Source organism: Cetorhinus maximus, chromosome 30 (assembly GCF_964194155.1).
Source record: "Cetorhinus maximus chromosome 30, sCetMax3.hap1.1, whole genome shotgun sequence".
NCBI lineage: Eukaryota > Metazoa > Chordata > Chondrichthyes > Lamniformes > Cetorhinidae > Cetorhinus > Cetorhinus maximus.
This window is the reverse complement of record NC_135908.1, coordinates 14,676,869-14,821,047: the sequence shown is the minus strand read 5'-3', so window position 1 is coordinate 14,821,047 and position 144,179 is coordinate 14,676,869. Positions and strand designations below refer to the sequence as shown.

The 144,179-nt window shown below is 44.1% G+C and overlaps 1 protein-coding gene and 1 long non-coding RNA gene across 4 annotated transcripts; one reads left to right on the top strand and one right to left on the bottom strand.

Moving 5' to 3' along the window:
- Positions 1 to 40,167: 40,167 nt before the first annotated feature.
- Positions 40,168 to 118,746, bottom strand: c30h15orf39 (chromosome 30 C15orf39 homolog). 3 transcript variants are annotated; one of them, XM_078532484.1, is made up of 5 exons: positions 118,350 to 118,746; positions 115,578 to 115,613; positions 113,351 to 113,440; positions 47,395 to 50,900; positions 40,168 to 42,874 (listed from the first exon to the last, which is right to left on the bottom strand). In XM_078532484.1, exons 4-5 carry the CDS (start codon positions 50,849 to 50,851, stop codon positions 41,865 to 41,867), a joined length of 4,467 nt encoding a protein of 1,488 aa, XP_078388610.1. In that variant the 5' UTR covers positions 50,852 to 50,900; positions 113,351 to 113,440; positions 115,578 to 115,613; positions 118,350 to 118,746; the 3' UTR covers positions 40,168 to 41,864. The 3 variants fall into 3 exon arrangements, with proteins under 3 accessions (XP_078388610.1, XP_078388612.1, XP_078388611.1); XM_078532486.1 differs by lacking the exons at positions 113,351 to 113,440; positions 115,578 to 115,613; positions 118,350 to 118,746 and adding an exon at positions 66,914 to 67,012; XM_078532485.1 differs by lacking the exons at positions 113,351 to 113,440; positions 115,578 to 115,613; positions 118,350 to 118,746 and adding an exon at positions 54,505 to 54,659.
- On the top strand, positions 77,491 to 88,581 carry LOC144669956 (uncharacterized). The gene is made up of 2 exons (XR_013573799.1): positions 77,491 to 80,339; positions 86,910 to 88,581. It is a non-coding gene; the product is annotated as an uncharacterized LOC144669956 (long non-coding RNA).
- Positions 118,747 to 144,179: the final 25,433 nt, after the last annotated feature.

Below are 144,179 nucleotides of genomic sequence, written 5' to 3'. Positions count from 1 at the left end.
CTGGTAAGGAATGGTGAAGCAAGAACAATTTTATTTTTATTTTTTTTAAAACTTCTTGGCTATGGTTGCAGTTTTATATGTTTAACCCTTGTAACAAGACAACAATATTTCCTCTGTTTCAGTGGTGATAGTGGATGCAATGTAATCCTTGATTTCAGCAAATACAGGGAGTGACAAATCCCCAATTTATTCATCAATTCACTTCATGTATCCTTTAGCACAAGTTTACTTTATAAGTAATCTCAAAACAGGTACACAGTACAGTATTAGTTTGAGTGTTCCTCCTCATCCACTATTGGAACCTTATGTATCCAAAATTGTCCTACTTTCCCCCAGGTGAAAAATGAAAAGCTCGACTGTTAAAAATTTGTTAGCTATACAAACACTTATTTACAGCCAAAACATTGCAAAACACTTACAGCCAATAAAGTGCCTTTGAAACGTAATCACTCAATGTTAGAAATACAGCAGTGGCTCAGTTGATAGCATTCTCTCCCCAGAGCCAGAGGATCATGGGTTCAAATTCTACTCTGGGACTGGAGCACAAAGAAGGCTGACACTCATCAGTGCAGTACTGAATGCTGCACTGTTGGAGGTGCCATCTTTCAGGTGAGATGGCAAGTTTCCTAAGCATAAAAGATCCATAGCACTGGGGAGCAGGGAGTTAGACCCATCTCCTGGTGAATATTTGCTCCTCAATCAACATCCCCAAACAGATTATCTTGTCATTATCGCATTGTTGTTTACAGGAGCTTGTTGCATACATTTCCAATGGGACAACACTTCAGGTATTTCATTGGCTATAAAGCACTCTGGGATGCCTCATGGTCATGACAGGTGCTACATAAATGCAAGCCTTTTTCATTCATCGCAAGATCATGTAAACAGCTCAGATAGTTTGCTTTTAGGTCTGGATTTAGATCAGTTCTGAGGGAAGGTCAGGGAGCAGAAATATTAACACTTGGTCTCTCCACAGATGCTGCCTGAGTATTTCCGGCATTCTCCGTACTTATAGCGGATATCCAGCATCTGCAGTATTTTGATTTTGTATGTTTTTAGGTCTTGGTTGGGGGGTAAATATTGGCCAACACACAGAAGAGAGCTCGCTATTTGAATAGTGGATGCACATGGGGGTAGACAGGGACCTTGGTTTAATGCCTCATTCAAAAGTCAACAACTCCAACTATGCAGCTATCCGGAGTGTTGCCCTAGATTGCATTTACATTTCTTGCAGTAAGTTTAACCCACAAAATATCAGCCTTAGGGGAGGAGAGAGTACCATCAAACCAAGGCCGACATGCAAGATTGAAGACATGCAACTGGTCTAATAGCAGTCACTCAATGCCCCATTACTATACACAAGTGAAAAATTTACATTGAAGCCTTTATTCTCAAATTTGAAAAGGGTTAGTTAATATTAAGCTTTTAGTTACAAGCTGGAAAAGCAGGTTCAATATTTAGAATCTCAAAAGTTCAGAAGGATATCACTCAACCACCAACTGCATTCATTTGAGGAAGACTTTCAGAAGCACAATGTGCTGCCTCACCGGAGGCTGCAAATCAATTGCAACATCAAAAACAAGTCAGTGAGTCATGAAATACTTACCTATAATCACATATATGGAAAGCAGAAGAAAATACATTTTAGGACTGTGTTGCCGCTTCATGTTTGCTTTATTAAAGTCTGGTTCAACCAGTGCAAAGCATTCTCAGTAGACCTGTAAATTAAAAAATAAGTGGTTTATTCAGAATACCCACTGGTGCCCTGGATGGCCAATACAGATTCGATAGATAGTAGGCAATGACGCTGCCACTTTTGGGAGAATGCAGAACTATGGAGTTATAAATACAAGGTAGCAACTATAAAAGCACAGAAACTTCTTTGCTAAGATTGTTAGAACACAGAAGTTGTTGCCACGTAGCAGCGAGGCAACTGGCGTAGGTGCATTTGAAGAGTTTGTTAGATAAACACATGAGGGAAGAAAGTTCCACTCATAGGGTGTAGGCGGTGCATCTGGAGTATAAACATTCAGGCCAGCTGGGCAGAGGGCATTTCGCACATCAAATGCATGATTAATATCAGTTGTACATCCATGCATAACCCACACAGGGTGAAATGCTAAGCAAAGCCAAAAACATTGGATGACCCCAATAAACAACTGAAAAACTTGTTCAAGTTGCATCTGTAACTCCAATTCCAAAAGTCAATTAAAAAGAATGCATTTTACATTTGGCCAGATTGTTGAAATTAAATCGTGATGGATATTATAGGTTCCATCTGGTACCACCTGCTCTGTGAACTCCCACATTTGAACACACTTAGGCCAACAGCCCAAGATTAAAGCAATGCAAACCTACAATTTGCAGTTTTAAATCATTGGCTGGGGCACAAAGACCAAATAGAATACTAATATAATCACCAGTGCCTCACTTCATAAAGTGCACTGTTCCAACACTAACCAATCAAGTTTTAACTATTGCCCAGCATTTGAGTGCATCTTGTATAACAGGTGGTCTCAGCTCAAGTCTTAATGCTCCAAATTATGTCAACAACTATTTGGTTTAAATGGAGCAATTCAACAGTGTGTAAACTTTCCAAATACAAGCTACTCTTTAAAAAAAGGTCAATACAATATGGTCAAATCTGAAATAAAAACAGTGCTGGCAAAACTCAGCAGGTGTGACGGGCTAAACAGTTAACGCCAATGTCAAGTCCAAAATTACTCCTCTTCATAATGGGTTGATTTTCAAAGTTATTCTCCCATGAAACATCAGTGCTGCCGACCACAGGCCAATTAAACTCAAACAACCATGAGGAGCGAGGGAAGAAATAGAAGCAAATTTTGGCCCGAAGGACAGACATTTGTGCTCAATAACAATGATCAGCTTCATTACAGTGGTAACCTTCAAACCTTTCTGACAGCAGACAATTGCATATAGTGCAAACAACCAGGAGCTGCCAGTATACTTGTCCATTGTGTAGCCTCTTCCAAACTTGCCATGGTAAAAGTCAGAGGCTCCTTTCACTCAGAACAACCTTATTCTACAATATTACCTAGAGCCTCTCACAGCTCATCGTCTTATACTTTCCTCCCATGCTCCTGAGCTGTATAACCATTGACACATGAGTGGCAACAAACTTTTTAAAAAGAATTTTTCTCATGAGATGTGAGCATCATTGGCAATGCCAGCATTTGTTGCAAGAAGGGGTCACAATCCCCGGTTACAGGGCAGGCCACTTAGGACTGAGATGAGGAGAAACCTCTTCACTCAGAGGGCGGTAAACCTGTGGAATTCTCTACCACAGAATGCCGTGGAGGCAAAGTCACAATGTACAGCAGGAAAGAGATAGATTTCTAGACTATAAAGGCATCAGGGCCTATGGGGAGAGGGCGGGAGTATGGCGATGAGATAGAGCAGCCATAATCACATTGAATGGCGGAAGGGCTGAATGATCTACTCCTGCTTCTATTTTTCTATGTTTCTATAATGGCTTCATGGTCACCATTACCGAGACCAATTTTTCCAATTCCACATTTGTTATTGACTGAATTAAATGCCACCAAGTGCCACAGTGGGATTGGAACCCATATCCCCAGAGCATTAGCCTGGGTCTCTGGATTAAGAGTCCAGTGACATTACCATTGCACCACCATCTCCCCATTACCACATGGTAACTATGGTAAAGCATTTTGGGGGTGCAGTGACAGCAGTGGGGGACTTTTGAAAAGGTATTTTATAAGCTGATGAAAGCCCATATTTTGAAAGTTGTTACAAGCTTGAAAGATGAAAAGTTACAAAAAAACCCCAAGCAAAAGATGGGATCCAGCTTTTAAACATTAGGAAAAATTATAACAGACCCAAGACAACAATTGTATGTAGAACTATAAAATGGGACAGGCAAGAGAATGGCGAAACAAGAGCCAAAATAATTAATTATTTTTTAAAAAAGCACAACATAGTTCAGCTTTTGGTTTAAAAACGTCCTCCTGGCATCATAATGCAAGAGACAACTTACAAAAACTAGTGAACCAAGGAAGACACGAATTCAAGTCTGAGTATTATAGCTAGACACCATCATGGGTTAACATTACCTAAACCTTCGACAACGATTTCAGCGTGATCTTGCACAGTACAATGAAACCAACAATATATTTCCCCATAACTGCTTTAAAAAGTACCTACACATCCAAAAGTTGAAATTTTATTGAAATACTATCAGAGCGTATTACCCCTTGAAAAAAAAAACGCCTCGTATATTCCGACAGGCTCTCAATAATTTCTTACTTAAAGGGACCAATCTAGAGTTAGATTTGGCACACTAGTATTGCACAGTACTTTCCAGGCTGTGATGCAGGTAGGAAAAGAGAGTGATCCATTCATCAAAAACACCACTTCAACCAAAAAAAAAAAGACCCAGTACCAAACCCTTCTCAAAGTTGGATAAGGAACAGTCTTCAAACAGAGGGAAGAAAATAAATCACACCATGACCTCAATTCCTCCCCTACAGTTTCCTAATAGAAAATAGTTAAGGAAACCGATTAGACCTCCCACCATTTATTCTTTGCTCCTATTGTAGTAACCGTTAATTGGCTGTGTCCATCCGATTGGAAACGATTCGGGGGCACTGATCCCCATCAACGAGTCTCAGCTGCTCTCAACTGGTGATGAACTGACTCATTCTGGTCACCCTATCGCAAACTGGAAAGGTGCAGATACCACTTGGAGAGTCTAAAGTCAAATTATAAATTCCCTTCCAATCACTTGTTTAATCCCTTTCCTTTTCAAATGCGTGTCAATATCTCGATTTGTCGTTACAAGTATGTAACTGTCTGGTGAGATAATTAGTTCGATGGCTTTGACTGATGTTAATTGAGCTTAACTAATATGGTCCATTCTAAGCAATAGAATTATTTTAAAATGCACGGTCGACCTTGCTGTAGAGTCGATTCCCCGCCCCCCGATCCTGTGATTTAATGTTGGAAAAGGTGTGTGCAACAAATAACATTTATGCTCTTTTAAAGAAATTCTGCCCACAGCCACCATTACTGAGACTAGTTTTTAATTCCAGATTTATCAATTGAATTTAAATTCCACCAGCTCTCATAGTGGGATTTGAACCTTGTGTCTCTTGAAGATTAGCCTGGGCCATTGAATTGTTACTCCAGTGACATTAGTGCTTCGCCACCACCTCTCCCTACAAATAACATTAATTTACATTAATAAGTTATGTTATTGGAATAACCTGTAGGCACAGCAAGTCAATTTTAGAAGGCAAATGGTCTGTTAGCCATATAGTGCAAGGTGGTTGGAGGATAAGAAAAATGAAGTCTTACTGCAATTATATATGGTCTTGATGAGACTACACTTGGAGTGCTGTGTATAGTTTTGGTCTCCTTCCCTAAGGAAAGATTGTTGTTTTAAAGGAATTGGAACAAAGATTCACTCGATTTATTCCTGGGATAAAAAGGGCTGCCCTAGGAGGAAAATGAGTAGAATGGGCTGATATTCTGGAGTTCAGAAGAATGAGAGGTCATCTTGCTGGAATGCATAAAAGTTTTCGCTTGATAGGGTAGCTGCTGAGAGGATATTTCCCAGAGTTGGAGAATCTCAAACTTGGAGTCATAGCCAACACCTGATCTTGAGACTATTTAGGACGTTAGGGATTTCTTTACTCAGAGGCTTGTGGATCTTTGGAATTCTGTACTCCAGAAGGCTGTGGATGTTCAGTCGTTGAGTATATTCAAGACTAAGACTGATCGATTTTAGGGCATGAAGGAACATGTGGGTAAATGGAGCTGATGTCGAAGTTTAACTTGATCTTATTGAATGGTGGAGCAGGCTCCAGGGGTCATATGGCCTTCTCCAATTTCTTGTGCTATCAAAGTTATAGGGGGCATAGGTAGCTAGGTGGCATTACATAAGTGAATTGATGTAGTCATTCATGAATAAGATGACTAATTTGATGACTCATCTGTTTTAAAAGCACATGAAGTAGAATCATAAGTTGATGGGAAAAATTCATCCAGACTCTAGCATCCATCCTTTAAGACTTGTGTTACAACTGCTGATGATCACTTTGTTTTCTCTTCTGTTTTCCCACTGCCCCTCTATCCCTCGTCAAATAAAGAACTTGTCTATTTTATTGATGAGTGAATGTTTCAAACAACCTGCACTTGTTGTGGGAATACAGTATAGTATATCCATCAGAGACAGAGCAATTTTGGCAGTCACACTATGTAATCACGGATGTCAAATTTCAATTACTCCCAATATGTCACCAGTTCCCTTGCAGTCAAGTCATCCATTTATGCTCCAGGGTAGACTCACCAGCAACTGCACTTGAGCAATAAGTGTAAAGTTGTATTTGTGACTCTTAATGTGTGTGGGCCTTTTTCTCCACAGTCACAGGCAAGTCCGTACAGATCACCAACAGTTCCTGGTTCGACTGCAACATAGGTAGACTGAGAGGCTGTTCAGCTATGACTAGAGCCAATGCACATAACTATGCACAAGTGCTGCAAGAAATAATCAGTCAGCTTTATTGTTGGGGCACCCAGTGATGTCTTGGTTCTCACTTGTAGGTATAAGTTCTGCATTGCTTTTGCCATCTGAGGCAACCCTTTAAAGTAAACAGGGATTAATGTGCAAAATGTGTGTGTGTGAAGTGGTTACCTCATGGTTTCCTTAAGCTACCTTATCTCCTGAACCTTTTGTTCTAGCTCCTCAGAAGGCATCACTGTGTAGATACCCTGTGCGTCTAGCCCTTTCGCAGTTTTAAAAAGTCAGACCAAGTCCTATGCATTCTCTGATGATGAGAACAAATCTTTCTTTTATAATGAGAACAAATTCTTCTGCTGTTCATTGGTTCAACATCTGCAGGCAACCACTGTTTCCTTTCGTTTGAGCCCTTTCCACTTTGAAAGAAGCACAAGGCAAGAGTTAAAGCAGGAGGATGTCCAGGAGCTTTAAGGTGTCAAAGCCTAATGAGCTTTCAGAAGTATAAGACCTGTGATCATAAGGTTCAAGTGGCCAATACTGTACCAGAAAAGACAAAATCATGATCCTTGTAACTAAAATTAGTCAATTACTCAGCTCTTAAAAATCAAATATACTACAGAAACATTACAAGATCACTGAGCACAGAAAGTCAATGATTATGTATTAGATGTCAATATCTTTAATCCATGTTAATAGCAAACCTTTGAAATTTAACATCCATGATTAGCCACTGTGACCGGATGTATTGGTTGTGATTTGTTGTGTGCCCTGTGGGTTGGAAGTTACTGTGAAGTAACGTGCAGCCTTGGCAGTCTCTTCTGTAATGGTAGGGCATGATCCAGAGGTGAACACTTGGAACAACAAAAGGAGGTGAAAAAAGATGAATTTAATGATAGAATAGCCTCTTTCTGTCCTGTAACCATTTGGCCCATTGTTAAGATGCGGCAGATGATGAGTGCCAGGCAGATCAAATCCATGAGGGAAACTCGATCACACAGTTACAATGGTTTTGCTATTTGTATTTATTTTGAGATGCATGCCCTGAATTCAGTAGTAATAAATCCACCAAGACTTTAGAGATTATTTAGAAAACTAAATTAAATATTTATTAACAAAAGAAAAGATTTCAAGCGCATACATAGGTCAACAAACTACTACAATAATTACTTCTAAAACCCCTAAGTAATCCGGCTTCCAGTTACACTCCCTGTTAAGGCAATGGTAAGAAAATAGATTTGAAACAGAAGCCAGCATGTTACCACAATACCCTGGACAGTAGAATTCAAAATGGCTTTTCCCAGCTTCGGTTTCTATAGACAGCAGGCTTATTGCACAAATACTGGAGGCTTTTCACACTTCTGGTAGATCTTACAATGCCTTTCCTGATAAGTAGCCTCATTCTCTGTTATACATGTTTCTCCCTTTTAATGCAAATCCCATTGTTCCCATATATCTTTGGAACTTTACCTTTCTCATAATATAAATCATTTCATGGTGTGAATATTATCAGTAACCTTAGGGAAAAATAAACACACTGCTTGGCCTAGCTTCTCTGGTTAGGTGTAACATCCTACCATCTCTTTGAAATTCAAACTACCCTGATTTATCTAAAAATGCAAATTCTCCTCACCTCACCTTCTAAGACGCCGGCCATGTTTACGCATTTAGCATTTCAAACCTAGCTTCTTTTGATGAGTCAAAGCCTCCAGACCAGTTGTCTCCAATTCAATTAAATCCCACTCTCTCTCTCTCTCTCACACACACATAAACTATCCAAATCCCACTATTACCTACTTTTACAGTAAATCACAATAATGCTATGAGAATTATTATATTTTCGTGACACCTTTTCCTTACAGGAAAATGAACTGTCATAATTTTAAAACATGGATTCATTTTCTTAACCCATCTTACACTACCTCCTATACTTATATACTTACACTATTACATTACCAGATGCATGCATACACACACACACACAAACCCTTGGTATCAACAGAAATCATTTCAGCCTGCTGTCCAGGTTTTAAATGTTCCTTTTGAGCTTTAAACTCTTCACGTTGCATCTGCAATTAGATTTTCTCATCCAGCCACATGTATAATCTGTAGATTAATCAGTTGCAGGAATAAACTCCATCTGAATACACGCATCTACACTTTGTCCAGAAACTTTGAAGGATTTTGGCTTGTATAAACAATTGTTTCTGATGAATTGTTTACAACGTAAATCTCGAACACTAACACAAGACCCAAAGTCTCCTTTTTGATTGTTGAATAGCTTCTCTGTTGTACATTCAACTTCCGTGAAAAATTCCCTATTGGTTTCTCAATTCCAGTTTCATCTTCTAGCAACAGTGCGGCCCCAATGCCTGTGTATCTGGCGTCAATGACCAACTTAAATTAGTTAGACAATTGGATACTGCCAAAACTGGTGTTGTAATCAATACAGTTTTCAAACTGTCAGTTGCCTTCTGACAATCCCCTGTTCATTGAAACTTCTGTTCCATTAGTTCAGTCAATGGAGCAACCACACTGCTAAAATTTGGCACAAATTTCTGGTAAAACCCACTCATACCCAGAAATCTCGAAACTTCGCATTTTGTGTAGGCACAGGGAAATCCATGATAGCTTTGACTTCCGCATCTATCGGTGCCATCTTACCATGTCCAATGGTATGGCCTAGATATGTAACTTGCGCTTTTGCAAATTCGCTTTTAGCCAAGTTCATCACCAAATTGGTTCCTTGTAGTCGGCTAAATAATTCTTCCATGTGTTGTAAATGCTCCTCCTACATTTGACTGAAAACTATCAAGTCGTCGCTATAAACAGCACAATTGCTTAGTCTTACAATTCGCATAAGGGGTTGTTCATTCATGACTGGGATGAGGAGAAATCTTTTCAGAGAAATTTGAGTCTTTGCAATTTTCTATCCCAGAGAGTTGTAGATGGATCAGTCATTAAATATATTTAATGCTGAGATTGTTAGATTTTTGAACACAAAGGAAATGAGAGATTTGGGGATAAGGCAGGAAAGCAGAGTTGAGGTAGAAAATCAGCCATGATCTTATTGAATGGTGGAGCAGGTTAGAGGGGCCAAATGGTCCTGCTCCTATTTTTTGCATAGAACTTCTATGTGGTCTTGCATTTGCATGTCTTCACAATGTCATATATGCACTTAAAATCAATTAATCTTTAAAGGATTGTCGCAAACATTATGCCTTGTGAAGTTGTGCATGCATGTGTGTGAGGGAGCTATCTTGTGCAGACAGGACAATACCATTGGATAAACAGGGACAAGGAAAGTTGACTTTAAATCAAAGGGAGTCATGCTCAAACCGTACAATGCTCTGGTCAGACCATGCCTTGGTTATTGTGACCTATTTTGGTCATGAAGATACAGGAGGGGGAGCAGGCAGTGAGGCCAGAGGGATGCAAAGAAGAGGCATGAGGCTGATCCCTAATATTGAACCAAAACCATGAGGAAAGACTAACAGAGAAGCTTAAGCTTTATGTTTCGGGCTGCCACCGCTCTTTGTACTGTCATCATGGTTTGCCTTGTGGCTCTTTACTTGTTTGGTCTTCAGGCTCGATGAGGTTTCTTTTACTCTGAGTGACTTGGAGATCCTCAGTATTGGGGTTTCTTAAAACTACCTATTCAGAACTGTTTACATCCAAAGCCTCACAGTAAGTACATTATTCTCCAGACACAAAACAGTCTGTGTTTTGTGTCTTGCTCCATTGGAGTCTCTTGTCATCTGACCCTGATGTCATGCTTACATCATCATTAACATCATTATCTAATTAGCATAACAATTAACCCTTTAAACTTTACAGCTGTCATGATGGTGAAGGAAAAACACCGAATTGCATCGGCTAATATTGGACTTTTAAAAATAAGACCTGAGATTTTTAAAAATGCACACAAGCTACCGGCTGGAATGTTGCAGGGTGACTCCCTAAGAGATAATGGATCCCCACCCTGTTGCCAGACAAGGTACTTCTAAAGACATCCAGAAACTAATCGCTCCCTCCGGTAGAGGCAATGGGACATAATGGGAGATGAGTATAATCCCATCAAGAAATCTGAGCAACGCCGGGACAGATTTGTGAATTCACTTCCAACTTGGTATATGCAAAGAAGGGGTTAAAAGTGAGCTGAAAAGCTGTCGCGGTGTCTGTCTGTTGGTGGGTGTTCTGAGAGAGAGCAAGTGCCGGAGGTTTGACTCAGGAATAACAGCCACACACAGTGCCCCTGCAAATCGCCATTTTGCAGGTATCCCGATCTCTCTCCCTTTCTACCAAATTCAACACTACTGGAGCCTTGAAACTGACTATTTGTCTACTGGAGTCAACTCTACTGGAACCTCGAATACAATGGCTGCAACACTCAATCACCTGCTCTCCATGAGTCAAGGGCTGTTCCGTATACCTTTTTTAATATACATGTTTATATTCACTTACTTCAAGCTAAATTCTTACTTTTAACCTGTATGATCGTATATGCATGTGTTTTATCCTTTCTTGCCTTTAGTCGTTAGTAATCTTACTCTTACCTTTAACTCAAGAAGGTCTGATCAAATTGGCTCCTTCAAAACCAGAACGATTGGGTCTGGGAAAAAGGTATCCGTGAAAGGGGTCCTTTTTAGATTAAATCCTGTTACGACCAACAGAAGGGGGGGGTGTGGGAATAAAGACAGGGAGCCAGTTCATCCCTCTGCACCCGGGGCATAACAATTTGTGTGTGTCCCAGCCACACAGTGACAAAATCGCCTGGATTCAACAACTTTGGGGAACCTCACCTGGGTGGGTCATAGCTCAGCTTAGAAAAGAGAAGCCTGAGAGGTTGTGTTGTAGATAGTCAGTGGTATGGAATAGGTAAATTAAGTGTATTATTTTAAATTGCAGGAATATGATAAAGGTTGAGGATCATGCTTCTCTTTGATGCTCCTCTTGGTCATGTAGCTTGCCAATATTCTTGGTCTAGGCCCCCACCCCCACCCCCCTCAACCACCCCACCCCCCTAAGGAATGCAAACCCATCGCCTTGCACACATTTGTGCCCTCGGGAGAGGAAAAGAGAAACATTAAAGAGAAAGAAACCATGAAGAGGCTGACAGCAAGGAGGCAAAGTACAGTAGCAACAGAGAGTTCATCCGAAACAGGTTTAAAAGGATTAAAGGATAAAACTAATTGTCACTTGTGCTAATGAATAGGTCATTCATACCAAGTTGTACATGAAATAATTTGGGTGGACTTGAATATTAAAAGCAGAATGGTCATCTGAGATGCTTAAGTCTCCAACACCTGAACGCAAGAAGCATTGTCAACTTGGGTTGAGTTTCCAATTAATTTGATGTCACTCAGTGGGCACAATTATTGACATTGGCTGTCAGACCTCCTGCAATGAACTCATGATGAAACTTCAAAGAAAGGCACTTTGAGGTGTCTTGATATTGTGTAAGGTGCGACATGAAGCCTTCCTTTGAATGTATGTGACCGTTTTGTTTGCAAGGCTTATTTAATAGACAGGTAGACATGCTAAAGAGTCATTTAGCTCAGAGAGCCGCACCAAACACTTCTTTTTCCACTGGTGCCATGACAATGGTAATCCCCACCTGATTTTGTTGCCTTAATGAATCATTCTCTCCCTCAAGGTACCTTGCTTGGGTAAAACGTCCAATGGTATTCTGCCTCGTGTTAGGAGATAATGCAGTAATTAGCGTTAAGGGTTGTAAAAGTGAGTTGGCCCCAGCTGCCACACTGTTTTTAGCAATGACATTAAGACCAATTATTGCTCTTCATTCTAGAGATTCACATTTGTGCAACTGAACCAAGAATCTCAGCAATGGTTTTTAATCGCAATCAAGTGGAGTCAAAAACCGGATGATGTTGAAACGATAAAACTGCACCGTTCCACTGGTCGGTCCGTTAGTCACAATCCGACGCAGTCAGAAAGAATTGAAGGGAAATATTTTTTTGATAAAGCTATAAATGCACGTTGAGTTCCAATGCAAACCTATAGGGTATTTTTCAACTTGCCCCGAGGGGATAGAACTGGTGTTGTGGAGCAGTCACATTAGAGACACTACTTGGTTTTTATTTCCATGAAAACAAGCAGCTCCCCTGACTGGGGGTAGGGGGTGATGGGGGTGGTGTGTGGGGTGGGGTGGGGGGGGTGGTGCGGGCACTTGCTAGGGGTGGGGTTGGGGGAGCAGTTTTCCACCCAGGCTATTTGAAATTTAGCTCATTGAAATGTTACAAGGCTCTAATTGGAACTCTTTTTATATTTCTTGTAAACTAGACTGGCAGGAAGAGACAACTGAAAGCGTCTTGCATGGAGTGCTGTGAAATAGTCACCATTCTGCTGGGTTGTGAAGCACGAGGGCCCATTTTGCCAATCAGTTACATCTGATCTCATCTACTCACCATTGGCATAACACACTCATCTGTAAGGAAAAGTGTGAAGAGTACAGAGAGTGGTGTCGGCCAGAGTTAAACAAGAGTTTGAATCCTGGAGATGCTTGCCATATTGGGGTAATGGGCTCGTTTTTCCACCTATCAATTGATGTACTTGTTGGGAGGAAGCAAAATTGAGAGTCCATGTGGAACTCGTCAGTTAACTACTGAACGACATTGGGAATTGAGACTGAGGAGTCCTTGATTTGGAATTTTCTATCTTTCTAACTACACAAGCATCATTATGTTGCAGAGCTGGCAAAGAACGAAAACTAGAAGAATAATGCAAATCAGTAACAACTTGTGTTGACATTGCGCCTTTAATGCACTAAAATATCCCAAGGTGCTTTGCTGGAGCATTATGAAGCAAGGTATGACACCAAGTCACTGTGGTAATATTAGGGCAGATGGCCAAAAGATTAGTCAAAGAGATAGGTTTTAAGGAACATCTTAAAGGAGAGAAGAGTGGTAGAGACATGGAGAGGTTTAGGGAGGTAAACTCTAGAGTTAAGGCCTTGGCAACTGAAGACACAGCCACCAATGGTGGAGCGATTAAAACCATTTGTACAAGAGGCCAGGATTAGATGAGTGCAGAAATCTCTGAGGATTGTGGGCTGGAAGAGACGACAGATGTGATACAATGGAGGCAAGGATGAGAATTTCGCTTGACTGGGAGCCATTGTAAGTCAGTTGGGCAACGAGTGACAGATGAATGAACGGGACTTGGCTCGAGTAGGCAGACAGGAGAGTTTTGGTTGGCCTCAAGTTTATGGAGGATAGAATGTGAAAGGCTGGCCAGGGGTAGGTTTGAGGAGTCAAGTCTAGAGCTAACAAAAGATATGGATGAGGCAAGAAATAATTTGAAATCACATTACTGTATTTCCTCTTTTTTTCATTTAGTGGTAGTTTTTAGCCAAAGTGGCTCCATTTCCTCTTTCACTTCTTTGTCTATTGAATGTCATCTCAATCTAGTATTTGGTGAAGTTAGCTTCTAACAGTCTCTGCTTACATTATTCTGTATTCTCTTGCACCTCTATGGGGCTGAGGAACATTACTGAAGACTCTTATTATGCAACTGCTCCACAATCCAAACAGAGTGGGTCTCTCTCAGGTTGACTTTGGGTGTGAGAAGGCCCATTTACATTGCCTTTTTTAATTTGCTGTCCGTTGATGTTCCAAATAGTTTTCATCTTCCAACTTCTTTCTGTCATCACATTTTTAGTAATAGCTGAATCACAGTGAACCCTTCTATTATAATATTGTTATTTTGCCTTGATTCCAATTAGCTTGATGGAGTGAGTCAGTTTTTTTCAAAAAGCCATACCTCACGTAGATAGTGAGAGGCAAACTCCATTTTCAATTCTGAACTTTCGACCCACGTTGGAGGAGATTAATTTACATTGTGGTTTGGGTTATGTGCTCTGGGCGTGAAGCTTTTAGCTGCTGATGGTTTCACTTCCACAAAGCAGGCCCATGGGCTTAGGTTAATCCCTAATTTATATCCAACTTTAGTGGGCAATGTGGACAGGGATGGCTTTCCTGTGGCACTACATTTGTTGTGTAGAAATTCTGTTAACATCCCCGCATCCCCTGGAATGTGAAATATAGCATAACCCAAAATAAAAACCTGTACCCCTTTAACACCGTGACACCATGGAATGTTCTTCATGGTCTTTCGCAGCCTCCACTAAGCTGAAACAAATCTTTATCCGTTACCAGATAATAATTGCCTCCCTTTGATGAATGTTTAAAGGTAAATCACACCAACCAATCTGTCCGTGTGTGTGTATCATATATGTGTGTGAGTGTATTATATAGATGTACGTGTACATGTATGTACATGTATATGTGATATGTGTGTGCGATTTCCTAAGGTAATTCTAACGAATTGCCACTAATCAAAATATGCACCCTGACCATATCTTTTATTAACTCTAATAACGATATGATTAACATATTTATTGTATTAGTTAGGCAGATCTCCATAACTCACTTGACTTTTGGGTGATAGATACCACATCACTCCATTACCATTAATGGTCATTTTGCGCTGGTATGTTTTCCCTCTTCTCTCAGGGATCTTTTTGGTAGGATTTAGTTATAACTTATCTGGGCTTGTGTCTCTTGTCGCTCTTTCCACAAAGAAACAGTTTATTTTCTTACTATTTTATTGGGGGAAAAGTGTATAAAATGGTTGTGGCGCTTTACCAGGCTGCCCGCAGTCACTCCCTTTCTGTGCCCCACACCCGGAAGCACTTTGGGATCAGATTAAATCCAATTGTTCAGCCTGATACATATCCTACCCAAGCCTCTGTTCGTTGCATTCTGTGATACAATGCTATATGAAACCAGGTCTTGGGTGGCATTTACTGGTTTCATTTGGGGTGCAGTGCCACGTCACAATTTGCCTCAGCATTGCCATCCTTCACAGCCAGGAAAAAGGTAGCAATAGTCCTTGCCCTTGATCCTTGTTGAATGAGGCCTGCTAAAAAAATGATGGCGCTTGAATGCCAAGCAATTATAGGCATTACCTATTTACCATCGATTTCTGAGTGAGGGCCAGCAAGAAATTCTATTTATCCTCTGCTTAACCTTTGGAGTTTTAGGGAACAGCCAGGTCTTTAAGCCAATAGTTGACTTCTTCCCAAATGAATGACTAAACTTGCTTTATACCGATTGCAATTTTAATGAATAACTAGCCAATTTTCATTCAGTAAACAAGATATCATCTACCATAAACCTTTTCTCCTTTTATGAAGACGTTTTAGAAACAAATTATTAGTCATGTTGAACTAACTTGGAGACCCAGGCCTGAATTTTTCAGTTGGCGGTGGGGGGTGGGGGAGGCAGAGCAGGAGTGGGCGTGGACCCGATCGTCGCCCGCGCTCAGGTCCGCGCCGCCATTTTACGTGGGTGGGCCAATTAAGGCCCGCTCATTCTATTTCTCGACTCCTGAGGATAGCGGGAGTGGGCGGGCAGCGGTGGGCGTGGACAGACCGCCGGGTCCAATGGCGACCTGGCAGCCTGTGTAAATGAAGGCCTGGCAGCCTTTTCTAGGCTGCTCACAATGGCAAGCGCAAGGCTGCAGCAGAGGCCTTCTGGCGAGCAGGCCAGGCCGGAGGGTAGGGCTGGGGGGGCCAGTGTGTCCCTCGTTTTTCCGATGATTGCCTTGCCGCCCTCCTCGAGGAGGTGGCAGCACGATGGGAGGTGCTGGTTCCCCAGGACGGGAGGAGGAGGCCCCCCCACATGATGAAATGTGCCTGGGAGGAGGTGGTGGAGGTGGTGAGCTCCTGTGACGTGGTGCAGGTGCACCTGGATCCAGTGTCGCAAGCGCTTCAATGACCTGTTGCGCTCGGGAAGGGTGAGGAGAATGTTGGCATTGGGCATTTAACCCAGCAGGGCGGCTTTCACCCCTGGTGCCCCCCACCCCCATGTCTGAGTGTAGTGACTGCATTGAATCATTGACGGCCTGTGTACTTCGCTGGGTGGGCCAGCAGATATTGCCCATGCTGAGGTCAGCCTGAGGGGGTGATGAGCAGATGAGTTTTGCCCCCCAGCATGTGGTACACTGAGACCCACATGACTGGTTTGGGGGCAACCTGGAGGAGCTGCACCTAGGTGCTGTGTATGAACTCCAGGACATGCCCAAGTCAGGGTGATGAGATGCTGGGAGGGGAGCTTCAAGGTGGCGTTGGCAATGAACCATCTGCTGCCCTCTGAGCTCCACGTGCTAGCGCCTCCTTGCTATGGAAGGATGTACCGTGTGGTGCCTAGGCGCTGTAGGCAGCATGTGGCCAAGGTGGGGGTGGGTGGGTGGGGAGCAGACCTAGCACCTTTGTGTGAGTGTTCGGCAGCAGCGGGGTGAGGAGGCACTGGAGCCCTGATATGTCCCACTCAGGTTGGGGTGGGCCGTGCACGAAGAGAATCCAGGTACAATTTGAACAAATCAATGCTTTTCTCTCATTTTCAGGAGAAGAATGCACATAACGTGGCCAGGCAGATCGCCATTCTAAGCTGTTTCGAGCAGGAGGCCCTAGATTTGGAGAGGTGCCATGCACCCAGGTCCACTGGTGTTGGTGAGGCTGGGGTGCCATGGGCAGGTATGTTTGCCCAGCAGTGAGGTCAGCATTGTTCTCCCAACAGCCGAATAGCACTGCTGAATATTAAATGATTTAACTTTTCAACATGGCTTGACCATTCTTATGGATGGATGAGCACATAATGATCCTGGGGACAGGGATACACATTGACATTGTCTCCACATTAACTGATCCAATGTCCTTGTTCTTCCTTTCAGCATCAGCGGAGCAGGGCCGGGAGGAGGAGCAGCAGAGACCCCCTCTCACACCTGAGGGCCCTGAAGTCTCACCAGTGTCACACCATCTCTGCCAGGCAGGCACCAGCGCAGATACTAGCACCTCGGTGGGAGTTAGAACATCGGCTAGTGTCCTGGGGCACAGCGGTGAGGGCAGTTCACAGTCGCTGGAGGAGCGGGCAGAGACAGAGAGTGCCCATGGCGCCAGCAGTCGGAGGATTGCAGGGGACCAGGCACATGCTCAGTCGGTGCCTGATGATGTGTCTCTGGAGTCGTCCGCGACACAGCAGCTGCAGGAAATGCGGCCGGGTGTGTGGGAGCATCTGGGGGAAATACATGAGGCTACGCTTGGCTTGGTCTCCGTGGTGGAGGAGTCTACGCGGATGATCGCCAAAGCAATGAGCCACATGTCCGAGCGCCATGCGTCCTCCATGGAGAGAGTGGAGACTCTCATGGAGGGGCTATTCCAGGAGACCCATCAGGGCTTCCTGGGGATGCGCTCTGACCAACAAGCCCTCACATCGGCATTGACCTCAGCTGGTCAGTGCCAGTGTGGGAGATGGTTTGGGCATCAAGTTTCCCAGCTCGGTGCCCATCCATCTACGGTGAGCAGGGAGGTCCGAAGCGACCTCACGTCGGTGCAGCAGCTGCCTGTCGTATCTGAGGGCACCTCTCATGAAGCTCTGGATGAGGGTGGCAGCCCCTCCGCCCCTCTCCCAGTGACCATTGCATCTGGTGAGGCTGTGACGACTGGGGAGATGCCGGCTGTGGAACTGGCAGCCCCCTCCCAGGCGGGGCCAGCACAGGCTCCACAGGCCAGAGGACGACCGCCAAGGTCATCGAGGCCAACAGGACAGCAGAGTCAGCAGCTGTCTCAGCTGCCACTCCCAGCAAGGGGACAGCACCAAGACGTAGCACCCGGAAACGTAAACATAAGGCACCTTGGGCACACCACGGGTTAATCACTGGTGCTTTTGTGTTGGCCCGAGATGAGGCCCTTATGATTTTATTTGATTTGTAACACTCTTGCCTTTTTTTTGTGTTAAGCTGCTTTGTTTGACACATTAAACTCAGATATGTCACCGTGGCTGAGGGTGCGTCTTTTCTTCTGCATGTGTATGGTTTCTAAAACTGTAATAAGTGCTTTTCTGGACATTCAGTTTTATTAACAATGCCCTTAGTAACTGTTGCTAACCTGGCAGATTTTGCACTAATGTGTTGAGTGTCGAATCGACAGCCCAGTCTTGTCCTGGTGATCCATCTGTGTTGTGCTGGCTGAAGATTCATTGGATTAAAGCCTCCCGGGTGTCCCTGCCTCCCTAGAGTATGCCCGGGTCAGCGTCTACCCCCTCAGCATTTCCCTGTGTCTGTTCATCCTCGGACTCACTACTGGACTCATCGTGTGCAGCCGCAGCCACTGCGTCGACATCTTCATCGTCCACTGTGTCTCCTCTTTCCAGCGCAAGATTGTGCAGAGCGCAGCATGCAACCACTATCACCGAGACACGGTCTGGGGGATACTGGAGTGCGCCCCCTGAGCGGTCCAGGCATCGGAAGCGCATCTTGAGAAGACCAATGGCTCTCTCCACCACAGCCCTTGTGGTGCCGTGGCTCCTATTGTAGCGCTGCTCAGCTTCTGTTCTTGGATGGCGGAGAGGCGCCATGAGCCACCTTCTGAGGGGATAGCCCTTGTCACCCAGCAGCCACCCATCCAGCCAGGCTGGAGCACTGAAGAACCCCGGCACCTGGGAGTGTCTGAGGATGTAGGGGTTGTGGGAGCTGCCTGGGTACCTTGCACAGACTTGTAGAATCAGCATCCTGTGATCCCACACTATCTGCATGTTCATGGAGTGGAGCGCGCCCAGCATGCCCAAGCATGAAATAAAGCGTGTTGACGTGGGCCGACATCAACACGCACTCTGACGATAGTTCGGTTGGCGGGCATGCGCTGGAGCCAGCAGTGCGCAGCCGGCAATGAAAAGGCCTATTAAGGCCAGTAAGTTACCAATTGTCTTGAATTTTTCACTGCCATTTGGTGGGCGGGGCAGGCAAAAACGCCAGGCGGCCGTTGCATTTTTCAGGAAACCTCATCCGCGGGCGGGATGAGGGTTTCCTAAAGCAAATAAAAATAAAATAAAAATTTCACACTTGAATTAAAAACATGTCCCTGCCCATGTGACAGAGTCATGTCTGATGACATTTTTCTTTTGTTCGTCAGCTGTTTTAAACAGCGCTTCACCTTCCCTGTGGCAGCTCCGTGCCTCAGGGAGATGAGAGCGCTCTTTCGTGCGCGTGCGTGTGTGAAATTCGCTGCCGCCCGCGGTTTCACACCTTAATTGGCCCACCCGCGTAAAACCCCGGTGTGGTGCCGACCGCGGGCGGTGGGCAGCTGTCCAACTGCACCCACCGAACACCCCCGCCAAGGGCAGAGTCCTGCCCATGGAGTTGGTTATAATTTAAACGTCAATGATGATTTCAGTTTCACATTTGCCACTGTTATTTTAATTGTCTCCGCACTAAACTTTTATCCAGGGAAATCTTCTTTTTGCTCGTAATATTTAATGAGGAAAAAATGGAACATTTAATGCATCCAACGTTTTTACGTATCCATAATTCGGTTGCTCGATTAAACAAGACCAAGTTTGAGGTGAGAATATGTTCCAGTTGCCAGGGAGCACTCAGAACCTCTTTGGGAGAGCGATAGGAAGCAGCCTTTCCGTTTGCGATCAGGATGTCCAAAGGCTTCTCACTTAATTTGCCTTCTGGATGAAACGTTAAACTGAGGCCGCATCTTGCCCTCTTGGGTGGAAATAAAATGTCCCGTGACACTATTTCAAAGTGGAGCAGGGGGGGGTTCTCCCCGGTGTCCCGGTCAATATTTACCCCTCAGCCTAAAAAAAAAAATCACTGGATCATAATATCCGGTTATGCCCGCATTGCTGTTTGTGGGGGCTGGCTGTGTGCAAATTGACTGTTGTTGTTTCTGACAACAACGATTACTCTTCAAAAGTACTTTGAGAACGTCCTGAGGTTGTGAAAGGTGCTGCAGGAAGGTAAGCTCGTTTTCCTCCTTTCTGTGTGATTATCGGGAGGAGTTTTCAAATGGCGGGCAGGCTCGGCGGGAGTGGGCGAGGAGCCGATCGCCGCCCACGATTGGCTCCGCGCCGCCATTTTATGCAGGCGGGCCAATTAAGGCCCGGCCAGTGTAATACGCGGCCAGTAGCGCTCAGTGTGTGGGTGGGGGGAGGAGGAATCTCCCTGAGGCACGGAGCTGCCTTAGGGAGATTGAATCGATAATAAAATTATTAAGTAAAAGGTGTAAAAATGTAGTTAAACGTGTCCCCCCCCATTGTGACTGTGTCACATGAGCTGGGACATGTTTTTAAAGTTATGAACTCCTAAAATTTATTTAATGCACGCTTTAGGAAACCTCATCCCGCTCGTGGATGAGGTTTCCTAAAAAAAACGCGAAGGCCGCTTGGCCTTTTTGCCTGGCCCCCCTGCCAGGCCTTAAGGTTGGATGGGCAGTGTTGAGAATAACTTTAGTTAAATCCTTAATGGCCTTAATGGGTCGTTTACATATCGGTGGGTGCGCAGCCGACTCCAGCGCTCGCCAGCCAAACGAAACGTCACTACTGAGCGCGGTGAGGTAGGGACGCACGCCCGACGTCACCACGCATCATTTTACGCGTCGCCCCCTCACCACGCCAACCGGAAAATTCTGCCCTATGGGCAAAGTGGCTGGAGGGAAGAGCGTTTTGAACTATCTCATCCTAGTGCATGCGGTCAATCTGAGCAGGAAAGTTAGATAGTATATTTTCCACTAGAAATCTAGTCGCTGATGCTCCCCAGGGGTACTGTTGCACTGTTTCCTACATCCATCCAAAGTTGTTTCGAGATGACTCAGTTTGCCACAAACTGATGGGAGGCTACCTTAAAAGCTGTGATTGATTGATTCCACCACACAGCAAAGCTCTTTGTTTCACTTAACATCAAACACACGACCATGGTAACTCAGTTCTGAACAGTTTGCTCACCCTTGGATCACATGTAGGTACCAGTCAGCTGTATTGCAAATCGGAGCCAAATGAATTATTCCGGAATGTTATCTTTTAAAGTACATCACCTTCTTGAAAATAATTTTGAAGGAAAATCTTCTTGTTTTCAAAAAAATGCAGGGTCTTGGCTCCAGCGCAGTTGTATTTTGTCCTCGTATTCCAATCTGAGATTGGTTTGGCATTTAGAGTGAGGGCTCTATTGCTGGGAGGTCTTGTGGCGTGGTGGGTAGCATCCTTGTTTCTAAGCCCAGAAGCTCTGGGTTCAAGTCGCGCTCCAGGACTTGATGGTTGAAATGTGTTCATATTGTGGCCAAATGGGTAATCAACCTGCAAATCCTTCCAATACACCTATGAGAGGGTAAGAATAGGAGAGTTTCCTGGTCAGCTCAGAGCTTGCAATGGCAAACCATTGCAGCACCTTGGCAAGACTAAGTCCATGGTCATCAATGCTCTCACTCCCTTAAAGCATGGTATCTGAAGAGAGAGACTTCACTGCTAAAACTGGTTCCTTAAAAGATCAATTGTATATACTCCTCCAGCCCTGCAACCCTCCGACACCTCGGTGCTCCTCCAATTCATGCTTCTTGCGCTACACCATTCGAGGCAGTGCCTTCAGCTGCCTGGGTCCTAAGCTCTGGGATTCACTCCCTCAACCTCTGCCCCTCTCCACCCCTCTCTCCTTCTTGATGATGCTGCTTAAAACCAACCTCTATGACCAAGCTTTCAGTCAACCTCTCCTTATCTGTGGCCGGGCGTCAAATTTCGTGAATCTTATGTGAAGCAACTTGGGACATTTCACTGTGTTAATGACACTATATAAATGCAAGCTGTTGTTTTATTAGGTTTTATACAATTGTTCTTTTAAGGAACCGATCCTAAAATGTGGTTCCTTTGTCTTTTGCATAACAGTGCTGATTTCACCAAACTCGGAATGTTTTACAGTAGTTTGACTTTGCCACCAAATAGTGAAACTTAAAATTAAGACAAATATGTAATGCTGTTTTACATCGAATGAGGTAACATCTGGAGAAGGATAGCACGTTACATAAGAAAATAAGGGCAGGACTAGGCCATTTACCCCTTGAACCTGCTCAACTGGTCTATAGGATCATGGCTTATCCGATTGTGGCCTTGACTTCACTTTCCTGCCATATCCCTTGACTCCCTTGTCAATCCTTTTCTCCCATATCCCTTGACTCCCTTGTCAATCTAAGATCTGTCTAACTCGGCCTTGGATATAATCATGAACCCAGCCTCGTCTACTCTCTGGGGGAGAGAATTCCAAACACTAACAAACCTCTGAGAGAAGAAATTCCTCCTCATCTCCATCTTAAATGAGAAACCCCTTATTTTGAAACTGTGCCCCCTAGTTCTAGATTCCCCCCATGAGAGAAATGTCTTCTCAGCATCTGCCCTGTTAGGCCCCTCTCAGAATCTTATATGCTTCAATAAGGTCAGCTCTCATTCTTCTAAACTCCCATGGCTATAGGCCCAACTTGCTCAACATTTTCTCATACGACAACCCCCCAGGAATCAGTTGAGTGAATCTTCTCTGAACTGCTTCCAATGCAAGTATATCCCTCCTTGAGTAAAGAGACCAAAAGTGTACACAGTTCTCTGGGTGTGGTCTCACCAACACCCTGTACAGTTGTAGCAAGACTCCCCTACTTTTATACTCCATCCCCCTTGCAACAGAGGCCAACATTCTGTTGCCTCCCTAATTACTCGATGTACCTGCATGCTGACTTTTTGCGATTCATGTACAAGGACACCGAGGAGCCTCTATACTGCAGCACTCTGCAGTCTCACTCCGTTTAAATAATACCTTACCTTTCTATTCTTCCTGCCAAAGTAGACAATCTCACATTTTCTACATTAAACTCCATCTGCCAAATTTTTTGCCCACTCGCTTAACCTATCTACATCCTTTTGCAGACTCTTTGCATCCCCTCACAACTCGTTTTCTTACCAGCTTTGTACTGTTAGCAAATTTGGCTTCAACAGAGTCAGTCCCTTCATCCAAGTCATTGATTTAGGTCATAAATAGTTCAGGCCTCAGCACTGATCCATGCGGCACCCTAGTAGTTACAGTTTGCCAACCTGAAAATGACCCCACTTATCCTGATTCTGTTTCCTGTTAGTTGGCCAATCCTTTATCCATGCTAATATCTCACCCCTGACCCCCGTATGCTCTTGCCTTGTGCAGTAACCTTTTATGTGGTACCTTATCGAATGCCTTTTGGAAATCCAAAAACACTACATCTACTGGTTCCCCTTTATTCACCTTCTTTGTCAAAGAGCTCTAATAAGTTTATCAAACATGATTTCTCTTTCACAAAGCCATGTTGACTCTGCCTGATTACATCATGATGTTCTAAATGTCCTGCTAATATCTCTTTAATAATGGATTCTAGCATTTTCCCAACATCTGTCATTGGCTAACTGGTCTCTCGTTTCCTGCTTTCTGTCTCCCTCATTTCATGAACAGCAGTGTTACATGTGTGGCAGCAAAGACAAATGTTTTCCTTGTGAATCCTCATATCTAGACAGAGAAGATAAGGAGATGCGTTCCAAGAGATGGGGCGGGATTCAGTTGCATAATTCATTCAACCACTCTTTCTTAAAGCAAAAAGGCAGTACCTGGGACGTTTCAACCCTGATTTTGACTTTCTAGAGCCTTAAAACAGTCGATCCACCCAAACCTGTCCTGCCTCTGTCAGGTCAAGTGAAAATCATCCCCTTCAATTTGTTGTAGAGATTCTTCAAGGGTTGAGGGGACCACATTAAGGGTTTTGTTTCTCTGCAAATCAAAATGATAACTTAGTAGTCACTAAGCTCATTCTGAAAGACTCCTTTTTTGTTGCAATTGTCTTCGCCTCCTTTCCTGATGGTGGTGACTCATGCTGAGGTTTGGTTTGGCTGGAACCTCCAGACCACAAAGAACTCACACGTGTTACCATGAATGAGCCTCAATAGAAGAGTCAGTAGGGAAATTCGACATGAGCGAGAGAGGAATAGAAGCATGTGCTGCTAGGGTTAGATGAAGAGGGGACGGAGGGGGCTCATGTATGGGTTTAAACAGTAGGGCTGAATGGTCTTTTTCTGTGCTGTGTGTAGTTATAATTCTAGGTGCAAGGCATAGCAGCTGTGGCTCAGTTGGTAGCACTCTTGCCTTTGAGTTATGAGGTTCTGGGTCCAAGTGCTGCTTGAGACTTGAGCACAAAAATCCAGGCTGACACTCCAGGGCAGTACCGAGGGAGTGCTGCACTGTTGGAGGTGCTCTCTTTTGGACGAGATGTTAAACCGAGACCCTATTTGCCTGCTCAATTGGATGTAAAAGATCCCATGGTACTATTTTGAAAAAGAGCGGGGGAGTTCCCAGTGTTCCGGGCCAATATTTATCCCTCGATCAACATCACAAAAACAGATTAACACATTGTCACATTGCTGTTTGTGGGACCATGTGCAAATTGGCGACTGCATTTCTTAACTGCAGCAGCTTTTACACGTCAAAAGTACTTCATTGACAGAATAGCACTTTGAGAAGGCTGGTAGGCATGAAAGGTGCCATATAAATGCAAAGCTTTCTTCCTGGCTTTCTTCTGTGAATCAAAATTCCCGTCCTTACCCGAGATGCCCCACGCCCAGTAGGTCTCCCTGGATAGAATTCAAAACTAGCTGATTCTTAACCCACTGAGATCAGGTGCAGCACTGCTAGCTCATCATAAACAAGGGGGTGGAATCCAGGATCTTTCTAAGTGAGTCACCTGGGAGTGGAATAGCACGATGATTTAATTCTGATGCAAGTGAATTAAGCTCATTTTTAAATTTGCTCCTTGTAAACACCAACCTTAGTTAGTGGATCAGAAACTTGAATGTTATTGTTCAGTTTCATTTATTGCAATGAGCAGTTCTGCATTTTACATTTATTAATCATTTTAATCTGTACAATTGAAAAAGACAAATCAATGTCTGGCTGATCACTTAATACAAAACATGTGTGGGCATTGGCAGGTATGTTGCTCCCGTGAGATAGTTCCTGGATGCTGCATCTTATTCTGCTCCTGTTGATTCACACTACAATGGAAATAAATTCAAATCAAGTATAAGACGGTGTTGGATGATTGGAATGGCTTCGAATTTCAGCCTCAGACTAGCTAAACCCCCTTAGATGTGTCAGCTGTGGCTCAGTGACTTGCACTCTTGTCTCTGAAGGTTGTAGGCTTGAGTCCCACTTCAGAAATTTGAGCACAGTATCTAGGCTGACATTCCAGTGCAGTACGGAGGGAGCGCTGCACTGTCGGAGGTGTTGCTTTTCGGATAGGGTGTTAAATCAAGGCCACGTCTAGCTTTTCAGGTGGATGTAAGAGACATTGTAACACCATTTCAAAGAAGAGCAAGGGAGTTCTCCCTGGTTTCCTGGTCAGAGTTTATCCCTAAGCAAACATCACTCCGGCAAATGAACTGGTCATTATCACATTGCTGTTTGTGGAAGTTTGCTGTTGCATTTCCTGCACTACAGTTGGGGCCCCAAATCAAAAGTGGCCGTAGAGCACTTTGGAAAGTCTTGAGGTTGTGATAGTTGATACTTAAAAGCTAATTCTTTTTTCCTCTATTTTATCATCATTTGACCTCTCTCCCCATTAGAAACAGCTGATCTGCCAACGTGTGAAGAAAACATAAATCAGAGCCGAGGCTGTTTGCTTTCTCATCACGAGAGCCTGGCTTGACCATCGGCTTTCCGTCCCCAACAGTGCCACTGTCCATTTTCAACCAGGGCTGCCTCAGCGACTACTCTCAGTGCAGAGAGGCGGGAGCGGGGATCTCCCCGGGCAGGTGCATTAACGTCCAGTTGCAGCTAGAGTTAAAATGGCACCTGGGCTTTCTGTTTTGCAGTCAGCTTTGAAAATGTGCATTGTCTGCATGGAGGCGTGGCAGGTGTCTGTTTGTATCCATTGATGCAGGAAGAACAATGCATATCAGACAAGGTGTCTTCAGTGATTGCAGTCCTGTGAAAATTTTCCGAATTGACCTGTTCCAAAGAAATGTGCACAGTATAATGCAAGTAAACCAGAAATGAATCAAGAACAACCAAGAAATAAAGGTCACCCATTAACTGAATGGTAGGACAGGCTTGAGGCCCTGAATGGCCTGCAGTTATTTCTAAGTCCCTACGTTTTTACTAACCAATCTCCCCTGAACTATGGAAGAGGTAGATTATAAAATTTATCCAATGCAAGAATTTGTTTTGCCCTAGCTTTTAAAGGCCCATGGTACTAGCTTCAAGGACGCCCCCATGACCCAGAGCAGTGGAAGCCTCCTGGACTTATAGCCCATGCTGACCAAAAGGGTGAGGCAAGTACAAAGCCAGCACAGGGAGACCAAGCCCAATTTGTGCTACCAGTGCATAGGAGCTCCATTTCAGACCAATAAGACCAGTGAGTTCCCAAACTCAAGACAGCTTACTTCTAAGCAAAGGGTGGGTTGAGTCATTTTTTTTACAAGAGAAGCAAAGCAAGCCAGCCGAAGATGAAAGAAAATTGGTATGAAATTACAGGTGGCAGAATGGTAAACAGGAGCGGAGTGCGACAAAAGGAAAGCTGAAAAAGATTTATCAAAGAGAGCTACAAACCTCCTCAGGAATACAGAGGTATTGTGCGACACATGAATGGATTGTTCCGAGGGAAGAATGCTTTTGAAAAATGCAATCAATTGATGCATTCAGCAAGGAAATTCAAAGTTTTCTTTGATCAAAAGCAGTGGTTTTCAGTGACGTGTGAGCCATAAAGCCATTGAAAGATTAGCGGTACACAACATCCAATTACAAAAAAAAAACAAACGCATTTCATTATAATGGATGCTCTACTTATTTTGATCAAATGGTTGGTTAGATGAACTTGGAAAACTGTCAAAAAATTTAGCTCGGGTATTGGATTTAACTTCAGGATTGAGATAATTTAGGTGGTTCAAAGACAGTTTAGAACTTCAAGCCTTTTAATTTAGCTCTTTGAAGTGATTTGCAGAAAGGACGTTGGTTGCGCATGGAATTTTGGATGAATTCAATCTGTTTTTTTAAACTGCCGCTTACAGATTCAGGAAAAAACGCATTGGGCTGGAATTAGTTTACAACAGTTAGAGAGAAACCTTGACCTTCTGGAAAACTGAAATGAACCCCCACCCCCCTCCCCCCCCCAAAAAAAACATGTGGAAATACATAAGTCGGCCTGTGGAGAGAACATAGTCAATGTTTTGGACTCATGACCTCCTTCAGAATGAAAACTAAGAGATGCGCAAGCATATCAATGAAGCCTTTTACATCACTTTATAGACGTTTATATGGTACAGTCACGTGGTGGTGATAATACTGGGCTAACATTTCAGAGGCTATGAATTAAAATCTCAATTGAATTCAATGAACCTAGTTGTGTGTGGACACAAAGAAATGAGAATGGTATGCGATAATGCCAAAAAAAAAACAAACTGCGTCACTAATGCCCTTCGGGTTTTAGGTTTGGGTTTAGTCTCATGTGAATAAACCACACCATAGTATGTGGCTGACTGTAAATGCCCTCTGAGAGCAAGTCACTTGATTTGCAAAATCAAAAATAAATTGCTACCAAGAAGGGTTGGCACCACCTCGGGGCAATGAGGATCGCATCCTGAGAACAATTTATACAAATTGTTGGCGTGCCTCCAACAGCCGCCTCTTATTTCAGCAGCCACCAAACCTACAGTCACGTACTTAATCATGCCATCACTTGTCTGATGACTCAAGCCAACAAATTGCGTTTATTTTCCATTTACTTTTTACTGTATTTCTTTTCACCTCCCACCCACCTATTTTAGCTGGACCATGGGAGCATTGCTACAGGTGTTTAAAGGGTTGCTGCAGCCTCCTTAGATTGGAGCTAAACAGGATTAGTATCCTGTTGTTCACTGAAGTAAGTCTAAAGATTACAGCAGAAGAACAGTTCGAGTATCCAACAATTCTGAAAGGGATAAAGTGAATTAATCTATAATTTGATTCAATGTAACTATTTTAAAGTCTTAAAAACATTCAATTTTCAGTAAACACAAAGGTCCAACACTTAAAGTGATCACTACTACATAGCAGGCATATGGACAAAGGTAAAACAGAATTACCTGGAAAAACTCAGCAGGTCTGGCAGCATCGGCGGAGAAGAAATCAGTTAACGTTTCGAGCCTTCATGGCCCTTCGGCAGAACTGAAGCATAGTTAGAAGAAGGGAGAAATATAAACTGGTTTAAGGTGGGTGGCGGGGGGTGGGGGGGTGGGAGAGACATTGAGGGTGTGGTGATTGTGGAGATGAGCAGATAATCAAAAGATGTCACAGACAAAAGGGTCAAAGAGGTGTTGAAGGTGGTGATACTTGTCTAAGAAAAGTGCTAATTAAGAATGGAAGACAGGATATTCAAAGTACAGCTCTAGTGGGGGTGGGGTGGAAAGACTAACAAGGTTTTAGTTTTAGATTTAAAAATAATGGAAATAGGTGGGGAAAGAAGAATCTATATAAATTATTGAAAAAAAAGCAGGGGGGGGGAGGGGGGGGAGAAACGGGGTGGGGATGGGGGGAGGGGGAGTTTAAGATCTAAAGTTGTTGAATTCAATATTCAGCCCGGAAGGCTGTAAAGTGCCTAGTCGGAAGATGAGGTGCTGTTCCTCCAGTTTGCGTTGGGCTTCACTGGAACAATGCAGCAAGCCAAGGACAGACATGTGGGCAAGAGAACAGGGTGGAGTGTTAAAATGGCAAGCGACAGGGAGGTTTGGGTCTTTCTTGTGGACAGACCGCAGGTGTTCCGCAAAACGGTCGCCCAGTTTGCGTTTGGTCTCTCCAATGTAGAGGAGGCCGCATTGGGAGCAACGAATGCAGTAGACTAAGTTAGGGGAAATGCAAGTGAAATGCTGCTTCACTTGAAAGGAGTGTTTGGGCCCTTGGACGGTGAGGAGAGAGGAAGTGAAGGGGCAGGTGTTGCATCTTCTGCGTGGGCATGGGGAGGTGCCATAAGTGGGGGTTGAGGAGTAGGGGGTGATGGAGGAGTGGACCAGGGTGTCCCGGAGGGAACGGTCCCTATGGAATGCCGTCAGGGGGGGTGAAGGGAAGATGTGTTTGGTGGTGGCATCATGCTGGAGTTGGCGGAAATGGCGGAGGATGATCCTTTGAATGCGGAGGCTGGTGGGGTGATAAGTGAGGGCAAGGGGGACTCTATCATGTTTCTGGGAAGGAGGAGAAGGCGTGAGGGAGGATGCGCGGGATATGGGCCGGACACGGTTGAGGGCCCTGTCAACGACCGTGGATGGAAAACCTCGGTTAAGGAAGAAGGAGGACATGTCAGAGGAGCTGTTTTTGAAGGTAGCGTCATCAGAACAGATGCGACGGAGGCGAAGGAACTGAGAGAATGGGATGGAGTCTTTACAAGAAGCGGGGTGTGAGGAGCTGTAGTCGAGGTAGCTGTGGGAGTCGGTAGGCTTGTAATGGATATTGGTGGACAGTCTATCATCAGAAATTGAGACAGAGAGGTCAAGGAAGGGAAGAGAAGTGTCAGAGATGGACCATGTGAAGATGATGGAGGGGTGGAGATTGGAAGCAAAATTAATAAATTAATCCCTCACGCCTTCTCCTCCTTCCCAGAAACATGATAGGGTCCCCCTTGTCCTCACTAATCACCCCACCAGCCTCCGCATTCAAAGGATCATCCTCCGCCATTTCCGCCAACTCCAGCATGATGCCACCACCAAACACATCTTCCCTTCACCCCCCCCGACGGCATTCCGTAGGGATTGTTCCCTCCGGGACACCCTGGTCCACTCCTCCATCACCCCCTACTCCTCAACCCCCACTAATGGCACCTCCCCATGCCCACGCAGAAGATGCAACACCTGCCCCTTCACTTCCTCTCTCCTCACCGTCCAAGGGCCCAAACACTCCTTTCAAGTGAAGCAGCATTTCACTTGCATTTCCCCTAACTTAGTCTACTGCATTCGTTGCTCCCAATGCCGTCTCCTCTACATTGGAGAGACCAAACGCAAACTGGGCGACCGTTTTGCGGAACACCTGCGGTCTGTCCACAAGAAAGACCCAAACCTCCCTGTCGCTTGCCATTTTAACACTCCACCCTGTTCTCTTGCCCACATGTCTGTCCTTGGCTTGCTGCATTGTTCCAGTGAAGCCCAACGCAAACTGGAGGAACAGCACCTCATCTTCCGACTAGGCACTTTACAGCCTTCCGGGCTGAATATTGAATTCAACAACTTTAGATCTTAAACTCCCCCTCCCCCCATCCCCACCCCGTTTCTCCCCCCCCCTCCCCCCCCCTGCTTTTTTTTCAATAATTTATATAGATTCTTCTTTCCCCACCTATTTCCATTATTTTTAAATCTAAAACTAAAACCTTGTTAGTCTTTCCACCCCACCCCCACTAGAGCTGTACTTTGAATATCCTGTCTTCCATTCTTAATTAGCACTTTTCTTAGACAAGTATCACCACCTTCAACACCTCTTTGACCCTTTTGTCTGTGACATCTTTTGATTATCTGCTCATCTCCACAATCACCACACCCTCAATGTCTCTCTCCCCCACCACCCCCCCCCCACCCCCACCGCCCTACCCACCTTAAACCAGTTTATATTTCTCCCTTTTCTAACTATGCTTCAGTTCTGCCGAAGGGCCATGAAGGCTCGAAACGTTAACTGATTTCTTCTCCGGCGATGCTGCCAGACCTGCTGAGTTTTTCCAGGTAATTCTGTTTTTGTTTTGGATTTCCAGCATCCGCAGTAGCTTTTAGCTTTTTGTTTATATGGACAAAGGTATTGGTTAGTCTTAAGTCAAGGCAACTGTCGTGTGCAATTACAATGTTAATGATTTTGTGGGGGTGCAAGGTATCTTTTTTAGATCTTCCTCCATAGATGTTAGTTGTCTTTCAATAACTCACCAAAATAATCATTATTCATGTCTAGTTAATGAGTGTTAACATTAGGGGGATACCATAACCAAACACAGTCAACACATCTGATTTCTGCACTTGCACTTTGCAGGAAGCCTTACTAATAGTGGTCAGCATGAGGACCATTGGTTTTTTCCCCTTCTTAATATGGAAGGAGTGGCGTGAAATTGCAATGAATTGTAAGGCCACACTCTGCAGTAGCTAAGACCAGTTAACCCAGCACTAAGCAGGAATCAAACCATGCTGTCATGGATACAGCTTAGTTTCACAGAATTGAGTCACTGGGGCATGGAGAAAGGAAGTGAAACCATTACAAAAATAATCCAAATTATAATGACTCAACCATTCTCTCGCATGTAGTGCAAAGAGCTACAACAAGACCAAGAGATCAAGTTTTACAATTCAGTAAAAAAAAACCATACCACCGTGCTTCAAAAAATGTTCATTCTATAAGAACAAGAATGGTTCCTGTTTGAAGATTCACTAGATGAGAAGATGATAAATGACCTGCCCTCAAACTCCTGCGGATGCTTCTCCTGTTCAAATTCCTGTCTCCTTTTCAGCTCCTGTGATAGTGAAAGGCCATGGATGCTGGGACAACTGGAGTTTTCAAGGCTGAGATGGTCCCTTTTTAAGTGAAGGTATCAGGGAGCATTGGATCAAAGGAAGAAAATTGACTGCAGGTGCAGATCTGGAACAGGACAGGAGGAAGGGTTGAATGGCCTACTCCAGTTCCTATGTTCCTAATACTGAAAAACAACCAAATTGTGTGTTCAGGTCGTCTAGTTGTATTGGCTCAAGCTGATGTGGGAAGCAAGGGCATGAAAGACTTGAGTTCATATAGACCAATGGCATTAATCTTAGGCTGTCGTAGAGTTTAAAGCCAATGAAGTACTTTTGAATTGTAGCCACTGTTGTAATGTAAAAAATGTTGTAGTGAATCACAAATGGTAAAGGAGAAGATAGGGTACAATTGTTCAGTATTTATATAATACAGAGGAAGGAAGAAGAAATACGGTCACATGCTCAAAACTCAGTGCCGTTCACAACTCCTCAGATACCGAAGCAGTCCATGTCCAAATGCAGCAAGACCTGGACAATATCCAGGCTTGGGCTGACAGGTGGCAAGTAACATTCATGCCACACAAGTGACAGGCAATGACCATCTCCAACAAGAGAGAATCTAACCAACTCCCTATGACATTCAATGGCATTACCATCGCTGAATCCCCCACTATCAACATCCTGGAGGGTTACCATTGACCACAAACTGAGCTTTCCAAAAATATTAAATAATCAAGGGGCAAAAGGGGGAGGAAATAAATGCAATAACTATCACTAGAGAAAAAGTACTATAGGAAACTATGGGGCTAAAGGCCGATAAATCCCCTGGACCTGATGGGTTGCATCCTAGGATATTAAAGGAAGTAGCTACAGAGATAGTGGATGCACTGGTAGCAATCTTCCAAGAATTCTTAAATTCTGGAAAAACCCCAGACGATTGGAAATCTGCCAATGTAACAACCTTATTCAAAAAGGGAGGGAGACAAAAGACAAATAACTATAGGCCAGTTAGCTTCACATCCGTCATTGAGAAAATGTTAGCGTCTATAATAAAGGATGTAATAGCAGAGCATTTAGAAATGCATAATATAATCAAGCAGTGTCAGCATGGACTCATGAAGGAGAAATCATGCCTGACAAATTTATTAGAATTCTTTGAGGAGGTAACAAGCAGGGTAGATAAAGGGGAACCAGTAGATGTAATATATTTGGATTTCCAAAAGGCGTTCGATAAGGTACCGTACAAAAGGCTACTTAATAAGATAAGCGCCCATGATGCTGGGGGGATAGAGGATTGGTTAATTAATAGAAGACAGAGAGTTGGGACAAGGGTGGCATTTTCAGGATGGCAACCTGTTGCTAGTGGAGTGCCACAGGGATCATTGCTGGGGCCAGAAATATTTACAATATGTAATGATGACTTGGATGAGGGAAGTGAATGTGCTATTGCCAAGTTTGCAGATGACACAAAAATAGGTGGGAAGGTAAGTGGTGAGGATGACACAAGGAATCTACAGAGGGATCCAGGCAGATTATGTGAGTGGGCAAAAACTTGGCAGGTGGAATATAATGCACTTTGGCAGGAAGAATAGAGGAACTGAATATTATTTAAATGGAGAAAGACTGCAGAAAGCTGCAGCGCAGAGGGATTTGGCGGTCCTCGTGTGTGAATCACAAAAAGCCAGCATACAAGTTCAGCAGGTAATAGGGAAGGCAAATGGAATGTTGGCCTTTATTTCAAGGGAATGGAGCATAAAAATAGGGAAGTCTTGCTGAAACTATACAAGGCATTAGTTAGACTGCGCCTAAAATACTGTGAACAGTTTTGATCCCCTTATCTAAGGAAAGCTATACTGGCATTAGAGGCAGTCCAGAGAAGGTTCACTAGGTTGATCCCAGGTATGGAGGGATTTTCTTACAACTAGGGGTTGAGTAGGTTGGGCCTGTACTCATTGGAGTTTAGAAGACCTTCTTGAAACATATAAGATTCTTAGGAGGCTTGACAGGGTAGATGCTGAGAGGTTGTTTCCCCTTGGGGGAGAGTCTAGGACCAGAGGGCATATTCTCTGAGTAAGGGGTCGTCCAATTAAGACAGAGATGAGGAAGAATTTCTTCTCTAAGAGGGTAGTGAATTCTTTACCACAGAGGGCTGTAGAGGCTGGGTCATTAAGTATATTCAAGGCTGAGATGGACAGATTTTTAATCAGTAAGGGAATCAAGGGTTATGGGGAAAAGGCAGGAAAGTGGAGATGAGGATTATCAGATCAGCCATGATCTCACTGGGCCAAATGGCCTACTTCGCTTCTACATCTTATGGCTTATGGTCTTATGGACTAGCCACATAAATACTGTGGCTACAAGAGCAGGTCAGAGGCTAGGAATCCTGTGGCGAGTAACTCACCTCCTGACTCTCCAAAGCCTGTCCCTCATCTGCAAGTCACAAGTCAGGAGTGTGATGGAATATTCCCCACTTGCCTAGATGAGTGCAGCTCCAACAAGACTCAAGAAGCTCGACACCAACCAGGGCAAAGCAGCCCGCTTGATTAACACACATCCACAAACATTCACTCCCCCCACCACTGACGCACAGTGGCAGCAGTGTGTACCATCTACAAGATGCACTGCAGGAACTCACCAAGGCTTTTTAGACAGCACCTTCCAAACCCAAGACCGCTACCACCTAGAAGAACAAGGGCAATAGACACATGGGAACACCACCAACTGGAAGTTCACCTCCAAGTCACTCATCATCCTGACTTGGAAATATATCACCGTTCCTTCACTGTTGCTGGGTCAAAATCCTGGAACTCCCCAACAGCACTGTGGGTGTACCTACAACACATGGACAAAACAGTTCAAGAAGGAAGCTCGCCATCATCTTCTCAAGGGCAACTAGGGATAGGCAATAAATGCTGGCCTAGACAGCAACACCCACATCCCACGACTGATTCAGTTTAACATCCAATACAAATCGAAAATTCCTTCACAAAGGTGGGAAAACATTTTCCGGGACACTTTCCAACTTTGCTGACCTATCTCCTCAATCTGATTAAATCATAGAAGCTGGTTCTGAGGGTAAGATCCTCAGGAAATAACAACGCATTCTAGTCTAGAAACTGATCCCACTGGCCAAAAGGTCAAGAATCAGAGGACACAGATTAAGGTGATTGGCAAAAGAACCAAAAGCAACACAAGGAAATGCTTCTTTTTTTGCAGTGAGTGCTTATGCTCTGGAATGCACTGCCTGAAAGGGTGGTGGGGGCAGATTGTATTGTAGCTTTCAAAAGGGAATTAGATAGGTGCGTGAGAGGAAAGAAATGCAGGGCTATGGAGAAAGGGTGGGGAGTGAGAGACTAACTGGACTGCTCTTTCAGAGAGCTAGCATTGATCAAATGGCCTCCTGTGCTGTAACCATTCTATGATTCTAACTGGTCTATTCAAGAGAAACTTAATTTCAGTTAGTGCAGCACAATGTTTCACAATAAATATGCAAATGTAACGGTATACAAATTGCTCCTCTAGTTAACTATGAAGGATGGTTTTAACTGGCTTGTGGTGGAACGCACATTTTGTGGGTATTATTTGGGCTGTTCCAAAGGCATCGACTGCCATCTTGCAGCATATCTATTTGCTATGCCAGTGGCCTGATCTGTAAGTACCATTGCCTAGATGATCAGTAGGTTGCCATAAGAAGCCTTCCATCTTCCAGCAAAATTTAATGGCTTGAACATGACCCTTCAGCCCCCTTGTCTTAAATGATGTTAAGATTTCCCCTACCAATGTCAAGATAGGAATTAAGAACCATAAGGAGGATGTTTCTTGTGATGGTGGTGAGTAGTACAATCAATTGAGTAAGGGACTTTAGCCCCAACATTCCTTTGGTGCAATCATATACGGACAGCTCTTTGCAATATATTGGCCTTTCAGTCATGCCTTAGGTGCACATTATCAATGGACCTGATCTACAAACAAACCTGTGGCTTGTGGATCACTATGAAAGACCATCAACATGGAAAGGAAGTTGAGATAGATGATTCAACTGACATTGAGAACTGTATCATTAGTGCTGAAGTCAATTCCACTCAAAGGTTAGGTCACTCCTAAAGCAAGTTTCGAGGAGGTTCTGAGAGGCATTATGCCCAGTAAGGACATATCATATTCCTAACCTTCAAGGCACAAGCTTTATTCAATGGTTTTTCTTTTTAAAATGGCCAATTTCAATGTGCTGCAAAGGTCAGATGACCTGGCTTGTGTAGTCAAAAACTACCTCAGAGGGGCAAAAGGATACATTCTAGACTAATTGTCAAACTGCACCCATCCTGAAACCATCAGGAGACATTCCTGAATTGAATGAGTCTTTTTTGAAACTTAACCCCCCTCTGTATGTCTTCAAACAATAAACCAGGATGTGGCTAATCAACCCAAGATCACCATCATATTTGGAAAAAGAACTGCAATTCTGAAGAGTCAAATGACAAGATATTATTGTTTGTCCCTTTGTAATCTCTAGCCGCTATCTGCAGAAAGTCACAGCAGCAGGGAAGGCAGTAAAGTCTATGCCTTAAAACAGCCGAAGGCTGTAACATTGTAAGGTCTTCAAGCCTGTTCTCTTTTCAGGTCCACCAATACAGCAAACTGACCTCCTGGTAACGAGACTACAAGCAACTAACTTGTGACCTACAGAAAGTCCAACCCTTTGATAGAATCCTGGAAAAACTTTGGCATACGACTTTAGCTGCTGAATTCACCTAAACTATCTTTCAGGAGTGAAGGTGTTTCTTCCACAGGCCTGCAACGTGTTCTTTCCAGAACAAGGCATCGAGGTGAACTATGAGCTATTCTTTCGCTTACAACCTGTAAAAGTGCACTACTGCCTTCAACTATACTTTCCTTGAGTGTGTTTGTGTGACTGTGTGAGTGCTGTAGCAGGGCGAGTGTATACATTAACAATCCTCTTCATTTAAATCCATGGAGTTTGAAGCTGGTTATTTAAATTACCCGCACACTCAGGGATTAAAACACACACACATCTTCGTACCAAAAGATTACTGATTATGGACAGTTGGGAAGGGAATAGGAATTTCAGTAATTCCCTCTCACCCTATCCATAACAGAGGCCTAAGATCCAAATGGCCTTCTCTTAATCACGAGCTCCAGCAGAAAGCATTATGGCCATGTTTAGCCACTCACTCTTTTGACACAATGGTCACGCGATGAGAATTCCATCCTCATAAGTTTTACAATCTTTGTGTTGATTATACTTGTTCTTGGTTGTATAATCAGCGATTTTGGATATTAGAAATAAAGGAGCTTACTGAAATTTATTTCAACCAGATTTATTTACGGTACTGGGTACAGATAAAGCACAGCTACCTTAAACCAGATAAGGTAGATGTGGTCTGGAGCTCCTCTTAAGCTAGGTCCATTGGTGGTTAATATAGCTATATTTATAAATAACTCCTTATATTAATAATTTTGAGTTTGCCAAATGATAATATCTTTTACTCCATTAGTACACTTGTGGTCTGGCTTTGCTCAAGATAACCTTATAGCCATTCATGCATTCCTCTGTTAATATCACAAAATCAGATACCATCTTCTTGGCAAAGGATGCCTGTTTCCATATCTTTTCTTTAAACAGTTAAGACATATCTGAGTTAGGTGATCAGTACACACATAAGCTAATTAAAGAATGCTGGTGCTTGCATTTGTAGTATGTTGGGCCTTACAGTGATAGTCAAGTGTATTTTGACTCAATTGTTCAGCAGCTTTCCATTTTGGGTTGGTTGCATCTAATAGATGAACAGCACACTTGTCAAGATATAAATACCTCATCTGTTCACATCTGCAGAGTTTCCAAAAAGCTCAATATGTTTCATAGCAATTACGAGCAGGAGGCAACAAAGACAAAGGTTGTTGGTGTCTGCTATCAGAATGGCTCCATAAGAGGCTATAAAAATTGCAGAACCAGTTGCTGGCCCCCACTAGATGAGTTTTCAGAAAAAATTAATTTCCTCCGCTAAGCCCTCATTGTGTAAGCTGGTAGGTTTGCTACCACTGGGTGTGGAAATTCAGATTTGCAGTATTGAAACCACAATGGCAGTTCAAAGCAGCACAGATCTTTTTGCAAAGCAATAGCCGTACGGGTAGCAGCAGGAGCGTCAGTAGCCCCAGACATATCTGTAAAAGGTCCTCTTGATGGACATGAGGGCCAGAAGAGCAACATTATTGGGCACTGAAAGGAGCCCTGTAAGGGATTCAGGTTGCATGGAAATGACTAGAGGCAATCAGTACAACGTCTACTATCCAGGAATTGACATCAAGTGCCAGAAGAGGTTCAATTATCGCACAAGGGGTGACCAAGGTAAATCTATGCACTGTTGTCAATACATATCTTCTACCATTCATGCAGCCTTATCCATTTCCTTTCATTCACTTTTTCTTCCAGCACCTGGGCATCAGGGAAGCTCATCCAAAAGAATAATCAAAAAATAAAAAATCAAGCACTGTATTAACCATACCATCAGCTCATACAGCTGGCTGCAAAGGCTCTGACTCTTCACAGGCACATCATTTTCAAGTTGCAATGTACCTCTGGGCATGGGATGAATGTCTTCATAAAAGGACAAATGCTCATACCACTCATGTCTGTTAACATTTGCCTCCCTCCCACAGAAAGGCTTAAGTAGAAATGCAACATATGGAAAGCAGCCACGAGGAGCATCAAAACTTAAAAGCTCTGTACGAAAAGGCCGTAGACATCATAGGCTTAGACATGCTCTCATTATTGGCAAAGTTGCAGACAAAGCTGGCAACAGGTTGATAAAGTCTGACTGTACATATTCTCAGCTTCACCTGCTTAGTCAGCAATGATTGCTCTAAGCAGAAATGTCACTTTATGTATGGCTAGGTAAGCTCTTCTGTACTTCATAATCACAAAGGGTGTCTTGGAGGAAGGGGTCAGCACTTCAATCACTTGCGAACATCCTGATCAACAACTTCCAACGGTTCGTCATGAATGCCATCTTACTGGTGCTAGCAACAGCTCAGACACCCAGGAAGTAGCTAGTGAGACAGAAAAGGTGCCAGTGGGTGAGGCACTGAGTACGAGTGAAAATGAGCGAGTTAAGAAATAATTGCAGGTAGGGTCATCAAAAGTTTTGGCACTTTTGGGAAACTGTTATATAAACATGGCTTACTCAAACATCAAAATTAGGTCAGAATTCTACATACGTTTTCAACTTTTGATGGTTTAGATGTTGACTGTGCTTATGAACAAACTAGGTAGAAGCTTTTGACAGAGAGGAATTTGCAAGGACATGGAAGGAGAATAGAGAACATATCTGACAAGTCAATCCTTAATGAAAGCTTTGGGCCGCCAGTTGTGATTTCCTCTAGCTCTACCGGTCCTGTCCCACTTCCCTTTAGGTGTCTTCCATGTTTGGCAGTATCATTCTCACCTATTTTTTTTATTCATTCACGGGATGTGGGCTTCGCTGGCTGGGCCAGCATTTATTGCCTATACCTTATTGCCCTTGAGAAGGTGGTGGTGAGCTGCTTTCTTGAACCGCTGTAGTCCATGTGGTGTAGGTACACTCAGAGTGCTGGTAGGGAGTGAGTTCCAGGATTTTGACCCAGAGACAATGAAGGAACGGCGATATATTTCCAAGTCAAGATGGTGAGTGGTAACCTCCAAGTCACAGGGCTGTGGGGTTAATGCTTGAGACACTAATGCAGGATGGTGCAAATGCTGCACTGATGGAAGTTTCTTCCAATTGAGATGTTAAACTGAGACTCCACTGGCCTCTCAAGTGGGCTTAAAAGATCTCATTGATCAAATTGAAATTGTGAGCTTTCCTGTTGTGTTGTTGATAGTTATCCCTCACTCAGCACACAAGACAGGTAATGTGTTCGTTTATTTCATTGCTGTTTGTGGGACTTTGCTGTGCACAAATTCACTGCCACAATTTCCTATAACAGTGACTATGTTTCAAAACAAAAGGCAGTGATATGCATTTATATAATGTATGTTCTATCTTGTTTCTCTTCTATGGAGGATCCTTCAGCTTCTAGCAGCAGTAAATGGTTCTTCATTATGGGGTTAAAGTAGCACACAGAATGCTGCAATGATTCCAGGAGAGCCACCAGGCCCTATGCAGGGCTCCACTTGATTTGTCCAATCATTTAAAGCAAGACCTGAGGATGCTTTTGGGTTGCAGGGCCACGTATTAACTGTTCCCCTGCAATGGATGCAGTACATCGAGCCATCACAGTTCTCTTATCTCATTTGTTACTTAAGGACACGCCACAAAAGAACAAAAGACAAAGTTTCAAGTGGTTTCAAATCTTTATACAAAAGGATACACACACACACACAAAAAGGAGTCTGCAATACTTTTTTCAACCTACCATTTTCACATTTAGTATTTCAACAACTGAAATATGGAAATGTAACAGTAACATTTAATTTAACTAGTTAAGTTTTATATTTATTACAAAAAGTACATAAAAAACACTAGTGTAACTACACTACTTAATGCAGTCATTATCAATGCCCCAATTTATCTGAAGTCTGTACACCAGTAACAATTTAGAAGAACACATTTGTCTCAAGGGTTCATAGATGAACACAGTATTATAAAATACAAGCTTTCTTTGGGCGGAGGGAAAAGGAGAGATGTTTTAAAAATTTATTGCATATAGAGGCTGATCAGGCGTACATTGAAAAAAAAAACTAATGGTGTTTATAGAATTACCGCCCAACAAAAAATGGTTTTAATTTGATAACATATTGAAACTAAAGGAGGCCTCCTGTAGTACCAGTAATCAGTTCTTCAAAAATACTTCAGCAGAGGCCAACAAGCAGCACTGTTTTTGCATTAAAGCATAATTCAAAGCTCTGCTGGCACCCACCTCCTCACTTGAGAGATGCAAATGGACAGCGTAGGGGTGGGGTGGGAATGAGTTAATAATTGTGCTGGTACTATTGAAAGTTTAAAACTAATTCTATGTCTAAATAAACTGACTTGCAGATCTGAATTGCTGAACTGAATTTGAATGGCTGTGATACAAAAATTGCCATAGTAAAAAAACACTCATTGATTACAAGAATTTGTTGTGCACCATCTGTTAATTATAAATCAGAGCCCTGAGTTAGTTCATTTCCACTGGGGATATGGTTGAGGGGTCCCAATCGACCTCAGTAGCGCAGGCTAGGGGATACAAAAAGGTGATCCAGGGTTGACAATTCTGGATGGCTATCCAGCAATTTCAACTGGGAAGTGCACGTGTGGACACACAGCAGCAACTGGACCAGGCTCAGCTGTAATGCTCGCCATCACCAGACATCCCACCAACACTCACTGACTTGGCTGGCACATGAAGAATGGTTACTTGGTCAAGAACTGAAGAGGCTGCTGCTGGCACATGAACTGTGCCCTAAAACAAGAGTCAACATCTTCACATGAGAAATTTTTTTTTTTAAAAAGTGGTGCGAAACAAATCTAAAAAAGATTGATCCTTAGCTCTGGAATTACAATAGGATGAGATCTGGTACAAGTCCTTTCTTGGATTAATCGTTTGGGACAAGGAGACCTTTATCTTTAGTTTAACTCTAATAGGACCATTATTTGATTCCCATTTCCTTTCAACATTTCCAGATGTTAGTGAAATCATAGCACTCAAAATATCATCTGCCTTTGTAAATTGGAGACCTGCAGTGTTCCCTTTTAACTGTGCAGCAACCCTCATAGGCTGCCGCAAATTGGTCTCTTTAAATTATCACGCAAAATATTTAAAGGGGCCCTGCACTTCTAAAATAATTAGAGGGAACATTAGACCTGCAGCATCTTCTTCCTTGCAAAGTGAACTAAATAACAAAGACCTGATGAATTACTTCCCCTGGATAAACATCTACAATTCTATTTTACTTTTGCCAGTCACAGACAGGGTGTTTCCCATTACAGACACTGAAACAAAGAGCTAAGCACAGTGCACAGTTTTACAAGTCAGTCATCAACCCTTAGCCACCCATTTTCATAATCCTGTAAGAGTTCAAGGTAGTATTGCCAGTCAGGTTCAGTGTCATATTTAACTTCATACACAGTCTTTAAAGGATTCTGGTGCTTTTCATGTACTCTGACCACTACACCTTTATACCAGGACTCAGATTTATCCTTTTCCTCATACAGATGTCTAATACGTTTGCCCACTAAATTTGGATACTCTTTCCCTTGACGTTTTCTGCAGGAGAGAGGTTTGGTTATCTTCTGATTCTGTCGTTGGGAATTACATGTTAATAAAGGCTTTCTTGTAGCAACAATTGATTTCAGCACTATGTTTCTGCATGGAACAGCTTGCCTCGGTTTTTGAAATTTTAACCGCACAATTGAGCTACGAAGATGCAGTACTTTAGATGTGCTTCTAGTTGGCCTGAGTGCACCATTATTCTTTTTCCTTATTGGCATTTGAGATTCTTTGATCTTTCTAGCGCAGGAAATGCCTGTTCCTTTATGGTCCTCATTGATAGGCACTCGATTCAGTCTAACTACCAAAGTACTGCCCTTTTCAAAATTGCCCTTCATGAAAGCCTTTTCATCCAAAACTCCTTTTGTTGTTTTTCGTAACTTTCTACCACCTGGCTGGGGCTCCTTGTCCAACTGCGCTCTACTAGCATCTTGATCAGGCTCTGTGCAGGATGTTTTCTCTGAATGGACAACTGATTCTGGCTTTACTTTCTGTACAGATTGTGAACTCTCATTTGAATCAGCACATTTAGGGTTAGAATTTATGGGTGAGGCCGTAGCTTTGATTTTCCTTCGTCTTTTCCTAAGCTTTGCATTACGTTTAGCTGTGGCAATTCCATCTTCAGGCTTTTTTTCTTTCAAGCAAGCAGGGTTTGCTAGAGTTTTGGTTTTGATTTCTGTAGAACTAGTCTGTGTTTGATTTTCATTAGCAGTGCTGTCAGCTGGATTTGGAATGATAGTTGTCTCCATCACGTTTGCATCATTTTGCTCACCTTGATTAAAAAAAAAACAAAAATTGTGTCCCGTTAATATTTCAGACAAATGTTTATGAAAGAAAACAAAAAAAAAGTGCTACAGGATTCAAAACACTTTGGTTAACAGATACCTGCACTGGAGCATCTAGACCAACATGTGAAGGTAGATCTGCAAAAAATAAATTAATTTACAGTGATCTTTAACTATTAATGCAAGACTTATAGGTCTAATATATTCCAACTAGGTTGCTTTGATATCATTGTTCTTTAGTTCTTGTTGCCTAGGAAATATCTTAAAGGTATTAAAATTGCTGACATGATAGCGGTGTTTGAAAAAAAAAATCTGAAACTTTGATTGGGTAGCAATAATCTTTTTCTCCCTTCCTCTCCCACTCTTTTTTTCACTTTGCAAGTCTCCCAGAATGACTCATTTCATATTCAGGAAGGCAAAGTGATCTTATCCATGGCGTCAACCACAAGACATGGATAGCAACTTGAAACATCGAAACAGGGTCATAACCTGAATATCCAGATTTCAGTTTGAGACGTCTACCAAATACAAATTCCAAATTGAATTTATTTTCAAGTTTGTATGGGAAGATGCAAAAATATAAGATGCAAGGCACAGAGGTCCTCAATTATTAAAAAGGCTCTGCATGACAGGAGTATCTTCCAAAGCTTGTATCAGACACTCAGTGCTGCAAAAGGAAAAAGTAGATTTCAATCTCAGCTTGACATCCCCAATCAAATGACACCTTACTGATGCAATGAAAGCGTCAACAGAAAATAGCCAGTTTTTTTCCAACAAGGAAAATAATGCAACCAAGGTGTTACTAGGATGCCAAAAATCTCAACCTGCTTATCCCTATGACAGGATGATATTTTTCTTTGTTTTCATTTTACAGTGAATGCATTTTTAAAAACAACCACCTAGGACCAAAAGTTCTCCAATCTAGAACAAGATTTGCAGTGGATAGGCAAGTCTTTATTCTTTGAATTGCACAAGGTAATACTCTGATATATAATCACTAGTATAAGAAGACACTTTATAAGGATGAGAACTATAAAATAGGAGCTAGAGCGGAGATAAACATCTGCAGCGTGGTATGTTGTTAACTTTCAGACCGAGCCCAAAGTACATGTAATAATGAGTTACTCTGTTTCACCATTTCACAGATTCTTCAAAGGTCACGTAAACTCATCTCATTTTGATTCCAAAAGGAAAGTTTACACTGCAGCAGTCATAAAAAACCACGAGTCAATTTAGTCTATTGATAGATTCCATGATCAGGATCCATGCCCCAAAACAAATTTACACGGAACAGGGCAAAAGAGAATAGGATTCGAAGCAGTTACAACACCAATACTAATGGTTTTATTTCAACCATTCCCACCAGGCAGGAAATGAATGACACTGGGTCGGCCGTCAGTTTTACCTTTTTCACCGACTAGGAAAAATTGGGAGGGGTGTAAAATGAATAGCTGACCTACTGCTGCTCACACCGGGCTCGGCAGGAATAGCTAAACATGACGACTTTTACCTTGCCTAGAATAACAAGACACTTTAAATCAGAGGCATCAGACAAAGGTTAGCTGGTCACAAATCAATGCCACTCATTGAACCTCCAGGGCAAGACAGAAGCCAACATTTGAGATGATGTTCCAAGCTTTAACTCTCAAAAATAAACTGGCTTAAATAAAGAAACCCTTTCTCTGGAATCTACTGCAGAATTTTCTGACTGCTTCGTATTGTACAATAGCTCCTGTATAAATTCACTGTAAAGGATAGAGAAAAATTGTTATAAGCACCTTACTCTGAAGGTTACAATAAGTGTTCATTGCTCCTTAATGACTCACTGGATAGCATGATAGTACTATATTGACCAGGATGATCCTAGGTTCAATTGCTGGTCTGAACTCAGTTTGTTGAACTCAGCTAGGGCAGCAGTATTGTCAGTCTCAAACTGCAGGCTTGGCAGGTTTCTGCTCTTGGTTGTTACCCAATGTCTCTCTGCAAAGTAATGCATGGATATTGGATAGGAGTGGTCAGTTTTGGCAATGATCCTCTCTTCCCCAAAGCCCAATGTTCAACTGTCTAGGGCTGACACTTGAATGTCGTCCCTTGAACAAGATGCTGAACTACTACAGACAGCTATGGAACTTGTCCCAGTGCCAATAACTGTCTTCAAAAAGAGGAAGGAAAACTAGAAGAGAGAATGAAATAAAACATTGACAGTAGAGACAAAAAATCAACCCCTATGAACCCAGGAATGGAGATAATCTTACAATTTTACATTGGCAATAACTATAAAATAATAAAAAGGGCATGATTATGGTTGTGCAAGTTTAGAAATAGGACGTCATGTCAAGTTAGAACAAGTGAAGAAAGCAGAGAGTAAAGTAACAGAACAAAGCCGGTGGCGTTTGGGTGGGGGTGTGGGGGGTGATGATGATGATATAAGTGGTAATAATAAAGCCTAATAAGTATTACAGGGAGTTGAACGCAGCCCACACCTGATAAATTAAGAGTCTCTGTTAACTGTCTAAAGCATTTTGCAGAGTGAATTGGGGCAGTTGCAACTTATGGGCCCAGAGCACAAAATTACCCTAATATGGCATCAACAAGCAAACTTTAGTAAAAAAATAAAGAATGCCATATATTTCTTGGGTTAGGATAGGCAAAATAACACTAGGACAAAGAGATGCAATTGGCTGTGAACATGGATCTGGATTTCGTGACATCTGAAATAGGAAAGCTTTTCACTGCTGGAAACTAATGAGAAAGGTATATCTCCACTATGTGTAGAAACTAGGTATTTCAAGATGTAAATAATAGAATGCTCAGCTTGAAGGCACCAAATTTTTCATTAAATAAAACTGATTAAGGGGAGTCACAGAAAGACAGGGGCGGAGACAAACAGAAAAGAGAGTCTCCTTTATTGCTTATTTTCAACTAAGTTTAAAAAAAAGTGCAGTGTATTTTACCTGAGATAGATGTTTGGGCTCAGGGAATCAAAGGATATAGGGAGAGTACAGGAAAGTTGAGTTAAAGCCCAAGATCAGCCATCAAAATGGCAAAGCAGGCTTAATCGGCAATATGGTCCTCACCTGCTCCTATTTCTTATCTGCTTTTGTATTTGGATGACTAATAATTTGCAGAACTTAAAAAAAACTTAGTGTAACATCCTGAAATGATGTAGCACTTTTGCTTTAAAAAATGAACCATTAGTAAATCACACTGATACAAAGTCCATCTTCCTTGGAGCCAACTTTTCATCTCATTAAGTTTCTACTTTCCACGGACTAGTCCATCAAGTTTTTGACGGTAACACTAAGTCTTGTGTTTACTAAAGAAAAGAAGTTGGATAATGTGTTGCTACCATCTGTCTTGAGTTCTAACCTGCTTGGTTCCTGCCATTCAGTAGAGTTGAGCAGGCAGACGCTGTGGCCTCTCCTTAAAGTAAAACAGGCCGTGGGGAAAATCTCTCCCCATCGCCTAGAGAGAGTGTCATACCTCAAGGGATCACTAGCATCTTCCAGTGTGTTCTACCCGCTTGGCTGCCTAGTCAGTGAACAAAATTGTAAACGGAATTTGCTGGAGGGTGGTGCTCACTAAACTCAGTGAGTAAGTCTTGCAAGAGCTAAATAGGCCATTACATTCAAACACATTATTTCACTTCAAGCCTCACCTCACGTTTAAAAGATAGTGTTTTATCTTGGGAAAGCAAACTATCAAATTTGTCAACCAAATGAAATAAACATGCAAGTAAAAAAAGTCATTATCCATTTATTTCCTCCTGTAAAAAAACCATTTTTGATATTATTGCTTTTTGCTTAAAACACCAAAGCCAATTCCCAGTCTTTTCAAATCAAGGCAAATTATGAAAAGTAGGATCAAATATAAAAACAGGGATAATTTTAATACTCTCTCTTCAAAAATAACCTGCACGGTAGTTATAAAGCAAGCTATTAAAAGTGCAAAATATGGGTTTATATATGTGGAAAACTTCTACATAGGATGTTTTCCAGAAGGCTGGTCAGTTCCAGTTTCCATACAGTTAACTGTTTGACGACTGTTATAGTATTTCTGCACCAAAAGAAAAGTAACAAGATTAGTTTTATAATTAGTGTTTTGGGGTTTAATATTCTTATTCAATAAGATCCAATATTAGCATTGTAATAGAAATAATAGGAAACATGCATATTTTGCAACATATATTAGCATGCAGAGATAACAAGTTAATTGTTACAATGAAGATGGATAACTGGAGGATAAGTGTGTGAAAAGTGGCAGGCAAATTTAATTAGTGTAGCCTGGGAAGCGATATTAAGATGCAGAGCAATTATAGAAAGAGACGGAAGGTTATTGATGAAATTACAGTAAAAGAATCCCTGTGATAAACACTTGACCTTTATTTCAGCAGATAGAGCTTTTAAACATTTCCAAGTTACAATATAACTGTGTCATTGGTTAAGATTAAGCTTCTCTGAAGAACTGCTCTCAGCAGACACAAAGTGCAAAGTGTAAAAGTACTCACCAAGATGAATTTTCACACAAGAATGCCAAAGAACATCCAGCAAATCTTGATAGATTTCAGGTAACTGCTTTAAGGAAAGCAGCTTGATTAATCTGGAGGAACACCTTTGGAGCTGCAACTCATTTTGCAGTTTCTTCTCCTCTGAAAGGGTAGTTGGTCGCAGTTCTATTTTATGCTCCTGAAAAACTTGATCAATCGTTGCTCCCTTAAGGCTAGAAAATAGTTTCTCCTTGACTAAGTATATTGGAATAAAAATCGCGCCAGCCCTTATTACGTGGGGAAATGGGCATGTTCTAGAATAAATATAGCTCTCCAGGTGAGAAAGCAGTTTTTGCAGGGTCAGTGGAACTCTGCCATGGTTGCGCCAAATTCCTTTCGATTTTGACATCTTTAATGCCTCAAAGTTTCCTGGACTGTTCTTTGACTTTAACGAGGACCTGAGTTTTGGATTTTCCTGCCCTTCGATGTCCTGCAAACACGCGCGCAGAACTTCTTCAGAAGTTTCAGCAACAGACTGTGTGATCATGTTGCACAGGGACTGATGAAGATGCACAAAATAATTGTAAGCGTCATTCTCATTCTGCACTGCTCCGTCATTACAGGGCGAATCAGCTTTAGTTTCACAAGGTGACTTCCTAGCTTCTGGAACAGAACTCACAATTGATTTAGCCACGTCGGGTAATATTCGTTTCAGAGGTTTCAGGTTCCTCAGAATTAACACTGATGGGTCAACCGATCCGATTAAACTAAATTTTTTAACTTCAGTGATGCCTTCAGATGGCCGAATTGAATGATCTTCAGCAACCTTTGGAAGGGCAGGTCTCAGTATTTTATATTTATTCATTTCTATCCTATGGCGGTCACTCATGCTGCTGGTTTCATTAGAGTTTGTAACAATCGTCTTATCACCATGTTCTGCAGATGCCGCTTTGCTTTCTTGCTTCTCTGCATTACTCTCAGATTCTGCAGGACTTTCTTCCTTTTCATTTGATATTTCTTTGGTGCTTTTCAATTCTTCAGGCCCATCAGAAACTGGTGTTTGCTGAGTGACATCCAAAAGTGGATTTTTTGTCTTAACGCTGAGGTCCAAGGCCATGTCAGAATTCGTTTTGTTCACCTCAAGCTTCTCATCATCATGGTCAACTGCACACGTTGTATCACAATTACCATTTTGCTGAGGTGTGCTGTTTATAAGCCTACTGAGGTTAGGTGAAAAATTAATCTCTTGGTGCAGAATGTCTGAAGAGTTCTTCTCAATTACTGTTTTATTTAGCTCATCATCCCCTTTTGCACTAGTAGGTTCTACGCACACAGAAGGGTCGTCTTTTCTCAATTCAGCATTCTTAGGTTGCAACTCATTGATGGCCTTTGGAAGCCTCAGAGAGCTATGCTTATTGGAATCCAGATCCACGACACCATCATTTCTGCAGTTTCGGGTTTTATTTTCTAAAGAACATGAACATGATTTATCGCAGTCCAGCCGACATTTCAGGCATTTTGAAAAGAACAGACCTGTGGCTTCCAGGTAAGCTTTGTAAGGTGCCAAACTGAACACATTGTTTATCACTGGCATAGGAGGGGAAGGAGGGGGAGTTGCCCTCTTGCTTTCGTTAGCAGGGGAGGAAGCAGGAGAGAAATTAATCACAGATGTTCTTCTGGTTGGACTAGCAGTATAACTCTTTGGTGGGCTTTCCAGTCTAACTTCTACTGGTTTATTGTTTAGGTTCTCAGTTTCTTTACTGAATATAGGCCTACCATGATCACCATTGGATGAAATGTTTGGGCTATGCTCCTGCATGTAAATGTCCTTTGGTCTTTGATCTGCAGGGGAGCCAGCAGGTGTCTCAAATGGCCCCTTCAGTTGTTTTCCAGATTGTACAGGGTGAAAGGCACTGTGTTTACTTATCAACTGTTGCTGACCAGCATAGTCCTTACTATAAAGCGAGTTTAATGAATTGTAGCACCGTTCATTTGTTTGTGCAATGATTTGTGACCTGAAACGTAACATGTCTGGTGAAAGACGCCTTGCATGTGTTGGATCTTGGTGAGATGGAGACACTTTGTTTCCAGAGGGACTCTGTGGCTCAAACTCAGCTGGTTGCGCTGTAGGCTGTGATGCAGGATGAATCAAAGGATTGGTCACAGACACATTTTTCTGCTGTGAAGGAGGATGAGCAGGATATCCAAGAGATTCTAAAGGCTGTACGTAAGGATTCCCTGGACTAAGTTGGCCTGCAAAAGTGGAACTGGATACAGGCAGCTGCCCAACTGTGCATGGAACTGGATAATGGCCCACCTGTGCTTTGTAGCTATGTGGATGTAACAATGAGTAAGTACCTACACTTTGCTGGTTTGAAATAGTGTTCCGAGAGTGCAAAACTTTTGGCTGAATTGGCATTGGAAACTTGGGCGGTGATAGCTTATCACAATACAAAGATGGTTGTATTTGTTGCACTTCAGTTCTTGCAAATGGATGCAAGGGACCTTTCTGGAAGTCTTGGATGTTACGCATAGACATGTTGCTATGGCTTGGTACATTTCCATTAGAGTTTTCATATGAGAGTGCAGAATATCTGGGATCTTGTAGAATGCTACTATTGTAAGTTCCATATCCTCGACACAGAGGTAAATGAACTCCAGGTGGTTTCCCAGTTTCTTTTGTGATTCTAGCCACAGAGTTAATCTGCATGTTGCCAGGTCCATGGTGCAATGAGTTATTTTTCACAAGAGGATTACCATATTGCTGACTATGAATCAGTTCATTGTTATTCACAAGTAAACAGCTTGAAGTAACAGGAGGTGGCATCCTCCATTCAGTTTCCTGTCCTCTCCTATGAAGATGATCTATTGAATTTTCCAAAGAGCAACCAGTTCCTGAACAACAGACACTATTTCTATATACCGGCTGTGGAAATGCTACATTTGTACAGTTGCTGACTGTAGATAAAGGAGGTGAAATTAAACTCTGTTTCTCAACCGCAGAGGAGCAAAGCACAGCTGGAAGATGCTGGCTTTTTCTCAAGGTTTTCTGCCGTTCAACAAAAGTGACCCATTTTGACCGAACGTTCATCAGATCTTTCACCAAGTCAAGCTTATCATTCTCGCTTACAGATGACTGAAATGTCCGGGGTCCAGTTTCAGATTCTGTCTGATATAAGTGGCTGCTGAGACGTGAAATATCACTTGGTTGTGACTGGATATTTGGACTACCCATATGTTGCATATAAGGTCGTGGCTGGTTCCAGGCTCCTGGTAGTAGATTAGTTCCATCACGATTTCGAAGATGATATGCTAAATAAGATCCAGTGTACTTGAGAGGATTTTCAACACCATAACTAGGTAGGGGACTGGGTTTACAAAGCCCGGCTGATAATCCACTGTGTTCGTTCTCCAGTCGAGGCATCTTGCTACAAATAAGTGAATCCATACGATCGAGGTTTCTTTTATTGGCCATCATGATGCTTCCAGATCTTTTGCTGCTCCGGATAAAAAGGAAAGAGCCTTAACTAGAAGGAATAGAACAGAGTGTTAAAATTAAATCAGATCTTTGTTTTAAAAGTGACACTGTATATCATAGTGAAAACAACCGCAGAATGCACACGCTAATTAACAGCTAGATGTTTGAAATGGCAGCCTGTGCAAATATAAAATAATTTCAGTGTAGTGCAATTTCTTTCACAATTTAAATGCATTTTAAATGATAGCAAGAATGATGTGTCAGACAATATAGAAAAATACAATTAAAAAGAACGAATCCTAATGACAATAGTTAATATGCATTGTTTCATTATTCATTTTTAACAACTACTTACTCAAGACAGTTATTGTCCCTGCTCATTTATTGGAACCAAGTTTCCTGCCATAAACTTCATATCATTAGGAATCAACACGAAGAGAACATATTGCAACAGGTGACTCAATTGTTCATCAGTTTTATCGAATGAACCGGAGCATAGTCTGCTGGAACTGGCATTTATCTAGCATTGTTAACAGCAACACACAAGAGGCTTTACTCACTCTCAATTCTTAAAATTGTGAATCAAAAGACTAGGTTTACCAGACCCATTTTCTATTTAGCTGCACTCTAATCTCCAGCAAAGACGACCATTTCCTTTGTAGTAATTCTCTTTGTAGTTTGCATGTTTCATTTGCACTATCAGGAGTACAATGAACCATGAGATTTACTGGGGTAAGGTGTCAATTAAACGAGTCTTAGCTGGGGCTTAAAATGAGCCAAATACAAAGCTATATAAAATACAATTTATAAAGTGGTTCACAAACTGTAAATTAAAACCCCAATTATCTGCTCCCAATTTGTGGAATGCTAATCCTCTTAAGTGAATACATTTGCCTCACTTCCTATTTTTAAAAATCTTCATGAAGATCAATTACTTAAATCATTTACACAATGAACCTCTCACTATTACTCACTGACTAGTCAGTCAAAAGCAGCTCAACTATATGATATAACCAGTGGTGCTGGTTTAACTACTAATCTATTTCTCATCACACTTGCCTATTAGGTTTACATCAAGTTCTGAAGTACAAACAGAGAATTTGGAAGGAAATTAAAAATGAATCCATTCAAAATTACAAACTGCTGTGAAATATTCAAACAAGTCTGCAGGACTATTATATGCCTTCCACCTAATTTCATGGGAGTCACTTCCAATGTTAAGTCAGAATGTTTGAACGTAAAATTACATTCACAGATATAGGATATTGTTTTATTTTAAGAATGCCATTTTAAAAATCAAAACTCTGAGCTCCAATGTCATCTGCTTTGTAGCTTGTACAAGAACTTTTGGAAAAGGAAAAGCAGCTGTGTTATTGCGTTTAGCAAGGAGTGTATCTCAAAACTGGACTTAATAGCAATCTCAAACTAGTAACAAGTGAAGAGAGCACTCAGGGCACATATCTCCACCAAGGTTTTTCCCTACCTGGTTGATGCTAACACTACAAAGCTGAAAAAAATGAATCTTCTTATTAAGAGCTTCCACCTCACTTAGGAGGCATATCCAACATCCGGCTCTGAAAACTCTGCTCACATTTTGACAGCTGTGATAAATTCCACACAGCAGTTGAGACCAACACTGCATTCTGAATAAAACAATCCACAACATTCTTAAAAAAAAAAGTAAATTTACCCCACCTCCCAAATGATGATCAGTTTCCCCTTAGACTATAACCTGTGTACCAAGTTTTATTAAAGCCCATCCATTAGTTTTTGAGATATATTGTTTACAAACAGGGTGAAAACATTATCTCTGCCCAATTTCAGTGGCAGAGGTAAAGTTATTAATTAGCATTGCACAGGCATGTCCAATGGACAACTGACATTCCAATTAATAAAATAAAACAAAGTAATTGAGTCTAAAAAGTGAATGAACAGTTCTGGCACATTTACAGAATATACCAAAGACTTATCTAGAGGCAGGGTCTTACTATATTCTAACCTTTTCTCTGAATTTGGCTCTTTGAATTCAATATTGACTTATTCCAGTTAGATATTCAAATACAGAATGCACTATAATTGTTAAATACAGTGTAAGCACTTCACAGTATGCTCAGTCAAGATTGGACTGTGAGCATTACAGTTGCAGACCAATAAAAGAATGGTACTGTTACACGAAAGGTTAAAAGCTTCAAGTTGGGTTATCGTCTGCAAGTCTTAAAACTGATATAAGAATCAAAAACATTTTGATATAGTCATGAAAACCCATTATCCAAGTCACTGGTTTTGATGACATAACTCCTGTGTATCTATATGCTGCAAGATGAGGGGTTTAGCTAAACTCAAGCCATAGAGCCATAGGAAAGTTACAGTGCAGAAAGAGGCCATTCAGCCCATCGTGTCTGTGCTGGCCAAAAAGAGAAAAGTAACGAGCTGCTCATTTTTCATCCCACTTTCCAGCACCTAAGTCCGCAGCCTTGCAGGTTACAGCACTTCAGGTGCAGATCCAGATGCCTTTTAAATGAGTTGAACATTTCAGCCTCAACCACCAATTTAGGCAGTGAATTCCAAACACCTTTCACCCTCTGGGTGAAAAAGTTTTTCCTCACGTCCCCTCTAATCCTTCTACCAATTACCTTAAATCTATGCCCCGTGGTAACTGACCCCTCAGCTAGAGGAAACAGGTCTTTCCTGTCTACCCTATCTAAGCCCTAATCTGTTGTCAGCCTATTGTGATTTGAACACACAACCTTCTGATCTGGAGTCAGACGTGCTACCATTTCACTACAAGTGATCTCTGTGCTTTGATACTATCTCAATTAATTTACTCAAGGCTGTATATCAATCATTCATGTGCTACTTCACGTGAACGTATATTATAAATGCAAGTGCTTCGTGTAAATAAGCAAGACGCTAGTGCAAAAATGAATTATTATAACATTAAAAAGTGCAATACAGGGTATAATCAACTGAACAACAACCTGCTGTTTAGTGCACGGTGGTTATACAGTTTAAGCAGTGCAGGTTTTCCAAACCACCACTAAGTGGCAGACACACACCAAGATTTCTACTAAGCCTTGTTACAATGTCCTTTCTCAGTAGGACAGATTGATCAAAAGACCCTGTTCACCGAACGCACCATGCTGTCGGATTGCTAATTTTAAAATGGTGCCATCTAGAGAAAAATAGATGTGGAATTTTACAGAGCTTCTTCTGTAATTTAAGGAATTAAATGATTTTTCACAGAATTTTGGTTGAACTGAAGACAACCCATTACACTTAGCAACTTGTAGCATTGACTTCTAAATATTACAGTATTTAATCACAACCTAAGAAAAATGTACACAATATATTACAATATTAAAGGGGAGGCATCTTCCATCACTCAATGCATTCTCAGCCAAGTTTCTAAATGAACTATATTCCTCATTTAGAAAAATGCTCCAGTGTATGGTGTGCAGCTCTTGGGACCACATTGAATGCACAAGCTACTTTGATCTTAACTTGTAGTTTAAAAATTATTTCACAAATATTTTTCTATGCTCGATTTTCCGACTAATGAGGCTCACAAAACATGTCATCACTTTAGATTAAGAACCCCCTATTGCAACAAAAGGGTCGTGACGACCAAGAGCACAAATAATGAAAATACATACCATTATAGGTCTTTACTAATATAATCCGTAATTAATTCCACAGATAAAAAGACACGAGCAAACAAAAAATCGGCTCATCAGAAACTTCAGGTAATTCAATCTGCCTCCTGTGCTGTAGCAGAAGCAGTAACGAATGGGAAGCCTTTAGGTGCTGCATGCTGCCTATTTGGCAAAGGAAACAGACTCGTGACAATCACTGCAGGTTCAGCCAATAACCAACTGCCAAGTACACTCTCTGAAGAGCAGCTATCAGCAGGGATTGTAAATATTTATCATCCACCATTCACTATCAAACTAACTATAGTGATTCAACAAGCAGATCTAAAAATTAAGATAAGCAAATTTATACCTAGACAAAATCATAAAGATTGCCCCGGCTACAGCAGTAATGACAACGAACCAGAATAATATCATCTAAGGTTATAGTTTCTTTCTCTGTGTTTGTATTTTGAGCTGAAGCTTTAGCTTCCTCTACCAGTGTAAAAGTGAAACTACACTTCACTTTCAATATTCACCAGCTACAGAGACCTGAACTCTCAGATTTTGAAGTGAAACTTTTGGTGAATAGAATGCTTTTTAATTTTAAAAAACACAGACAGCCATTAGGTGTCCCATCTCTTCAATACTTACCTTTTAAGGTTCTATAAAATGTGAAAGCTAATAATTCAATTTTAAAAGATTTTGTTGAAGTTCTTTGGAAAGAAAAAAAGTTATGTCAAAAAGCATAATCTTTGTTGATGCCAACACTCAAAACAATCTGGTTTCATTAGGGAAAAAAAAAGCACTACATTTATGGTTGAGTTAACACAGTGTGTTTAATTTGGATTGAAACCCAAGGGTGAACGCCAAGGTACCCCAATCTGGCACACCAACTATTTGTTCTAAATCCTTGATTTAGTTCCAAACTAATGATGCAAGTACGAAAACAAAAATAGCTGGAAAAACTCAGCAGGTCTGACAGCATCTGTGGAGAGGAATACCGTTGACGTTTCGAGTCTGTATGACCCTTCATCAGAACTAAGACATATAGAAATGAGATGAAGTATAAGCTGGTAGAGAGAGGGAGGGGGTGAGTGGGACAGGTAGAGCTTGATAGGTGGAGGCCAAGAAGAGGCTGCCAAAGATGTCATAGACAAAAGGACAAAGGGGTGATATTATCACCAAAGTGGTGATATTATCTAAAGGATGTGCTAATGGGGACATTAAGGGTAGAAAGCAGGATGAGCAAGTGACAGTTGGCCCTAGTGGGGGCGGGGGGAAGGGATCGAAATGGGCTAAAAGGTGGAGATGAAACAATAGATCGAAATAAATTTAAAAATAGGAGGGAAAAGAAAAATATATTTGTAAAAAAGTTATAAATTAATTATTGGAAAAAGGGGGATCGGAAAGGGGGTGGGGATGCTGTCAGACCTGCTGAGTTTTCCCAGGTATTTTTGTTTTTGTTCTAGATTTCCAGCATCCGCAGTATTTTGCTTTTATCTTAATGATGCAAGTACCATGACAAAAGTATGTGCACCAGATTTAACAACATAATTCCCTCCCTCCACATCTATCCATTCAAACAGAAACAAAAATCAGATGGAGTGGAGGTAATTGAAAGAAAAAGAGCGTTAATTGCCACTAGTTAAAATATTTTCACAAGTTCCTAGCAGTCTCTTAAGCCGTCTCAGTATAGCTTTTCCAAGCAAGCAGAAAGCATGTCACAGTAATTTAACAATCCTCGACCACAAGAGCGATTTGTGGGTTTCAATATTTTTTTTCATGGGCCAGATCAAATGTTATAAATGCCAAACCAAAAAATGTTGCAGACGTTAATAATTTCCAACTGTAAGCTTCAAACTAGTATTTTGAACTACAAGCCTTCAACTTCAGTGAAAATGAAACGTGAAATAACTAGGGAAATTAATCATATCTAGTAACCCTCTTCCCTTCAACAGTATTAAGTGTTTTCATGAAGTGGTTTATAACCATAACCCTTTATGGGGTTAATCAAAGTATTAGAGAAATGCTCCCAATTACTCTTAAGTTTAAGCTAGCCAGATCTTTCAGACATGTGTTCGAGTCTGAACAGCTGACCTCTCTCTTCCTTAAGGAAAAGGATATTACCTTCTTCCAGATAGCCATCTTTAACAAGCATCAGCTAGGTCATAAATATCCCAGAAATAATAAGAGTCTGGAGGTCTCGCTTCAATAACAAATCTCCCCACTTAAGAGTCTAAAGAGAGGGGCTCTTGGCATTATATACAGAATACTATGCGGGATTATATATTTACTAGTTTATTTAAACACTTAAAGAATAAACATGCAATAGACTCAAATTGGCTAAGTTTTTTAATTCATTCATGGGATGTGGGCGTCACTGGCTAAGCCAGCATTTATTGCCCACCCCCAATTGCCCTTGGCAAGGTGGTGGTGAGCTGCCTTCTTGAACCGCAGCAGTCCATGTGGTGTAGGTACACCCACGGTGTGCAAGGGAGGGAGATCCAGGAATTTGGCCAAGCGACAATGAAGGAACGACGATGTATTTCCAAGTCAGTTCCAACTGAGTGGCTTGCTAGGCCATTTCAGAGGGCAGTTAAGAGCTAACCACATTGCAGAGAGTCTGGAGTCACATGTAGGCCAGACCAGGTTAAGGACGGCAGATTTCCTTCCCAAAGGAAGTGAACCAGATTACGACAATTCCAAATTTTCATTGATCAAATTTGAACCCAGGTCCCCAGAGCATTACCCTGGGTCTCTGGATTACTAGTCCAGTGACAATACCACTACATCACCGCCTCCGAGTATATTGCAACATTAAGTGAAACAAGTGAACAAGTACACACTTCCCCATTATATGCCATCTGCAAAATATTTACCCACTCACTTAATCTGTCTATGTCCCTTTGCAGACTCTCAACTACTTCTTGACAATTTACTTTCCTAACTATCTTGGTGTCATCGGCAAATTTAGCCACCATACATTCAGCCCCTTCATCCATTGATACAATTGTAAATTGTTGAGGACCCAGCACAGATTCCTTTGGAAATCCGCTAATTACAGTTTGCCAATCTGGAAATGGCCCATTTATCCTACTCTCTGCTTCCTGTTAGCCAGTCAATCCTTTATTCATGCTAATGAGTATTACCCACTACACCATATGCTCTTGTGTAGTAACTTTTGATGTCATACCTTATCAAATGCCTTTTGGAAATCTAAGCACACCACATCTACCGGTTGCCCCTTTATCCACCTTCAACGTTACTTCGTCAAAAAACTCATTAGTTAAACCTGATTTCCCTTTCACAAAGCCTAGTAGGTGCGCCAGGAATCTGGTGTCAGACATACGAACATCATGTTCTACCCAAAGCAATTGGTTTTGAGTGATTAGCGCTTTGATGTTGGGCGAGTTGGCTTGGCAGAGGATGTTGCTGGTGGACTGCCTTTCTTGCCACCGGATTTGGAGGATCTTGCGAAGCCACCACGGGTTGTACTTCTCCAGTGCTTTGGGGTGTCTGCAGTAATTTGTCCAAGCCTCCAAAGCATATAGGAGCACAGGAATCACTGCTGCCTGGTAAACCATGACTTTGTCCCCAGGCAACACTATTTTTTTGCGCTATACTGGTATTACAAAGTCTGAGAAACCAAGCTGGTACTAGTTCCATTTGACAGGAAAAGTTTATAGGGGTGCCTAGTTTGGTTATCCAATCGATGGATTTCTGAGATGCCAAGTGGAGAAATGTCATGCCTCCCGCAACAGACCTTAGTGGGCAAGTTAAGTGTCGCATTCCACAGCCTGGGATTCAAGACCACAATCTCATTTTGAGTCGTCACTCATCTTCTACTTGTACAAGTGTCACATTTAGTTGAGCATTGACCAGTCTGAGGGTGGTTGAAAGCAGGGGTCTTTGCTGCTGGGTCTGTGATGAGGTGTTGGGTTCCTCACGCTGCACGAGACCCACAGTTCTAGCCATCTGGATAGAGATGATAGCAGCTAATATCTATGTAGCTGATATTTCACAGAACAGCCCGAGCCGTTTTAAGCACTTCCGTGGTGCGGCTTTCAAGTCTTCATGAATGGTAAGGTTGGCGTTGCTCATGATTTTTTCCCATCTCACTAAGCACGATGGTGTTGCAGTGAACAGTGGGTAGGACGACGTGGGACATCAATGGGAGCCATTCAGTTGGATCTCTCCGACACTGTCCTCATGGCCGAACGTCCACAATCTTTGTGTGGCAGCTGCAGGGCCATGAGGCAGACAACTAAACTAGGGCCGTTTGTGGTGTGAAATGTTCAGGCTGTGCTTCTTCTTGAGGAACCGTTGACAGGTTGCACGTGGTCTCCGTGTGTGCTAATTAATTGAGAATGCCAAGACTTCCACCTACACACAACTAATCACCCGAAAGTGGCCACCCTGTCCGAAAAGCATGAAAGCATCAAACGAAGTTAGTGTTTAACTGGAAAAAAAATAGAAGAACATTGCAATTTGAGGCACTGGAGATGACGCAGTCACCATCAGAATGCATTACGCTAACTTTCAATTAAATATAAGCATGAATTTTATAGAATTAACTTAAATGCCTAAAACCCATTAATGCGATTGTGGAAATCATGCTTTGGTGTGTTGTAAAGCATTGCATTGAATTCAGTTAATAATGTGCGACTGCAGTACTGAAACTGAGCTATTATTTGTTCTGATCATTGTGATGGCAATATTACTTTTTAAATAAATTTTAAATAATTAGAACAGTAAATCTCCTACACAAATCTGATATTTACAAAGTGAGCCAACGTTGAAACAGACGAGGAGTTAGAATTTAGATCTGTTTCAGAGTTCGTATGATCCTTAGTATCCTTAATTCAGACATACACAAAGACAGTTAAAAAAAATGTCACCAGCAGGGACCAATACAGCACTGGCTAAAGAATATTTAACTCAAAAATCTCAACCCCAAAATAAGAAAACAATTTGATGTGTTACTAACAACAAATTTATTTTTCCATTTCCACAGGATAACATGACTGGCACCTATAATCATACCTTGCTTTGAGAATTTAGAATAGAACAGAACTCTAATTGGGTTGAATTTAACAGGGCATAACAGTAAAATTGACAGGAATATATGCACGTTTCAGAGTTGGCCTTTTACAATTTGTAAAGTAACTTAGCCAGCGAGCAGCTGTTGATTCCCTAATCAAGAAGTAGTAATGGTTAAACTGTAGTAAGAGGAAAATACTGGAAATCTGAGGTGCTGGAAATACTCAGCAGGTCTGGCAGCATTTGTGGAGAGGGGAGCTCTGAAGCCATATTTGACTCAAAATGTTAACTTGGTTTCTCTTCTTTTAAAACGTAGCGCTCTATTCAGACTGCACCTTAAATACCATGTTCCGTTTTGCTCAACAAGGTACAGACAAGGCCTGAAGACTTGCAAGCTGGTGTCCCTGGTGTAAGATGATCGAGCAAGATGAAAACCCAAGAAAGGACTTGAGCAAAAGAGGTGAATCCAGAACAGAACCTCAAATTAAACAGTAGCGTGAGGCAGCACAAAATGAAATTAGTGAAGTCAGGATATTCTTCCTTCACAAAAAGACTAATCAACATGTGGAATGGATGGCTTCCTTTAATGTATAAATTGTACCTCTTCTTCTTTATCCATCTCTCGTCTTGGTAAATGCAGTCCATGTCCAAATGCAACAAGACCTGGACAATATCCAGGCTTGGGCTGACAAGTGGCAAGTAATATTCACACCATACAGGTGTCAGGCAATGACCATCTCCAACCACAGAGAATCCAACCATCGACCCTTGACATTCAATGGCATTACCATCACTGAATCCCCCATTATCAACATCTTGGCAGTTACCACTGACCAGAAACTGAACTGGACTAGCCATATAAATACTGTGGCTACAAGAGCAGGTCAGAAGCTAGGAATCCTGCAGCGAGTAAGTCACCTCCAGACTCCTCAAAGCCTGTCCACCAAGGCACAAGTCAAGAGTGTGATGGAATACTCTCCACTTTCCTGGATGAGTGCAGCTCCAACAACACTCAAGAAGCTTGACACCATCCAGCACAAAGCAGCCCGCTTGATTGGCACCACATCTACAAACATTCACCCCCTCCACCACTGACGCACAGTAGCAGCAGTGTGTACCATCCACAAGATGCACTGCAGGAATTCACCAAGGCTCCTTCGACAGCACTTTTCAAACTCACAACCACTACCATCTAGAAGGACAAAGGCAGCAGATAGATAGGAATGCCACCACTCTGAAAGTTCCCCTCCAAGTCACTCACCATTCTGACTTGGAAATATATTGCCATTCCTTCAACGTCACTGGGTCAAAATCCTGGAACAGCACTGTGTGTATACCTGCACCACATGGACTGCAGCTGTTCCAGAAGGCAGCTCACCACCACCATCTCAAGGGCAATTAGGGATGGGCAATAAATGCTGGCCTAGCCAGCGACATCCACATCCCGTGAATGAGTGAAGAAAAAGATGGTTATAACCCTGGAATGTACCTATCTGGTCTCTGGCCACAACAGCTTTTTACTCTGCCAGGTTTTCCATGTTTTCGCCATTATTTTGTAACCATTTACACCTCCTCTAGACCTGCCTTTGCTTTGTTAATGCCTCACTATACTCCCCTTTGCCTTGCACCATCATCTCTTTTGTTACTTAGTCACTCCTGCCCTACCCTGATCACAAACCTTCCTCGTTGTTCTTGCCTACCTCCAGTCTCCTAGCTCTATACTTAAATAAGTCTGTTTCTCTCTCCATCGCAGCTGCCTGACCGAAGTGCTTTCCATTTTTTCGTTTTCATTTGAGATTTCCAGCAGATGCAGCTTTTAGGTTTTATTCTGATCTAGAGTGCACTGTATGAAAGGATGGTGGAAGCAAGTTCAATAATAACTTCCAAGTTTTTATCCAGTTCTTTCTGCAGGGGGAGAATTTATGGAGCTGTGGAGAATGAGCAGATGAGTGGGGCTAAGGGGTAGCTCTCTCAAAGTGCTGGTACAAGCTCGATGGGCTGAATGACCTCCTTCTGTGCAGTCATTTAATTCCATCCTGGCTGGCCTCACATCCTCCACCTCCATGAAAACATAATCAAAACTCCGCTGTCTATATTCTAACTCACACCAAGGACCATTCATTAATCATCATCATCAGTCCTAAAATGCTGCATACCTTCAACCCAACTTTTGCCCCGCAATTGGGGGTCGTGTCTTTAGCTGCCTCAACCCCAAACTCCAGGAATTTCCATCCTAAACCTCTCCATCTCCTTTTCCTCCTTTTTGGGGTTTCTTGATACCTACATCTTGGACCAAGTTTTTAGCCAATGGTCCTAATATCTGTCAATCGTTCCCTGATTATTCTCACACAAATATAAAGAGCGCTGTGCTCCTCAGAATCTCCATTTTCCACCACTGTTGCGCCTTCAGTTAGAGGCCCTGAACTTTGGAATTATCATTTTTCCACCTCTCTTTCCCTCTTTCCTCCTTTAAGACACTGCCTAAAAACCTACCTCATTGACCAAGCTTCTGGTTACCTGTCCTAATATTACCTTAATGTGATGCAGTGTCAAGTTTTATTGATAAAACTCCTGTGAAGCACTTTGGGAAAGGGAAATGTTACCATGTTAAAGGTGCTACCTAAATGCGCCATATAAATGCAAATTGTTATTGAATTTCTTTGTCATTATTTGAAAACATTTATCTTGAAACCCCATACAGAGCAAAATACATCAGCTTTACATTTAACATTCAAGTGCACAGGATTTAGATAGGTGTAATGTCACGACTCACTGGGCATAGTGCGCTGTAATGTCACGACTCACTGGGCATAGTGCGCTGTAATGTCATGCCTCACTGCTCCCCGAGCTACAACAAATGTGAAAAAAGTGATCAACCCACCTAATTGTTTAATTTAGGTCAACAGAATACAAGCACCAGGTTTGTAAACTTAATAAGTAAATAACTGTTTATTGAACAAACTGTCGTTAACCACTGGCAAAAGAAAGAAATATGAACTGCTAACTTCTAACTCTATAACCTAACTTCTACCCCTTCTTAAATCCCTACACACACACACATACAAGACACACAAAAACCTGGATTTTAAGGGTGGGATAAAACAGTTCAATAGCACCAATTCTGGAGTACAGGATTCGATGGGTTGATTTTGATCGATGTCTTCCAAATTCCTTTCAGTTCTTGTTGATGACATGAGGTGGTCTTCCAGCACTTTTCAGTATTTAGTTCACCAGTTGAGAACTTGGTTTTCCAATGTCTCCAGCAGTGGTTTTCCCCTTTTCCTTTTTATAGGGGTTTTCAGAGAGAGCAGGTTGTAGAGATATGAGGAGAAAAAGTCAGCTAGCTATTATTGTGGAATTACTGGAATCTTCCACACAGGAGAAGGAGGTTTTAGGTTAGGAGCTATTCTGCTGCACTGCTTCTCACACAAAACCTGGTCAGGAGCCAATTAAAATGTTATTGCCAGTCAACTCCCTTGGTCCAGGGCTCCTTTCCGGCACCATCCCGTCTTTCATGGCACACTCTCGTTCCAGGACTACAACATTGTATACATCTCTCACCCTGTTCCAGTAGGCACGTCTTTCAACCTGCAGCTAATGTAATTTTAATCCCCAGTCCAACAGAAAATAAAGATATGTTCCTTATAGTAATTAAAATGGTTTCCCTGAGCCTGCTGCTGCTAACTAGTCTTTAAAGGTAGACAAAAGTCTTCCCAACAGCATGAAAACATTGCACCTTAGCAGGAAGTAGACCAAAAAGAAAATGGTACAAGTTAAGTGCCACCCTCACTGGTGTTTCATGACATCTACAGTACTTGTTTCAACAAATAGCCAGATAAGCATGGAGGGCCTCATGTCTTTTCAAACTCCCATTACTTATCATTGTACAACAAAGCTATGGCTCAGGCAAAACAAAGCATTTTGCAAAATTGTCTTTTTATACAACAATCTCTTCTATTACACAGCTTCCTGCTGTGATCAGTTTTTAGCTATAACAGGAATGATGCAGAGGTATAGTCTCCATTAGAGGGTGCCACATGCTGAAACTATCAGTCAGATACAAATCAGACAAAAACAATGAAAGCAAAACACCGCGGATGCTGGAAACCTAGAACAAAAACAAAAATACCTGGAAAAACTCAGCAGGTCTGACAGCCTCTGCGGAGGGGGATACAGATGACGTTTCGAGTCCATGTGATGAAGGGTCATACGGACTCTAAACGTCAAAAACAATGAAAGATCTATTCCACAGAAACTCCGAGATCTGTGACACAAAGATCACTGCATAAGCGACAAACTGAAATGTTAAGTCTCCCTAATGATGCTTCCTAACCTGCTGAAATTTCCTGTTTTTATTCACCTCATTTCTCATTTGTGGGACCCCCACTATCTAAATTGGTGGCTACATTTTACCAATTGGACAGTGACTACATTACAAAAAGGATTTTGGTGGATGCGAATTGCTCTGGGAAACCACCAAAGATTCAATAAAGGCATTGTAGACACCCCAACCCTCTCCAGCAATTGGTGGACAAGACACAAAATTGCAGCTTAAAGGATACACACCTCTGAGCAAGTCTCCCCCAAAGCAAAATATAAACATCTATGTAAAAACACACAAGTGCAAAAAAAACTCAGAGATGCAACAAACTTTTGATGCCAAGTGATCACATGAGGTTTGCATGACAGCAACATGAGTCAAATTTCCTTCCTTTTCTGTGGTTTAAGCACTTTCCTCTCGAAAAAACAAAGTAAAATTACTGCATTGATAAACAGACCAGCAACTCTCCAGTCTAGTATGGAGCACATCAAGAGTAAATACACTTTTGTGAATTAGAACTTCAGTTGCTTGCTAAACTACTGCCTTTTGAAATCATCATTAGGTCAAAATGGACTACAAGGTGAACTACATTACAATCGACAAATGGCATGTCTGCTGCAATGCACTGCAAGAACCCAATCTTAAAATGCACAGTAAAATAATGCAGGATTTCCTTCAGGCAGACAGCAAAATACAGGAAAGCCGCGCACACTTCATACAACAGATATGCATAGGAGAGGGATCCTGCAATAAAAGGAGATCCTGCAAAATATATAGGGAGATACAAAATTAAGTAAAACGTTTTTTTTTAAAAAAAGTTACTGAAAAAATTATGCAAAATTGCACTGGGTCACGAGCAAACCATAGCAGCAAGGTACAGAAAGGGAGAGGGACGATTTGTGTAAAATCATCAATACCTAGGTACTTGGGTTGGGGGCTACACATATGAGAGGCACGAGAAAAACAAAAATACCTGGAAAAACTCAGCAGGTCTGGCAACATCTGTGGAGAGGAGCACAGTTAACATTGAGTCCGCATGACTCTTTAACAGAACTAAGGAAAAATAGAAAAGGGGTGAAATATAAGCTGGTTTAAGGGGGGGTGGGGGGTTGGTGGAACAAGAAGAGCTGGATAGAGGGCCAGTGATAGGTGGAGATAACCTAAAGATGTCACAGACAAAAGGACAAAGAGGTGTTGAAGGTGGTGATATTATCAAAGGGAATGTGCTAATTAAGGGTAGAAAGCAGGACGAGCAAGGTACAGATAGCCCTAGTGGGGGTGGGGTGAGGTGAAGGAATCGAAAAAGGCTAAAAGGTAGAGATAAAACAATGGACGAAAATACATTTAAAAGTAATGGAAATAGGTGGGAAAAGAAAAATCTATATAAATTATTGGAAAAAACAAAAAGGAGGGGGAGAATCAGAAAGGGGATGGGGATGGAGGAGTTCATGATCTAAAGAGCGGCATGAGATGTTGCTGCATATAACCAACTCAGCCCTGACCCTCAAACTTCTCTCACTCTCCTGATCAACGCCACCGCTGCCCCAATCTCCTACTGCCCCATTTTCCCCTTCCACCTCCCCCACCTCCACATTCCCCCTCCCCAAACTTTCCCCTCCTCGCCCACCACGTCCCCTAACTCCCCTCATGCCACACTCCCACCCCCATACCACTTCCCCCTCCCCCACCAATTTCCCCCCACCACACCGCCTCCCCTCACCACTTCCCCCACTCTTCCCCCTCACACCCCCACCATCCCCCCACCCCCTCCTCCCCCTCCCCCACCCCTTCCCCCCTCCCCCTCCCCCTCCCCCACCCCTTCCCCCCTCCCCCTCCCCTTCCCCCCTCCCCCACCCCTTCCCCACACCCCCTCCCACCCCCTCTCCCCTCCACACCCCCTCCCCCCCACGCACCCCCTCCACACCCCCTCCCCCTCCACACCCCCACCCCCCCTCCACGCCCCCATCTCCACGCCCCCTCCCCCTCCACACCCCCACCCCCCTCCCCCCTCCACGCCCCCACCTCCACGCCCCCCTCCCCCTCCACGCCCCCTCCCCCTCCACACGCCCACCTCCCCCGCCCCCTCCACACCCCCTCCCCCTCCCCCTCTCCTCACGCCCCCCCTCCCCCTATCCCCTCCCCCTCTCCACACCCCCTCCCACGCCCCCTCCCCCTCTCCACACCCCCTCCCCCTCTCCACACCCCCTCTCCACACCCCCTCCCACGCCCCCTCCCCCTCTCCACACCCCCTCCCACACCCCCTCCCCCTCCCCACACCCCCTCCCCCTCTCCACACCCCCTCCCCACACACCCTCCCCCTCCCCACACACCCTCCCCCTCTCCACACACCCTCCCCCTCTCCACACCCCCTCCCACACCCCCTCCCCCTCTCCAGACCCCCTCCCACACCCCCTCCCCCTCTCCACACCCCCTCCCCCTCTCCACACCCCCTCCCCCTCTCCACACCCCCTCCCACACCCCCTCTCCACACCCCCTCCCCCTCTCCACACCCCCTCCCAAACCCCCTCCCCCTCCCAAACCCCCTCCCCCTCCCCACACCCCCTCCCCCTCCCACACCCCCTCCCCCTCCCCACACCCCCTCCCCCTCCCACACCCCCTCCCCCTCCCACACCCCCTCCCCCTCCCACACCCCCTCCCACACCCCCTCCCCACACCCCCTCCACACCCCCTCCCCACACCCCCTCCCCACACGCCCTCCCCACACGCCCTCCCCACACCCCCTCCACACCCCCTCTCCACACCCCCTCCCCACACCCCCTCCCCCTCCCCACACCCCCTCCCCACACCCCCTCTCCACACCCCCTCCCCCTCCCCACACCCCCTCCCCCCACCCCCTCCCCCTCTCCCCACACCCCCTCCCCCTCTCCCCACACCCCCTCCCCCTCCCCACACCCCCTCCCCCTCTCCCCACACCCCTCCCCCTCCCCACACCCCCTCCCCCTCTCCCCACACCCCCTCCCCCTCCCCACACCCCCTCCCCCTCTCCACACCCCCTCCCCCTCCCCCTCCCCTTCCCTTCCCCTCCCCACCACTTCCACACTCACTCACCCAACTTCCCTCCTCGATCTCCTCCGAAAACCATAAGCCCATACGAGATAAACGAAAGCTATTTTATTTTTCTCCACCAGCTCCCATGGCGGTTCATCAATCTCCAAACCAGTTTTAAGCTGCTAGTCTCTTGAGTTTTTATTTCTCCCGCCTACACGAGCTCTCTCCCTCTCTGCACTTTTTTCAAATCTCTTCTCCGGCGCCGCCTCCATGCCCGGGCAGGGGGGGGGGGGGGTGCGGATGGTGACGTATGTCGGTGACGTAAACGGTGGTGGCTGTTCTCCGTTTGAAAAAGAGCGGGATGGAGAGGGCGGGGAGAAGTGGAAAAAGGGGCGGGGAAATCGAGGGAAAAGGGGCGGGGGAAGAGGAAAAGGGGCGGGGAGAAGAGGGAAAAGGGGCGGAGAGAAGAGGGAAAAGGGGCGGGGAAGAGGGAAAAGGGGCGGAGAAGAGAGAAAAAGGGGCGGGGAAGAGGGAAAAGAGGCGGGGTTATTGGGAAGGGGTCAGGAGAACAGGGGAGGGCGATTGGCGGGGTCAAGGGGGCGTGGATCGGGAACGGATCGGGGGGCGGGGGGGAGGGAGCGGTGTTCAGACTGTGGGGAAGGGAGGAGTGGGCGGGGCTGATGCGGGCGGGGATCGATGCGCGGTGCTCGGACGGAAGGGAGGGCGGGATGCGCGGTTTAGAGGGCGGGGCTTGGGGGGAGGGGGTTGAGGGGTTAGGTGGGCGGGATTGAGGGGAACGGGGAGGAGCTCGGGGGCGGGGCGATAAGGGGGCGGGGCTTGAGGGGAAGGGGCGGGGTTAATATGTGGTCGGGGCTCTGAGGATTCGGGGGTGGCGAGGGTGGTGGATGCGGCGAGGCTGGGGGCGGGGCTTCGCTCGAGCTGCCTATCACGTGAGCTTCAGCTCCCTATAAAAGGCGCTAACGTCCTCTCCATCCCTTCAGTTGATGCTGGCAGTTGGTGAGTGAGGAGCTGAAGAGCCTTTATTTAGGTGGGGGACTGCAATAAGCAGCAGTAATAAGGCGTAGCTGACGAGAAAGAGTAATATCGGTGCAGTAGCTGACGAGAAAGAGTAATATCGGTGCAAACAAGAGAGGAAGCAGCAGGAGCAACGTCTCCTGTCAGCAGCACATTGAGCCTAATGTAGGAAGCCCATCTCTTCCCCTCCCCCCTCCATTTGCTCCACTCTGAAGAGTGACCATTGGCTGTGAAGCCCTTTAGGATGTTCAGCCCCAACAGTGCTGGAAATACTCAGCAGGTCAGGCAGCATCTGTGGAGAGAAGCATTTCAGGTCGAGATGACCTTTCATCAGAACAAGAAGGAACAGAACGTGAGAGTCTTTGGGCCAGTGGAAAAGGAGGAAGGAAGATCAAAAGGGAAGGTCTGTGTGGCAGGGTTGGAGGACAGCAGAGATCAACCAACAAAAGATTTCATTGCGCAAAAGCCAAAGAGCAGCATTGTGCCCAGGTGAGCCTTGAATGACAACGGCCGCCATCTGAGTGCAACGTTTATGGGGCAAAGAATGAACCAACCAAAAAAATACAGCCCCCCTCCCCAAAGAAAGACCGAACAAGATGAAGGCAGAGGTTATGATCTAAAGTTGCTGAACTTGATATTGAGTCCAGAAGGCTTTAGAGCACAGGGACTCAGGATAAAAGCAAACTGTGGAATATGTGGGACGTTCCTTGTTCCAGTCCTACTCCGGCCCCCTCCCACAACTCTTTCTCCGGTACATCGATGATTACTTCGGTGCTGCTTCATGCTCTCGTCTGGACCTGGAAAAATTTATTAATTTTGCTTCCAATTTCCACCCCTCCATCATTTTCACATGGTCCATCTCTGACACTTCTCTGTCTCAATTTCTGGTGATAGACTGTCCACCAATATCCATTACAAGCCTACCGATTGCCACAGCTACCTTGACTACAGCTCCTCACACTCCGCTCCCTGTAAGGACTCCATCCCATTCTCTCAGTTCCTTTGCCTCCGTCGCATCTGTTCTGATGATGCCACTTTCAAAAACAGTTCCTCTGATATGTCCTCCTTCTTCCTTAACCGAGGTTTTCCACCCACGGTGGTTGACAGGGCCCTCAACCGTGTCTGGCCCATCTCTCGCGCATCTGCCCTCGCACCTTCTTCTCCCTCCCAGAAACATGATAGGGTCCCCCTTGTCCTCACTTATCATCCCACCAGCCTCCGCATTCAAAGGATCATCCTCTGCCATTTCCGCTAAGTCCAGCATGATGCCACCACCAAACACATCTGCCCTTCATCCCCCCTGGCGGCATTCTGCAGGGATAGTTCCCTCAGGGACACCCTGGTCCACTCCTCCATCACCCCTACACCTCAACCCCCTCCCACGGCACCTTCCCATGCAACCGCAGAAGGTGCAACACCTGCCCCTTTACTTCCCCTCTCCTCACCGTCCAAGGACCCAAACACTCCTTTCAAGTGAAGCAGCATTTCACTTGCACTTCCCTCAATTTAGTCTACTGCATTCTTTGCTCCCAATGCGGTTTCCTCTACATTGGAGAGACCAAACGCAGACTGGGTGACCGCTTTGCAGAACACCTTCGGTCTGTCCGCAAGCATTACCCAGACCTCCCTGTCGCTTGCCATTTCAACACTCCACCCTGCTCTCATGCCACATGTCCGTCCTTGGCTTGCTGCATTGTTCCAGTGAAGCTCAACGCAAACTGGAGGAACTGCACCTCATCTTCCGACTAGGCACTTTACAGCCTTTCGGACTGAATATTGAGTTCAACAATTTTAGATCATGAACTCTCTACTCCATCCCCACCTCCTTTCCGAATTCCACCAATTTTTCAATAATTTATATAGGTTTTTCTTCTCCCACCTACTTCCATTATTTTTAAATGTATTTCCATCCATTGTTTTATCTCTACCTTTTAGCCTTTTTTGATTCCTTCACCCCACCCCCACTAGGGCTATCTGTACCTTGCTTGTCCTGCTTTCTACCCTTAATTAGCACATTCCTTTAGATAATATTACCATCGTCATCACCTCTTTGCCCTTTTGTCTGTGACATCTTTTGGTTATCTCCACCTATCACTGGCCCTCTATCCAGCTCTACTTGTCCCACCCCCGCCCCCCCTCCACAGCCTTAAACCAGCTTATATTTCACCTCTCGTCTATTTTTACTTAGTTCTGTTGAAGGGTCATTCGGACTCGAAACATTAACTGTGCTCCTCTCCGCAGATGCTGCCAGACCTGCTGAGTTTTTCTAGGTGTTTTTGTTTTTGACTCAGGATAAGGTGGTATTGTTCGCATTTTTGTGTGGAGCTCCGTTGAAACAATAGCAGGCTATGGACTGAAAGGGCTGCCTGGGAGCGAGGTGGAGAATTAAAATGACAAAAGATGGGGAGCTCTGGGTCATGCTTGTGGACTGAATGGAGGCAGTCACCCAGTCTGCATTTGGCCTCCCCCAATGTAGAGAATGGGGAATTCAGTATGCTAAATTGAAAGAAATACACTTAAGCCACTGCTTCACTTAGAATGAATATTTGGGATCTTAGATGGTGAGTTGGGAGGAGGCAAAAGGACAGGAGTTGCATCTCCTACGCTTGCACAGAAAGGTGCTGTAGGACAAGGAGTGAATATTAGGGGTGACTGAGGAGTGGTCTAGGGGGTGTTGTAGATGGAAGTGTCTCCCGAAATGCTGAAAGGGGGAGGGCAGGGGAAGATGTGTTTGATGATGGCATCACACTGAAGGTGGTGGAAATGGGGAAGGATGAACTATTGAATATGGACGCTGAAGGGGTGGAAGGTGAGGATGAGGGGAACCCTATTGTGGTTCTGGGTGCGAGGGGAAGGAATGAGAACAGAAGTGAATGAAATGGATCGGATTGGTGGAGGATCCTGTCAACTACGCTGGGTGGGAATCCTCAGTTGAGGAAAAAGGAAGACATATGGGAAGCGCTGGTGTGGAAGGTTGCATCATTGGAACAAATGCAATGGAGATAGAGAATATAGCAGAATGGAATGGAGCCCTTACAGGAAGCAGGGTGTGAGGAAGTGTAGTCGAGATAGCTGTGGGAGTCTGAGAGTTTGTAGTAAATATTAATTGATAGCCTATCTCCAGAAATGGAGACAGAAGTTGAGGAAGGTAAGAATCAGAGATGGACCAGGTGAAGGTGAGAAGGGTGGAAATTGGAAACAAAGTTAATGAAATTTTCCAGTTCTTTGTGAGAGCAGGAGGCAGCACTGATAAAGTTATGAATGTGAGAAAAAGAGATGTGTGGGCGGAGAGTGGGGGGCAAGTAGACCTGGATAATGAATATTTCAACATATTTCAGTAAAAGGCCAGCAATAGCTAGGACCCAGTGGGTACTCGTAGCAACACCTGTTATTTGGAGGAGGTGAATGGAGTTGAAGGAGAGAGATATTCCGAATGAGAACAAGCTCAGCCAGGCAGAGGAGGGTGGATGTGGAGTTGGACCTCCATTGGCAGAAGAAGTGGAGAGCACTGAGACCATCCTGGTGGTTGGGGGTGGAGGTGTAAAGGGATTGGACATCCAGAGTGAAGAGGAAAGGGTTAGGGCTGGGATACTGGAAACTGCTGAAGTGACATAGGGCATCGGAAGAATCATGGATGTAGCTGGGAAGTAATTGTACAAGGGGAGGGAAAAAAATGGAGTTGAGATAAAAAGAAATAAGTTCAGTGGGGCAGGAACAGGCTGAAACAATGGTCAACCAGGGCAGACTTGTTTATGGATTTTGGGAAGAAGATAGAAACGGGCTGTTTGGGAAAGTCTGTCCTTCCTTTCACACTCCACCTCCCCTGACTACATCTCTCATTCTTGTCCAAAGCTCATCCCTTTTTAAAGGACATTTGTAGTAGCTGGCTTAGTTTTTTATTCCTAATATACTAATTTTGGAAAGGATTTATTTTTGTTCAGAAAGGAATAGTTAATGCTTCTGATCTGGAGTTTATAATTGACTACAGTGTTGTTTGCCTTGGATCTCACAACCATTGTTGTTGCTGATTAATTGCTGGTATTCTTTTTATTTATGGGATGGGACTGTTGCTGGCAAGGCCAGCATTTATTGCCCATCCCTAATGGCCCTTGAGTAGGTGGTGGTGAGCTGCCTTGAACCGCTGCAGTCCATGTGATGCAGGTACAGCCACCGTGATGTTAGGGAGGGAGTTCCAGGCTTTTGACTCAGCGACAGTGAAGGAATGGCGGTGATATAGTTCCAAGTCAGGATGGTGTGTGACTTGGAAGGGAATTTGCAGTTGGTCGTGTTCCCATGTGTCTGCTTCCTTTGTACAATGAGAAGCTATTGAAGGGTTTACAGTTTATGTGATGCCTTCTGACTGACACAAAAGATATAAATGTGCTCTCCACCTAACTTGCACAGGGCCTATGTTAAAATTGAAGTTGGCCTTATGGTTGGCTAGAGAGCTCCAATTTGGTTTGATTGACAGCTCCATTGCCTGAGTGGGATATGAACATATGAAATAGGAGCAGAAGTAGGCCATTCTGCCCCTTGAGCCTGCTCCGACATTCAATAAGATCATAGCTGATCTGTTTGTTTCAAATTCCACATTCCCATCTACCCCAATACCCTTTGATTCCCATGCCAACAATAATTATTTACCTCCGCCTTAAAAATGTCCAATGACCCCGCTTCCACCCACTTCTGAGGCAGAGAGTTGCAAAGTCACACAACACTCTGAGAGAAAAAAATTCTCCTCATCTCTGCCCTAAAAGTGCAATCCCTAATTTTAAAACAGTGACCTCTAGTTCTGGATTCACACTTCTGAACAGAAACATAGGCTGAAGACTGCAGTATTGAGTGCTGGAAGATGTTAACAAGAGTCCTAGTTGTGATGAAAATGGTAATATCTGAAAAGCAATGAGTTCTCTCCTTGCCCTTTATATAAAGGATTTTTATAATCTCTATAATAAAAGGAAGAAAGACTTCCATTTATGTAGTACTTATCACAACCACGATTTCTCAAAGCGCTTTATAGCTAACAAAGTGTAGGCACTGTTATAGGGCTGAATTTTACGTGCCCCCAGCGGACCTGTTTCTTGCCGGGGGGGGGGGGAGGGCACGTAAAATGGGGTGGACGCCCATCCCACCATCTTCCTGCCTACCCCTGAGCTCACCCCCATAATATTGGCGGGGAGGGGCTGGAGAGTGCCGAATTCAGAAGCCAATCGCCATCATTTAAATGAACAATTGAGGGTTAACTAGGCTCGTTATCAAGCCTAATGACCCGATAATATGCTGCCCACGCCATAAAACGCTTGACGTGGGCAGCAGGGCCGGGACCGGGAAGCCCGATTTTTTTTATTTGCATGAAGCGTTTAAAGGCCGGGAAGGAATGGCTTTTGGGGACTGCCCTTTGCCGATTGTGTGGCGGCCCCAGCCTACCTTAAACTGAACCCCCCCCCCTTCTTTATACCTGCTCCGTCCTTTAAACCCCCCCCCATCCCACCCCTCCCTGACACACGCACACTCTCCTGGCCCAAGACACCGCACTTAACCGCTCCACTCTTCAGCTGCAGTCCCGGTAGCTGCCGCTACACCTTCCTTGTGCTGTCAGGACTGATGGACCAATCGGACTGGCCAGCAGCTTCAGAAGTTGAGACTTAGTTCCACTCTGACCTCGTTAATCTGCCCCACAGCACTTTTTGGCTGCAGGGTGGGTTGCCGTGGAGCTTGTCGGTTTCTAGAGGGGCATGCCGTTCACACCCCACCCCCCACCCCCACCCCCTCATATTATTCCACCCATAATGTGGGAAATTTGACAGCTAATTATGCACACAGCATACTCCCACAAACAGCAATGTGATATGAGCAGTCTCTCAAAAATCTCAATCAATTTGACCTTTTATTTAATACTCAAGTCACTTAAAACATACAATCTTTTAAGCATACACATTTAATTGATTATTCTTATTAATCACTGCTTATAGTAAATCACAAGACCCACGGCTTGGACTTAGATACTACCTGTGCGAGGTGAACTGGCCAGGCTCCCTCCAATGGGTCGTTCTCTGAGTACCGAACTCAGGGTCTCCCCTTCGTGATGGTTGTTCCCAGGTTGTCGCTGCTGAGGCTTCAAACCCTCCTATTTTTACATGTTTTCTTCTGGTCTCCAGAATGTTTGAGAAGGTTACATCATCCAAGACCCCATGACCCTGAGGTCATCCTCCAATTCAATGGTCGTTACAAACAGGATGCATCTGTTTTATTGTTGTTCCTTTTATCTGTCCTTAACTTAGTGACCTTTACCTCCAGAGGTTTTGTGTTGAGCAACCATTAGCATGAGGAGTCTGCTCAGCAGATTAGTTCCTCAAACTGCAAATCTCAGTCTTTTCCACAATCCTTGGTTCATCCTCTGGAATGGCCACCTTCCCATCATGCTCTGAGGGCTTTACTTGTTAGCCATTCGGCTATAGCAGCTAATCCGTTTTTGTGATATTGATTGAGGGATAAATATTGGCCAGGACACTGGGGATAACTTCCCTGATCTACTTCAAATAGAATCCTTACGTCGACTAGAGCAGGCAACTGGGACATCAACTTACATCTCATCCGAGAGACTGCACTTTTGACAGTGTAGCATATCCTCAGCACTACACTATAGCATCAGCTTGAGTGAGCCTTGAATCTAGAACCTTATGACTCAGGGGCAAGAGTGCTACAATGAGTGACAGTGATTAATGCTATTTGATATGTGGCAAAATAATATAGTGACCAACTCAACAAGTCATTTGAGAATTAAGACAGTGGACTACAATAACAAATGTTAACATTATTTTATGGTTGGGGGGAAATCCAGCAGTACAAACCATAGTATAATTGAAATAAATACTTCTGTCGACATTCTGAATTTAATTGCTAATTGTCTTGTTTACTTTGAATCTTGTCCAGAAGTTTGAGTTAATAAATATCATTGAACCGCAACAGCCATGGCAATGAGCATGATTTGGTGCTTGTAAATTTGGGGGTTTAATAATACCATTTTCTCTTTCACAGCACTTTTTGTAATGGACCTTGTCCCCTGTGACATAGCTTTTTCATGCTATGCCCTCACAGCGCGTGTGTATGTCCTTGTAGATAGCATGTGACCTATAAAATTAACAATTACCTAGTTGCTGTCATGTGCTATATTTCTGGCAGAGTATTAGACTCTGGTCAAGATGTTTACATAGTTAAAGTAACTAATGTATTTATTGACACACAGTAAAAATGAAACAGATTTGCTGTTCACTAAGGATAATGTGTAACACAAATCTGAGGTTCAATGTCCTGTTGGATTTGACTTTAATTAAAAGTTCCAATGTGAAGAATGTCAGTTGTCAGCAGTCTCTTCACTGAACCCTTAATAGTGAGTCATCAAATTAAGTTGGATGAGATCACATTCAAATAAAGAATGTTGGGAATTATACAAATAAAAGGACAAATTCAAATCTTAAAGCAAATTAGGCAGTACTTAAAAATATTAACGTATGAACAACTTGACGTAGAATGATAGATCAAGACAGCACAGTAAGAGGCCATTCAGCTATGAGCTTTCCAATTTATCCCATAACCTTTTGAAAGTTGTTATTGAATCTGCTTCCCACCACCCTTCCTGGCAGTGCATTCCATAGGATATTAGTTTGCACCAATGACCTTGTAAGTGTATTCAATAAGTATCCATGCCAGACAGGTCTAAGATTTGGCTGATGTCATTAGGGCTGCAATATGAGTGCTACAATCGAATTCATCATTACTGGGTCAGGGAGTGCAAAACTGACTGAAGTTTTCACAGGGAGTGCAAAACTTTACAGCCTTCTGGACATAACATTGAGTTCAGCAACTTCAGAGCATGAAATCTCTCGTCCATCCTCACCCCTTTTTTATCCCGTTTTTTCTAATGATTATTATATATATATTTGTTAACATATACTTTATATATATTTTTTCTTTTCCCACCTATTTCTATTATTATTTTTACAATTTATTTCCATATCGTTTTATCCCTACCTTTTAGCCTATTTAAATGCCCTCCCCCCCACCCCACCCCCACTAGGGCCATCTGTCACTTGCACATCCTGCTTTCTACCCTTAATGTCACCATTAGCACCTCCTTTAGCTAATATCACCACCGTCAACACCCCTTTGACCTTTTGTTTATGGCATCTTTGGCAAGCTCTCCTTTGCCTCCAACTACCACTGGCCTTCTATGCAGCTTCACCTGCCCCACCCCCTTAAACAGCTTATATTTCACCACATTTCTATTTCTCTTTAGTTCTGATGAAGAGTCATACGGACATGAAACGTTAACTCTGTCTTCCTCTCCACAGATGCTGTCAGACCTGCTGAGTTTTTCCAGCAGTTTTTGCTTTTATCCTTGGTGTTGTGAAAAGAGGAATATAATGGCTAGCAAACCATTCTTTTTAAGACCGTAAACCAATGTTTTTACATCCAACTTGCACTTTACACTTAAGACTTTGTGAAACAATTCGAAGAGCTGTGCTGACTGCCATCCTACACTTTGGACATTTGGTGTATACAATAAAGTTTAAGTATAACACAACCAAAGTGTAAGGTGAAGCTTAAGACAAATTCTGTTTTTTTTCCCTTTCAGACATTCATCTCCCAAATAAAAAAAAACAGTTAAAGTACACTGGCACCTTTGCCCACCAGTTCCTGTGGTGTACACCCTCTGTTTTTACCTTTTACAAGTTGAATTGGCTTTTAACTTTGAGTCAAAGTTCTACGATATTAAAAGTATGCAGGAATCTATTATTGTACTTCAGGAACAGCTCTGGTTTTGGTATCCAATTTCTTGTGCCATAAAACCTCTGCTGTTTCCTTTCTCTACCAGTTTCTGTAATAGGTAATTAGAGTGACAATTGTGTGCCTTTGAACAGGCACAAAAGGAAGAATGTGACAGACTTCTAGTAGTCCTTGTAAAGTACTCTGGAGCCAAGCCTTCTGTATACTTAAAATAGAGGTGCATATTTTATTGAATGAGCATAACATAGGAACAATTAGACATGGGCAGGATGTTCATTTGATCTTCACTCTAGCATCCAGAGTATATAGATCATTAATTGGTACCAACAGTAAATAGTAAATTTTGAGGATAAAAAGTATCAGATTGTGCGGAAAGAAGTATACCAGTTTTTGTTTTATTTCATTTAAAAAAAAAACAAAGATTTTACAACACAATTAACATCTAAGAATTGATTTTAGTAAATAATAATTACATTTTGGTGTGTAGGTGAAGTACACTTTAGGATTTATTATTCAATAATATCTCTGACTATATTAACATGGCAGGTTTGCCAGCAATAAGACTTGCATTTATATAACTCCTTTCACAATGTCCCAAAGAGCTTTGCAATGTTGAAATGAAATGTTGTCACTGTGTAATGTAAGAAACACAGCAGCCAATTTCTGCATAGCAATCTTCCATTATATTCCTCTTTTCACAGATAAGATAATGACAAGACATGATTATATCTGAAGAAGAGTCATGCAGACATGCAACATTAACTCTTATTTCTCTCTCCACAGATGCTGTCAAACCTACTGAGTTTTCCCAGCATTTTCTGTTTTTATTTCAGATTTCCAGCATCCGCAGTATTTTGCTTTTATATTATATTGACAAGATAAGCTTGTTTTGTGATTTTGATTGGGGAAAACCTCCCTGCTTTTCTTCAACATAGTGTCACGGGATCTTTTGCGTCTGCCTGAGATGACCAATGGGGCCTCGTTTAATGCCTCACCCAAAAGTTAGCACCTTTAGTAGGCTAGTACTCCCTCATTACTGCACTGGAGTACCAGCCGCCTTCTTTGTGTTCAAGTCCTGGAGTGGGTCTTCAACCCACAACCCCTGCCTCAGAGGCAAGTGTGCTACTAGCTGAGCCACAGCTGTTACCAGTATTTTAACCCCTTTAATGTGACAAATCTGTTTCCCCTGCATGTACTGCCACCCTAGAGAGCAACAGAATACATCTTGGTATTAGAGGCTTTGCACCAATTGCATACGCAGAAGTTGACACCATCTGAAGAGATTACAATACCTCCAAATATATTACTGCAATTTGATGCTGCCGTTATTTCTGCTTTAGTGGGATGAGTGCTTGATCTGACTATAGGTTGGTTTCTATGTCACTGGTCTAGGCTTTGGAGAAGGTAAACTTCCCAGGGACAAAGGCAGAAATGGTGACCGAGTGTGATGCCTGCACCATTTACCTACAATTTTAGAAGAGTGATTTCCACTCAACAGGATATAACAGAAGAGGTATTAAGCTTCTCTGTTCCAAGGAACTGTTCAAATATTCCTTGCAAATGTGTATGCTTCCAAAAGATGCCATAATCCCACCTTCCGAAAGTTATTAGCTGCTCAGAGGAAAATGGCGTTATCAGCACAGAAAACATACTATTATTCAGTGTTAGAAATAATATGCTTGCCCTTCATTAAATATAGAACTCTAATGACAGAAACCCTACATAAATGCATTTAGATAGACTTCAAGAAGGCATTTGGTTAGGGTCCACGCAAGAGATTATTCACAAAGATGAGAATGCAGAATTTTTTTTATTTTTTACATTTTTTTTGGCTGTGAGTGTCACCAGCAAGACCAGCACCTGTGAATCACAGACAATACCTTCCCTGCCTCCAAAACATTGGGCTTCCTAAATGAGTGTCAACAGCCTGGAATAAGAAGCACAAACCACATACAGATTCTAAAGTAGTGATGCACAATAAGGTTACTTTTGCAGATTTACAACTATTTTATCCATTGATCATTTACACAATGCTTCAGATTCACACCTCATAGGTGTTAAGAGACTGTAAATATCCTGTTATCCAGGGCAGTGTTTCTGTGAACAATAACCTCTCCAGTCTGAATCCTGGAGACAAAGATTTCCTTAGGGCTATTAAGATTATCTGGGACTCATCAGGAAATTGCCAGGCTGATCTCTGCTGAGTTAACTAATTGTAGTAATTCTCTTTAGGCAGACAGAGGAATGTTAGGAATATATTGTTTATATTGCTCCAATCATCCTCTTACCCCCTCCCCTCAGACTCACAAGCCAGCTGGACTTGCCTTTGTGGAGATGCAGGCTGAAGATTTCACCAGGCACAATACAGACAATGTGCTGACATTCTCCCCATTGGCTTTTAAATGAAAAGCACTTAGCTGAATTGAAGTCATGACCTGTTGCCTTTAGGGGTGGAAGAGCAAGGCAAATTCAGGTTGATGTAAAAGATCCCACGGTGGTATTCAAAGATGAGCAGAGGAGTTCTCCTCACACCCTGGACAACATTTATCCCTCAACCAGCACCTCTAAACAGATATAAGGATCATTTATCATTGTAGGACCATGTTGTGTATAAATTGGCAGTTGCATTTGCCTGCACAATGATATTGACTGAAAAATAATTAATCAATCATAAAGCACTTTTGGGATGTTCAAAGGTTGTGAAGCGTGCTACATGATTAAAAATCCTTTAATGCAATTGGGGGTTTCAAGCTGGAGTCAAGGAAAGATAAAGGCAAAATACTGCGGATGCTGGGAATCTGAAACACAAGCAAAAAATGCTGGAAAAGCTCAGCAGGCCTGACAGCATCTGTGGAGAGAAAGACAGAGTTAACGTTCTGAGTCCTTATTACGGACTCAAAACATTAACTCTGTCTTTCTCTCCACAGATGCTGCCAGACCTGCTGAGTTTTTCCAGCATTTTTTTGTTTTTGTTGTTGGGAGTCCAGGAATGTCACTCGGCTATATAGGAGCACATTTTCTACCTGACCCAACCATACCTAACTTGGAAGGGCCAGACACAAGACAATGGATACTCACAAAGGGAAAGTATCCCACACCTAGCCTTGGACTGTTCATGTTGGCCAGATAAAAATACAAATGTTGAAAATTAAAGTAATGTTTCTGTATTATGAAGACAGGAAGGAAGCACCGACCTTCAATTGGGAATGTTATATATAAACATGTTTGTTCTGAATCATTGTATAATGCTAACTAAAATTAAATTTATATGGGTAAAGGTTAAATTCCCATGAAAATTATGCATGCCTGCAAAGGAAAAATGTGATTTGACTGGTTCCAATGAGATTGTGACAAGGACACTGTTGACAAAAAAGCAAATGGCTCAAAATTCTGAGATGTGGAGAGCAACTGTTGCTTACATGAAGATGTCCATATGGCACGCTGTGCAAACCCTTGTGCTGATATGGCAAATTGCCAAAGAACAAAGAAGGACATTGTGTGAACAGGAATGCAGGCAAACAGACATCTACATTTACTAAGCATGTGATTAGCTCTCGAAAACAATGCGTTTTTAATGAACAAAGAGACCTTGAGGATGGTTAACACAAGATAAGGAAGAATAGCTGAATACCAAGTGTCTGATGTTATGCTCCAATTTCAACAGGTAAGACGTCAAACCGTTTGTAATCAAGTGGGTTCTGAAAGCCTGAAGTATACGGGAAGGCATTTCTGTAGTCGGACAAGAGAAGCCAGAGGCAAGCCTAAAGATCTTTGTCTCCTTGCAGAAAAACTGCTGGTCCTTGTGTACACAAGTGAACATAAATCCATGTTTTGTAATGTAAGCAAATACAGCCAAGGTTAGCTAGCAACTATTCACATAATTGAATAAATGTTAATCAAACTCAGTGACCCCATCTGTTCTTGGGACCAAACTAATTGGGAATCAGACATTCACCAGTTTTGACACTTCCCGATTAAGTAGAGTCATAGAGGTCTACAGCACCGAAAAAGGCCCTTCAGCCCATGAAGCCTGCACTGGTCAAACAATTGCCTAACTACTCTAATCCCATTTTCCAGCACTAGGTCCATAGCCTTGTATGCCATGGCATCGCAAGTGCACATCCAAATACTTCTTAAATGTTATGAGGGTTTCTGCCTCCACCACCCTTCCAGGCAGTGAGTTCCAGATTCCCACCACCTTCTGGGTGAAAAATTTCTTCCTCACATCCCCTCTAAATCTCCGGCCCCTTACCTTAAATCTATGCCGCCTGGGTATTAATCCCTTGACCAAGAGGAAAAGTCCCTTCCTGTCTACCCTATCTATGCCCCTCATAATTTTATACACCTCAATCACGTCCCCCCTCAATCTCCTCTGCTCCAGGGAAAATAACCCCAGTCTATCCAATCTCTCCGCACAACTAAAACTCTCCAACCCAGGCAACATCCTGGTAAATCTCCTTTGCACTCTCTCTAGTGCAATCACATCCTTCCTATAATGCGGATTCCAGAACTGCATGCAATACTCGAGCTGCGGCCTAACCAGCGTTTTATTCAGTTCCAGCATAACCTCCCTGCTCTTATATTCTATGCCTTGGCCAATAAAGGCAGGTATCCCATATGCCTCTCAACCACCTTATCTACCTGGCCCGCTACCTTAAGGGACCGGTGGACATGCACACCAAAGTCCCCCTGATCCTCGGTACTTCCCAGGGTCCTACCATTCATCTTGCATTCCCGTGCCTTGTTTGTCCTGTCCAAGTGCATCACCTCACACTTATCCGGATTAAATTCCATTTGCCACTGATCAGCCCATCTGACCAGCTCGTCTATATCTTCCTGTAATCTAAGGCTATTCTCCTCACTATTTACCACCCCACCAATTTTTGTGTTATCTCCGAACTTACTGATCAACCCTCTTACATTCAAGTCTAAATCACGTATATATTCCACAAACAGCAAGGGGGACCCAACATCGATCCCTGTGGAACCCCACTGGACGCAGGCATCCAGTCACAAAAACACCCCTCGACCATCACCCTCTGCTTCCTGTCACTCAGCCAATTCTGGATCCAAATTGCCGTGGATTCCATGGGCTCTTACCTTCGTTATCAGTCTCCCACGCGGGACCTTATCAAAAGCCTTGCTGAAGTCCAAGTAGACTACATCAAATGCATTGCCCTCATCTACACATCTGGTCACCTCTTCGAAAAATTCAATCAAATTGGTCATGTATAACCTCCTCTTAACAAAACCATGCTGACTGTCCTTGATTAATTCCTGCCTCTCCAAGTGTAGATTAATTCTGTCCCTCAGAATTGCTTCCAATAGTTTCCCCACCACTGAGATTAGACTCTAAGATAAAAGCAAAATACTGCGGATGCTGGAAACCTGAAACAAAAACAAAAATAGCTGGAAAAACTCAGCAGGTCTGACAGCATCTGCGGAGAGGAACACAGTTGACGCTTCGAGTCCGTATGAAGAGTTTTGATGAGTCATACGGACTTGAAGCGTTAACTGTATTCCTCTCCGCAGATGCTGTCAGACCTGCTGAGTTTTTCCAGATATTTTTGTTTTTGTTGTGACTGAGATTAGACTGACTGGCCTATAGTTCCCTGGTTTATCCCTTCCTCACTTCTTGAATAAAGGTGCCACATTGGTTGTCCTCCAGTCCTCTGGCACCTCTCCTGTGGCCAGAGAGGTATTGAAAATTATTGCCAGCACCCCTGCTATCTCCTCCCTTGCCTCACTCAACAGCCTGGGATACATTTCATCCAGGTCTGGAGATTTATCTACTTTTAAGCCTGAACTTAGAACCTCCTCCCTTTCTATGCTAATTTCTTTAATTATATCACAGTCCTTCTGCCTGATTTCCATACCCACGTCGTCCCTCTCACTTCTGAACAACGAAACAAAGTATTCATTTAGAACCCTACCTACGTCTTCCAGCTCCACACACAAATTACCACTATGGTCCTTAATGGGCCCTACTCTTTCCCTAGTTATCCTCTTAACGTACTTGTAAAATAACTTTGGATTTTCCTTTATTTTACCTTTCCAATGTTTTTTCATGCCCCCTTTTTGTTCTCCTAATTTCCTTTTTAAGTTCCCCCCTACACATTCTATACTCCAGTAGGGCTTCTGCTGTTTTGAGCCCTCTGCCATAACCCTCCCTTTTTCTCTTTATCCAATCCTGTATACCCCTTGACATCCAGGGTTCCCTGAATTTGTTGGTCCCACCCTTTGTCTTTACTAGAATATGTTGGCCCTGTACTCTCCCTATTTCCTTCTTGAATGAGTCCCACTGCTCTGACGCAGATTTACCTAAAAGTAGCTGCTCCCAGTCCACTCTGGTCAAATCATATCTGATCTTATTAAAATCGGGCTTCCTGCAATTTAGAACTCTGATTTCTGGCCCATCCTTGTCCTTTTCCATAACAACCTTGAATCTAACGGAGTTATGATCATTATCTGCAAAATGCTTCCCTACTGATACCTCTACCACTTGCCCGGCTTCACTCCCTAAAATTAAGTCCAGGACCTCTCTTGTACTACGTACTGACTTAAAAAGCTCTCCTGGATGCATTTTAAGAATTCCACTCCCTCTAAACCTATCACTCTATGACTAACCCAGTTAATGTTGCGGAAGTTGAAATCCCCCACTATTACTACCCTATTATTTTTACACTTCTCTGAAATTTGCCTACATATCTGCTCTTCTATTTCTCTCTGACTTTTTGGGGGCCTGTAGTACACTCCCAGCGATGTGATTGCTCCTTTTTTGTTTTTAAGTTCTACCCATATGGCTTCATTTGAGGAGCCTTCTAAGATGTCATCCCTTCTTACTGCTGTAATTGATTCCTTGATCAATATTGCGATATCCCCTCCTCTTTTACCTCCTTCCCTGTCTCGCCTGAAGACCCTATATCCTGGAATATTGAGCTGCCAATCCTGCCCCTCTCTCAACCATGTCTCTGTGACAGCAATTACATCATACTTCCATGTGTTAATTTGTGCCCTCAACTCATCTGTCTTATTCGTCAGACTCCTTGCATTAAAATAAATACCATCCAAGCTTGCCAAACTCCCTTGTGCCTTAACTGGCCTATAATTTCTATGCCTTCCAGACTCACTTTCTCTCTCTTCTAATTTTGGCTGTGCATCTCCCCTGCTGAACCTCCTCTCAGGATCCCACCCCACTGCCAAGTTAGGTTAAATCCTCCCCAACAGCACTAGCAAACCTCTCCGGAAGGATGTTGGCTCATTCCAGTTCAGGTGCAACCCGTCCATCTAGTACAGGTCCCAATGCCCCCAGAAACAGTCCCAATGTCCCAGAAATCTAAAGCCCTCCCTCCTGCACCAACTCTCCAGCCATGCATTCATCTGGACTAACCTCCTATTTTTATACTCACTAGCAAAGTGGCGCCGGAAGTAGTCCAGAGATTACTACCTTTGAGTTCCTGTTTATTAATCTGCTTCCTAGCTCCCTAAATTCTGCTTGCAGGATCTCATCCCTTTTTCTACCTATGTCGTTGGTGCCAATATGTACCATGATTTCTGTCTGTTTGCCCTCCCCCTTTAGAATGCCCGCAAGCCGTTCAGTGACATCCTTGACCCTGGCACCAGGGAGGCAACATACCATCCTGGAATCACATCTACGTGACTAATAGTTGGACTGTATCAGGTATCCTATGGATCAGATATCATTTGTACAAAGTAAATGACCTTTGGCGCACTGCTGCTTGTGTACAGATGGCTCAAGCTCCCTCTACACCGAAAGTTGATGTTATTTTAGTTTACAACAGTCACCCTCTTCAGATATGCACAATATTGAGAATTTGGATGTGGAAGCAGTCAGCTGAGCATATGGATTAGGAGCAGGGAGTAGGCCAATTGGCCCCTCAAGCCTCCTCCGCCATTCGATAAGATCATGGCTGATCAGATTGTGGCCTCAACTCCACTTGCCTGTCTGCCTCCTATACCCCTCGTCTCCCTTGGCAATCAAGAATTTTTTAAAAATTCAGCCTTAAAAATATTCAACGACCCTACCTCCGGTGCTCTCTCGGGAAGGGAATTCCATAGATCGACTACTCTCTGAGAGAAAAAGATTCTACTCATCTCCGTCTTAAATGGGAGGCCTCTTCTTTTTAATCTGTGTCCCCCTAGTTCTAGTCTCTCCCACAAGGGGAAACATCCTTTTAATATCCACCCTGTCAATTCCCCTCCTGTGAACACATATCCCACCACTCAGTACATGTTGTACCATCAGGACAAGTTTTAAAAGCTGCGAGTATAGCTTCCACAGTTCATTTAGATGTTTGCTGTTGATCCTTTGCCTGCACAACACTGTCAATAATTTGCATAACTTCATATAAGGATGAACATATATTGAAGTATTTAGTCAGTTGACTTACTGTATTACCTTAATCGTGACCTTATTAAGCTCTAATCCCCTTCCCTGGGTTAGCAAAATTTAAGTAGGATGGGAAACTGTCTGCCAGGTGTAATAATTAATGCTGTAAATTCCACAGTCTGATTCCTCATAGTAATGTCAAATGTCTGCCAATTCCTTACCTAACTCCATTTTGCAATTGAGCTTCCTCTACCTCAAGGAAGCATTTGCCAGTTTCTGGGTGGATGTTATAGAGTCATTTACGGCACAAAAGGAGGCCATTCGGCCCATCGATACCTTGCCAGCTCTCCACGAGAACTCCTTCGGTCCCATTCACCTGCTCTATCCCTATAGCCCCGAAGTTTATTTCCTTCACTTGGCCATCCAATTTCCTTTCGAAATCATTGATTATCTTTGCTTCCAATTTAAGGAAATAGATGTTAGAAAAATGTATTGTGGATGCTGGAAATCTGAAACAAAAAAAAAACCCCCGAAATATTCAGCAGGCCAGGCAGCATCCTTCAGGTCAACGACCTTCCATCTGGTGTCTGCCCCGGTGCTGCCAAACCTGCCGCATGTTTCTAGCGTTTTATATTCTTGTGTGAGAAAACAGAAATGCAGGTTTCTGTACTTGTGGGACTTCTGCATTTCATAACAACCAATTACCCTGAAATGACACCAAGCACCAAATCTCAGTTGTGTAAGCCACAACTCCGCAGGTAGGACTCTCACCTGTGAGCCAGATGTTTGTAGGTTCATGTCCCACTGAAGGACATGAGGACAAAAGGCAAGGCTAACACTCCAATGCAATGCTGAGAGGAGTGTTACACTGCTGGAGGTCATGGTCACTTGGATAAGTTAAACTGAGGCCTTGTTTCTCCCGAGCATCCATAAAAGGAACTTTTGTGAAGAACAGCAGGGGGGTTCTCCCTCGTGCTCTGGTCAGTATTTATCCCTCAATTAATATATCTGGTCATTATCCACATTGCTGTTTGTGGGAGCTTGCTATGCGCAAATTGGTTGCTGCATTTCCTACTTTACAACAGTGACTACACTTTAAAAAGTACTCCACTGGTTGTAAAGCATTCTCGGATGTCCTATGGCATGAAAGGACCTCTATAAATGTAAGTCTTCCTTTAATAGCTGCATCGTAGGCGCACCCTCCTAGTCTTTGTCCACCTGTTGCTGGGGCCAGGAGTGTGTGAATGGAGACCATAAGATGTAGGAGCAGAAGCAGGCCATTCGGCCCATCGAATCTGCTACGCCATTCAATGAGATCATGGCTGATCTGATAATCCTCAACTCCACTTTCCTGCCTTCTCCCCATAACCTTTGATTCTCTTACTGATTAAAAATCTGTCCATCTCAGCCTTGAATATACTTAACGACCCAGCCTCTACAGCCCTCTGCAGTAAAGAATTCTACAGATTCACTACCCTTTGAGAGAAGAAATTGCTCCTCATCCCTGCCTTAAACAGATGCCACATCTATTTGGTGACACTGGGGCGATGTAATGTCACTCTTATAGGTCACTGAAAAGTGGCCTAACCTGATTGTGACCAGACAAGGTAGTAACTTAAATATATACTTTTGCTGGGAACCACTGATTATGCAAGATTTCAATGATTATTAGAAACCGTTGAGTGTATGAGTTAAGACAAGGGTTGATTGTGAGGACTTACTGATTATAGAAGATTTATTGTTGATTATCAGTGGACTCTTATCATTTGTTGGAAGTGGAAGAATTAGACCCGGTGGCTATATATCACTCATGAGACTGTCAGGAGCAGCCAATTAAGTGGAATGATTAAAGGTGTAACAATGTTCTTCTGTTTCGTGTACAAGGCCAGGATTGTGAAGTCGCAAAATCAGACAGATGAAACAGAACAGCTACAAAAGTCGAAGGAAACCACAAATGAGAACAAGCACCATTCCAAATGCAGGTCCAGGTGAGGAGAAAGGAAGAACTGTGGCCCAGCCAAAGGAGAGAGCAGAAAAACAATCAACCTGTTATTTTAATAGGCCCTGTGGAACACTCTGTAAGATGAGTCAGTGTTATTAATCCATGAATGTGCTTTTGCTGATTTATTTCACATAAAGAATTAATTTGTTTTGATTTCCATTGTTCTTGTGACCATCCTCCTCTTCCCTCCCCCACCCTTATCCTCAAACATTCCCACCTCCCTGCATTTTCCCCATACCCTGACGCTCCCTGTCTTCTCTCCCTCCTCCCCCTCAGCCTTAAGCCAATAGCAGGCTGTCCCGGGCAATTTACAAGATTTTTTTTTTAAAAACGACACATGAAGCAATTTCTTTACTTGTTGCTTCGGTCGAGTCCTATACATTTATTCCGTTTTCACTTATCCCAGCACCACACGGTAAACCACAGCTGTGTACCAGCAAATGCAATGGACAGAAAGAGAGCACAAGCAAAATAAAAAATGGCAATGCCTCAAAACAGTTACGTTCTGCAGGTTTTGGCAGGATATCATAATTAGATAAAGGGAATCAGATTATTTTTCATGAAAATGTGGAAAATAGAAGATTTAAACTTCAATTTTTGGGACGTTCCTTGGCACTGTTCTCTCTCCACTGGTGTCGCTGAGGTAAGGTGTCACAGAAGCACAGGACACTTTACATTGCTGTGTTCCATGTGCCTTATAACTATTTTCAAACAACTCTGCTTTAGTTATTATAAACCCCTGACCATACAGCACTAAATGGTCCAATTCTGGTCTCTTATGCATTTTAGTATTGCTGAAAAAAGAGACATGTCAAAGTTTTCTGTCTTGTACTCATCAGGACACTCGCCTGATGAGTGCAAGACAAAAAGCTTTGACATGTCTCTTTTTTCAGCAATACTCAAGTTCTTATGCACTTACAGTTTTAATCACTCCATTATTGGCAGCTGCACCTTCAGTTGCTTAGGGCCCAAGCTCCCTAAATCTCTCTCTCTATCTCTTGCTCCTTTTCTTAAGTTACTACTTAGAACCTTCCTCTTTGTCCAAGATGTCAGTCACCTGTCCCAATATCTCCTTATTTGTCAAATTTTATCCCATAACACTCTCATGAAGTGCCTTGAAATGTTTGAATTGCAGTTGTTGTTATATTTAATGATAGCAAATGTTACAAATGTTTGTAACTGCAGTTGTTGTTATATTTCATGGTAGTGGGTACACAGGAAAGTACATGAACTGTCATATACAATGTGCATATTTTTTGTTTATTTAGGACCAAGCCAATCTGGAAAAGCTGATTTGAATTATTTGCGTGGTTTACAATGCAATGGATAAAATGCAGAAGCAAATGATAGGTTAATATAATCGAATAATTGGTATGTAAGTTGTTGTTAGGAGTTGGTGTAGTGGTGTGCAAGTGATGACATGTGAGTACTACTCCACTGAATTCTCCTTGCTGTATACATGCCACATTTTGGGATCGCTTGATCAATTATTTTCATGGAAGAGATTGGAAAAACTAAAGAAGACTTGCATTGAGGTAGCACATTTCATGACCATCACGTCTCAATATGCTTTACAGTCAATGAGGTACTTTTGAAGTGTAGTCACTTTTTTTTAATACAGGTCAAGTATCCTTTATCCACAGCCCTCAGGGCCAAATGCATTTCGGATTTCAGATAATTTCGGTTTTTCGATACCGCATATAGGCCTCGGCCTACTTACATTACAATGGCCTGACCCTTGACTAGCTACAGTCTGAAGTTAATAAAATGGCGAGGAAAGTAAGGATCCATGGGCAGGATGAGGTTTCCTAAAGCAAATAAAAGTAAAATAAAAATTTTACACTTGAATTAAAAACATGACCCTGCTCATGAGGGGACATGTTTGATGACATTTTTACTTTATTCATTAGTTTTTTTAAACAGCGTTTCATCTCCCTGAGGCAAGATTGAAGTGTTGTGTCGTGCGCATGTGTGAAGTTTGTGCTAGACCCGCTCGCCCTCTTACCCGCACAGACAGCGCTGAGCATTGTCGCCCGTGTTCCACGCCGGGCGGGCCTTAATTGGCCCATCCGCGTGAAATCACGGTGCACTGCCGATTGCGGGTGGCGGTCGGCTTCCCGCCCACCCCCGTCAAGGGCAAAATCATGCCCAATGTTTCAAGTTAAAAACGACGCTTCTTCAGAACTGAAGGAGGGTAGAAATGTGATGGGTTTTATGCTGTTGACTGGGGGGGAGGGAGAGGAAGAACAAAAGGAAAGGTCTGAAATAGGGTAGAGGTTGGGAGAGATTAAATGACGAAGATGTCATGGAAAAAAAATCAAAGGGAGAGGTAATGATTATAGTAAAGAGCCAAAGCATTGGTCCAGAGTGAGTGTGATGCCAGAATAATGAGCAGCTCTGTCCAAAAGCAAAAACCTGAAGACAATATTCAAACTGGCACATATTGCAAAACTGCAGAAGCAAAATGGGGGACAGAATTCATGGTCTGAAATTGTTGAACTCAATGTTAAATCCAGAAGGTTGTAAAGTGCCTAATCAGAAGATGAGGTGCTGTTTCTCACACTTGCATTGAGCTTCACTGGAACTCTGTTGCAGGCCAAGGACAGAAATGTGAGCGTGAGAGGAAGGTGGTCAATTAAAATGGCAAGCGACCAGAGGCTCAGGTCATGCTTGCGGACTGAGTGAAGGTTTTCTGCAAAGAGGTCAGCCAACCTGCATTTGGTCTCCCCAGCGTAAAGGAGACCGCATCGTAAGCAGTGAATACAGTAGACTAAATTGAAAGATGTACATGTAAATCGCTGCTTCACCTGGAAAGAGTGTTCGGGGCCTTGGATGGTGAGGAGAGAGGAGGTTAAAGGGCAGGAGTTACACTTCCTACGATCGCATGGGAAGGTGCTGTGGGAAGGGGACGAGGTGCTGGGGGTGATTGAGGAGTGGACCAGGGTGTCCCAGAGGGAACGGTCCCTATGGAATGCTGACAGGGAGAGGAAGGGAACATGTGTTTGGTCGTGGTATCACGCTGGACATGGCAGAAATCCTTTGAATATGCAGGCCGGTGGGGTGGCAAGTGAGGACAAGGAGAGCCCTATCATGGTTCTGGGAGGGAGGGAAGGGGGGAGAGCAGAAGTGCAGGCAATGCGTCGCACATGTTTGAATGCCCTGTCAACCACAGTGGTTCTGGGGTGGTTGGGCTTGTTGTGGGGTAGGGGGGTGGGAGATCTTCAGTTGGGGAAAGAGGAAAGCATATTTCTCTCTCCACAGATGCTGAAAGACCTGCTGAGTATTTCCAGCACTTTGTTATTATTTAATATTTCCAGCATCTGGAATATTTTGCTTTCATTTTACTCATTTTAGATGTTGTGTTCTAAAGGCAATTTTTAAAAAAAGTGGGTTTGAGATTATAAGATACTAATGAGCTAGATTTGAAGTTGTTTCCTCACAAACTGTAATATGTTAGCTTGTTCTTACAATCACTAAAAAGCTCACGCCAAAGTTATCTGATAGGTGCACAGTGCAGCAACATGTCCCCACGCAGGCCACGCACAAGTTGTCCCCTTTACATTACCGTGGGTGCACAGCCAGGCACAATTCAAAAGGAACTACACCTTTAAATACATTACCTGCAGACATCAAAATTAACTGGGGTTAAAGTTGCCTCACACTCATTGTGTTGGCAAGTTGCTTATCCCTTGCCCTTGGCAGAAGATCTTGGGTCTTTCCTTTCAGACTGAGGTAAAACACATCAAGTCGGGAAGCTAAGCAGATACTCTGAAGCAGAGCGTTGTGAAGCAATCAGCTGCCAACAGGTTGAAAGAAGGCTGGACCACAGGAGGTCAATCATCTCAGCCCCAGGACACTGCAGCAGGAGTTCCTTAGAGTAGTGTCCTAGGCCCAACCAACTTCAGCTGTTTCAACGACCTTCCTTCCATCATAAGGTCAGAAGTGGGGATGTTCGCTGACGATTGCACAATGTTCAGCACCATTCGCGACTCCTCAGATACTGAAACAATCGTGTCCATATGCAGCAAGATCCGGACAACATCCAGGCTAGAGCTGCTAAATGGCAAGTAACATTCGTGCCACACAAGTGCCAGGCAATGACCATCTCCAACAAGAGAGAATCTAACCATCTGCCCTTGACATTCGATGGCATTACTATTGCTGAATCCCCCACCATCAACATCCTGGGGGTTACCATTGACCAGAAACTGAACTGGACAAGCCATATAAATACTGTGGCTACATGAGCAGGTCAGACGCTGGGAATCCTGCGACAAGTAACTCACCTCCTGACTCCCCAAAGCCTGTCCACCATCCACAAGGTTCAAGCAAGGAGTGTGATGGAATACTCCCCACTTGCCTGGATGAGTCCGATAACACACAAGAAGCTGGACACCATCCAGGGCAGAGCAGGTCAATTGATTGGCACCCCATCCACCATCTTAAACTTTCACTCCCTCCACCACCAACACACAATGGCAGCAGTGTGTACCATCTACAAGATGCTCCATCGGCGCACCTTCCAAACCCTCAACCTCTACCACCTAGAAGGACAAGGGCAGCAGAACACCACCACCTGCAAGTTCCCCTCCAGGCCACTCACCATCCTGACTTGGAAATATATCGCCGTTCCTTCACTGTCGCTGGGTTAAAATCCTGGAACTCCCTCCCTAACAGCACTGTGGGTGTACCTACACCACATGGACTGCAGCGGTTCAAGAAGGCAGCTCACCACCACCTGCTCAAGGGGCAATTAGAGGTGGATAATAAACGCTGGCCTAACCAGTGACACCCACATCCCGTGAATGAATAAAAAAAAGAGAATAGTCAGAAGTTACTTGTTTGTCAAGTAAGCTAACCCACGGCTTGTGGGAAATGTGACATTCGTTATTTTCATAGAATCTTACAGCACAGAAGGAGCCCACTCGGCCCATCATGCCTGTGCCAGCCCTTTAAAGGAACTACTGAGTTAGTCCCACTCCGCAGCCCCTTCCCACAGACCCACAAATGCTTCGCTTTACAAGTATATATCCAATTCTCTTTTGAAAGTCACATGTGTAAAAGTATCTTGATTCTAGTCACTAGGGAGTAATACTGTTACATCTCCCAGATTATATTGCTGTGCAAGAAGATATAGGGCAATCTGTGCCAACTCCGAACAACAGAAGACATGCAGACCACTTATGGGACCAACTGACTCCACCGAAGCTGAAAAGAAATCAACAGCCAGACCGATATTTGTAACAGATATTGCTGTCTTGCCACATGGGGCTGAATGCAATTCCATTATGTGGTGCTGTCTTTAATGGCAGCCCTTGGGACACACAAGAATTTGCGTTTAGAGTGTTGTTCAGTGGAAAGTTTGGGTTCTTTATACTGTGTTGTGCGTTGAGCAAAATAAAAGTGATGTTACTCTGCATCCACAGTGAGAGTTCTCACATACATTATTACATTCCACTGCATACACATACATTCCACTGCACTTTCTAATAGGACGTTTATGGAATCATAGAAAGTGTCCATTTGGCCCATGTATTTGTGCCAGATCCTGAAAAGAGCCATCCACTTGGTGTTCTTTCTCTTCACTTTCCTGATACACTCCTACAATTTTTTCACCTTATTGCATTTGCACATCATTATCGGTGACTGTTTTATCATTAAGATCGATTTTCTGCTTCATAAAATGCAGCCTTTGTCTAAACTATTGCCCTAATGGTAAATCATTGTCAAACCAATAACTTTATTAAGACACGTGAATAAATCCCAAACTGAAAAAAAACTCACAGATACAGACTTGAGTTAACTGCTTTATTCAGGCCACTAACAAGGCATGTTAAGAAAAGTCAAACACTGGATGGGGGAATACTGCTGTTTATATTTTTTTAGAAGCTTGCAGGACACATGACTCTTTAAAAAAGACAAACCTGCATTTCTTTAGCACCATTCACAACCTCAGGATGTCCAAAAGCACTTCACAACCAACGAATAACTTGAAGCGTAGTCACTTTTGTAATGTAGGAACCACGGGAGCCAATTTATGCACAGCAATGTAACATCTGAGAGATTGAAAATTACAACTGACAACAATTTTACTGCAAATCCAACAGCTTTATTAGCAAAAAGCTTTAAAGAGTTGCAAATAATTTTTTTTTAAAACCCATACGGTTAACCCCTGTGGTAGTTAGTCTAGTTTGACATCAGGTCAATTGGATTTGACCTGACCAAGACTGATCCATTTCCAGCGAGACTTCTCTTAATGTTATTGTTCTAACGGCACCAAGCTGATAAGGGTTTTCAGCCTTCTTTTATCCTTTGGCTGCACAGAGGTTGTTCTCATGTCAATCTTTCTGTGCCCCTTGATTGTTTTCTGGTCTACGTGATCAGTCTCTGATTGGTCCGCATCGAGCTGAACTTAGTCCAAAATACCATGCATAGTTTGTTTTCCCCACACGTGATTCTCCTGCACGTTGTTCGACCACGGGATGCCTGGTGTACTTGCCTTTTGGCTTCTTTCAAGGTTCAACTGTCTCACAGGTGGCTGTGCAACCACTCCCAGGTTATCAGTTGTTGTCTGTATCAAAGGTCTTTCAGCAAAACACAATGGAAAAGACGGTTTTTGCAGCCATAACATGCTTCTGAGAACTGTAACATGCTCCAAGGATTTTCAGTTTATTTGCATTGCCCCTTTGCAATAAATGTAAGCATATCCTTACAGCAAGCTCCCACAAACGACGGTGTGTTAATGACCAGATAATCTACTCTAGTGATGGTGGTTGAGAGATAAATATCACTCAGGACACTGGGGAGAACTCCTGTGCTTTTTGGACCTCGGATCTAAGGCCTCCCGACCAAACATCAGCACCTCTGACAGTGCAGCACCCCCTCAATACGCACCGCAGAGATTGCTAGATCGTTGTTGCTAGCTTTCTTTGAGGTCAGTAGCAAGTGCCATTGCTTCACTATTGACAGCAAAATATACCCGATTCATTTAAATATATTATTCTTCAAAAAAGCACTTCTAAATGCACATCATTTATAATGTTTAAATATCAAATTCACTACTTAGGCTACAAGATACAGAAATGTACATCCATCACGGCCAGTCCTTTGTAATTGTTGGTCAGGAGCTTCATTCGTACACAGGCAGAGTTCGGGATCTCTACCTACTATTTTTTCATTGTCTCTATTTTCAGGAAGTATTGTACATTGTCACGCAAATGCAACTATACTCCTGAATTTATGGAAAATTGACACTACTTTTAAAACAAAATGGAGCTGAGTAAAAATTACATTCAGATATTGTAATACAGAAATTACCTTCTGTATTGTGGCAATCTGATATGCAATATGCCTTCAAGACAAGTGTTATAATGAAAGGTCACATGACCTTAATGTCCAATAGCAGAGTAGCCCGGGCTACCTCTGTGTGGAAGAGTCTTGAGTTAGTCATTGATGAGTGAAGACAGAGTTTTATGTTGTGAGCGCACAAGTGTAGTTTCAGAGTTTAGTTTATAAATAAACAGCATGTGTTTATTCTAACAATGATCTCTGGATGTTCTCTGTCTCTGTATCAACTCAGTCACCCCGAAATAAGTTTGGAGCCTGAATCCTTTAGCCCCAACAAACCAAGGGCACTGGATCCATCAAACAGGCGACGAAAGTAAAAACACGAAAAATCGCAGAAAATAAAACGAGGTAAAAAGCAAGAGAAAAATACCCGAAGGAATCCAGAAGAACTGAAATCGAGCCGTACCTCGCATGGTAATTGTAAGTAAAAGAAAATGTCCTTCTGAGCATCGAAGTGATCCCCTCAGAGCACGCCGCAATTTGGAAGAGTGGAGCCATTCGATCCAACCTCGGGCGACTGGTCTCGCTATGTTGAGCTATGTTCTTCTCCCAGGGAAACGATATCGCAGCGGTGGCGAAGAGGCGGGCGATCCTTCCATCCACGTGTGGGAGTAAGGCATACAGATTAATTCGAAATCTGTTGGCACCCAGTGCCCCAGATCCAAAGGTTTGGATGATTCGGTGAACCTCGTAAAGAATCATTACCAGCCCAAGCCATCAGTGACGATGCAACGGTTTAAATTTAACTCAAGAAATAGAGGTGCAGGGGAGACAGTTGCTTGTTATGTGGCAATCTTAAGCAATTAACTGGATATTGCAAGTTTGGCACATCTATTAATGATACGCTCAGAGATTGTTTAGTGTACGGTATAAACGAAAATGCGATTCAGGAGAGGTTGTTGGCTGAAACAAATCTAGGTTTTCAGAAGGCGTTGGAAATCTCTCTCGCAATGGAAGGTGCAGTGTGAGACTCAGAAGCCGTTCGAGGAGCGCAAAATGGCGCCGTCCTCCATGTTGGGTGGGGAGCCTCAACCAAAAAGGGCGTGAAAGTGCCGAGCTTTGATCCAAAGTGGGAAGCAGCCACCACTAACAGAAAAATTAAAAAGGAAAACATAGCAGCAAAGGCATGGCACAATAGTGACAAAGGTGGAAGCAAGCAACCTTGTAATGAACCACAGTTTAAACCGATTGAATGTTTCTTCTATCATCGAAATTGACAACTCATGAGACATTGTAAAGATAGAATCAGGCAGACCGTCGGACAAAGGCAAAAACCCAATGAGATAAACAGCTTCGAAAAGCCTGAAGTAATAGATGCTGATATCTATTTGCCGCATAATTTAAAGGGAGAAGAATGGAGCCTCTCTATGTAACCATGAGAGTGAATGAGAAGCCAATCAGAACGAAGGTGGATACTGGTGCAGCCACTTCGGTGATTGGTGAGATTAATTTTAAATACCTGAATCATGGAGAACGTAAGCTGAATTTGGAAGAAACTGTTGAAAAATTAAAGACTTACACAGGAGAAGACATACAAGTCAAGGGCGAATGTAAAGTCACAGTACACTATGAAAGTCAAACAGTGAGATTAACCTTGATGGTAGTAGCAGGCAAGTCTCCTCAGACAAAACTGGCTGAAAGAAATTAAATTGGAACGGACTGAAATCTTCTGACTGAAAACTAATAATCAGAGTTACTACAAAAATATGCCCCAGTTTTTAAGGAAGAACTTGGAAAAATTGAAGAGCTACAAGCAAAAATTCATGTAGATCAAGAGGCAACACCAAGATTCGTGAGGCGAGACCAGTACCTTATGCAATGCAGGATAAGGTAGACACCGAACTGCACAGATTAGAAAAACTGGGGCTGATACGACCAGTACAATTTTCAGAGTGGGCAGCTCCAATTGTACCTGTTCTCAAACCTGACCGAAGCATTAGAATATGTGGGGACTATAAATTAACAGTTAATAAAGTGGCAAAATTGGATAGACACCTCATACCTAAAATCGAAGCTTTATACACTAAACTGGCAGGTGGAAAGGCCTACACGAAGTTAGATACGAGTCACACCTACCAACAATTGGAATTAGAGAAAGCATCCCGAAATTTGTCACCATAAACACACATAAGGGATTGTACCAATACACCCGTTTACCATTCTGTGTACCTTCTGCTTGAGCCATATTCCAAAGAACCATGGAAAGTTCACTACAGGGACTGCCTCATGTTGTAGTTTATCTAGATGACGTTCTTGTGACTGGACTCACTGTGAGGGAACCTTGTGTGATGAAGTTGGAAGAAGTTCTGAAAAGTTTTTCGCAGGTTGGAGTGAGATTGAAAAAGGAAAAGGAAAAGTGCACATTCCAGGCAAAAGGGGTAACTTACCTCGGTCACAAGGTAGATTCACAAGGCCTACATCCAGTTGGTGATAAAGTCAGAACCATTAAAGAAGCCCCAGCACCGAAGAATACATCCAAACTGAAATCATTCTTGGGGATGATCAATTACTATGGATGCTTCTTGCCTGATTTACTAACAGAACTGGCACCCCCTGTATTACTTGCTCAAGAAAAACCAGAGATGGTCATGGCAAACACCACAAGAAGAAGCTTTCACAAAAGTGAAAAAGCTGTTACAGTCATCTATACCTCTTGTACATTTTGATCCAAAGGAAGAGTTGATATTAATGTATGACGCATCACCTTATGGAGTGGGAGCAGTGCTTTCCCATTGAATAGATGATGGATCAGAACGACCTATAGATTGTATGTCAAGAGCACTTAGTACCGCAGAGAAAAAGTACTCACAAATTAAAGAAAAAGGTCTGGCGATCATTTTCGATTTTAAAAAGTTTCATCAATATGTTCAGAGTTGTCATTTTACTATCATAACGGACCACAAGCCATTATTAGGACTATTCGGTGAAGACAAGGCTGTACCCCCAATAGTCTCAGAAAGAGTACAAAAATGGGCATTGATCTTAGCAGCGTACGAGTATACTTCTATTCATAGTCCCGTAAGTCAAATGGCAAATGCTGATGCACTCAGTTGTTTGTTTACCCCTGCAGGTGAGAAATGAGGATGTTCCAATTCCTCAGGAATACGTCTTGTTATTGAACTTCCTGGACTCATCACCGATATGTGCTAAACAAATTAAAGATTGGATGAACCGAGACTCAGGGCGGGATTTTCCGTGCCCGCTGGCGGTGGGCGTGATAGGTGGCATGTGTGGAAAATATGGTGGGACCCACTTGGCGATGGCGTGAAGGCAGGTCACGATCTTCCATTGAGCCAGCCGACAGTGGACCGTGTTTCCCGCCATCGGTCAGCGGGGAGCTAATTGTAATATGTCAACATATAATTAAAAGGCCATCCCGCCAGGCTCTTGGAACCCCGCAATATCGTCCATCCACGTCAGCGGGAACGCACGCCGACGTGTTTCACAACAGCACACAGGCGGCCTTCACTCTGGGGGAACTGAGGTGAGTGAGGAGCAGCGTTCTCCACAGCTCGCCCATTGTTTGCAGGCCTTAGGGACACCGGGTTGTAGGGGGGGAGGTGGGAAACTGATTCCTGGCCCCACAGGTGACTGCTGAGGGGTGGTGGGGGGAGGTGTCTGGGGGCAAGTGCTGGCCAGTCTCGGAGGTGACTGCTGAGGGGGGTGGGGGGGGTCAAGTGCTGCCCTGGCACTGCATCCCGCGCACAGGCAATTGAGGAGGGGTAAGTGAGGGAAGTGGCCACACATTAGGGACACCTGTATAAACTGACCAGGCCTCTGCAACTGAGACAGATCAGGCCCAGCCACAGTGATATGATTGGGGTCAGGCTCCTAGCCTGCCCGCCCATACAAGCATCGCGGAGGCAGCAAAGGGCCACCAAGCGCTCCAGACCTTACCACAACCCCGCCCCCCACCTCCCCGGCACAGACTTCGAGTCCACCACCACTTTATTGGACCGCGGAGCAGTTGGACTGCACACGTTGTACAATCTCCTCGCCAACACTGGCCATGGAACAGTCACTGCTGGAGGTGTCCACAGCCTCTTGCAATCTCAGCATTCTGGTTTGGACCAGTGTCCCCCATGTCACAGGTTGACCGGGCAGCCATGCAGCGCACTCATCTCTGACCATCCGAGGGGTGACCAGCACTCTCCAGGAAGCATTAAGGGGCAGTCACACAGGGTCAGGAAAGGTGCTAAGTACAGCCATGATAACCACATCTCTCTCTCTCTTTCATGCTGCAGGAGGACCATGTCAGGATCATGGATCCTGGTGACCTAGCTGTATTCCTGATAGCCGACAGAGACTGTAGAAGATGGAGGAGAGAGTGACTGAGGCTCCTGGCTGTGCAAAGGCAGGAGCAGCAACCTCATGAAGAAGGGGCAGTAGGGGCTCCAACACACGCTGCCCAGGAGCGACAGTGAGCCGTGGCTGGTTGGTGCCTAGCAACACCCAGAGTCTATAGACGCTGCCTGCCATTCCTGTAGGTGACTGAGGACCAGCATCGCCGATGACTGCACATGTCCAGGGACCTGGTGTCTCACATCTGCCACTTACTGCAGGACTTGGCGCCAAGCGGACATGGAGGGCATCCACTGCCAGTGGCTGTGAAAGTGACCATGGTCCTCAATTTCTTTGCCAGTGGCTCCTTTCAGGGCTCCACCTCTTTGGGAATTCACAATCCGCCACCCACAAATACATCCATGAGGTCACGGATGCCATCCTCTCCATGACACACAACTTTGCATTTCGCCCGGGACTGGGACAGCCAGGATGCAAGGACCATTGGATTCGCCCTGATCTCGGGATTCCCACAGGTGCAGGGCATGATTGACTGCACTCATGTGGCGCTCAGGTCTCCATCACTACACTCGCTGGACTTCATCAACCGCAAGGGCTTCCACTCACTGAACATGCAGCTGGTATGCAACCACCAGAAACTCATCCTGCAGGTCTGTGCACGGATTCCAGGGAGTGTGCATGACGCCTACATCCTGAGTCGCTCACAGATCCTTGCAGTCTTCCAGGGTCCACAGAGGCTGCAGGGTTGGCTCCTTGGGGACAAGGGCTACCTGCAGCAGAGCAACGCTATAATCAGGCTCATGCAGCAGCTCGCAACTTGGTGGAGCAGACCATCGGGATGCTGAAGATGCGGTTCCAATGCCTGGACCGGTCTGGTGGGGCCCTGCAATACAGCCCACAGAGGGTGTCATGCATTGTCGTCTTCTGCTGTGCCCTTTACAACCTGGTGCTGAAGCGGGGTGAGGAGCTGGCTGAGGAGGAGGTGGAGGCATGTCTCCTCCGATGAGGAGGATGCTGACAGAGATGAGGGTGAGGGGTCCTCGATGGTGATGATGATGGAGATGAGGCTCTCGCACTGGCCAGACAAGGCAGGCACACTCGGGAGGCCCTCATAGCTGCCAGATTTGTGGAGGATGATGATGACATGTAGTGAGGTGTCCCCGTAAATCCTCACATCGCAGTTGTGACTGTGAGAATGCTCCTGTCATGGAGATGCAGTGGAGGCCCTAATAGTCGCTCGATGACAGGAGGATGATGACAACGTGCAGTGAGGACACTCCATAGATCTTCACATAGCCTCTGAGAATCTCTGACTCCTGTCTGGCCGAGGGCAGTTCGATTGTGCTCCATGATCAGGGTCATCTCAGAGACGCAGCCATGAAACTTTAGACGCATCTGATGCTGTGTCCGCCTTCAGCACCTCAGCCCTTCAGGAGCTGGTGCTCAGCATCACTGGTCACAGATGCTGGTGTGATGGGGGCCAGCCCCACGTTAAACATGCTGAGAGCACACAGAGAGAATGACGGAACTCTGTGTCGCCTGCCCACTACATTCTGGCAGCAATGACCAGCACTGTCGAGGTACAGGCATCAGTAATGTGTCCAGGGAGTGTGAGGCCGGACCATCACTTTGGTCTGAAGGCTGCACAGACACAGGGAAGAGACCCTGGACTGAGACACCTGCCTTTATCTTGTGCAGAAAGGTTTCACATCTGAGTGACAAGAACACTGCCCATCAGAACAAGGAGCCATAGGCAGGGAGACATTCTTAGGAGTTTATTGATAATAGTGAACATTATGTACAAGTGATCAACACCCGTGGCCAGGCTGTGCAACTACTTTTACCTAACTTTCCTAACCCTGCTGCTACGTCTTGGTGCTCCCTGGACATCCACAGCAGAGGTCCCGGTCATCGCCGGCCAGCTGGATGGCTCTGTTTTCTGTCAGAACCTTGATCTCCGGCATCCCTCCATCTGTCTGAAACCTTTCCCTCCTGTTGTGAGCCAGGTTGTCCTGCATGGATAGAGATGGGGGGAGTGTAGCAGGACGCCTGCCGGGCCAGATGATAAGTATGCCTGGCCTGTGTGGGTGGTGAGTGGTCCCATGGACGGGATGAGGACAATGACGGTGAGTGTGGGAGAGCAAACGGTGATGTCCCTTGCACTGGCAGTGAGTGAGGGCCCTGTGAATGTGTGATGGGTTTGTGAGTGCGTGAGTTGGGAGTGATGAAAAGCATGACTTACCCTGGTGGAACGGAGGAGATTATTCATCCTTTTGCGGCACTGGGTAGCTGTCCTTCTCTGCAGAGTGCTCATGCCAACCACCGCTGCCACCGCCTCCCAAGCCAGGTTGCTGACATTGCTACCCATCCTGCGGCCAGAGCAGGGGTAGAGCACATCCTGGCGCGACTCCACGGCATCCAGCAGTCGCCCGAGGGGCCCGTTGTTAAAGCGGAAGCTGCAGTCTTTTTTCCTTTGCTGGCCATGTCTCCTGGGCAGCGGTGGTGAGCTGGTGGCAATGAGTGCTTTGCTGGTGGCTGCCTTTTAAAGATGGTGTGATGCAACAGCGGGGTGATGGCGAGCGGGCGAATGAGACCCCGCCCACCATGGAAACGCCGTGTTTCGCCGGAGTGAATATATAATGAGACGGTCTCGGGAAGATACGGCGTGAAAACCCGCCAATTTTCATCGGCAAGTAGGACTCTATTTTGCCCGCCCGCTACCGCACTTAGTGCAATTCTGGGAAAGAATTCCGCCCTCAGTCTTATCCAAAGTGAGAAATTGAGTTTCTTTATGGTTGGTCACAAACACAAGAGTCTGGTGAAATGAAACAATATTTCCAGAGAAAATAGGAGATAACCGGCCAAGAAGGTATTTTATTGTGGGGAGCTCAAGTGATTGTTCCTCCAAAAGGATGAAAGCCACTGTTATCTGAATTTCACAGTGCACATCCCGGCATTTCCAAAATGAATGCAATAGCATGTAGCTATGTGTGGTGGCCGGGCACGGATGGAGAAATAGAAAACTTAGTGAGAAGTTGTACGCAGTGTCAACAAGTACAAAAATTACCTGCAACAGCTCCGTTACACCCTTGGGAATGGCCAGGAAGTCCATGGGTACAAGTACACATCGGCTGTGTGGGACCCTTTATGGGAATGATGTTTCTCCTTATCATAGACGCTCATTCAAAATGGATGGATACATACAAAGTGAGGTCACCCACATCTTCAGCGACAATAGACAAGCTACAGCCAAGCTTCGCTCTCAATGGATGACCAGAAGTGCTAGTATCAGGTAATGGAACAGTATTCACAAGTGCTGAGTTTAACCAATTGAGAAGCCTCAATGGTATTCTTCATGTGAAAACATCTCCATACAACCCTTTTTCAAATGAGAGAGCAGTTCAGAAGTTCAAATCTAGTATAAAAGAAATTGTCTGGAGATTCGATAGTGACTAAATTAGCATGATTTCTCTTCCATTATCAAACCACCCTTCATTCGACAACAATTGTTGGTAACGCGCCGTCTCCGATCGAGACTGAGCCTAATTATGCCAAACTTGATGGGGGTGGAGGGGAAGGTAAAAGAAGGCAGGAAAATCAGAAAATTGTCACCGTTGGGACAGAACATCTAATGGAGGAGAGAAGGTATTTGGGAAAAATTTTAGACAAGGACCAGCATTGTTGTTCGGTGAAATAAGTGCTGTAATGGGACCTCTTTCCCACCATGCAAAGGTTGAAGATCGGATAATAAGAAGACACGTGGGTCACATACAAAGTGGAGAAACCAAATATCCAGAAGTGATTCCACCAGTGTTCGAGACTGAATCAACATTTTCTGTTGAAGGAACTCAACCAAGTAGAAATGTATTTGAAGGGTCGACTGTACCTGAAAGAGTTGAAGAAACAAATTTACAGGTACCTGCTGTAGAACATGATACTCAGACGACTTCAGTAAGGGAGATTCCAAAGCAAACTTCAAAAGCTGCAGAGCTGAGATGTTCTACATGCATAAGGAAACCCCCAGAGAGACTGACTTTGTAAATAATTGATCTGTGTGAATAACTTGATATGCTGAAAAATTGTAAAATGTATTTTTCAGTAAAGGGAGAGGGATGTAGTAATCTGATATGTTATATACCTTTAAGGCAAGTATTGTAATGTAAGGTCACATGATCGTAATATCCAATAGCAGAGTAGCGTGGGCTACCTCTACGTATGAGAGTCTTGAGTTAGTCACTGATGAGTGAAGACAGAGTTTTATCTTGTGAGCGCACAAGTGTAGCTGCTGAGTTTAATTTGTAAATAAACAGCATGCGTTCATTCTAACAACGATCTCCGGATGTTCTCTGTCTCTGTACCAACTCGGTCACCCCAAAACAAGGATGCAACCCGGATCCTTTAGCCCCAACAAACCCAAGGGCACTGGATCCAACATGTATGCAATGCTATTCTTCAGCCATGTGCTTCACATAATGCTTTTATTCAATTCTGCAACATTGGCTGGGTAAATACTTCACTTCTGTTTGCTATCAAAAACTCAGGAGTCCTCAGACGTACAGGATAATGCACAAATCCAGAAGTTGTCATCCGCGATTGACGCTGTGGCAGCGAAGCAGCGTCCTCATGTCGATCCTTCTGTACCGCTTGATCGGTTTCTAGCGTACTCGATCAGTCTCTGACTGGCGCACATCGGGCTGAACTTAGTCCAAAATATCATGCATAGTCAGTTTTCCCCACACGTGACTCTCCTGCACATTATTCGACCATGGGATGCCTGGTGCAATTTTGAAGTTGCAGCCCCCCACATCCCCCACCCCCAAAAGTGCAATCCCCAGGAATCAGTGAATCGACAAAAGCTTCCACATTTACTCTGTTAGTCTTTCTGGAAAAATCCTTGAAGAGTTACAGTTTGTTGAATGAGGCGTAACTGGCTGTGAAGCATGAACTTCATAATTGTTGTTGAACACGCTCTTTGGCTCTGAAAAGCTAATTTTATATTGGTGAGATGTCAGATTTCTCCGCCTTCTTTAAATAGCCTTTTTTTAAACAGTTTGTTCCCGTTGATATTCAACTAAACCCAATCACCATTTATTTTGCTATCTGCAATTTTAAATTAAGAGTGAAGGGCTTTGCATTTCCTGGTTTGCTCTCTGTGAGAATGCTTCAATGTGATTGGCCTCTTCCCTGCTTGCTGACATCATTGCAACTGCACACCTGGAAATCCCTATGCTTTGGCTCTAGATTTAACTGCCAATGGGGAGACTGCCACTAGAGTGTCAGATCAGATTTTGGACTCAAGTCTCTGGGGTGGGTAATGATCCTACGACCTTCTGACTCAGAGGTGAGAGTGCTGCCAACTATGTCACAACTGGCGCCCAATCAGTTTACTCCATTTCTATTCTTTGACCGCCTTCATCAGAAAGGGTCTTTACTCTCCAGTGCTCATTAAATAAGGCATTGGATTAAAAAAGGTATCTGCTGCTAGAGTGTTGCTTAGAAAGAAGACAGGGAGACTAGTCCTGCTTTAAACTGTTCTTGATTGATATCGGATTGGAACCCACCCAGTACAGACAGGACTTGCTACAGGAAATACCCTTCAAGCATATCTTATTAAATCGTAAAACTAGAGATGTCATAATATCATGGGTTTTAAAGAGTACAACATAGATTATTGAAAGTGATGGGGGGGGTGGGGGGGGGTGAAATTGATGCTTACCAGTTATGTGCAATGGGATCACAGGGAACCCGCAGTCTGCCTTACATTGACTCCCACTTTCTTTTCCCATTACTTACGATTGCTGAACATCAGTTTCATCGCCTTACATTTCAATTCAGCCTGCCATTGGTTCATGTCATTTTATTGATGCTACGGCTACTTTTCCATTTATTTAACAGTTGTGGCTCAGTGGGAAGCACACTGTAAAGTTACGGGTTCGCATCCTACTCCAGGGACTTGAGCACAGAATCTAGGCTGTAGATTCTGAGGAGTGCGGCACTGTCAGAGGTGATGTCTTTCAGATGAAACGTTAAACCAAGGCCCCGTCTGCCCTATCAGGCGGACGTAAAAAATCCCACGGTGTCCTGGCTAATATCTCTCTCTCAACCAGGAATCATTAAAAAAAAATGATTATCTGGTCATTATCACATTGTTGTCTGTGGGACTTTGCCTCTTGTCTACATTACAGCACTGACTACATTTGGAAGGTAATTCATTGGCCACAGAGCTCTTTGGAACATCTTTTGGTCATGAAAGGTGCTATATAAAAGCAAGTCTTTCTTTTCTTTCTTGTTGTCATTTCTATGATGACCAAGGTTTTCAAATGTTGCAGTATAATTTGACCTTTTTGTCAATACTTTAAAAATTTTGAACACAGTTTATTACTGCAACTCATTGACTCTTTGACTTGAGCTTCAGTCTTGAGTCTCAAGCAAATGCCTAACTAAGTATGGACATTCACAGCCATCGGGAGAATTCGCATATCTCTTTGTTTAAGGATAGACCGTCAACAAAAGAACTATAGAATTCCAGCTGGCTCATCTTTCTGTTTCACTATGGACAAAAGGAACATCAAAACTCAATGTGTGTTAGATGAATGCGAATGGATTCCCATCAACCTTCTATTGTACTATGGTGGTCTCTCATCAAAACTAGACTGGTGAATTTCAAAGTGTCAAACAGCAACACAGGAGGTGTAATCAATAAATACACACCATCGTATTTTGTAAAAAGGACTTTGAATTTGTAGAAGTCGCATGGTTAGGAAGCTATTTTGTGGTCTGCACTTAAAATAACAGAGAGAAACTGTTTAGAGACAGAGATCCATCAGAAATCCCATGAGCCAGCTACAAGTCAATGAAGCAGCCAAGCTAATAAACAGCCATACCTTGAAAGTGGGAGGACACTCTCCAACCTGTTCTAACTTCAAGTTCACCTAAGAACCAACCTCCTGGAAATGCGATTTGAAGAGGCTTCACGGCTTACTAGAAATCCTCTGCTTTACAAGGCCTGGGTTTCAACCAAAGCACCAACTCATCTAAGAAACTACAGGCCTGCCAAGAAAGAGACTGAGACAATCACAAGTTGTAATAGTATTGTTTTTCCCATGTCTATATCCAATCTTCATGTGAGTGATAATACGGGTAAGCCCGACTTAATGAGGTGTTGCATTTTTAAACCTCCGGGGAAAGTGTGTGATAATAAATATCTTTTTTATTTTTAAATTCACTAAAAGCTTGCTGCTGGAGTGATTTAAATTAGGGCAATCGCTCTGGAGAAGGCAGACAGCCCTCATATAAAAGACACGCTGATCACAGGGAGTGAGCAAACACATAAATTCTGTCCATGACTCATGCTAGGGAATTAAAATCATTTTTCACATGATATATATTTTAATATCTTTTGTTCCCCTTATACAGAAACTAGAAAGCAATAGCCTGTCTAATGGAACGTTTGAGTACTTGTTGTTCAGTCTCAGTGGTCACCAACCTGCTTGTCCTACATCCGTTTCCACACCAGTAAAATGGTTTTGCACACGGACAAGAGAAGGTGTAATAACCACTTCGGTTCAGCTTGTGTAGGCGGGTCATGGGGTCACACCCCCAAACCACTTGCATGTTGAACCACAAGGAACTTGATGGCCTAGAATTAAAACTCAAACAATGCCTCTCAATTTCGAGTGGGAGAGGAGGGGTTGCCCTACAATTTGCCCTGGAACAAAAACGCAATTTCTTTTTGTTAAGATTTAGGAAAACCAGGGGAAATACCATCTCTGTATACGTTCTTCCCTCGTTGGCTTCTGTGAATAAACTTTGGAATGGACAGTTGTGAGAAATCCACATAACTTAATATTTCCAAATGCTCTTTACAGGTTGCCAGCCGCACAAAATTCAAACAGGTTCGATCCAATGATAAGAAGCAAAAAACACACACAGAACAGAGTGCCAATTCTTATGCCAGATTGCCAGGGCCCATGCTCTCCTGATTCAGTTTCTCCAGGGAAGTACTTTATATAACTAATTAAAATTATACCCTTCCTTGAAATCACTTCTTTTTCTCTTGACTTGCCCACGCTGACTGAGTTCTACATGAAGCTGCCTAGAATCCCCCCAACCCTTCTGGTAGAGGAACTGCTCTAAGAGCATGATGGGCCACAAATGTGGTCTGACCATGGCAATGACCACTGGCTGCAAGCAATCGCTCTAAAGGTTGAGTCCACTGGATGTGACAGGCCAAGAGCCCCAACTGAAACCTGCATGTTGAGAGTAGAACTCTCTCCCTTGCTAATAATTAATGCAAATTTCTGAAGTTTTATCATACTGTTGGATTTCTTACGTTGTTAGAGGATGAACTGTTGTATAATTGGCAGCAGCAGCACACAAAGCACTGTTATGTTGCAGTATTGTCCAATGTGTTAGCTATGAGCTACACGTGGCTTATTGGAAATCCAGATGTAACTAATTGGGTTCACACCCCCCTCCAGGTCTCAAACCTGTAACTTCAGTGCAACATGCCAAAGAAGCTCTGTATTTTTAGACAAGATGTTCAAACGAGGACCTGACAGCAACAAAAATGCAAAATGCCTCAGGTGTGCTACACATCTGGTTCCGAGGAAAGATCATTGCGCTGAAATGTTAACCCTATCTTCCTCTGTCCACACATGTTGCCTGAGTGTGACTGGGATGTAAAGGATCCTTGAGGCCTTCCTACATGCATGTGACGATTTCACTTCAGAACTAACTCGCCAACTGGGCACCACTTTGGAACATCCTCAGATTGTGGACTGTACTGTACAGGGGCAAGTTTGTCTTTTATCACCATGCATTACTGGACTATTACTATCACAATGCATTACTGCACTATTACTATCACCATGCATTACTGGACTATTACTATCACAATGCATTACTGCACTATTACTATCACCATGCATTACTGGACTATTACTATCACAATGCATTACTGCACTATTACTATCACCATGCATTACTGCACTATTACTATCACCATGCATTACTGGACTATTTTGTTACGATTGAGGCTAAAAAAAAGTGTACACATTCGTTTGATTTGTTCTTGGGGTGCGAGCGTTGCTGGCAAGGTCAGTATTTATTGCCGATCCCTAATCGGTGACCACCTTCTTGAACCACTGCTTGCCAATGCCCCCACTTGTGCTTTTTTCTGTAGTGTTTTGACACAGCTGAGTGGCTGGCTGGGCTATTTTCAGACGGCAGTTAAGTGTTAACCGCATTGCTGTGAATCTGGAGTCACCTGTAGGCCAGACCAGGTCAAGATGGCAGATTTTCTCACCTGAAGGGAATTTGGTGAACTAGATAGGTTTTTACAACAGTCCAGCAGTGTCATGATTATTATGACTGAGGTTAGTAAATTTACTAGTTTTATCAATTGAATTTAAATACCCCAAGTTGCTCTCCAAGGTATTACTCCAGCCTCTGGATTACTGCCCTCACGCTACCATCCATCCCTTTCAGGCCTGCAATAAATGCTCATTGGTCAGTGTAGGTTGAATGTGTCTCGAGTCATATTTGGCTTCCAGTGCACTGGAAAGGTTAACTTCAAATTCAACTCTCTGTTGCCTGCCACTTGAACTCAAGGTGACCCGTTTTTTATGCAGCTGTGATGTGATATAATTATTGTACACCAAAATAGCCAGCAGTAGTTCAAATAACTTTCAGTTCCACATTAGGCCTGTTGTTGCCCTAGGCATAGGTTCAGGTTTCAGTCCAGGAATGTTCCCCAAGATATAATTGTAATCAGCAGTTATCTGATTTTCCGCCTCCTTTTCCTATTGCATAGCTTACTTTTGTTGGAACCCACTGTGCTCTCATTCATCCTGAAATGTTTGTGGTCAGGTCACTCGCTTTCCATGGTATCTTTTGCATTTGCCAAAGTGCTTGGTTGTCTCTTGATCTTTTCTTGTCCTCCAAGTGCTGGAAGTTTGGTGGTAGCCCAACCCACAGAGCTCCCCCTCGCTGGCTGTTCTTGGATAACGCAAGATGCAAGAACCCCCCACTAAGAAGTCAACGCCTTGGCGGACAAGCGGATAACCGGAGGCTCCTTCAAAATCTTCCAACTTCAGGTAGGATGATCTGGAAGTACAGGCAAGATCCACGGCTGTGGTTCCAGTTGCAGCTGTGTGACACTCCAGGGTATGTAACTTTCCTTTGTTTTTATTCCACCTCCTCCTGCAGGCTTTGATGTGCTATGTCCATAGGCAGCCAAGCTAACCTAACCCAGCATCTAGCCTAACCCGGAGTTACATCACAGGTGTTCCTGCTCCTTACCGCACAGTCCTATTACCAGAACAAGCATCCAGGTTACCATTCTTCATATCTACACCGGGCAGGTGGGTCTGGAGTTTCCATTAGGATGTGCTGTTTCTCTCAGCGCAATGCGCCTGAAATTAACCAAACCAGCACCAAGCGATCGCTATTTCAAGAGCAAACCCCATCATCTTTTACAGTGGTTCAAAAAAATATTGCGTTAGAACCACGATAAAGCTCATCAAAACTGGCCATCACCACAGATTGAATTAATCACCATTACAAGTTTCTGCTAAATGTGCCTGTTTGCGTGCCCTCGAGATGGTTAAAATCAATCTCTTCTTTTTTTTTGGGGGGGACACAGGGACACCATCAGGGCAAGTTTTAAAAACTTTTTAAGCAGACTTTCATTTCCTTGGACACTGACTTGGTGAAGACAGTAGCTAGGAAACGGCTCAGTATAACCCCAACGTCATTTTCAGTTATTTAAAATCGGATTCCTCATAAGTCATGGGGCCAGACACTTTGATTAAAAGTGGGTTTTGTTTTGTGGATAGACCCATTTTCGGCTGTATTAATAAAAACGGCACCAAGTCACCCTTAGTAAACATAGCGAGGATTTTTTTGGATGAAATTTTTAAAATACAAATTATGCTCTCAATCTACATAATTGCACTTTACATTTGAAGGGTATGCAAATACGTCTGAGCAGAATCTTGAGCAACAATAAACCCCTAAAGCTAGCGCAGTTTTGAGTGCAATTTGTGCTCCAATTGCAGCTGAAGCAGCAACTCCAGGCCCGGGTATTAAATATGAGGGGCATTACAGCCAACTATGCTCCTATCTGCACAAGTATCTGCACATGCACATGCATCTGAGGGAAGTGAGCGTGGAAATTATGAAGACACAGGCCGTAATTTTCCAAGCTTCCTTAGATCCAGTGCCAGAGGGCTGGAGAATTGCAAACATCCCACCCTTCTTCAAAAAGGGTACAAAGGTAAGCCCCGGAACTACAGGCCGCTCGTGGCGGGGAAGCTTCTAGAAACAATAATTTGGGACAAAATTAGCAGTTACTTGGGAAAATGCAGGTTAATTAGGAAAAGCTAGCATGGATCTGTTAAGGGAAAATTGTGTTTAAATAACTTGCTTTTTTGATGAGGTAACAGAGAGGGTTAATGAGGGCAATGCTGTTGATGTGATGCGCGTGGACTTCCAAAAGACATTTGATAAAAGTGCCACACAACAGACTTGTGAACAAAGTTAGAGCTCATGGAATAAAAGGGGCAGTCGCAACATGGGCACCAAATTGGCTGAGTGACAGGAAACAGAGAGTGGTGGTTAATTGATATGTTTTCAAACTGGAGGAAGGTTTATAGTGGAGTTCCCCAGGGGTTGACATTAGAACTGCTGCTCTTCCTGATATATATATATATTAATGACGTAGACCTTGATGTACGGGGCACCACAATTTCAAAACCTTGTGAACTATGAGGAGGATAGTGTAGAACTTCAAAAGGTCATAGACAGGTTAGTGGAATGGGTGGACAAGTGGCAGATGAAATATAATGCAGGGACGTGTGAAGTGATTCACTTTGGTAGAAAGAACACGGAGACATAATATAAAATAAAGGTTAAAATTCTAATGGGGATGCAGGAGGCGAGGGACCTGGGTGTACATGTGCATAAATCATTGAAGGTGGCAGGATAGGTTGAGCGAGTGGTTATTGAAACCTATTGTATCATGGAAGCAAAATACAGCCGTTACCGAAAACCTGAAATAGAAACAGAAAATGCTGGAAAAACTCAGTGGGTCCGGCAGCATCTGTGGAGAGAGAAACAGAGTTAACGTTTCGAGTCCATATGACTCTTCTTCAGAGCTCTGAAGAAGTCACACAGACTCGAAACGTTAGCTCTGTTTCTCTCTCTACTACTGCCCGGCCCGCTGAGTTTTTCCAGCATTTTCTGTTTTTATTTTATAAAGTATCATGGGCTTTATTAATTGGGGCATAGAGTACAAGAGCAAGAAAGCTATGTTAAACCTTTAGAAAACACTGATTCTGACTCAACTGCGTCCAGTTCTGGGTGCCACACTCTCGGACGTGAAGGCATTAGAAAGAAAAAAAAAATCACGAAAATGGAGCCAGGGATGTGGGAATTCAGTAATGTAGATAACTTGGAGAAGTTGGGACTGTTTTCCTTGGAGAAGAGAAGGTTGAGAGGAGATTTGACTGAGGTATTCAAATTCATGTGGGTTCTGGACAAAGTAGATAGGGAAAAAAATGTTCCCATTGGTGGAGGGATCGACAACGAGAGGACACAGATTTAAATAATCGGGAGAAGCCATGGTGACATGGGGGAGAAACCTTTTCACACAGCGAGTGGTCGGCATCTGGAATGCACTGCCTGAGAGTGTGGCGGAGGCAGATTCAGCCGAGGCATTCAAGAGGAAGTTGGATTGTTATCTAAGAAGGAAGAATGTGTAGGGTTACGGGGAGAAATGGGGGTGGGGGAGTGGCATTTGGTGAATTACTCCTTCAGAGAGCCAGCACAGACATAATGGGCCAAATGGCCTCCTTCTGTCTGTAACCATTCTATGCTCCTATGTATATTTCCACCTGAAAGGCGAGGGAAAATCATTGGGTAGGGATCAATAAAATGTAAGTGGCCAATTTCTTGCCATCTATAACATTGTCACCTCGGGTAAGTTCACCTAACTCCGGACATAGAAGAATCATATGAGCATTGAATTACTACATGCTTTTGCAGTTATATGATTCGGAAAGTTTACCTGAAGCTAAAAATTAATCGTGGCGTAGTGGTAATGTGATTGGACCAGTAATCCAGAAGCCCAGGCTAACGCTTTGGGGACATGGGTTCAAATTTGAACATGGTGGAATTTAAATTCAATTAATAAATCTGGAATTGAAAGCCGGTCTCAGTAATGGCGACCATGGAACTACCATTGATTGTTGTAAAAACCCATTGGGTTCACTAACACCCTTTAGGGAAGGAAATCTGCCATCCTTACCTGGTCTGGCCTACATGTGACTCCAGACCCACAGCAATGTGGTTGGCCTCTAACTGTCCCTCTGAAATGGCCCTAGCGAGCCACTCAGTTCAAGGGCAACAGATGCTGGTCTAGCCAGCAAGGCCCACATCCCATGAAAGAGTAGAGAGAGAAAAAAAACATCAGGGTCATCCTAATAAGCTTGAGCATTTTATTAACTTAATCAAATGTTGATGTAATTATAGCAAATTGTAGGATAGCTTTGGCATGTAAAGCGAAGCTTAAGGTTTTGAACTAAACACCACAGACCCACATCCATTGCCACCAAAATCTTTTATTTTAATTTTGTTCATGGGATGTAGGCCTCACTGGCCTAGGCCAGCATTTATTGCCCATCCCTACTTGCCCTTGTTCAGAGGACATTTAAGAGTCAACTGCATTGCTGTGGGTCTGGAAACACTTGTAGGCCAGATCAGGTAAGGGACGGCAGATTTCCTTCCCCAAAGGACATTAGAAAATCTGCTAAGTGAATCCAATTTGTCGCTTTTATTTGATGGTTTGTAATCTTTTAGGTTAAACACGTTTACATTTCCAGTAGAATTCTCATGTCTGGCAAAGACAAAAAAATATCTACTTGCCAGCTACTGCTAGTTATCAACAAACTAGCTACTTTATCAGTTATTCATAACCCAAGGCTTTAATTGTCTAAACCAACTAGCTGCTTTAACGCAAAATGCAAAAACTGCGGAGGCTGGAAATCTGAAATAAAAACCGGAAATGGCTGGGAGTACTCAGGAGGTCTCGCAGCATCTGCGGAGAAAGAAGGGGAATCGCCATTTCGGGTTGAGTATCCCCAGCATTTTCTCCCTTTACCTCTTGAGTTTCCTGTGAAGTTCAATTTCATTTCCTGACTCTGATCAGTCTGCTCCTCATTGAGAGTCTGGTCGGCTCTGCTGTGACCTCTCGCTTCAGACCACATCCTTATCTCGCCTTCACTTTCCTGTCCACCTCCTACTGCTCGCTTTTCTCACTTCAGCGATCTCACTCTCTTTCTGTGCCTTGCTAAAAGGTGGGTCGAGTATCGTTCTACTATAAAGTGGTTCGAAATTGAAAGATTTTATTTTTGCTTTAATGCAACTCCTCCCTGCTTCTTCTGACCCTCAAGGGTCTCCTCGGTTGATCAGGTTTCCTCAGTTTTGGATTACTTCACTCACCATAGCCAAAAAAGCACATTATTCAGCAGTATAATGCAAGTCGCTGATTAGTATGAGGCACATGCTTGGATTGCACTCAAGTACAAACTCTAGGTTTGAATAGAACTAAAAATAGAAATAGAATAAAACTTTTATCTAAATGTGCATATTTATTACACGTAATCAAACATACCTCTATACCAAAGAGCAACAATCCTTGTGTAACCCTGTTGAAATATTCATGATTTGGTGGCAGTCATGAATGTAGATTTGTATGGCAAACCTGGAACAGCAGTAAGTGAGATATGGTCAATTGCTGAGGGCAGTCTCCTGAAACAGTCGCTTGTTCAACAACGCTGCACTTATAGCTAAAGCAGAAGATGAGGAAGAGAAGCTGAGATACTATTGTATCAAAATATTTCCTTCACTTTGCTTTTCAAACTTCCAAGTGATGGCAAGAAAATGTGTAGCACCTTTAACATAGAAAAATGCTTCAGAGGTACAAGGAGAAATAGATGGTGAACCTAGGATTAGGAAGGATGACCAAAGGTTTGATCAAACATTTAAGTTTTAACGAGGGTCTTGAAGGGAGAGATGGTGCTGGAGAGGGAACGCTTTTCTCATTTGTTCCTGGGGTGTGAATGTTGCTGGCAAGGCTTAATTGCCCTTGAGAAGATGGTGTCACCTCCTTGAACCATTGCAGTCCATGTGTTGTAGGCACACACACACACACAGTTCTTTTTTAATCTTTTATGGGATGTGGGCATCACTGGCAAGGCCAGCATTTGGCCATTTCAGAGGGCAGTTAAGAGTCAACCACATTGCTGTGGGCCTGGAGTCACATGCAGCCCAGACTGGGTAAGGATGGCAGATTTCCTTCCCTAAAGGGCATTAGTGAACCAGATGGGTTTACAACAATCAGTGATAGTTGTCATGGTCACCGTCACTGAGGCTGGCTTTATATTCCCAATTTATTAACTGAATTTAAATTCCACCAACTGCTGTGGTGGGATTTGAACCCATGTCCCCAGAGCATTAGCCTGGGCTTCTGTATTGCCGCCCAGTAACATTACTGTTATGCCACACCTCCCATTTTGATCCAGCAACAGCAAATGGACAACTTTCTAAGTCAGGGCGGTGTGTGATTTGGAGGGGAGCTTGTAGGTGGAGGTGTTCTCATGTGCCTGTTGCCCTTGTCCTTCTAGGTGGCGGAAGTCGCATGTTTGGAAGATGCTGTCAAGGGAGCCTTAGCGAGTTGCTGCAGTGCTTCTTGTAGATGGTACACACTGCGGCCGCTGTGCGCACGTGGTGGAGGGAGTGAATGTTTGTGGCAGCGGATGGGATGCCAATCAAGTGGGCTGCGTTAGAAGCCCTGATGATGAACAGGGCTTTGTGGAACCGATGTGATCAAAGCCACCCATGGTTGTCATGTATCCCCAAATGAACCCGTGAATAAACCAAGCTAGAGGCAGCTGGTTGTGTTTACACAATTTTCATATCATGCATCTGCAAAATCAATGAAAGGCAGGCAGGAGGTTCCTCTTTGGTCAATTTCTCCAGCGGTAAAATTCATCTGCCTTGGCTTTCCGACGCCTGTTCAGCTTTCACTTATTTCCTGCCGTGCTCTCAATCCAAACGCTCTTCATGGTAATCCCCCCCTCTTCCAAATTGCACCTTCAATTCAGAAAGTCAAGTCTTGGGACTTGCCTGATTATTTTTCCCAAGTCCTCTCCAAGAGGTAAGTGAGGAACCTGTTTTCTCACCAATTGCCTCTCTCTGCTCCTGAAGGCTTTCCTGGGGTGCAATTGCACAGGGATCAGGCGCCTCACCCAGGCAGCCATTACTCAGGTGGAAACTTAGGCTGCGAGATCAGCTGTGGGGCATTAGAGCTGAAGCTGATCCCGTTCATGCCCGACAGCCACAGGCACAGACGCCGAGCACTGGACAGCATTCTGAAGCAGTCAGCTTGGCTCATTTTCCTCATGCTAATCTACGGGAACCCATATCATGTCTACCCCCTCCGCCGCTGCCTTGGTTGAGATCAGTTAACTCGGCATAGACACGAGCTCAAACAGTTAGCTTGTGTGACTCAGTTGCTCTCTGGGTGAATATTGAGATAAAGGTCGGGATCTCCAGTGAGGATTTGTTTATCAGAAGTTGTGTTCGGCCTCCAGGTGTCACTATTGTCCTTAGCACAAAGTCAGATAAGTGCCATTTGGCAGTACACATGGCATATAATACATCCCGTCCCTAAGTTTGTGACACCTTGGCTACCATTGTTTTCTACGGTCTTTCAGATTATTCCATTGTTGTTAATGCATTTTCATAAAAATCAATGCTAATTATTCTCGTAGGCTCCTTAACTAGGATATAATAAAATTAGCACTTGCCTCTAACTATAGGAACAAAAATGAACTTACCACAGTTTTTGGGCGTGTTGCTGCCTGACTCAGAGCCTGGAGAGGAAGCAAAATCACTTTAGTAAGAACCATTATTTCTTCAGCAACATTTCCTCTTTTATCCGTTATCATGGTCAGCATTTACATATATTTAACTTCCCCGACACCATTCAAATGTATTGCACAATCAGCATGTTTTTGCCTTTCAGCCGGAGATCTAGAAATAGCAGTTTTCATCCGGGGGCAAGCGGAGGAAAAGTGAAAACGATGCCCTGTTTTCTCAGGGGATGATCCAGCAGCTCATCGAAACATCCAAAGGTCTACATGTTGCTCGTTTTGCAAAGTAAAAGCAAAAAAATAAAACCTGCAAAAAATTGGATGGGTTTTTAAAAAAAAAAAATCCTTTCGTGGGATGTTAAGTGTTGCTGGCTGGGCCAGCATTTATTGCTCATCCCCAGTTGTCCTTGAGAAGGTGGTGAGCTGCCCTATCTACTTGTGCTTGAGTCTCTGAGATACGTTCTGAGTTCCTGTTTTCTGATAAGTATTTCATTTGTGCAGCCAACACACTGGAAAATTCACTGTTCATTGCTTAAGGCAGTGCGGTTCGTGCCCTTGAACCATATGTGGTTTGAAATCTGCAGTCCATCTGGTGCTGCTAAGAAAGGAGTTACCTTGAAAGAAGTAAATGTACAGGGCTTGGGGGCCATAAATTGGGGAATGGGACCGATTGCATTGTGAGAATGACTCGATGGGCTGAATGGCCTCCTTCCATGCCATAATGACTGCATAAGAATTAACATTATGATTCTGTGTGCTGAAACTTTAGAAAGTGAGGTACCAGCTGAGTAAGGGTACCAGTGGGTGTTACATCCCCATGGAACTGTACATCAGAAAGCCCTTCAGAAGCGAAGAGAAAATTAGTAAAATTTCCTGGCAACAGCGACATGCCTTTAATTGACCATTGTACCTTTATCCTAAATTCACCACGATCATTATTAGTGAAGGAAGTTAGATTCCTATCCAGCTCATATCAAGTTGTGATTCAAATGCCCTTTCTTAAATGAATTGGCACAGAATTAACTGTAGCAGGGTCTTTTAATGGCATCTGCTGTTAGCTAGACTTGGCACTGCATGTTCAGGTCTTTAGATTTCTTATGCGGCAAGCTGCTGAGCATGTGAGCTGATAATGGTGCAGCGAGGGAAAGGGGCATCGGAGTGAACGGTATATCCCCTCAATCAATCAAATTGAAGGATTGAAAAAAGCTGAGCAAAGACTGAGAAGGAAGCGTAAATTAGAGTGCCTGAATTCAATGTCAAATCAGGTACAGAACGAAACATAAAAATATTAGATTAAGAGAGAAAAGAGACAGAAAAGGAAAGTAATTTTTTTATTTTTGAAAAAATCTCCAATAACAATTAACACCTGAAAGGATAAGGCTCTATACTTTTACTAGTTAATTTTCAGTACCAGATAGGTTGGCCGGCAGTAATTATCACTTGCTACGTGGCTAAAAGTGTACTTCTGCTTGTAATGACATGTACCCCTCCCTTTAGTCCACAATAACCACATAAAAACATTAACTTCACACCATTCAGTGATGAGGCAGATAACAAATGCCACTTTTGCAAAGCTAATCTTGAAACAATGCTACCCAAGCAGCAAACTTTGGGTAGTGGCATCTGCCCCTCATTTGATGTTGCTGTACCATTTATGTTTAAATACTAACAAGCGTCACTATTTTGATAGCAAGACTTGGGACATTGTTCATATTCATATTCAAATCCCTATGAGTTTCCCAGCTCTTGGAATTGCAACATTAATATTACTTCCAAATTCCTAACGCGTGTAAAATCTCAATATAAGAGGCATTTCACTATACACACTCTCATTTAATGAGGTGATATTATCCAAGTTTTTGAAATCATTAAGATATTTATGCTATGAGGTAGTTCTTTGTTTACAGTCAGGAATTATGATTGCCAGCTTAAAGTAACTTAACTGCTTTATACTTGCTGGAATAGATTGCAACCGAGCAAGTGAATGTGGACTTTATTCAACATGAAAAGAGGAAATGAACTGATACTTGATTGAGCAGGGAGTAGAGGGATGTGGACTTGGCCCTGCCGTCCACTTGTTAACAGTTTACAGAGGTCCTGAGCACAAACCTTAAACGATAGCATGAGCTAAACAAATTTGACCATCTCTTGATCACATGATCATATTTCAAGTGCTCAAAAAAATTTTTTTAACACCAGTGAGGGAAACCTTGATTTATGAAATCAATTCAGCTCAATTCGCCGATTCAATTGTAGCCAGTAATAATTTTGTAGGTTATGAGTGTAACTATTTTTTTTACATGTTAAAGTACCTGCAGGTTTCAGGAAAATTTACAGGAACACATTTGCAAAATGAAAAGCACAGAAGCTGGTGTCATTTCCTTGCTTTTTTTAAAATTTTGTTCAAGTTTCTCAACTTGTTTAAGAAGTTTCTCAACTTGTTTAAGAAGTTTCTCATTGTTTTAGAAGTTCCTCATTGTTTAGAAGTTTCTCGACTTGTTTTAGAAGTTTCTCATCTTGTTTAAGAAGTTTCTCAACTTGTTTAAGAAGTTTCTCAACTTGTTTAAGAAGTTTCTCGACTTGTTTTAGAAGTTTCTCATCTTGTTTGAGAAGTTTCTCACCTTGTTTGAGAACTTCTAGTTGAAAAGTGACGCGAAGCCACCGCAATCGCCCCGAATGCAATTTAACAGAAGGATGAGAAATGATCAGCAAAAGCATATTAGAGATTGTGCCTACCTTTCCAAAAGGCACTCTTGCGAAAAAAAAAAGTTAAAACGGTTCATTTCTGTCACGTCATGATCCGCCACTGCCGCCACATATCTTCAGTCAAAGCAACAAGAATATTCTACACAAGACAGTCCTTGCACACTGCAATGCTAAGCTTGGACAAGGGAGTGAGAAAAGAGGCAGCGCCTGTTGTGATCACACTTCAGTCCCAGGCACGTCTCGAAGCAATAATATTATTCTAAACTGAAATTGAGCAAAGCCAATGCCAGCATCTTGCTGTCGAACCCAAATGAAGTACGTTGTTTTTTTAAAAATGCTGCTCCGGAGGCCTTGGTGACGATAATATTTTGAGGTTTTAACTGTTGATTCAAATGCAGTCCGCCGCTGTTATTTTCCTTGCAAATCTGACTCGGATTCTGACTTCTCTCCACTTATATACATAGCTGAAATGATGAAATAGCCTGTGATGTCACCAAAACTGGGCTGTCAGCCAAGATAAACACAACGGGCTAACTATTGCAAGAATTGCAGACATGTAGGTATAAAGCGAGATAAAATATCTTCTGGCGTGTATCTGAGGATCATTGGACGGTAGTTTATAAAATGCTAGGGGGTGGGTTCCGAGGCTCCAGAAAATAGCAGAAAACTGCAAATGATCTACAATTATCCAGCAGTGAAAACTAGCTTTAAGTAATAGAGTGATTAAGCGTTGCAGTGTGAATAAAAAGAAACATTAATTGTGCAAAGGGGGCTTATACCAGTGTCATTTAAGCTATTTATGTACCAAAAGCAGAAAGTCAACTTAAGGTTCCTCTACCGGTTTTATTACCTTTCTAAACAATGGCATTATTTTGTTTAAACAGTCAGCTGTTAGCAGTCGTATTTTTGAACCTTTTTCTAATTTAAAAAAACTCCTGTTGCAACAACGAAGTTTAGCAGCACTTGCAAAAGCACTGCTCCTCGTTGTAATGAACAAGCCACAAGAACCTCATGTTTATTACGGGAGGAATTGAACATCAAAAGTGAGGATGTCATGCTTCAGTTATACCGAGACCATCTCGAAAATTGTGTTTCATTCATTCATGGGATGTGGGTGTCGCTGGCTGGGCCCAGCATTTATTGCCCATCCCTAATTGCCCCTTGAGAAGGTGGTGGTGAGCTGCCTTCTTGAGCCGCTGCAGTCCATGTGGTGTAGGTACACCCACAGTGCTGTTAGGGAGGGAGTTCCAGGATTTTGACCCAGAGACAGTGAAGGAACTGCGATATATTTCCAAGTCAGGATGGTGAGTGGCATGGAGGGGAACTTCCAGGTGCTGGTGTTCCCATCTATCTGCTGCTCTCATCCTTCTAGATGGTAGTGGTTGTGGGTTTGGAAGGTGCTGCCTAAGGAACCTTGGTGAGTCCCTGCAATGCATCTTGTAGATGGTACACACTGCTGCTACTGTGTGTCTGTGGTAGAGGGAGTGAATGTTTGTGGACGGGGTGCCAATCAAGTGGGCTGCTTTGTCCTGGACGGTGTCAAGCTTCTTGAGTGTTGTGGGAGCTGCACTCATCCAGGCAAGTGGGGAGTATTCCATCACACTCCTGACTTGTGCCTTGTAGATGGTGGACAGGCTTTGGGGAGTCAGGAGGTGAGTTACTCACTGCAGCATTCCTAGCCTCTGACCTGCTCTTGTAGCCACAGTATTTATACGACTCCTCAGACATTGAAGCAGTCTGTGTCCAAAAGCAGCAAGACCTGGACAATATCCAAGGTTGGGCTGATATTCCCATAGCCCCTCTGACTGAAATTAACCAAAACTGACTAGTAACTGAAGCTCACTATGACTCAGTTACAAAATAGGCAGGACACAAAACACAGCCACTCCCTTCACATGTCCTATCACATGCAGAGTTAGATAATTGTGTATAAGACGCTGTGTCAACATATCTCTCTGTGTGCTGTTGCTTTGTCCTACTCTTGCCTACTCTTTGGGTGGAATTTAATGCCCTCCCTGGCGGCAGTTTTGGCAGTGGGGATGGAATCCCAATGCCTTTCCACCTCTGCCCTGATTTAAGTCAGGGGTGGCAGGGCTCAAAGACAGCCTTCCTGACCCGCCCTAGTTAATGCCCACTTAACGGCCTCATCCTCTCGCCGCTGGCATTCACCCAGCACCGGGCAGGGGACTCGTCATGTGGGAAGCCCAAAATGCCAACCCTCTTGGGGTTGTTTGTGGGTTTCCGGGTTGGGGGTTGGGGGGGGAACATTCAAAGGAACTCGGTGTCTGACCTGACATCAGCAAGGCAGGAGGGGGTCACTGAGAGTCGATGCCTGCCCTTACTGCCGACACCCCACCTCCCCCACCCTGCAACCCACCCCCCTCCCCCCTTCCTCCCCACCCCCGCCATCACTCACCTGTACCCTGTGCCCCTTGGCAATCCTGAACCTTAGGTGGGTGCAGCACCATTACCCACGGGAGGCTTCCTGGTGGCACTGCCAAGAAATGCACAGCTGCTGGCCTCTGATTGGCTGGTAGCTTTGAGGGGGTGGGTGGAGGGGCCAAATTTCTGCCGCCAGGGTCCTTGATTCCAGGGAAGGTGTGCTGGTGCCCAGTTAAATGCCTGAGAGGTATTTAATTTGGCAGCCTTTCCCAGAAAGAGGTGACTTGGGGCTCTCTTCATCTCTCCAACTGGTGGTCCAGATCCCTACTGCCTGCACTAAATGCTGCCCCTTACGTTACCCAGGAGCTGTTTCCTTTTGAACTTTGGCCTCTCAATCCTCTCAAGTCTTCCTGATGACTTGGAGTTAATCATTTCAGCGGCGGATCAGTCGGCTTAACTTCATGACTCAGAAGTCACCTCTTTCTGGGAAAGGCTGCCAAATTAAATACCTCTCAGGCACTTAACTGGGCACCAGCACACCTTCCCTGGAATCAAGGACCCTGGCGGCAGAAATTCGGCCCCTCCACCCCCCTCCCCGATCCCCCCCTCTCAAAGCTACCAGCCAATCAGAGGCCAGCAGAAGCGACACTCCAGAGCAGCACTCCGCAAACCTCATCCCACTGCGAGTCCATTTTGAAGTTCGAAATGGCCGGGACCTCCGAGGTGAAAGCCAGTTTGGTGGGGGGCGGAGGGCGGGGAGGTGAGAGGGGGTGGGTAGAGCTGTGAGAATGGGAGTGGGGCGGAGGGAGATTTGCGAGAGTGAAGGAGGAAGAGATTCGTGAGAATGTTTAACCTGCAGCGTTTTTTTTTAAACTGCCTTTTCACTGACTTACTTGGAGCAGGGATCAGCCCTCAAAGACCAGTCCGTTGGGCCACGTCCATCATTAAGAAGAAACTTGAGGACTTAAAGGGACTTGCAGCTGTTAGCATTTAATCCAATCTCCAGCTGGAAGACATTGCTGCCTCAAAGCTCAAGACCCCAAAGCCCAGTCTTGGCAGTCACTGTGGATCACAAAATCACTGGGATTTGTGACCCAGAGTTTGGAAAGCCTGCTCTAGAGACCTGAGCACCAAATCCAAATACACACCGTGCAGGGCTGAGGGAGGGCAGCAGTGTCGGAGGCGCTATCACACCTAGGGCAGAATCTTCGGCTTGGCGAACGGGGGTGGGGCCTGCTCGCCGAGGCTTAAAATGATGCGGGGTGATGTTGGGCATGCATCCCAATGTCACCGCGCATCATTTAGATTTTCAGTTCGGCGGGCGCACAGCTGACTTGGCTGCGTGCCCGCCAAACTGTCAAAGGCCTATTAAGGCCTGTTAAAAAGCAAGTAAGGCAATTGGCTGAGTTGCCCATCCAACTAGGGGGCGCAGTTTCAAAATAAAGGATCTCCCAATCTAAGACTGAGGTGGAGAGAAATTTCTTCTCTCGGAGGGTCGTTAGTCTTTGGAATTCTCTTCTCTAGAGAGCAGTGGAGGCTGGCTCATTGAATGGCTGCCCCCAAGCTTTTGTTTAGTTGAAAAAGGTACAATGAGTGGACATGTTCTTTCTGTTTACAATTGACAGGGCCCTGTGTGTCAATGTGTGTAGCTTCTAGAATGTGTAAGTGAGCCACACTACAAGCCTGACTGATAATCTTAAATTGATTGTCAATGTAATTCTTAGCACAATCAGGATTGTTTAGCAAGTGTTGTCCAATTGTAAAATCACATCTAATGTTGGACACTATGTTCTGTGTTTTGCAAGTACGGGCTGGTCAGCACTTTGTGTGTTGCGAACAGCCAAATGGATGTGCTGTTTGATATGGTCATTAGGATGTATGGCCCACATACCTGGCATCACACCGGCACTGAAATTCATATATCACATTACTCCTTTGTGTGATAGGCCGAAAGTCTTTTTGGCTTGTTGGCAGCATCCTGTTAGTGAGGAATACCATTCGTGTTGTTGCTGCATAGCAGCAGCGTGAAACAGCTAGCAACTAGCTTTACCTGTTGCTCAAATATTTGAGACACCTTACCCTTTCAGGGAAATCTGAGGGAGACTGGGCACTTTTCAGGACCAAGGTGGTCCACTCATTGCACCTTTTTCAACTAAACAAAAGATTGGGGGCAGCCATTCCCTGGTTCATTCCCCATGGCAATGCCTTGTCCAATCAGAGTCAACCTGCCTGGTTTGAATTTAAATAAAAGCTTGGCAGTTAACTGTTCCCTGGTGTATTCTCCAAGGCAACAGCTCTACCAATTAAAGTCTACTTTGTGATTCGGCCTGTTCATGAGTTTGTATGATATACAGTGAGCAATGGTCAACATTTAGTATTCTTGCAAACCCGCCCTGATGCGTACAAGATGAACAGCTTGACATCATGAATTTTTTTTCAGCAATACTCAAATTAAGACATTATAGACTTTATGTCTTAAGTGCTGACCAATCTCTTCACTTTTCTTCAGCAATCAAAGAAAATAGCCATATAAACTAATAGAAAGTTCTTTTTTTTATTCATTCATAGGATGTGGGTGTCTGCAGTCCATGTGGGGTAGATACACCCACAGTGCTGCTAGGAAGGGAGCTCCAGGATTTTGACCCAGCGACAGTGAAGGAACAATGAAATATTTCCAAGTCAGGATGGTGTGTGGGTTGGAGGGGAACTTCCAGGTGGTGGTGTCTACTGCCCCTGTCCTTCTAGATTGTAGCGGTCGTGGGTTTGGAAGGTGCTGTCTAAGGAGCCTTGGTGAGTTCCTGCAGTGCATCTTGTAGATGGTACACACTGCTGCTACTGTGCGTCAGTGGTGGAGGGACCAAGTTACACTTGACTGTGTAGATGGTGGACAGGCTTTGGGGAGTCAGGGGGTGAGTTACTCGCTGCAGGATTCCTAACCTCTGACCTGCTTTTGTAGCCACAGTATTTATATGGCTGTGTCTAGAGGACTGCAATATAATTTATATCTGAATAGACATTTGGAATATAAGTCCTAAACTTAAAATGTTTGCCAAAAGTTCTGTTCAAGTACACTAGAAAAAAGGGAAGGGGCAAATATGAACAGATTAAACTAAGGTTTTACCTATTTTTGACCTTTTCTATAATAACAGATGGACAGCAATGAAAAAAGCACTCCTTCACAGTAAATGATTTATTTGTTTGTTTCAGCAAGTGTAGCACGTGAGGGAACAAAGGTTTCCTATCGATCTGGGTTGGGTTGGGGGAAGTAGTAGCTATTGGCTGGAAATGATCAAAAAACACTTCACTGCCTCTTGAGTGTTTTCTTTCACAAACTTCTGTCCAGGTTATTACATAATTATAACTAGTCTTGTATACCTTAAAATGGAACTCTACTTCAGATCAGTACTAGTCATTTCCAAGTTTTACTGGTTTTTCCTTCTCGGTGGAGATATGCAACCCTCCCTCCACCCTTCTCTCCCAACGCTCCCCCTCCACCCTCGATCTCCCCCACCCATCCTTGCCTCACACCCCATCCCCTCCCTCACCTTCCCCAACCTCCTCCATTCCATACTCCCTCTGCCTCCGCCTTCCTTCCCCTCACCCTCCTCCCCCCACCGATCCCCCACATCTCCCCATCTCTCCTCCTCTTCCCCCCCCCCTCACCTCCGTAACCCTCTCCCACTCCTCTCCTGTCCAAACAGTTAGCTGGTCTCAATCAGGGCACAGATCGTGGTCCTACATTTGACCTCGGCCAAAGTATAGCTAAGGCAGAAAATCAGCCAGGGATTGTCCTCCTGACTAGCCAAGCTCCAAAGAGTGTAGGAGTCAGATGAGGGCGAGATGAGAATTGGCTATGATGTCCCTGGCAAGGTGTTATGGTTCGCCAACACTCATTGCCACAAAGCCTACACTTATATAGTTATTTTTTTTCATTCACGGGATGTGGGCTTCGCTGGCTGGGCCAGCATATATTGCCCATCCCTAGTTGCCCTTGAGAAGGTGGTGGTGAGCTGCCTTCTTGAACCGCTGCAGTCCATGTGGGGTAGGTACACCCACAGTGCTGTTAGGAAGGGAGTTCCAGGATTTTGACCCAGCAACACTGAAGGAACGGCAATATATTTCCAAGTCAGGATGGTGAGTGACTTGGAGGGGAACTTCTAGGTGGTGGTGTTCCCATGTGTCTGCTGCCCATGTCCTTCTAGATGGTAGTGGTGGTGGGTTTGGAAGGTGGTGTCTAAGGATCCTTGGTGAGTTCCTGCTGTGCATCCTGTAGATGGTACACACTGCTGCTACTGTGAGTTGAGGGAGGGAGGGAGTGGATGTTTGTGGATGGGGTGCCAATCAAGTGGGCTGATTTGTCCTGGATGGTGTCAAGTTTCTTGAGTGTTGTGGGAGCTGCACTCATCCAGGCAACACTCCTGACTTGTGCCTTGTTGATGGTGGCAGGCTTTGGGGAGTCAGGAGGCGAGTTACTTGTCATAGGATATTTCGCCACTGACCTGCTCTTGTAGACACAGGGGTGAGTTTTTCAGTGGGCGGGCGGGCTGTTCAGGAGTGGGCGTGGGTGAGCGCGGAACCAATTGCCGTCCGCGATTGGCTACGCGCCGCCATTTTATGTGGGCCGGCCAGTTAAGGCCCGCTCAGCATAATGCGCAGCCGGTAGCACTCAGCGCTACTTGTGTGGGCCGGGGGAGGAGGGAGGGTCGGGGCCTGCGCTCGTTTGCACACGCATGCGGAGGAGCACAGCGATCTCCCCGAGGCACGGAGCTGCCTCACGGAGATTAAGTTGATAATGAAACTTTTTTTTTACAAACAAAAGTAAAAAATTATTTAAACAGGTCCCCTCACGTGACAGTGTCACATGATCTGGGACATGTTTGTGAATTTAGCAAACTTTATTTAATGATTTTATAAAACCTTCAGGAAACCTCATCCAGCCCGTGGATGAGGTTCCGTGAAAAATGCGAAGGCCGCCTGGGCTCCTCGCCTGCCCCCCCCTCCGCCAACCTTAAGGTTGGACGGGCAGCCCTGTAAATAAGGTAATTTACTTTTCACGTGGCCTTAATAGGCTGTTGACAGTTTGGCGTGCGCCCGAATGAAAATCAAAATGACCTGCGATGATGTTGGGACACACGCCCGACGTCATCGCGCATCATCTACGCATTGGCCCCACCCCCGCTTGCTGACGGCAATATTCTGCCCGCGGTATTTATAGGGCTAGTCCAGTTCAGTCGCTGGTCTTGATGGCAAAAGAGCCAAATGGTGATGTGGACAAACAGGAACAAGAGAGGATTTGCATTTCGATGGACTCTTTCAACTGCTCAGGATGCCCTCAAGAGCACGCACCATTATTAAAGTGATAATAATGTTGAAAAATATAGCAGGGCATGTTACAATTAAAACATAAGATTACAACCTCGTTCGTATATTTTGATGGCATGGCTTGAGGGATAAATGTTTGCCAAAGCATTAGAACACTCCTGCTTCTCTTCAAGTAGCTCAAGTCTGAACAGGCAGCAGGATCCTGTTTTACATCTTATCCGAAAGGCAGTACCACAGCAGTGAGTCAATGCCTGTGTGGAATTAAGGGCGGGGTTTTCCAGTCCTGTCCACTGCGGGACCGGAAATTCCCGCTGGGAGTCAACTGACCTATTGCTGGAAAAACTCAGCAGGTCTGGCAGCATCGGCGGAGAAGAGCACAGTTGACGTTTCGAGTCCTCATGATGAGGACTCGAAACGTCAACTGTGCTCTTCTCCGCCGATGCTGCCAGACCTGCTGAGTTTTTCCAGGTATTTCTGTTTCCGTTTTTGTTTCGGATTTCCAGCATCCGCAGTTCTTTGCTTTTATTTGCTTTGACCTATTGCTGGGCTGTCCAATTTCCCGTCCCGCCCGTGACACTCCCAGTGGTGGGGCGGGTGCTGAAAGTCCTGCCCAAAGCCACCGAATGGTAAAGTAGCTCCAAGCGGCTAAATGGTCTGCTTCCAGCGTGGGCATTCGTCCTGTTTTAGACTGGGCAGTTCAGTTCTTAGCCAGTCGGACCTCTGCTCAGGACTGGATTTGTGCCTTACACTTACCACGGTGAAGCAGCACAGGGGCCCTGTGCTCGTCCCTGTCCCCATCTGTAGCAGCCTGGTGCCAAAGGTTTCTTCTTGACTCCAGAGCTCAGTGGTCAAAGGTCATGTAAGTACTGAGGGAAGTCAGCTAATAGCACTACCCTACCCCGGGTTAGACTGTTCATGTTTAGTTGTGGCCGTTGATAATGTCAACTCCGTGAGCAGCAGTGATCATTCTTTCCCTCCCAAACTGCCCTACTCTGGCCTGGTGTCCGGCATTCTTGGTCTCCAGCAGCGGCCACGCTACCTACCCCCTTTTCCTATTTTCCTACATATATTCCAGAGAGAAGGAAGAAAGGAGTGAAAATTGGCAGCTAAAGGTGGGAGGGCTGGTGAGGTGGGGTCAGGGGGTGGGTGGTGGAGGAGGAAGGGTAGGGGAATAAATAGTTGGGATGTTTTGAAATAGAAACTAGAAATTGCAGCAATGTAAACCCAGCCAGTACACATCGTACTGCAATCTGTTTTTAGCATGTCGTTTTCTTACTGTATGTCCACCATATTTTTAGACCAACTGCCAGGAACTAGGGCGGAACTGTCCCAGATTTCCGCTAAGTGCGGTAGCGGGCGAGTGAAGCGACATTTTACCCGCTGGCTGCAATGGTGGCCTTTCACATCATATCGTCTCAAACCCACATTAAGTACGCATTCCCAGGAAATACGCTGTTTCCATGTCGGGCGGGCTCTCATTCGCACCCCCCACGCCATCACCTTGTCACTTCATCACACCGGGCGCCATATTTAAAGTGCAGCCGCGTTCACACCTCTCGTTGCTCCCAGCCCAGGACTCCTGCACCGAAGACAGGATGGACCCGACAGGCAGAAAGGCTGCAGTCCCCAGGTTTAGTGACGCATCCCTCGAGCACCTTTTGGACACCATGGAGGGTTACCGTGATGTCCTCTACCCCCGCTCTAGCTGCAGGATGGGCAGCAACATCACCAATCCAGCATGGGAGGTGGTGGTCAGTGCCAATGCCCTGCAAAAGAGGACAGCCACCCAGTGCCGCTACAGGGTGAATGATCTCATCCGTTCCGCCAGGGTAAGTCACTCCTCTCACCACTCTCAACTCACACACTCACAAACCCATCACACATCCACAGGGATCTCACACCTCAAGGGACAACACCACTAACTCTCACACACACCCTCACATCACCATCAGGCTCATATCCTCTCGAACCCACATCCTCATCCTGTCCATGTCTCCGCTCACCACACGAACATTCCACCCAGTGCCATGTGTCCTGCTCACACTCGCTCCATCTGTTTTCATGCAGGAGAAGCTGGCTCACATCAGCAGGGAGAGGTCCCAGACCGGGGGTGGAGTGGCCCACATTAGGCCCCTCACTCACTTTGAGGAGTGTGCCATCGTGCTGACCGGTGAGGATGTGGACTGTGCCTGTGGTGATGGTGAGGTCGGCGGCGAACACCCACGTGAGGATCCTGCACCACATCATCCCTCTCTCAACACAACTGTGAGTGTCTTTCTCTCTCCTGCTTCTGACTCTGCTGCCCTGCACTAATTATCTCTACTTTGGTTCACAGGGAGCTCTGCCAAGCGACCGACACCCTCAGCCAGCCAATCCCTCAGCTCCATCCACATCCTCACCTCCAGCCAAGAGGACACCTCCTCCATTGAAGAGCTGGAAATAAGCAGCCTGGAAGACCCGTCATAGCGCTTACCCACACCCTCCACCAGCGCAGAGACACACACCTCGGTGGGACCTAGATCTAGAGCAGGCTCGGGTTCACAATCTGGTGGTCACCGCATGGACACATGTCCGCAGCAGCAGGAGGCAGGTTCAGCCGAGCTCCCCGGCACTCTTAGGACTGCTGGGGATCAGGCGTCTGTGAGGTCCGGGTCAGATGACGAGCCTCTAGATTTGGCCTTCCAACTCAGCAGGAGGCGTGGGAACATCACACAGCTGCCTACCCACCTGCCCGTTTCGGCCGTGCGCCGACCCGAAGATCCCACAGGCACCGAAAAATTGGCATCAGTTGAACACTTAAGGGTCTTAAGTGGCCCGTAAATTAATGGCAGGCGCGGGTCAGACATCACCGCGTGCCCGCCCAGCCAAATATGGCGGTAGCACGTGACCACGTCAGGACGCTCGCCCGACGTCACCACGCGTCATTTTACGCACGGTTGTGCGGGGCCCCGCCCCCTGCACGCCAATGGGGAAATTCTGCCCTTGGGAGTCTGTGGTACTCAAAACCACTGACTGGTGCCTAGCACCTTGATGTGGCCATGAGGGAGAGTGGGGACGGGGCGGTCATGCCATTAGTTGCTGTGTCTCTATCCATTCTGCTCCAGGTAACCGTAACGTGTTGGGTCCGTCTCCATGGGCAGGTATAGTACCTCAAATCCAACTATCCAAAAACTGGCAATGACCAAAAACCGGGCATTTGATTCAAGGATATCTTGAGCTGTTTTTTTCTCCTAGAATAACCTTCCCTTAGACTGCTGATAGAGTAATGCTAAGGTTAATGCTGTGTGATTTTAGCCACAGAACTTATGATCTCTACAAGCTTTTACAGCCATTACATTCTCAGCTGGCTGCCAAAGACAGGGGTACCTGTGCATGCTAAGAAAATAATAATGTAGCCCCCCTGACTCGAACCACCTGAACTGAGAACTGGCCAGATCCAAAATCTGTGATGTACCCAGCCCAGAGGCTGCCGGTTTTGACCCGCTGTACCTGTAGCGATATCTTCGTCAATCGGTATCTCCAGCGTGGGCAAGGCCAGTGTTTTTCTGTGGAGCGCGAGTGTACAAAGTGTATGAGGCAAACATAAATCCACAACAACGTGGATTTCTCAACGTGTTCGTTAGGAAACTGAAGCCGAACGATGGATATGTCAACGCTTTTCTGACAGTGTTAATCCTCCCTTAGTATCTAATTAATTTTGTTAAGCTTGCTTTAGTTTCTTTCTCTTCATTGGAATATCTTGCTCTATTGGTAACATTAATTGAATTGAGATGTTAAGAGTTATGAGGGGCCCAGACAGAATGGATAAGAAGGATGTATTTGCCTTCGTGGAAAGTTCAATAACAGAAAGACGTAGATTTAAAATTATCCGTAGAACAATTCGAATAGTTGGGAGTTGAGGAGAAATTTTTTCACCTGGAAGGTAGTGGGAGTCTGGAACTCACTGGCTGAAAAGGTGTCAGAGGCCTAACCACCCAGTTAAAAATTACTTGAACATGCACTGCAAAGTGCGTAACCCACAGGACCACCAGATCAGAAGCTAGAAAATGGGATTAGCCTGGCTAGCTCTTTATCAGCCAGCACAGACACGATGGGCCGAATGGCCTCCTTCCGTGCCATAAATTTTCTATATTTCTAACCCACTAAAGGCAAGGTACTTAGTTATAATGGCAGCGCAGTGTATTTTGAGACTGGATGGTCAAATCGGTACAGGTTGATCATGGTTGCACTGTAGAATACCACGAAGACTATCCTTTTTAATCTAGGAATTGCAGCATTGCATCTGATCAAGAATTTAGATAAGGCGTTCTCATTCAACTCGTTTCCTGTCTTGTAATCATTGTGGTGACTTACTTTCATAGCATGGTCAAACCGAGAGTCACAAATTGAGGAACAGTTTCTAAATAAGTAATTAGACATAGTCCACAAAAGGACCAGAGGCATCTCCAACTGGTTATAAAAATCTAAATTCCCACTGTACTAACAATTAATTACTAACAGTTAATTTCTAGAGACGGCAGTTGCTATTCCTTTAGCTCTAAAACCTGCAAAATAAATGGAGAAACAAAGCCCTCAGGTAATTATATTGTCTGTTACTAAATGCTTTTCAAGACCAAAGTTGTTTGTTCCATATCTTCACACACGGTTTCTCCCTTTGTGGGATCGTGTTGAGAAGATTAGCCAGATCACATCACAAACGCTCCTTCGGCAGCCAACAAGCCCTGGAGCAGGAATTGAACCTGGAGCTTCTAGGCTGAGAGGCCGGGGGGGGAGGCGGGGGTGGGGGGGGGGGGGGGGTGGTGGGGGTGCCCACTGAGCCTCGAGACCTTTCCAGAGCCTCGGACTGGCAGGGAATGATGTCCAGTAATACCGGTGTAACAAACTTCAGCTGCCCGACAGGCAAAACATTAGGGCGGATAGAACTGAAGTTTGGTAAAAAAGTAAAGGACCCTGAGGAAAATGGGCCCCGTTAAGTCATGGTGCAGGGAGGCGGTAATGAACCTGTGCAGATTCACTTGAAAGAAAGCGACAAGTTGGAGGTCAGGAAATGGGTCAAGCATGCAAGGGAAAAGTGCGACTTGTGAGGACGGGGATAAGGAAATTAGCAGGGAACTGTAAAGGAGATTGTGACCTTTGAAGGAGGGCGACAACTGGCTGAGGCAGTGATTGTGGCAAAACACAAAGGGCGGTGAGCGAGAGAGGGGAACGGTGTAAGCAGAGACGGCCATCCGTGAGGGAGACACGTGAGATGCTGACGGATAGATTGCAGTGGTTAAGGGAGAATCGCAAGCAGCAGAAGCAGAAACGTACTTGCATTTCTCCCTTGCAAACCATTTTATGCTGTGGCTCAGCCCAATCCAGGTTTTAACAGCATAACAGTAAGTGGTCATCTTGTGTGGAATGTCCCATTTTCATATGAGGTTTGCTGCCAGTCTCTTGCAGCCTAACCAGCATTTTATAAAGATGTAGCAGAACTTCCTTTCCCTTGTACTCTGTGCCTCTACTATTAAAGTCAAGGATCCTGTATGCTTTTTAAACAGTGTTCTCAACTTGTCCTGACACCGTCAAAAATTTGTGTGCATACGCCCTGTCCCTGTAATTAACTTGATGTACCGGACAGGTTTCTTATTTGAAACAGGTAACTTTATTCACAGAGCTCTTGCAGAAGCGACATGCTTGAATCAGGTCCAGGACTAGAAAGCTCCGCCCCCTAAGATTGCCCATACTTAGGGCTGATTCATCAGTACAATCACGTGACCCCTAAAGGTAGCAGGAAAGGGTATGCCTACAATCACTACATTTCCTCCCCCTTTAGTCTTTTTTTACACTTCTTGTTTACAAAGAATAACTTAATCCATGACATATACATATATGCACAGGTCATGCAATTAAAGATTAAGTCTCTGAGTTGGTTTCCTAATTCGGCGCAGATCTACGACTTGAGATTCTCCCACTGGATCGACATGATCAGGAACTGCAGCATCAGGGATATCCTTAGATGATGGCAGTTCAGGGTTATGTAATTCAACAGAGGCATCAGGTATGTCTATTCTATGTCGATCTGTTACCTCAGGGATTAAAGGTTCGACATCAATTACAGGTGGAATAACTGGTTGTTGGAATGTCTCTCTACTCCTTAGATGATTCACGTGTTTTTGAACAATCTGGGCTTCTACTGGTATGACAGAGGTCCAGTTTCAGAGATAATTATACCAGGAAACCCAACGAGGGCCATTTCCAAAATTCTGCACAAAAACTGTATCTCCCACATTAATTTTCAAGCTTTGCTTTGAATATCATGATTCACTTTCTGGCTATTCTGGTTCTTCTCTATCTTCCCATCTAAGTTTGGAAACACCAGACTTAACCTTGTATGAAGATGGCGTTTCATCAGTAATTCAGACAACGTTGATCCCGTAGTTGGATGAGGAGTCATGTGATAGTTGAGAAGAAACCATGAAAGTCGAGTTTGTAAAATTCCTTCGGATAACTTCTTCATTCCTGATTTGAAAGTTTGCATTGTTCTCTCTGCTAACCCATTGGATGAGGGATGATATGGTGCTATTTTAATATGTTTAATTCCATTTAAATTCAGGAATCTCTGGAATTCCGTACTTGTGAAGGCAGTACCGTTATCAGAAACAATGACTTCTGGTAGGCCATGTGCACTAAAACATTGGTGCAGCTTTTCAATAATCGCACACGATGTCGGTGATCTAATTTCATACACGTCCATCCACTTAGAATGCGCATCGATGATCAATAGAAACATGGTATCTAAAAATGGACCTACAACATCTATATGTAGTCTAACCCAGGGTCAACCAGACCACTCCCATGGATGCAGTGGAGTTGAAACGGGCAACTTCTGTTGTTGCTGATACTGGAGACAGTGCTTGACAATGCTTTCAATGTCACTGTCTATACCCGGTCACCAGACATAGCTTCACACAAGCATCTTCATCTCCAAAATGCCTGGGTGCGCACTGAGATTCTCTGTCAAGAGTGGTTCTCTTCCTTGCGAAGGGACGATGACTTTTGACCCCCACAACAAGATTCCACCTTGACAACTTAACTCAGTTTTACGGGGATGGAATGGTCTCATCTCTTCAGAGACTGGTGAATTCGACCATCCTTGCAATCCCTGGTCTCGGACATTCGACAAAATTGGATCCCGGTTTATCCAATTCCTTATTTGCTTCACACAGACCGGCAAAAAGTCCAAGAAATTCTGTACAAATATAACTTCTTGTGGCTCTGGAGCATGTACAATGCTATCTGGCAACAGAAGACGACTGAGTGCGTCTGCATTTGCAATATGCACACCCGGACGGTGCATAAAGGTGTACTCATATGCCGACAAAATCAAAGCCCAACATTGAATTCTGGATGAGGCTATCGGCGGAATGGCTTTATCTTCACTAAATAAACCCATTAGTGGCTTATGACCCGACACTATGGTGAAATGTCGACCGTGCAGATACTGTTGGAATTTCATCACTCCAAATATTACGGATAAACCTTCTTTTTCAAGTTGTGAATAACCCTTCTCGGCTGCAGAGAGGGTTCGAGGGTCATAGCCGATTGACCTTTCGGAACCATCTTACATCCTATGCAACAACACAGCTCCCATACTATAAGGAGGTGCATGACATGATAATATTAATTCTTTTGATCGGCCTTAATGTAGACATGATGAGTGTAAAAGCTTCTTGACCTTTATGAAGGCTTCTTCTTGTTATGCATTCCATGACCAACAATGGTTCTTTTTCAATAATAAGTATAAAGGGGCTAACACTGTTGACAAGTTTGGCAAGAAGCAACCTTAATAATTTATCATGGCCAAAAAAGACTTGAGTTCAGTAACACTGGAAGGAGAGGGCGCCTCTTAGATTGCCCTGACTTTCTCCTCTACTGGATGCATCCACTCGGTGACCCAAGTAAGTGACCTCAGTCGCTTGAGAAGTTAGACTTCTCTTTCTTCAATCGTACACCAGCCTCCAAAAACCTTCTTAAAACCTCTTCTAGGTCGACCATATGTTTGGCTTCCGTTGATCCTGTGAACAGGGTGTCATCCAAGTACATTGCTACTCGGGGAAAGATTGCACATGCAGGTGATACACCAGATACCAGAAAGTTTCTTACTTGAAACAGATATTTTTATTTACAGAGCTCTTTGTAGAAGCTACATGTTTGAACCAGATTCATGACTAGAAAGCCCTGCCCCTAAGTTACCCGCACTTAGGGCTGATTCATCAGTACAGTCACATGACCCCTAAAGGCAGTAGGAAATGTCATACCTACAATCACTACAGTTCCTCCATTCCCTTTATAATTGCAATTTAGTTTATATTGCTTCTCATTATTCTTCCTACTAAAATGTAACAATTTACACTTCTCCGCATTAAATTTCATCTGCCATGTTCTGCCATTTTACCATTTCTGCCTGTCTCTTCCTGAAACCTGTTGCTACCCATACGCTACATTTACAAATTTTATATCATCTGCAAACTTTGAAATGATGTGCCTTATCCACAAGTCATGGAATCACAGAGTCCAGGCCATTAATATACATCAATAAGAGTAGTGGTCCTAATGCTAATCCCATGGTGACCCCATTTTGTAACTCCCTGCAGTGTATAAAAAAACAACCATTCACTACTACTCTCTGCTCTCTGTTTCACATATCCCTGCCCTTTTAATCCCATGAGCTTTAATTTTGCTAACAAGTCTTCCATGGTCAGAGTTCTCATCCAATAACTCAATCAAACTCCATTCGCCTGTTAGCAGCTCTCCATCACAGTACAGTAAAATTCTGACTTGTTCATCAAGGGAGCATTACCTGTGATCTACAATGTTTGACTCGATCAGTTTTGCTTTCTGTTTGTTCTCAGAGTATGGCCAGTGTGAGCAAAGCCACATTTATTGCCCATCCCTCGTTGCCCCAAGAAGGAGGTCAGCTTTCTTAGCAACTGATTAACTTGTTACAACTCTTCGGAGGCTATCGATATAGTGTGGACTAGAATCACATTTAAGTCAACGCCATCCAGGACACCCAACCCCATCCCACCACCTCCTGGCCTCCACTCTGGCCATCCCGGGACCAGGAAAACTCTGTTTCTCTCTCCACAGACCTGATGAGTACTTCCAGAATTTTATGTTTTTGTTTGTTGTGGCCAGTGTGTTATTATCTTGCTGTGCGATATATTTTAATGGCAAATGAAACATTCATCACTTTCGGGTTGTTGAATGTCAGTGACAGCATTTTTAAAGTGAGAGTGTGTCTTTGTGTGACTGTGTGTTTGTTTGTTTGTGTATGTGTTTGTGTGTGTGTTTGTGTCTGTGGGTGTGTTTGTGTCTGTGGGTGGGTTTGTGTTTGTGTCTGTGACTGTGCTTGTGTCAGTGTGTGTGTGTTATTTTGTATTTTATTGCGTGTGTGTGTTATTGTGGCTGGGGTTTCCTGGCTCTGCCATGGTGGGACCTGCCGCAGGATATATGGTGCACCAGCCAAAAGTCCATTAAATTTTGGCAGCACTGGACAATCCCACTGGCGGGCGGGGCTGGAAAATCCCGCCCTGTGTGCATATGTGTATGTGTTGTTGTTGTGTGTGTGTTTTATTGTGTATGTGTTTTATTGTATGTGTGTGTTGTGTGTGTTTTATTGTGTGTGTGTGTGGTGTGTGTGTGTTTTATTGTGTGTGTGTGTGTTTTATTGTGTGTTTTTTATTCTGTGTGTTGTGTGTTTTATTGTGTGTGTGTGTTGTGTGTGTTTTATTGTGTGTGTGTGTGGTGTGTGTGTTTTATTGTGTGTGTGTGTGGTGTGTGTTTTATTGTGTGTGTGTGTGGTGTGGTGTGTGTTTTATTGTGTGTGTGTGTGTGTTTTGTTGTGTGTGTGTTTTATTGTGTGTGTGTGGTGTGTGTGTTTTATTGTGTGTGTGTGTGGTGTGTGTTTTATTGTGTGTGTGTGTGGTGTGTGTGTTTTATTGTGTGTGGTGTGTGTTTTATTGTGTGTGTGTGTGGTGTGTGTGTTTTATTGTGTGTGTGTGGTGTGTGTGTTTTATTGTGTGTGTGTGTGTGTTTTATTGTGTGTGTGTTTTATTGTGTGTGTGTGTGGTGTGTGTGTTTTATTGTGTGCGTGTGTGGTGTGTGTTTTATTGTGTGTGTGTGTGGTGTGTGTGTTTTATTGTGTGTGGTGTGTGTTTTATTGTGTGTGTGTGTGGTGTGTGTGTTTTATTGTGTGTGTGTGGTGTGTGTGTTTTATTGTGTGTGTGTGTGTTTTATTGTGTGTGTGTTTTATTGTGTGTGTGTGTGGTGTGTGTGTTTTATTGTGTGCGTGTGTGGTGTGTGTTTTATTGTGTGTGTGTGTGGTGTGTGTGTTTTATTGTGTGTGTGTGTGGTGTGTGTTTTATTGTGTGTGTGTGTGGTGTGTGTGTTTTATTGTGTGTGTGTGGTGTGTGTGTTTTATTGTGTGTGTGTGGTGTGTGTGTTTTATTGTGTGTGTGTGGTGTGTGTGTTTTATTGTGTGTGTGTGTGGTGTGTGCATTTTATTGTGTGTGTGGTGTGTGTGTTTTATTGTGTGTGTGTGCGTGGTGTATGTGTTTTATTGTGTGTGTGTGTGTGTGTGTGTGTGTGGTGTGTGTGTTTTATTTGTGTGTTTTATTGTGTGTGTATTTTATTGTGTGTCTGTTGTGTGTGTGTTTTATTGTGTGTGTGTTTTATTGTGTGTATGGTGTTGTGTGTGTTTTATTGTGTGTGTGGTGTGTGTGTGTGTGTTGTGTGTGTTTTATTGTATATGTGTGTGTGTGTGGTGTGTGTGTTTTATTGTGTGTATGTGTATGTTTTATTGTGTGTGTTGTGTGTGTTTTATTGTATATGTGTGTGTGTGTTTGTGTGTGTGTGTATCCTACAATCACTGATTTTCTGTTGATCTGTAGGGATTGTGTATATAAGGTTGACCTGGTCTTCAAGGTATGGGATGTAATAATGGAACATTCTTGATTTTTAAAAAAATTAAGCACTTGGAACATTTTACTATGTTAAAGGCAAAATGGAAATTATTGTTGGTGTTTAATCATTGTTCAGCAAGGCCAGATTGTGAACGGAGTAAATTAATTTTACTGTGAATACAGTTAGGATAACAACAGCTTGTTAGAACAGAGAATTGATCTCCAAAATCAGCCCAAGTCTGGTTTCTGGATTACAGTACCTTCACAGTAAACTTGTTAAGATAACATTGTTGTGAACTTGATTACTCGTTCTCTGAAACTAGTGGAATTTATCTTTGCGTTCAATGGTAGGATCATGTCTCCTAAATGTTTCAAAGTGCTTCACATTCAATGACTTTTGAAGTGAGATTAAGTTATTATGTAAGCCATCAGGGCAGCCATTCTAGCAACAACTAGATCCAAGACACAAGAAGTGAGAAGGATGGACAGCTAATTTGCTTTTGGTGGTGTTAACTGAGTGAAGGCTCAAGACAGCAGAATTGCCTGGCCTCCTTCAAATAGTGACATGCAATTTTTAACATCCAAGTAACTAGGCTCTCAGTCTAACGTCTCATCCAGAGGTCACCACCTTTGACGATGCAGCACTCCTTCAGTACTTCACTGAAGCTTCAGCCTAGCTTCTGTGCTCAAGTCTAGAGATAGGAGCGCTTACCCAAACTGGGTCGTGGAGGCAAATAATGCCGGTGAATTCTAGAGGAAGCTTCTTTCCTCCCCAAAAAACACCTTGGAAGATATCACAACAACTTTAAAGGCATTAATATAGCGCCTTTGATGTAGTAAGACATCCCAAGGCACATCATGAAAGTATTATCAAATAAAACTGAGCTACATAAGGAGATCAGCATCGGTGGAGAGGAGCACAGTTGACGTTTCGAGTCCTCATGACCCTTCAACAGAACTAAGTAAAAATAGAAAAGGGGTGAAATATAAGCTGGTTTAAGGGGGGGGTGGGGGGGAGGGGGGGGTTGGGACAAGAAGAACTGGATAGAGGGCCAGTGATAGGTGGAGATAACCAAAAGACGTCACAGACAAAAGGACAAAGAGGTGTTGAAGGTGGTGATATTATCTAAAGGAATGTGCTAATTAAGGGTAGAAAGCAGGACAAGCAAAGTACAGATAGCCCTAGTGGGTGTGGGGTGGGGTGAAGGAATCTAAAAAGCTAAAAGGTAGAGGTCTCTCCAATGACCAAACGCAGACTGGGTGACCGCTTTGCAGAACACCTTCGGTCTGTCCGCAAGCATTACCCAGACCTCCCTGTCGCTTGCCATTTCAACACACCACCCTGCTCTCATGCCCACATGTCCATCCTTGGCCTGCTGCATTGTTCCAGTGAAGCTCAACGTAAACTGGAGGAACAGCACCTCATCTTCCGACTAGGCACTTTACAGCCTTCCGGACTGAATATTGAGTTCAACAATTTTAGATCATGAACTCTCTCCTCCATCCCCACCCCTTTCCGTTTTTTCCCCCTCCTTTTTGTTTTTTCCAATAATTTATATAGATTTTTCTTTTCCCACCTATTTCCATTATTTTTAAATGTATTTCCATCCATTGTTTTATCTCTACCTTTTAGCTTTTTAGATTTCTTCACCCCACCCCACCCCCACTATGGCTATCTGTACCTTGCTCGTCCTGCTTTCTACCCTTAATTAGCACATTCCTTTAGATAATATCACCACCTTCAACACCTCTTTGCCCTTTTGTCTGTGACATCTTTTGGTTATCTCCACCTATCACTGGCCCTCTATCCAGCTCTTCTTGTCCCACCCTCCCCCTTAAAACAGCTTATATTTCACCCCTTTTCTATTTTTACTTAGTTCTGTTGAAGGGTCACGAGGACTCGAAACGTTAACTGTGTTCCTCTCCACCGATGCTGCCAGATCTGCTGAGTTTTTCCAGGTATTTTTGTTTTTGTTTTGGATTTCCAGCATCCGCAGTTCTTTGCTTTTATCTACATAAGGAGATACTGGAACTTGGGAATATATCGGCCGTTCCTTCACTGTCACTGGGTCAAAATCCTGGAACTCCCTCCCTAACAGCACTGTGGGTGTGCCTACACCACAGGGGCTGCAGCGGTTCAAGGTGACAGCTCAGCACCACCTTCTCGAGGGCAATTAGGGATGGGCAATAAATGCTGGTCTAGACAGCGACGCCCCAAAACCCATGAATGAATTAAAAAAAAATTAGGAGGTGGCCAAAAGATTTATCAAAAAGGGTCTGTTTTAAGGGACACCCTCAAGGAAGAGAGAGGGAGGTTTGGGGAGGGATAACGTGAGATCTTTTGAAACTTTGGAAGTGACCAGATGGGGCATCGATGATTTTCCAGCCCTGTCCAACACTGGCTCCGCTTTCCTTTTTTATGATGGTTCACCGCCGCTCTGGAATTTATTTATTTCACAAATTTCCCCTCATGTTCCCCCGCATCTCCTGGATTTTAACGTCCCGTGGGTGGGGTGCGCCTTTGGATTTCTTACCAAACCTCATCCACCTGGTTTCCGGCAGTGATTTAAAAAAAAATTTTAAAAATTTCTTACACGCATCATTTTTAATATGTCCCTGTTCACATGACTGAGTCACATGCTTCTCTCATTTTTAAAATCTTTATTTTTATGCCCACAATTTTTCAGCTCTTGAAGGCCCTCAGGGAGCATTCACCCCACGCCCGCTTGCGCATGCACAGACTTTCGCGCTCTACCTCCTCCTGCACCCCGGCAGCTCATCCGTCGTCAGGTGAGCTCTTCACGCCCGCTACCCGAACACCAGATCTGCAAAATACAACGAGCTACCGCCGCTGTGGATGTCTGTGGGAATTGGAAAGGCCTAAGCATGAGTGCCAATCAGCCGTTAGTCCAAAGGGCCCCGCAGCATGGCAACAGAGCTGAACCCTGCCCTAACCTGGAAACAGCACATGTACTTTGCAGCAATGTCGCTGAACAGCAATCAGAATGGGAAGGATGGCTGCCAATCCTCTTCCTCTAGCCCAGGGCTACTGACATCCACTGTATTATTCCAGTCAGCCGAGCCTAATGAACTCAGCCCAAACCAGGACTCGTACTCGCTTTCAAAACGCTTGACGCCTTACCCCTCTTTAATTTTCCATCTCCTCTTGCAATCTAGGAGCTTTAAATACCCAAGCTTGGCAACGCCCTTGTGCTATTTGCCTACTTATCTAATCTCGTCTACATTTCCTCTATAAAACAATAGTCAACAGTACTTTTTAGCGGTTAAACTTGTTCTGTATATCTCTCTTCCGCCCATTCGTTCTCTTGAGATAAATTAGACAAAATCTCAATGTCCTGTACGTTTCCCAAAGTTCCGTATCAATTACACCAAGTTGTAATTTCACATTTCCACTGAAGCACTTTATGAATTAAAAGTATGAATCACATTGCTCCCATTTACCATCGCCTTGAGGCTATGAATATTCTCTCCCCTGATTCATTTACAAATACATAAAGCAGACATTCTCCATTCGTTAGGTCAATAATCTTCATGGCTGCCTCTGGTCAAGTGGGAAGAAGACTAGACCTCAATTAAGCCCCAGCAGTGAACAAAGGGGCGATGGTTGCCTTGCCAGTCCTGTGCAAAGGTTCCATTTGGACCCCCTAGATTTTACAAGCAAAGGTCCCAAATGCTCCAGCTGTGGTTCAGTTGGTGACACTCTTGCCTCCGAATCAGAAGATTCCCCATTTAAGTCCCACTCCAGGAACTGAGCATAACATTCAAGGCCAGCACTCCTGTACAGCACTGAAAGAGTGCTACACTGCCAGAGGTGCTGTCTTTCAGATGAGATGTTAAACTGAGGCCCTCTCCACCGTCTCAGGCGGACATGAAAGCTCCAATGTGACTATTTTGAAGAAGAGCAAGGAAGTTGTCCCTGGTGCCCTGGCAAATATTTATCCCTCAGCCAGCATCAATAAAACAGATCATCTGCTTATTATCACATCGCTGTTTGTGGGAGCTTGCTGTGCGCAAATTGGCTGCTGCGCCTCCTGCACTAGAACATACACTTGACAAGTAGTTCCTTGGCTGTAAAGCACTTTGAGATGTCCTGAGGTAGTGAAAGGCACTACATAAATGAAAATCTTCCTTTCTTTTTACCTCAGTAATCCGTTGTCAAATCTCTAAACGAATGATCGCAAAATTGAATTTTTGCAAAAAGTAAAATAAATAGTTGACAAAATAATAAACAATGGCTTAAGTATGAGTATGTTTAAAAAGTCTTGAAGCACTGAGATTATTTCAGTGTATGAATAGTGTGACAATTCAGAAACCAGCTATTTCTATGTTAGTTGCTGTGAAGTCTGGGCGATGGAGTGGGATTGACAGTACTCGAGAGCTGAGTTTTGTTTGGTTCTTCTTCACTTGCTGCCCCCGCGCTCTTTCACTCTCATCCTCACGCTCATATCCATTCGCTCACCTGTTCGCTAACTCACACTGAAGCTCGCACGCTCCCTCGTCCTCTTGTCGTCTCACTCACTCAATGGTTCCTTAAACTGCTGCGGGCCTCAAAGCCTCAACAGCCCTAGAGGCCGGTGGGGGAACCCAAGCACTGGTGAAACTTTACGAGGTTGGCAGCAGTTTAAAGAGCTATTCCTGAATCTGGATACAAGCAGCAAACAGATTTGTGTGAGGTGTTGGCGGTATGTGTCTCACTGTGACCTCTCAGTACTTGCTACAGTAACAGAGGTAAGATTTGCCAATGGACTGGGATACATCGGAGGCGAGGGAGGGTGTTGTGGGGCAAGTAATTGCTATAGGATTAGTGTCATTCATTTTATTTCTCCCCATATGAAGACTCTTCTTAATTTAATGTCCTTAATTTAATATTGAATGATGCCACCTCTGTGTGTCCAGCTGCACAGGGGGATAAAACCCTCCCAAATCAGAAATGACCCCTCCACAGTCTATTGCGACCGAAGTAAGGATTAGCTCCCAATCACTTATTATTTTGTTAAGTACAAATAATAATAAGTCCCAACAGAAATTTAAACCAAAACCTTTACAGCTTTTGACCCTGGACATGCAGAAATCATCGGGAATTGCAAAGAGATGGGAAGCAATGGATACAATCAAACCTCATGCTTCTGTCTTATTTCCTAATGTAGAAAGAAGATATAGAAATTGAACTCCAAATCCTTTCATTCAGCAGTTTTCTGCTTTCATTAGTCCCGGGGAGTTTCCCTCCTTTCCCCCAGTCAGTTCTCTTTTACATAAGTGCCTGCAGTGCTTCCGTCGGTAAGACTCTCACCTCTCAGTCCGAAGGTCGTGGGTTCATATTCCCGTTCCAGAGACTTGAGCGCGGTAATCCCGGTTGACACTCCAGTGTGGTACCGAGGGAGTGCTGCAGTGTCAGAGGTGCCATCTTTCAGATGAGGCATCTCCTCGGGTGGGCATGAACAATCCCACGGCACTATGGCAAACAAGCAGGGGAATTAAGTCAGCTTGGTTCTGCACTTCCCCTTCTCCGGAATAGATCACACATCTGGTGGGTGAGTTGAGAGCTCAGCACCAGCTGTGTCCGGACCCAGAGGAAGGGGGCAATTTCGGTGTCACTGCTGGCTGCCAATTCTAATTGCCCAACCCAGCGATTGGGAGTGTTGGACCATTCCCCCCCTCTCAAGGGGGCAAATAATGGCACTGGAGTCACTATGTTCAGCAACAGTAACTTAAACTTGCACAGCTCCTTCAATGTAATAAAACATTCCAAGGTGTCGGTGCAGACTCGATGGGCCGAAGGGCCTCTTCTGCACCGTGTGATTCTGTGCACCACAGGAGCATTATAAAACAAAGCATGGTTCCGAACCGCATGAGACGGTATGAGGTCAGATGGCCAAAAGCTTGGTCAGAGAGGTAGGTTTAAGGATTGTCTTAAAGGAGGAAAGTGAGGTGGAGAGGCAGAGGGAGGGAATTCGGATCCTAGGGGCTAAGTGGCCATTGACGGTGAAATCAGGGCTGAGGAGGTCAGCATTAGATGAGCCCAGATATCCTGTCGGGTTGTAGAGCTGCCAGAGATTATGAGGCAGGGAGAGAGAAGGCCGTGGAAGTTGCAGAGGTTTTTTTTTATACAGTGCTGTTGACATCAGAGGGAACTGTTTAACGTCAATGGGCTATGAAAGAGAAAACTGAGCAATGAGCGACTCTCACTGGCCCTGCTGCATTGCCCTGAGCGGCAGGATGTGCCGCTGTTTGCATCCTGCCACTGTGGAATACCGGAACGCTGGTGACTGGCTGATGCGCCGGTGGTTATGGTTGTGCCTTTCGTTGCCTTATTGAAATATATGAGATCCTGAGGGAGCCTGACAGGGTGAATGACGAATGGATCTTTCCCCGTGCGGCGGGACCTAGAATCAGGGGCAGGGTTTTGACGTCTCGTGGGCGGGCGGGCGCGCGCCCCACCCGGTCGGGCGTGAAATCTCGCGCGGGAGTCCCCGACGTCATCACGCGCTCTCGCGACCTTCCGGTCAGCAGGCGCGCGCGAGAGCCGGCCGCACTCCGGCCAACAACGCAGAGGCCTATTAAGGCCCTTAAAGTATTAATTCATATGTATTTTTTCGCTGCCCGCTCAACCGTTCGATTGGCGGGTGGGCGAATCGGCCGGGGCGACCTTGGCATCTTCTACGAAGCCTCGTCCACGGGCGGGATGAGGTCTCCAACGGCGAGTAAAAAGACATTAAAAGTTTTTCCACTTCACTCTCAACGTGCCCCTCTCCACGTGACTGAGTCCCGTGTGGGGACATGTTTACATCATTTATTCCATCTTCATTTTCCTTTGCCCAGACCTTCAGCTCCCTGAGGCAGCTCTGTGCCCTCGGAGAGGTGCCAGCGGGTGATCCCCCCCCCGCAGACCTCCTCCCCGCCCCAGCCAACCCTGGGCAGCGCTGAGCCTTTCCACGTTAATGGGCCCGGCCAGCGTGAACTCGCGTTCGGGGACCCGATCGCGGGAGGCGGGGTCCGTTTCATGCTCGCTCCCGGGACCGCCCGCCCGCCAAAGAGAAAACCCTTGGCCCAAGAGGCACGGTTTTAACAATCGGGGCTCTCCCATTTGAGGCCGAGGTAAGGCGAAATTTTTTCTCTCAGAGGGCCGTTAGTGGGATGCCTGTCGCTTTAAGACTGAGTAGTCGGGGGGAGGGTCACGCGATTTGTTCAA

Excerpts from the sequence above, each read along its gene's own strand:
- c30h15orf39 (XM_078532484.1), bottom strand. The coding sequence starts at position 50,851 with ATGATGGCCAATAAAAGAAACCTCGATCGTATGGATTCACTTATTTGT. Across the intron at positions 42,875-47,394 it reads TTGTGTGAAAATTCATCTTG|GTGAGCAAAATGATGCAAAC; the intron begins GTGAGTACTTTT and ends TTTTTAATCAAG.